The following is a 142,848-nucleotide window of genomic DNA, read 5'->3' as shown; positions in this document are numbered from 1 at the left end:
ATTTAAAGTTCCTTCTAGAGAACCATTCCTTTATGAAAATTTGAAATCCTTATGTTACATTAACTAAAAGATCATGAGTCATGGACTGTCTGTTTGCTCATGAAACTAATCAGATGATTAGAGATGTTGGACCCAGTAGGATAAACGAGTGACAAACTTTTGCAATCTCAACTAGTCATCTGCATGTTTTTTCTTTACCCAACCATTCCTTACATGTAGGCTCGTTCTTTTCAGTATATGTGTTACTGGTTCAGCAGAAATCAGGAAAAACTAACTTTGTATTAATCAGAATGTTATCCAACTGTATATTGCTTATTATATTGTAAATATTGGTGAACAGCGGTCAATAAATAGTTTCACATTAAAAAAAAAACTTAGTACAATAGCTCAAATAGGAACCATTTATTTGCTCAGGTTTCTGTAACTTGGACCGAGCAAGAACTTGGGCAGTTCTGCTGTGCTCACTTAAGGTCACAAGCAGCAGTCACCTGGCCGCTTGACTGGGGCTGCATGGTCTGTGATGGTCTCACTCACATGGCTGGCAGTTAGCTGAGGCTGTTGAGAAGTGAAGCTCACGTTCCTCTATTAGTCATCTCTAATAGGATTGCTTGGTTTCCTATTTAGCTGTCACAGAACTTCAATAGAAAAAGCTCCACTATGCAAGTGCCTATCAAAGTTCCACTTGCATCACGTTTACTGATCTCATTGACCCAAACTAGTCACGTGGTCAAGCCCCTGAGTGGTTCCCTCCCATAACAAAGGGAAGCTTACAGAAATCCCTGCTGATCTGGAGGATAGCATTGCTATATGTGTACTGTGATGAAACCAGTTTGAAAAAGTATTACAGATATAACATAGTTGGCAGAAAGCAGAGGGGGGGAAAGAAATCTTGTTAAGATTTGCTGATGAGACTAAATTCCCCCAAAATAAAAATAAAGGGCACGGAAAGTGAGTTTTTAAATACTCCTATTTTCTCAAATTTATTTTTTAAGTATATTTCTTTCTGAAAATGTAAGGACAATTTTAGTGACATGAGTTCAGACTTTGCAAGCTAAAACACTTTCTGTAATACAGTTTATGACTCTGAGCCCCAATCTACCAGACTGGCAGAGAACATTTAGGGGCTCCTTCTGTTTCCAGTTTTTTTGTTTCTTTGGCCGCTCCACAGGGCATGCGGGGTCTTAGTTCCCCATCCAGGGGTCAAACCCGTGCCCCTGCAGTGGAAGCACAGAGTCTTAACCACTAGACTGCCAGGGAAGTCCCTGTTTCCAGTTTTAACAAGTTCCAAGCTCTGGGTGGTAGCAGAAGAGGCTCACCCTTGTCTATATACCCTCTTTAGATCCGGTGGCTTCCTGTTGCTTTTGTGCCACTTGGGATGGGGGAATCACTTGCAAGCCTTCTTTTGATCCTAACTCCCTAAATGTACTATATAGCTATTTAGGGGAGTAGGGAGGACCATCTCTTCCTACCAGCCTAAAGGAATCTTTTTTAATCTGGAGAAAATTCTTCTCTCTTCATCCTTCTTCAAGGTACTTTATCAATGCCTCTAAGTCCTTTTCTCATCTCCAAAGTCCTTTTCTCTATCCCCTCTCCAAAACCCTCTGAATTCTCCTAAGAATTTAAGTTTTTAGGAAAAAAAAAATTCCCTGGGGAAAGTATCCTTTCTACTCTGCATCCCGTTTCACTTATCCATTGCTGTATAACAAATTACCTGAAAACCCAGTGGCTCAAAACAGTCATTCTCTTTATTTGCTCACGGTTTGGGCAGGGCTTGGTGGAACCTGGTCCACATGGTATCAGCCTGGGCAGTTTTTAGAGGAATCACTTCCCAGACGCCTTACTCACAGGGTTGGCAATTTGCTGCTGGTTGCTGGCCAGGATCTCTGCTGGGGCTGTTGCCTCCGTCCCATGCCTCTCCTCATGGCTAAGTTGGGATTCTCACAGAGGGGTAGTCAGACTTCTTACGTGGGGGCTGGCTTCCCCTAGAGCACAAACAAAAGTGGAAGCTTGTAGACCTTAAATTTTAGGACTTGAATTGGAACACCATTCCTTCTGCCATACTCTGTTGGTTAAGGCAGGTCACAGGGCCACCCTGGATTGATGGTACAAGGGACTATGGCACAAGCTGGAATATGGGAAACTTGGTCCTTTGGGGGCGACAAGAGTAATAGTCTGTATCAAAGTTCTCCTGGGGCAAGAAAGCACAGAGCCTGCTATTTTCTTGAATTAATGTAGGGAGTTGGTTGTGGTTGGTTGAAGGAAAATAAAAGAAGAAAAAAAAAAAGTTAGAATATGTTAATATCTCAAGATATACCTCTAGCCATATAGGCCTTTACCAACTTTCTCCTGATGCATTAACTTTAATTTCCATGTCATCTAAGGAACTAACTTTGAAAAAACATCTTAAATTTTAAAAATTAAGTGTTTGTGTTTTCACTTTTTGGTTATAAAACACTGATTATTTTTCCTTCAAAAATCCATGCAGTTGAATTTTTTCTTTATATACAAAAAATAATACTTAGCACTTATTGAGCTCTTCAACAGCCAGTACTTCTACAAGGACTTTACATTTTCTTGTTCAATCTGGCAGCACGTGGGATCTTCCCAGACCAGGGATCGAACCTGTGTCCCTTGCATTGGCAGGCAGATTCTTAACCACTGCACCACCAGGGAAATTTTTACATTTTTATATTTACTTCATATATATAAAAGAGTATATATAATCTAGATGTCTGTTAAAAGACAAACACACGTGTAGCCACCACCCAACTTAAGAAAAAGAGTATTCCTGCTACTTCGAAGGTCCCAGTGTACCCCTCCCAAAATGTCATCTCTCTACTGCTGAGGTAATCTCTATTCTGAAATGTGTAGGTATTTTTTTCCTTCTGTTTATAATAGATTCTTTGGTTTTTTAATGTTTTTGAATTTATATACCATAAAAGAAAAACAATATACTCCTGCTGTGTGTGTGTCCTCTGCTCTCAATATTCTTTTTATTTTATTTTATTTATTTATTTTTGGCAGAGCCACACAAGTGGGATCTTAGTTCCCTGAAGAGGGATTGAACCAGCTCCCCCTGCATTGGAAGCACAGAGCCTTAACCACTGGACCTCCAGGGAAGTCCCTGCTCTCAATATTCTACCACAACACTATCTCACTTCTGATCCCAGATGTGTAGGTTTTCCACACATCAAACAATCTGTGACACCAGGTGGGCATCCTACAGTTTAATTCAATTCTGACACTATCTACCTAGAGAAAGTGTCAGATCCCACAGGTTAAGGGTTCAGTCCTACAGGACTGCCCCCTTCCCTACTTCAGATGCCCAATCACAAGTCCAGGTTGTTACCTGTGCTTCTAACCCAATGGCTATAAGTCAGAGGGTCCCATGACCCTCTTTGCAGTTTCAATCAATCCTTTAGAGAAGCTCACAGAACTCAAGAACACAATTTACTTACTAGTTTACAGGTTTATTAGAAAAGGTACAAATCAGGAAGAGTTAGATGGAAGAGATGTATCGTGCGAGGTATGGGGAATGGCTGTGGAGCTTCCCTGCTCTCTTTGGGCTTCCGCTCTCCCAGAACCTCTATGTGTTCATCAACACAGAAGCTCTCCAAATCCTGCCTTTTGGGGTTTTTTTTGGAGGCTTCACTATGTAGGCAAGATTGATTAAATAAATCTCTGGCCATTGGTGACTGATTCAACATCCAGCTCTTCTGCCCTCCTGGGAGGTACAGTGGAGGACTGAAAGTTCCAACCTTCTAATCCCAGCTGGTTCCCTTGGCAATGAGCCCCCATCTTTTGAGGCTTTCCAAAAATCCCCTCGTTAACATAAACTCAGATGTATCCCTCATTAACATAAACTCAGATGTAGTTGAAAGGGGCTTGTTATAAATAACAAAAAACACCATTATCATTCTTATCACTTAAGAAATTCCAAGGTTTGGGGGACTATGTGCCAGGAACAGTGGACAAAGACTAAATAATATATATTCCATATTATAAATAAAAATATTGCATATACATTATACATTCTTCTGCAACTCCTTTTTGCTCAACGTATTTGTGAGATTCAGTCATGTTGATGCGTGTAGCTGTGTTTCATTCTTTTTTTTACTGCTATATAGCATTTCTTGATATGAATACACCACAGTTTTTCCATTTTCATACCAATGGACATTTTAATTATTTCCAGGATTTGGGTGTCTTGTTTGCTTGTTTTTGCCTCTTTTTAAAAAAATTTTGTTTTTGTTTTGGCCTTTTTAAAATCAGGCTCCTATGAATATTTGTGTGTGTATTCTGATGTTCTTATGCAATGGATATACTGCACAGCATATATGTCAAGTGTCATAGAGTATGTGTATTTACAAATTTACCCGATAATGCCGAATTATTTCCCAGTAGGATAGAAGAGTTACTGCTGCTCCACTTTCTTGTCAACACTTAGGAGTGCTTTTTTACTTTAAAAAATTTGTCAGGGCTTCCCTGGTGGCGCAGTGGTTGAGAGTCCGCCTGCCGATGCAGGGGACATGGGTTCGTGACCTGGTCTGGGAAGATCCCACATGCTGCAGAGCGGCTGGGCCCATAAGCCATGGCCGCTGAGCCTGCGCGCCCGGAGCCTGCGCTCTGCAACGGGAGAGGCCACAACACTGAGAGGCCCGCAGAGAGGAAAAAAAAAAAAAATTTGTCAGTCTGGATGTAAATTAGTATTTCATTGTGGTCGTAATTTGCAGTTCCCTCCTTATAAATGTGATTGAGCATCCTACCATATGTTTACTTCCTAATTGTGTTTGCTCTTCTGTGAAATGCCTGTTCATGCTCTGTGCTTATTTTTCTATGGGTTTATTTTTTTCCTATTGATTAGTAGGAGTTCTTTATATATCATGGCTACTAAACTTCGGTTGGTTATATGTCTTATTAACAACTTTCGCTAGTTTGTGGCTTGTATTTACTCTTTCTTTCTGTGATCTTTCAATGAGCAGTAGTACTTGATCTTAATGTGATTAACTTTATCAATCATTTCCATTATCGTTTGTCTGTTTTTAAGAATTTCTGGGAATTCCCTGGCAGTCCAGTGGTTAGGACTCTGCACTTTCACGGCAGGGGGCACGGGTTCGATCCCTTCTGGTTGGGGAACTAAGATCCTGCATGCCACATGGAAAAAAAAAAGAATTCCTCTACTACCAAGGTTTTCTCAAATTTTATTCTTCAAGTTTAAATTTTTTCCATTAAAAAATTTGTCTTTATTTAGTATGGAGTTGATTCCTATGCATGATACTGAAAAGGGATCCAATTTCTTTTTTTAATGAATTGTCCGAGCATCATTTATTGAACAGGTAGTCCATCTTTTCCCTGCTATAACCTGTGTAACTTTTGTCACATACCAAGTTTCCATAAATGCATGCTTCTGTTCTTGGATTTTCTAGTCTGTCCTATTGGTTAATTTCCCCCCCTCTCTGCTAATATTGCACTGTCTTAACTATCCAGCTTTATTATGTTTTGAGATCCTATTGGGCAAACCACACCACCTTACTCTTCTTCAGGAATGTCATGCAGTTGGTTCTTAAGTGTCACTGCAAGAATGATGACTTCCTCCTCTTCTTACTCAGTGTTTTCTCACTTTAGAGACACTTGAGATTGTGGTCAACTGCATTTCCATGGCAGCAAAACCCATGGTTCAATAAGGAGCTGAGTACATTATAAGCTTTTTAAACTGACTCTATTGCTTGCTATTAAGGGCTTAGCTGTGCTCATTATGAGATGCCACAAACCCTTTTTCATCTTGTTCTTAAGTACCCTGTGCATTCTGATTCAATTACAGCACTAACACCAGGTTCCATAACAGCACAGAAGGATCACATTTTCTAATCACTCACTGCTTATATAAAAATTTCTCCTTCTTGGGTTTTCATGATTTTCACCCAACTGAACTAAAGGAGAAAACATGACTCTGCTGATTTTGTTTGTATATATACATGCATGTGGCAATACTTTTAAGAGGAATAAAGTTGGAAATGTTCTCCCCCAAATTCTAAAAGCAAAATTGACCCTCTGGACTAGAATGATGTGCTCCTTTACCCTGTGACTTCTCCATCCCCTCATGCCCCAAACTGAGAAGGGCGGCTATCAGCAGTCAGAAGCAATAGAAACATTTTCTACATGTGAGTGGCATAATACGATCCGTTCTAAAAAATATAACTTTGGCAACAGTGTTACATTCTGTGCAGACACCATGTTGTACAGACTATACCTTATTCACACGATAAGTAAAGTGACAGTTATTAAAGATCTATTATCATTTGTTCACTCATCAGATACTTATTGTGTGCCAACTAGATGGTGAAGTTACAAATCGAAGTTCCCATCTTCCCCATGCTCATATTCTACAGGGGGAGATGAAAACAATCTAACAATTAAATATACAGAATGTCAGGTGGCAATCAATGTGCTGTGGAGAAGAATTTCAAAGGATGTGGAGTCCCAGAGGCTGGAGGGTCACAGTTTCATATAGTGGTCAGGGAACATTTTCTGATAAGGTGACATTTGAGCAGAAAGCAGAAGGAAGTGAAGAAGCAAGTTGTAAAGGTCTATGAGACGAATGGTCCTGGCAGAGGGAAAAACAAGTACAAAGATCCTGAGTTCTGAGCATGGGTGGCATTATGACAGTAATAGAGGATGCAAACAGATAAATGAGGGAGACAAGGAATAATGGGAAGGGCCTTATAGGTCACCATGATAACTCTGGCATTCATGCTGAAGGAAATGGGAAGTACTGGGGGACTTTAAGCAGAGGTGTGATAGGGTCTGACATATTTATTTATTTATTTATTGCGGTACGCGGGTCTCTCACTGTTGTGGCCTCTCCCATTGTGGAGCACAGGCTCCGGACGCGCAGGCTCAGCGGCCATGGCTCACGGGCCCAGCCGCTCCGCGGCATGTGGAATCTTCCCGGACCAGGGCACGAACCTGTGTTCCCTGCATCGGCAGGAGGACTCTCAACCACTGCGCCACCAGGGAAGCCCGGGTCTGACATATTTTTATTTTATTTTATTTTTGGGGGTGTCTGACATAATTTTTAAAAGTATTTATTTATTTATTTGGCTGCACCAGGTCTTAGTTGTGGCATGTGGATCTAGTTCCCTGACCAGGGATTGAACCCACGCCCCATGCATTGGGAGCGCAGAGTCTTAACCACTGGACCACCAGGGAAGTCCTCTGACATATTTTTAAAGAGAACTTCTTTGACTGCTTTGTTGAAAACAGACTGTAAGGGGCCAAATATAGAAACCAACAGACCAGTCAGGAGGCTGATTCAATAATCCAGACAAGAGATAAGAGGGCTTGATCTATGCTAGTAATGGTGGAGCTGAAGTGAGATGGTCAGATTCTGGATATATTTTGAAGGGAAGCTAAAAGATTTGCTAATGATTTGGATGTGTGGCATGTGAAAGAGAGAGGCATCAAACCATTCTCCAAAACATGTGGCTGCCTGGGAAGTGTGGTGCATACTTGCATATTTTTGGCTACCCAGCCTCTCTATCCCTTCTTATGTTTGGAGAATTCCCCATCATATAAATCTAGGCGTCAGACAGAGCACATCACCAACTGAAGGTGTGGCTACCAGTGCCAGAAACAACTTGGTCCAGTCTCCCAGACTGCTGAGGTACACCCATGTGACCAATCAGACATTAATTGGGCGTCCAGCTTGTGAAGGCAACAGAGACACCCTTAGCCCAGTGTGGAGTGGTGTGCGCTGTGCAAGGGGCAGTGGTGTCCTCATGGGACCTGTTCATGAAGTTAACTATGCTCTGGCCAAGTAATTTTCTAGTAGTGTTTTCCAGCCTCCCAGCAAATCTACAAGCTACACAGTTGCCTAGTCAAAAATACTGTTTCTGCTTTTATTTTTTTTTATTTTTTAACATCTTTATAGGAGTATATTTGCGTTACAATGGTGTGTTAGTTTCTGCTTTATAACAAAGTGAATCAGCTATACATATACATATATCCCCATATCTCCTCCATCTTGCGTCTCCCTCCCACCCTCCCTATCCCACCCCTCTAGGTGGTCACAAGGCACTGAGCTGATCTCCCTGTACTATGCAGCTGCTTCCCACTAGCTATCTGTTTTACATTTGGTAGTGTATATATGTCCATGCCACTCTCTCACTTCATCCCAGGTTACCCTTTTTAATTTTTTAAAAAAATTTTGGCCATGCCAGGCAACATGTGGGATTTTTAGTTCCTCAACCAGGGATCGAACCCAGGCCCCCTGTATTGGAAGCATGGGGTTTTAACCACTGGACCACCAGGGAAGTTCCTGTTTCTGCTTTTAAAAGAGCCAGAGATAGTTTCTTTTCCTTGTAAATAAAAACCCCAGTTGATATATTAGGGATTAATATTCCTACTATGAATGTTATCGTATTAATAGCTGTCATTCATTAAGTGATTGAAGCACTTATATCAATTAATTCTGCTAGATAAATATTATTCCTGTATTAGAATTGAGGAAACTGAGACATAAAGGATAAATCACTTGCCCAAGGTCATATGGCTAGTAATTGACAGAGCCAGGACTAAAATCCAAATTTATCTGACTCCAAAGCTTGAACACTTATACACTGCAGATAAGTTCATTTTGGGTTCATATAATATTGTGAACTATCATTTTTCCATCAATTGAGCCCTCTGTATAACCTCTATGTATATTCACAAGTGTTAAATTTCCTTGAAATCCTGAAGCGCTGAAATAGGAAGATGTGTCATTGTTTTGAAAACTTATCATAGTCGGGTGAAAACCGTAAATCTAATTCAAAATAAATACTAATGTTTGTTAGTTTTGTTTGAAATTTGGGCAAACTTTTCTGAAAGTTTCAGTTTTAATAGATCTTGTTCTGATCAGTAAGAATTTGGAGGTAAAGTTCTATATTGTCAAATACACCAAGCTCTTTTTCAGATGGCATCTGTTACCACTGAGACCTTCTAGTATGAGAGCTGACATTAAGTACTGTAGCAGACTCAAAAGCACACACTTATTGTGCTCTTTTAAAAAATTAGCTAGAATATCTATAGTTACCTAAAATACAGGGCTGGCTGATGGTTTTGAATATTTGAAACTCGCTGCTTTAAAAAAAATGTTGCTTACTAATAAGAGGAGTGACTAAAAAGGAACGAAACTGGATTGTTAGAAAAGAAATTGCGGTTTGTGAGCCTCTGAGAAGCACTCAGAGGAGGAGCACGTTATAATAAACATCTTGTTTTAATGGTACAGCACTAAAGAAGTGATGTGGTGTTAGGGGCATGAAAACTGAGCTAGAAGTGAACACTTGCTCCCAAGTGTCAAACTTACCCCCTCTCTAAGCTATGCAACTCAGGGCAATTCCACAAATATTGAGCACAATATTAACAAGGCAGAGATGAATAAAACAGACAAGAAACATAGAAAACTGTGATGCCTTATTAGAAGTGTTCATTCATTTATTCATTAGTCCATTCAGAATTTGTTGTCAATTACACGCCTATCTTGTGTCAGGTGCTGGGGTTTCAAAGATGAACAAGGAAAAAGCCCTCCCTGCCTCCCACCTCTGTCCTCCCAAGGAGCCAGTGGCCCAGGAAATAATGACCAGCCTTGCTGTGGCACTGACATTCTACTCCGCCCTCCCACAGATTTCCGTGGCCCTTCCCAACTCTTCCTTTCGCTACCAGCCACTTCCCCACACCCTTAGTTTAGCTCACTGGACTCAATTTAGACCTTATTCCCCCAAGTAAGACTTTCCTGTCCCGGGGCGGGGCTGCCTCTGCCTCCCCAACACCTCCTGGGCCAAAATGATCTTTAGACACCTCAAGCTCTGAAAATATGACTGTTTCTCACTCCATAGATAAAAATACAAACAATACAAAACTATGATAAGGAAAACTGTATATAATTAATCTGCTCTTCCAGATATTCTAAACCTTGCAAAGTCAAATGCACTTTATCATTACACTGGACATGTCCGAGAATATACCAACTTTTGCATACACATTCACGGGGTTCATTGATTTTCTGAGGTCCATCATGGTCCCCAGATGATACTAAAATACTGTTTATTCCAGAATTAAGAAAGAAGTCAAATCCTTAAAGGCCTGGACTCACCAGAAGATTCTATACTCTGTCAGGATGACGATGGGAGCCAGGAGCTATTGAAGGTTTTTAATCTCAGTTGGGGCATGCTTACATTTGCACTTCAAGTTCTCTCGAGCTGTAGTATAGAGAATGGATTACAAGCGTTTACCTAATAACTTGTTGGAGGCTGTTATAAAAACCCAGGCAAGAGATTATGGTTAACTGCTAAAGGGTACTGGTTTCTTTTGTGGGGGAGGTGATAAAAAAATATCTAAAATTAGATGGTGGCAGTGGTTGTGCAACTCCATGAATATACATAAAATCATCGCTTGTATCCATTAAAGGAGTGAATTTTATGGTGTTGGAATTATAGCTCAATAAAGATGTTTTCAAAAAAGCAGCAGATTAAAAAAATAAAAACTCTCACACCTAAACAAATAAATGAATAAATAAGTAAATAAAAGAAGTCATGGTTGGGTTATAGACCTATATGAAAGACTTTCAGAAGATAAGAGAAGGGAGTGAGGAGATGTAGGAGTCAAGGATGACTCCAGGTTTTGGGTTTAGGCCACTGGGTAGGTGAGGAGGAGAAGACATGTAAGTGATACTGAGGTAATGGAAGGGATTCTGGAGGGAACAATACAAAAGACTGGAATTGCCCCAGGAAGACTCCAGAGACTCTTTTTTAAAAAAAAAAAAAAAAATTATTTATTTATTTATTTTTGGCTGTGTTAGGTCTTCGTTGCTGTGCGTGGGCTTTCTCTAGTTGTGGCGAGTGGGGGCTACTCTTTTGTTTTTGTTTTTGTTTTGCGGTACGCGGGCCTCTCACCACTATGGCCCCTCCCGCTGCGGAGCACAGGCTCCGGACGCGCAGGCTCAGCGGCCATGGCTCACGGGCCAGCCGCTCCGCGGCATGTGGGATCTTCCCGGACCGGGGCACGAACCCGTTACCCCTGCATCGGCAGGCGGGCTCTCAACCACTGCGCCACCAGGGAAGCCCAGTTTCTTTTTGTTTTTTTTTTTTTTGAGTGGGGGCTACTCTTCATTGCAGTGCACAGGCTTCTCACTGCAGTGACTTCTCTTGATGCAGAGCACGTGCTTTAGGCCCCCCGGCTTCCGTAGTTGTGGCATGTGGGCTCAGTAGTTGTGGCTCGAGGGCTCTAGAGTGCAGGCTCAGTAGTTGTGGTGCACGGGCTTAATTGCTCCGCGGCATGTGGGATCTTCCCGGATCAGGGCTCAAATCCATGTCCCCTGAACTGGCAGGCGGATTCTTAACCACTGCACCACCAGGGGAGTCCCTAGAGACTGTTGGCTTGAAGAAAGGAAGGACAAATTTACTTGCCCTCAGTGCAAGAATGTCAGACTTCTTTCTGAAAAAGCCAGAAAGACTGGCTCACCAAATTCAAAACACAAATATTTAAAGGGGAAAAAAAGGCAAAACTATCAAGGGTACCAAGTTTTTATTAGTCTGTTCATGGTGGGGGAAAAAAAAACACACCAACTCTCTCACACAACCACCATATTTACAAAAGTCACCTGTGCTTTCAGACACCAGCATAACAAAGATCAGGGATAACATTGTCTCAAGAGTCCAGGTTTGTAGGAAAATTTTCAGGGTTTATTATTCTGGAGACCAGAACCGTTCAGGATGACCCTACTATTTTCCTTTTATCTAGGAGTGCAAAATGGTTTTATCATATTCCTACCTGTAGTATATGACGAGCTTAATCATTTTGGAAGCAGAACCAAGTGGCAGTTTTGCTTCTATAGGAGATTAGTAACAGGATAAAGCATGCAGAAGAAACGAAAGGATGCAGCAAGGATAGGACTGATAGCATGTAAGCATGGAGTTAGTGGGCTGGGCATGGCAGGTGTCTGAGGCAAGGAGGAAGTGTTATAGGGGGAAGTAGTCACTGTTACTGGGCCTCCTGTCAGCCCTGTGTGGTCACTCAGGTGCATCATAGGGCCTGTGAAGACACGTAGCACTCAGGTCAAGTAGTTTCTAACATTTGACTTGGGCTCCAAATAAAATGTTGGATACTTGGAAGTATCCAACATTGTAGATACCTGGAAGTATCCAAGATTGTAGTACTTGGGGAAAATGGAACTGAACACCCAAGGGGGATCCTATTCAAATTGTTGCAGAAAGATGTTGCCTGCCTCAAAGAGGGTTACCTTCTTAAGGATATGACGGCAGCCCAACTTGGACGCCTCAGGCTTCATCTGGTGGCAAATAATGAATAAGGTATTTCTAGGCTTCTTTAGAAAGAAAGACTCAAAGCTTACAGGAACTCATCACCTCCTGCAATAACAAAATAAAGGCTCCACATTTGGCAACAGAAGGCAAATTTATACACAGGCTCTATAGGATAGAAGACTTCAAAGCTCCAAACTTCCCCTGGGGAATCTCTTTCTGCTGCTGCCACCACTAGCTCCTCTTTAAGACTCTAACACCTTCATGAACATAGATCCCTCTTTAATTCCTGGCAGCACAGCTGAGATTCTGCTAGGGTATTCAGACTGTAGTATGCATAAGAAAAACCTGTAAGGGGTGTTTAAGACAGATTCGTAGCTTCCATACCTAGATATTTTATTTTATTTATTTTTAAAAATAAATTTATTTATTAATTAATTTATTTTTGGCTGCGTTGGGTCTTCGTTGCTGCGTGCGGGCTTTCTCTAGTTGCAGCGAGCAGGGGCTACTCTTCGTTGCAGTGTGCGGGCTTCTCATTGGGGTGGCTTGTCTTTGTTGAGGAGCACAGGTTCTAGGCATGCAGGCTTCAGTAGTTGTGGCACGTGGGCTCAGTAGTTGTGGCTCACAGGCTCTAGAGCACAGGCTCAGTAGTTGTGGCGCATAGGCTTAGGTGCTCTGTGGCATGTGGGATCTTCCCGGACCAGGGCTCGAACCCGTGTCCCCTGAATTGGCAGGCAGATTCTTAACCACAGCCACCAGGGAAGTCCCTTATTTTACTTTTTAATATTTATTTATTTATTTATTTGGCTGTGCTGGGTCTTAGTTGCGGCATGCTGGACCTTTAGTTGCAGCATACAAACTCTTAGTTGCGGCATGTGGGATCTAGTTCCCCACCAGGGATGGAACCCGGGCCCCCTGCACTGGGACGGTGGAGTCTAAGCCACTGGACCAACAGGGAAGTCCTCATACCCACATATTTTAAATCAATCAAGTATGGGACTAGGAATTTTTTTTTAAAATAAATTTATTTATTTATTTTTGGCTGTGTTGTGTCTTTGTTGCGGTGTGCGGGCTTCTCACCACTGTGGCCTCTCCCACTGCAGAGCACGGGCTCTAGGCGCGTGGACTTCAGTAGTTGTGGCGCACGGGCTTAGTTACTCTGCGGCACGTGGGATCCTCCCCGACCAGGGCTCGAACCTGTGTCCCCTGCATTGGCAGGCGGATTCTCAACCACTGCGCCACCAGGGAAGCCCGGGACTAGGAATTTTTATTTTTGACAACTTCCAGGTGATTCTAACAGAGGTAGTCCAAATATGACATTTTGAGAAATACTGGACCAAAGAAGACAAAAAGGGTGATGAATATATAAAAGACTGTATAGTCTGATTTACAAAATGCAGCTGAATCATTTGCAGCATATAGCACTTGCCTTCAAATGGGCAGAGAAATCTTCCTCTAACAATTGGTAGTTCCTGGAACATGTCTACATACATATAGCTGATTCACTTCATTGTACAGCAGAAACTAACACAACGTTGTAAAGCAATTTTACTCCAATTTAAAAATGTATATATAGGGGCTTCCCTGGTGGTTCAGTGGTTAAGAATCTTCCTGCTAATGCAGGAGACACAGGTTCGAGCCCTGGTCCAGGAAGATCCCACATGCCGCGGAGCAACTAAGCCCATGTGCCACAACTACTGAAGCCTGTGTGCCTAGTCCATGTTCCGCAACAAGAGAAGCCACCACAATGAGAAGACTGCGTGCCGCAACTAGAGAAAACCCGTGCACAGCAGTGAAGACCCAACACAGCCAAAAATAAATAAATAAATTAATTAATTAATTAAAAAAAATGTAGTCCCCAAACAAAGCCCAGAGAGAAAACACAGGTTTCCCGCATGGACAGTTTCTATTTTCTATCTAGGTTTCACTTTCCCGAAAGAGATCTAAGCTCTTTCCTAACAACTGGATATTTCTCATCCTCCCCCTACAGGGCAGTTGGCCTGTTACAGAGTTAGAACGTAGTATCCCCACAAGAGATACATAAGTATTATAGCAAGTAGCTCATTTACTTTTACATAACCATATAAATTATGAAAAAGAAGGATGGCTTGTACTTTTCACATTCCTCAAGTCTTTTTTTTTTTTTCTTTAGTTCTAAACACTCTCATCAATAGTTCAAGTTGACCTTTGCCAAGCCCAGGCCAGTTCCTCTTCATAGACCCTCCCCCAGCTTGAAGTGAACATCACTCCTATAATTGCCCCACTGCTGTCCCATGGGACTTAGCTCCTAATACTTCTGGAATGTAATCTAGAGAAGAAATATTCTCCAAAGCAAACAGTAAGTTTGTAGAAATAAAACTGCATAAATCACACTGGATTCATTGCACATCGCATCTCCATTCCCAATCATACACAGATGAAGCCTGGACTTTTTCAAAGAAGTTTAGTTGGAGCAAAATACGCAAAAAATACTCTCAGTTTTCATGTTTTTGTTCTTCAGTTTTAGAGTAGATGTTTCCTGCTTCTACAGCTGTTGGGTGTGTCCTTCCTCCTGTTCCTGTGCTCTAAATGTAAAAAAAAAAAAAAAAAAAAGCCTTCTGAAAAAAGAAGAAAGAACTCAAGCAGAATCACACGTATACACACACACACACATGCATGTGCACATATACACACAGGGTCCCATGAACGTTTTAGACTTTCAGATTCATAGCATCTCAACCTTTTCCATTTTCGAGAACGTTTTTGCCTTACGTTGCAAAACTAAATCTGTTCAACCCTGTTGCTTTTTCAGAACAAAGGGAAATTTATACCAAATACTGTATTGTCTCCAGCTTTGCTAGCCTGAGACAGAAACTGCTTGCTACTCAAAGTCAAATTCCTCAAGGTGTTCTAACTCAAAGCCAACCACAACAGGAAGGGGAAGTACAGTACATGCTCAGTATAATTTTGCTGTTTTTTCCCCATCTGCCTAAGTCTTCTCACAGAGTAGAACACCCGTGCAAGTGCAGGAAACAGCTTCTGGGTATCCGAGGTGAGGTTCACCTTAGATATTCCAACAACTGATGAGTGACCTCTCATTTCCACGTAAGCTAAATCCCCCCTTTTCCTCTGCTCAGCTGAATTTTTCCTTGAGTGCTCTTCTAGAACCACAACCCTACTGAGGCTTTTCCATGGCTTTCTAGTCAGCCAAATTACTTTCCCCAATCAGGACCTCTAACTCTAATTAGGACCTGGGAAAGAGCAAAGCCACTCTGCTAGCAGTCAGACGGTGATAGACAATAGATAGGACTCAGTCAGGCCAACAAGACAGTGTCTCTAACCAAACATAACTAAGGCTATGCTGCAGTTGCAAAAATGACTAACGAGCCATCCTTTCTTAGATCAACCGGCATGAGCCCGAACCCCACTCTGTCTTACTGAGACATCCCATGATTAGTTCTTCCTCACTGCAGCGACTTCAATAAACCCAACTTTTTCTCTAGGTGTGGCCTGGTGGTCTTTTCTTTGGTTGGTGGCTTTAACTGGCTTTTGCTGGCTCTGGTGGCTTCTTCAGCTCTGAGTGCTGTCTCATAGAACTGGAGTTCCCCAACTCTCCCTCCCCCTAGAAGCCCCCTTACTACCTTCCTGCTCAAAGTGTCAGGGCCACTTCAGCCTCGCCCCCTTCTCCATGGCCAATTCATTTCTGGCCTGATTCATTTCCACAGCTTTCCTTGCTTGGCTGAGAATGGACAATTTCAAATGATCAGCTGTTTCACCTCTCTAAATTCCTCTTCCAAGAGGTGAGGCACGAGGGTGTAGGTATAAGAACACATCTGGGATTCCTTTTCCAGGGTCCAAATAACTTGAACCTTGACCCTCCTGGTGCCTTGAAATCCAAGTCTCTCAAACAGACCTAACCTCATCTCCCCTACTGCAAAGCTGGCAGGTACCTAGGGAATCAGTTTGACAACCATTCCACTTCTCTCCCAGCATGCTGGTGGAGTTTTGCATTCTCTACTCTCATGAGCAAAGGACCTAAGGGCCTTCTCTTAAGACCACTGGATTAACTACCTTATTCTCTAACTTGTAGAGAATAGACACTCTATTTCTGAGGCTCAAAGATAAGCAGGGAGTAATTTTTCCCTATAATGACATTGCTCTGTTTGCATCCTCTTTTAGACATAATTCCCAAAGGCTTCCCTAAGACAGACCCATTTCTACCGATGAACAGACTAGCTTTTATTTTTTAATTTTTTAAATTTTGTGTGTGTGTGTTAGTTTCTGCTTTATAACAAAGTGAATCAGTTATACATATACATATGTTCCCATATCTCTTCCCTCTTGTGTCTTCCTCCCTCCCACCCTCCCTATCCCACCCCTCCAGGCGGTCACAAAGCACCGAGCTGATCTCCCTGTGCTATGTGGCTGCTTCCCACTAGCTATCTACCTTACGTTTGGTAGTGTATATATGGATAAAGAAGGTGTGGCACATATATACAATGGAATATTACTCTGACTAGCTTCTTGAGCACAGATATCTTTCTCCTTTCTTAGTTGAAAGACCTGCCAGTGGAGAGCAATTCATCACCCCGTCCTCCACCACAGTGGCGCTGTCACCTCCCTTTCATGGGCAAACAACTCAGGACCTTCCCTCCTTTTATCTTAACCCAGCACTTGTCTGGTGGGTGGACTCTTCTGCCCCAGAACTGATAATCATCCTCCCAGTCGGAGGTTGGAAGGTCTGCAAGGGATAAAATATCCCACTCTCATAACCCTCTTACAGACTGTTGGTGAAGCATGTCCCCCGCTTGCTCAGTTGCTTGATATTAGCCACTTACCATCCCCAGTTTGACCGCATGCACCCTGCCCCTAACATTTACGTGTAACATTTACATTTACATCCCCTAAATGTAATGCTACATTTTGTACAATTACTCAGCTTCCCCGAGAATAACCTGACTTCCCCAATACTTTTCTAAATTGCTTCACAAACTTCTGTGCCTTTTTTATTGGTTTCATGTTGTTCCCCTGGGAGATCTCTCTTCCTCCTATTAAATTGTTTAACCCCCAAGTGATAACACACAGAGAAAAATCTAATGAATGCCCACAGAAGTCAGGCGGCATAATAGTTCAGAGCTGAGGTTCTGAAATCGTACTGCCTGAATTCTGTTCTGCCATTGACTAAAGAACTTTTCCATTTACTATTGAGAACTTGGCAAAATCACTTAACCTTTCTTTTTCTCAATCTGTGAGAGATAAAGTAAATAAAAATAAGTAAATTATGGGAAACTTAGTAATATAATTGATAATTATATATAATTGATAAGGTAGATATGATTAATGATATATCAAATAATACATCCTAAAAAAGAGAATATGCTTTCCTTTCAATTGCCCGTGAATGTTCACAAAAACTGCTAGGCCACAAAGAAAAACCTCAGCAAAGTGCAAACAATAAATAGTAAAGATAGCATTCTCTGGTCACCATGCGGTATAAATAGAAATTAATACAAGTTAGGGCAACAAAGCTCCTTTTATGTGGAAATTTCAACCCATTTTAAACAATTCTTTGAACGAAAAGAAACCACTAACTGAAACTGTAGATGATGAAAACACAGCATCTAAGAACCTAGGGGACTTCCCTGCTGGTCCAGTGGTTAAGACTCCATGCTCTCAATGCAGGGGGCCTGGGTTCCATTCCTGGTCAGGGAACTACATCCCACATGCTGCAAGAAAAGATCCCGCATGCTGCAACTAAGACCCCGCACAGTCATATAAATGACCAAATTAAAAAAAAAAGAACCCGGGGTGGCCTTGCTTCAGCCAGCTCAGCTCCGAGGGCTCCTGCGCTCAGGCTCTCCCTCCTTCGCTCCCAACCTCGGAGGATCCAAGGCAGGAGGAAATCGCTGTGCTTGTCAGCCACCATGTCTTTGGCATGTGCAATGCTGGCTTTGCTGGAGATAATGCCCCCTAGCTGTGTTCCCATCCATCCTCGGGCACCTCAACACCAGGGTTTCATGGTGGGTGTGGGCCAGAAGGACAGCTACCTGGAGGACAGGACCCAAAGCAGGCACAGTGTCCAGATCCTGAAGTACCTCGTAGAGCAGGGCATCATCACCAACCAGGACGACATGGGGAAGATCTGGCACCACCACAACTTCTACAAGGAGAATGTGTCTTTTACAGGAGCAGGAGCTTCAACCTTGCAGCTCGGGGCATGGGACACACACAGTCCTCAATGGGTGACTGGGAGGGATGGCAGGTGGAACAACGTTGGCTTCCACCTCTTGATTCCCAGTCGCATGGAGCCTTCCTACTGGGGACACGGCTCTACACAGAGCTCTCTGATTTAATAGGTATGTTGTATCTTTTTTTCTTTTTTGGCTGGGCTCCATGGCTTGCGGGATCTTAGTTCCCCCACCAGGGATCAAACTCCAGCCACCGCAGTGGAAGCGCTGAGTCCTAACCACTGGAGCACCAGGGAATTCCCATAAATATGTTGTATCTTAAAGGATGGGGACCTATCCCTTCAGAGTGTTTCCTCTAAGTTTGCATCTCAGTTGTACATTTAGAAGACTAGTCCCCTGGATTGTCCAGTACAAGATAGACCATTGTGTCCCGTGGTCATGAGCTCAATCCTCTATTTCCTTCATTGATCAGATGTTAAGTGTTTGGAACTCCATGCCTATGAGTCAAGAATTCCAAAAGCCCCAGATAGTGGTGTGGTTGATGCTCCACAGGCAGGAAAGGCAAACTCTATTATTTTAAAAATAAATTTATTTATTTATTTTTGGCTGTGTCAGGTCTTTGTTGCGGTGAGCGGGGGCTACTCTTTGTTGAGGTGCCTGGGGTTCTCATTGCAGTGCCTTCTCTTGTTGCGGAACACAGTCTCTAGGCACACGGGCTTCAGTAGTAGCTAATGGGCTCCAGACCGCAGGCTCAGTAGCTGTGGTGGATGGGCTTAGTTGCTCCACATCATGTGGGATCTTCCCGGACCGGGGCACGAACCTGTGTCCCCTGCATCGGCAGGCGGACTCTCAACCACTGAGCCACCAGGGAAGCCCCATCACACCACTTCTGTTTAACAACTGGCCGAGTGATTTTGTCTGTGCCTATTCTTTGTGTGTGTGTGTGTGTGTGTGTGTGTGTGTCTGTGGCTTATTATTAATTAATTTATTTTTATTGAAGCTTAATTGATTTACAGTATGTCGGGTGGACAGCAAAGCAATTCAATCATATATATAATATATATAAAAGAATCTGGGGGGAGGAGTCAAGATGGCAGTGCAGGAAGACCCAGAGTTAGCATCTCCCTACAACTAGGGCACCTGCCAGCCGTTGGTGGGGGACTGTAACCCCCAAGGAGACGGGAGGAACCCCAGAGTGAACCGGTAGGACGTAGGCGGGCTGAGGGGGGAGGAGAAGTGGAGGCCAGACAAGATTGGCGCCCCTGAGGCCAGGGAGATCAGGAGAGGCAGGTGGGAGGGAGTCTCCGGGAAGAGCGGGAGAGGAGCAGAGGGTGATCTGCTGGGGCCGGGAAGCCTGCTGAGCTCCCAAGCCGGTTCCCCGTCCCCCCCACATGGTGGTTATAGTTTATAATACTATATTGTATATTTGAAAGTTTCTAAGGGTAGGTATTAAAAGTTCTCATCACAAGAAAAAAAAATTGTAACTACTTGTGATGGATGTTAACTAGACTCGTGATGGTCATTTTGCAATATATACAAATATCCAATCATTATGTTGTACACCTGAAACATCATATGTCAATTATATCTCTAAAAAAATCACTCTTTGGCAACATAGTAATAATTCATTCAAGACACATAGATGTTGAAACTAGTAGGTGAAAACTTGATGAAAAACATTATATTTACATAGTCCTCCCCAATTCCTTTTTTTTGGCTGTGCAGCATGTGGGATCTTAGTTCCCTGACCAAGGATCAAACCCATGCCCCCTGCATCGGAAGCACAGAGTCTCAACCACTGGACCGCCAGGGAAGTCCCATATCCTTAACTACAAAGGGGAAAAGAGTAATCTTGCAGACCACCCAAACCAAGTGATTAAAGTTAACATTAATGGAACCATAAATATCACATACCTTTTGATGCAATGTACTGAAAAGAATGTAACATCAGTTCTGTTGTGTCCTTCAAGGAATACGTATCTTATCTAATCATGAGAACACGTTAAGCAAAAATTGAAGGACAGTCTATAAGTCACTGGACACTTCAAAAATGTCTAGGTCATGAAAGTCAAAGACAGAATAAGGAACTCTTTCAGTGTAAAAGAGATTAAATAGATTTGACAACTAAATGCAATGTGTGATTCTGAATTGGATCCTGGACCAGGAGAAAAAAAATCCTAATAAAGGACATTATTGGGACAACTGGCAAAATTTGAGTAAGTTCTGTAGATTAGGTAATAACATACCAATATTAATTTCCTGATTTTGAAATTGTCTTACGGTTATACAAAATTGTCATTGTTTTTAGGAAATATACACTGAAGTATTTAGAAGTAAAGGGGTATCATGTCTGCAACTTACAAGTGAGTCAAGATACAGAGCTAGCTAGCTAGCTAAATAAATAAATAGGGAGGGCGGGGGAGAGAATGATAAATAAGTGTAATAAAATATTAGCTAGGGGATTTGTGTGAAGGGGGTTATTTGTATTAGTCTTACAACTTTTTAAAAGTCAAATTATTTCAAAATTAAAAAAAGAAAAAATATTTCTATAGAGGAAAGGCTTAAAAGAGTAACATTGAAAGCAAGGTAAAATAACAGAGATCAAAGCAATTCGGGAAAGACTGACTTAATTAAACACAGGATCAAACATAAGATAAACAATAATAGGCAATTGATGTCCCTAAGTGGAACTGGAAACTATGACAACCCTACTGTTCTATGACAAAAAGTTGTAACTGGAGGAAGTTACATGAAGGCAGATTTTGGTCCAATATGAGACAGAACTTTCAGGCAAGCAGTGATGCTTAGCCATCAAATGCTTCGAAGTAACGAGCCATTTGGAAGCAGTCCTATCACCGAAGTATTCAGAAGAGGGCCAGGTAACCATCTACAAAATGCTGTGGGGGGCTTCCCTGGTGGCACAGTGGTTGAGAGTCCGCCTGCCGATGCGGGGGACACAGGTTCGTGCCCCGGTCCGGGAAGATCCCACATGCCGTGGAGCGGCTAGGCCCGTGAGCCATGGCCGCTGAGCCTGCGCGTCTGGAGCCTGTGCTCTGCAACGGGAGAGGCCACAACAGTGAGAGGCCCGCGTACCGCAAAAAAAAAAAAAAAAAAAAATGCTGTGGGAAGTGTTCCTCATTGATTGGAAGGTTGATTTGTATATCTAAAGGCTTTTGTGACTCTAGGATTCTTGGAACTTGTAACTGGAACATCTATTGTACTTTAATAGTGTTACTTCTGGAGATAAGCATGTGCTTAGGAATTCAGAAGAAAGCGTGTAGAGTGAGGTAAACGTGAAGTGAAAAGTGCAAGTACATTTATCACTTCTGTCTCTTGAGCACGTCCCAAGTTGTGCTGAGGTTATCACTTTGGTTAAACTTAGTATAATTTTTCTGTCATTCCTAGAGTCGCTATTAAATAGTATCACATTATGGATAATATTTAACTAGTGGTGACTTTTTCTTTTAAAGCAGTGCACCTCCAATTTTAACGTACATATGACAACTCAGGGAACTTTTTTTAATAGTAATTTTTTAAAAAAAGATTTATTTATTTATTTATGGCTGTGTTGGGTCTTCGTTTCTGTGCGTGGGCTTTCTCTAGTTGTGGCAAGCGGGGTCCACTCTTCATCACGGTGCGCGGGCCTCTCACTGTCGCGGCCTCTCTTGTTGTGGAGCACAAGCTCCAGATGTGCAGGCTCAGTACTTGTGGCTCACGGGCCTAGTTGCTCTGCGGCATGTGGGATCTTCCCAGACCAGGGCTCGAACCCGTGTCCCCTGCATTGGCAGGCAGATTCTCAACCACTGTGCCACCAGGGAAGCCCTTAATAGTAATTTAAAAAAAAATTTATTTTATTTTTGGCTGCGTTGGGTCTTCGTTGCTGCGTGCGGGCTTTCTCTAGTTGCGGCGTGCTGGCTTCTCATTGCGGTGGCTTCTCTTGTTGCGAACCACGGGCTCTAGGCAGGCGGGCTTCAGTGGTTGCAGCATGTGGGCTCAGTAGTTGTGGCTCACGGGCTCTAGAGATCAGGCTCAGCAGTTGTGATGCACGGGCTTAGCTGCTCCGCAGCATGTGGGATCTTCCCAGACCAGGGCTCGAACCCGTGTCCCCTGCATTGGCAGGTGGATTCTTAACCACTGTGCCACCAAGGAAGCCCCCTTGGAGACCTTTCTAAAATGCACATTTGACTTCTGATTTTGATTTAGTAATCAAAACTATAAGACTTCTAGAATAAAACATAGGTGTAAATCAGTGATGCTGGCAAAGATTCCTTAAATACTACACAAAATGAAGAAAGTATTTTTAAAAAAAGTGATAAATTGGGTCTCATCAAAATTTAAAACTTTTGTTCTTCAAAAGACACTATTAAGAAAATGAGAAGGCAAGTCACAGACTGGGAGAAAAATAAATATATAAAACATATATGGTTGAAAAAAAAAGCACATGAAATGATGCTTAACATCTTTGGTCATTAGGGAAATGCAAATTAATATCACAGTAGATAGAACCATACACCCTTAGGATGGCTAAACTAAAACCATACAAGTGTGGTTAAGGACGTGAGCAACTCACACGCTGCAGATAGGAACATATGATACAACCACTTTAGGAAACATTTTCTAAGTTTCATGAAAGTTAAACATGCATCTACCATATGTGAACTAGCCATTCCACTCCTAGGTGTTTACCCAAGAGAAATGAAAGGATATGTCCATGCAAACATCTGTACATGAACGTTCATAATGACCTTATTTATAATAGCCCCAAACTGTAAACAACCCAAATGTCCATCAACAGGTACATGGATAAATAAACTCAATATATACATACAATGGAACACTACTCAGCAATGAAAAAGTATGAACTACTGATATACAGTGCAACGTGGACCTCACAATTTTCTGAAAGAAGCCATACAAATGTACATACTATATGATTCTATTTATAGAAAATTCTAGAAAATGCAAACTAATCTATAGTAATAGAAGGGAGATCAGTGCTTGCCTGGGGATGGGTGTCAGGCAGGTGTCAGGTAGGGGCAAGAGAAAGTATTGCAAAGGGCAACGAGGAAACTTTTAGAGGTTTAAGATATATTCAGGGCTTCCCTGGTGGCGCAGTGGTTGAGAGTCCGCCTGCTGATGCAGGGGACGTGGGTTCGTGCCCTGGTCCGGGAGGGCCCCGCGTGCCGCGGAGCGGCTGGGCCCGTGGGCCGTGGCCACTGGGCCTGTGCGTCCGGAGCCTGTGCTTCGCAATGGGAGAGGCCGCGGCAGTGAGAGGCCCACGTACCGCGAAAACAAAAACAAAAACAAACAAACAAACAAAAGATATATTCATTACCTTGACTGTGATTTTGATTTTATGGGAGTGTATATGTATGTTGGAACTTAATGAAAAGTTTAAATATGTACAGTCTATGTCAATACACTGTAAAAGGTGCAGATTCTGATTCAGTAGGTTTGGGGTGGGGCCAAGGGTCTGCATTTTTAACAAGCTCCAAGGTGATGCTGATGCTATTTCCATACCATGTTCTGAGTGGCAAAGCTCTGAGTCTTTATTTTGTCATACATATATATCACTTGAGTACACAATAGATTCATATAGCAGGTATCATACAGGATAGTGCAGGCAGAATATTTCCAACATTGAAGCAAGTTCTATTGGATGTTGGAGTCAAGATTGTTGAATACATTGGTAACCATTAATCTTGCCATACCTATTAATTATCTCCCAGCAACGACCTGTCTTTGTTTCCACACTGTCAGGCTGAATGCCCTCTCTTCATAAAATGTTGCTGGAATCCCGTTCTGTATATTGCTTACGTTTCATTTTACCATGTTCTTCATTCTGACTTATATTAGAGTTGGAATAAAGTTAAAAGAATAGAAAATTCAACTGGAGGCAGATTTTAGTTCAATTTAAGGAGGAGCTTCCTAACAACTTAGACCTGTCTAAAAATCCCACTTTCTAATATGACTCCCTCACCATCCAGAACATTCATGTTTCAGGGCTCCTGTGGCTGTACTCAGGATTGAGCGCAGGTTCAAGAAGCTCAGGGTGGCTTCTACCACTAAGACGCATGACATGAGTAAATCAGAACTTCTCTAGGAATGTATTTTCATCTCTAAAATGAGGGGGTTAAACAAGATTATTTCTTCTGATTCTCGCATTCCACATTCTTCTACTTACTTCAGAGTAAAGATGGCATGAAGCCAGAAAGAACTTTAGCTTCTTAGCTCTGGATAAGGAGTGGGTCTCTGTGTCCAAAGTGATTAGGAAAGTTTTTTAGTCAGTCAGTGCCAACCTTTGTATGGTTTAGCCCAGGGATTGGCAAACTTTCTGTAAAGGGCCAGATAGTACACATTTTTGGCTTTTCAGGCCACATGATCTCTGTCGCACATACTTAACTCTGCTCTTGTAATGGGAAAGTAGTCATAGATGGTATGTAAGTGAATGGGTGTGATTAGATTTGGCCCACAGTTAGTTTGCTGACTCCTGGTTTAATTCAAAATACCTATTTTTCTAACTATCTCAAGTTAGGCAGAGAGATCATGGGAAAAACACACTTTATTGATATAAGTTTATTAACTACAGGTACATAATATAATTGGTCTTTCATAACTAAAGATAACAGTCCAACCAGTTATCATAATTTCAGGTTATACATACCTTAAGTTAATGAACTAGATTTATAAAAGATATAAAAATATTTCACGGGCTTGGGAAGATGTGGTCATGAGACTTCATTGTAAGGAGGGATATAGGATATGCTAAGAGATTTTTCAAACCTACAAAGGACATTTCAAAATTTCCACTGTTAATAAAGTTCTCGCTTAATCAACATTTTATCTTCATTCATCAGAAGCCTTAAGTAGAGCAGCTTTCTTCTTATACTTGTCTCCAATCTCTCTAATATTGTCCAAGAGATCTTCAGACGTGTATTCTTCATACTCTCTATCAGCTTTAGCAATCTGCTCCTCAAGATGTTTCTAGTGGAAACAATTAACAATTGTTAATGTAAAAACATTAATTTCTTTTAAAGTGTTTAATTGTGAAATCTACAAATAAGAGTATAACATTTGTAAGAAGAGGAATAAAAAGAATACTCTTGCATCCACCTAGCAGGCTCCTTTTGTGCCCTTTCCTAATCTTATACCCTCTTTTCTCCCAGACACAACCATTCTCCTGAAAGGTACTTTTCTTTATACTTTTACTACACACACACAGATTAAATATATAAATGATATACTAGTTTAGTGGTACCTGGTTTTAACCTTCATGTTTACTGAACAATATTAAATGTAATGTGTTATGACTTGGGTTTTTTTCCACACAGAATTTTGAGATTCATTCATGTTAATGCATATAGCTATAGTTTATTCATATACTGCTATATAACATTCTGTTGAATGAATATACCAACATTTACTTATCCATTTTACTGTTAATGAATTTTTGTTTGTTCCCAGGTGTGGTAGGCTGACTCCTCAAAGGTGTCCATGTCCTGATCACAAGAACCTGTGAATATGCTATCTTACATGGTAAATGGAACTTTGAAGATGTGACTGAGTAACGGATTTTGAGAAAAGGAGATTATTCTGCATTATCCTGGTGCGTCCAATGTACAACGGTCTTTGTAAGAGGGAATCGGCAGTGTGGGAGTCAGAGAGAGAAGACATAAGGACAAAAGAGAGCTCAGAAAGGACAGACGATGCTGTGTTGCTGGCTTTGAAGATGGAGGAAGAGGCTGCAACCCAAGGACTGCAGGTGACCTCTGGAAGGTGGAAAAGGCAAGGAACTGGATTCCTCCCTAGACCCTCTAGAAGGAGTACAACCCGGAGGGACCATTTTAGACTTCTGACCTCCAGAAATGTAATCACTCAAATCATTTTCTGGTCTGTGGTTCAGATGAACAATACTTGTTAAAAAAGGATCCATGAAAGGTTATAGAGCCACTAAGTGGTTGAACTAGGAAGAAGTGGGTAGAACCTAGGTTTTCTGACCTAGTATTTATTCCAGGATGCTTTTCTTAGTTCTTACCACTAAGCAGAGAAAGTACTGGCAAGCAAGCAGCAGTTCATGTCATTCAGGAGAGATGAGGGGATATAAGATCAAATGTTCTGTTTTCAAATAAATGAAAGCCTATTAATGTGATATGATGAGCTTTTTTCCCCCTTAAACAATTCACAACTGGGAATACATTATCTCCTAATAAATTACCAAGGAATTTTAGATTTAGCAATTTATTTTAGTTTTTGGGCTCTGTACAGCAGGTTGGAGGAATAGTTTTATTGTTAAACTTTCAAGCTATGTGAAAGGTGGAGCTAAGGGAGACTTCATGTTTCTGAAATACTATTTTCTGTGTTTATACGAAATTAACAGAAAGGAATGTTAAAAAGAAACAACTGGGACTTCCCTGGTGGCGCATTGGTTAAGAATCCGCCTGCCAATGCAGGGGACACAGGTTCATTCCCTGGTCCGGGAAGATCCCACGTGCTGCGGAGCAACTAAGTCTGTGTGCCATGAATACTGAGCCTGTGCTCCGCAACAAGAGAAGCCACTGCAATGAGAAGCCCACGCACCGCAATGAAGAGTAGCCCCCGCTCGCTGCAACTAGAGAAAGCCCGCACAGCAACGAAGACCCAACACAGCCAAAAATAAAATCAATAAATAAAAAGTCCATAAATATATTAAAAAAAAACTTATAAAAAAACAAACGAACAACAGGCTATAAATGGAGTCACTTGAGCTAAGCCTATGTCACTAAAAGGGACTTAATACCTAACCTAATTGCAGTTTCAACCTTCCCCAGGAACGTAATCTTTACTGGTCCTTTTGGAATTTCCTGGTCAGCATCAGTGAGGTAATCTGCCTAATAACAACCTTGTATCCCATAAAGGGAGGTGACCTTGCCATCTTGCCTGAAATAATCCTTTTTAAATTTATGACTTCTTTGTCCCCCCCACCCCCTACCCTGCCTTTAAAAACCTTTTCTTTTCTGTAGCTCCTTGGAGCTCCTTTCTATTTGCTAGATAGGATGCTGCCCGAAACATGAATCACTGAGCAAAGCCAATTTGATCATCAGATTTACTCAGTTGAATTTTTCTAACAGTTTTGGTTGCAGCAACGGGATCCGAAGTGAACTTCTGATAGGGTCTCAGGAACAATGAGAAATGCAGGTGTGGTACCCATGAAGCCTTTGGTTCACTGTCTTTCTCACTGTTTCTGAGGGCCGTGGGTAAGTTCCTCTCAGTTCTGAACTCTGCTCTATTTGTGTCAAGGCTCCAGATATAATTGGCTTTCCACACGTTTCCTATTTGACTGGAAACTCCAGGCCTTGATTCTGCCCCAAGAATCTATTCACATGGGAACTGTTAGTGGCAGTTCCAAGTTCCCATTTATGTGGAGCCCCTGTCTGCAATCCCATTTGCTGAGGTTTGCTGGCTCAATCCTTTTCCCACCCCCCAGGTGACACACTGGAAACTGGTGTTACCAGCTGGAGTAGGACACGGTCCAACTTAAGAAACAACTGGGTCTGGAATCGGACTGGGTCTGATTTAGGTGGACTGGGTCCAGTGTGAGGCCTCAGATGAATAAAATTTTGTTTTAAGCAAAGGCTATTACTTATAATGGTGATCTTGGAAGAACTTCCCCTCCCAAAAAAAACACCCCTACAAAAACAAATTAAAGACCCAAACAAAATACCCCTCAAAACTTAAACTAACAGGGCTTCCCTGGTGGCGCAGTGGTTGAGAGTCCGCCTGCCGATGCAGGGGATATGGGTTCTGCCCCGGTCCAGGAGGATCCCACATGCCGCAGAGCGACTAGGCCCGTGAGCCATGGCCACTGAGCCTGCGCGTCCGGAGCCTGTGCTCCGCAACGGGAGAGGCCACAACAGTGAAAGGTCCGCGTACCGCAAAACAAAAACAAAAACAAAAAAACCCTTAAACTAACAAAGAAAAAACCAAATAAATAGAAATAAAAATAAGATCCTTAAAATCAAAAGAGTTAAGTACATTACCTTCAGACATACCTGCTTATGGTCTCAGAAGCTATAAATATCTACAAAGATGGCCAAAATTTTACTAAAGACAACCTGGAATTTTGTGTCTTGAGGACTTGGCTTGGTAACCATCAGATTGCGAGCCCCAAAATATGGCCTGCCTGACAGAAGTGTGTGCTGAACTGCATTTGTGGCCAGGGTCCTACCAAACTGCCACCAGCCCTCGGGGAAAGTACAGTGGCCATCATGAGGAAAGTTCCAATTAGATAGATAATTTAGGAAGTGCACTTAAAAAGTACACAAAAGCCTCTAAAAAGCTTCAAAATTGCAAAATAGTTCATTGAAAGGTTTGTTACAAAAGGCTAACGAAAAAGACATAAGAGGCACCTAAAACAAAAGACTAGAAGACTGACATAACTCCTGTTGCTGCCCTTTATCCTCCTTTACTTGAGTATTCATTTAGTAATCCTCTCTCTTTCTACTCTGAAGAGACTTACAAAACCATAAACAAAAGTAGCCAAGTGAATGGCCCTACAGATGCAACCATGTCTGCCTTCAAGAGAGGGCCTCCATATGGGCCCCTCCCAGAGCTGACAGAAGTCAAGGATTTTCTGGTAAACTGCTATATTATTTCCTTGAACAGCCAAGGGAAATGAAAATACTTTAAAACCCCACTCAGAGTCTGCAGATGAGATCCTGGGAAAATTGGCAGAAGCTTCCTAAGGGTAAGAATTCTTACTATAGTCAGATCTCCTGGACCTCTGTCTGTAGTACCCAGTAGAGAGAGGAATATAAAATATCTTTTGCACCATTTTTGGGGATGCCTCTTAATTACAAAATTAATATACAGAAATCTATTGCATTTCTATACACTAATAATGAACTAACACAAAGAGAAATTTGGGAAACAATCCCATTTACCATTGCATTAAAAAGAATAAAATAGCTAGGAATAAACCTACTTAAGGAGGTAAAAGACCTATACTCAGAAAACTATTAGACACTGATGAAAGAAACTGAAGATGACACAAATAGTTGGAAAGATATACCATTTTCTTGGATTAGAAGAATATTGTTAAAATGACCATATTACCCAAGGCAATCTACAGATTCAATGCAATCCCTATCAGACTATCAATTGCATTTTTCATAGACCTAGAACAAATAATTTAAAAATTTGTACAGAAACACAAAAGACCTCAAATAGCCAAAAAAAACCTTGAGAAAGAACAGAGCTGTAAGTATCATGTTCCCTGACATCAGATTACACTACAAAGATACAGTAATCAAAACAGTATGGTACTAGCACAAGAACAGACACATAGATCAATGGAACAGATAGACAGCCCAGAAATAAACCCATGTACTTATGGGCAATTAATCTATGACAAAGGAAGTAAGAATATAGATTGGAGAAAAGATGGTCTCTTCATTAAGTGGTGCTGGGAAAACTGGGCATCTACATGTAAAAGAATGATATTAGAACATTTTAACACCATATATTCAATACAAAAACAAACTCAAAATGGGATTAAAGACCTAAATGGATGACTGGAAACCATAAAACTCCTAGAAGAAAACATAACCAGTACATCTTTGACACTGGTCTTAGTAATATTTAGAATATAAAATAGACATTTACACACATAGAATATAACAAAGACATTTACACACACACACACACACACACACACACACACACACACACACCAGAATATAGAAAGAAAATCAGGCATGGCTTTCTGGACATAAGAGAAACGATTTTTGGCCAAAGTCATTTTGTGATCTAAGCCTGGCCTCAGTGCTTGCCCTTGAACAGGTCTCAGTAATTAATGATCTTAAGGGAACAGAAGAATGCAGAAACAAATTGTTATCAGACAAGAGAAATAACAATAGCAAAGGTATTTTATCTGTATCTGTAAAGACTTCCAGTTCTGTTTCAATGTGGAACATTAGCCTGAAGTGCTCAACCTTCAGATCAACTGGAACCTAAGGGACGATGATGTTGACCTTTTCTGACACTTGTGGCTTGAAGCAAGTAAAGTCTGGACTCTGTGGACTGCCCAAGCCCCTTCATGAATATGTATATACCCTTAGCTTAAAACTTCCCCAGCTTTGCTGTTTGGGGAGACACTGCTTTGGGAAAGATCCCTGGTGTTCTCCTTATGTGTTGCAAGTAATCATAAATCCTTCCTTCCCCCAGTCTTGGGCTTGGTTGTGTCTTTTGGCTCGACACCCACCAAGAGGCAAGCCCAATTTTGAGGTAACACTTTTACAGAAAAACTAAAGATATTTGGGTCTATTGGTAAACATGTCCAGTGCCACACATAGAGAAATTTACTATGAGAAAATATGCATTTTTATAAAAAGCATTTATAAATTTGGCAAGCCACAGAATACCAGTGTGAGTCACAATTGTTTACTTCTTAGTTTCCACCAGCAATTAAGGTTTTTAAGGGTTAAAAATTCTAATACATATGTAATTAAAGTTACTAGAAACAAAAAGATAGCTGTAGAAGGTTTATAGAAAAGGAATCTCGTGAAAGGAATTTATGCATGATCAAACTGGGAAAGACAGAATGAATTTATTATAAGGATTTAAAAAATAAGCTTTAAAATCAGTAGTGTACTTATGTAAAATTAAAACTTAAATTTCTGGGGCTTCCTTGGTGGTGCAGTGGTTAAGAGTCCGCGTGACAATGCAGGGGACATGGGTTCAAGCCCTGGTCCAGGAAGATCCCACATGCCGTGGAGCAACTAAGTCCATGTGCCACAACTACTGAGCCCGCGTGCCACAACTACTTAAGCCCATGTGCCTAGAGCCTGTGCTCTGCAACAAGAGAAGCCACTGTGATGAGAAGCCCACGCACCACAACGAAGAGTAGCCCCCGCTCACCGCAACCAGAGAAAGCCCGTGTACAGTCAGCGAAGACCCAACGCAGCCAAAAATAAAATTAAAACAAAAACAAAACCCCTTAAATTTCTTTCATCTGTTAAAAGAACAAAAATTTCTTGGACTATTGGTCTGCTTCTAGTAAGTGATTCAAAGGTTTTTCTTGATCTTTTAAGCAATCTGCCAAGAAAAGAAAGATTTTGTGTCTTGTCAAAATAATTTCCTGTGTTTCATGTTTTTTAAATCAGTTCTTTGATTACTTAAGAAAACTGAGTCTTCCTTATTAAAACAGCTCATTCCTTATTAAAACAGCTTCCTTATTAAAAATAGTCTTCCTATTAAAACAGTCTTCCTTATTAAAACAGCTATTGTTTTGTTTGTTTGTTTTGGCAACTATTTAACTTTCTGCATTTGCCTTCTGTCACTATGGTTAGATAAATAACTTAAGTATTGTTTCACAGTGACCTGTCTGACCAAGTATTTTAAAACCTTTTGATAAGGAAGTTTCCTTGTCAATTCCATTATAATAAACTCTTATTAAATCTTTAACAATGGGCATTTTAAAAAAGTCTTCTGTCATTTCAGACAGTTATTGTTTTCCTCAGATGCTTTTGTAAAAGTGTTCCTACAAAAGTGCTTCATCTTCAAGAAGATTCACGGAAAGGACTTTTGAAAAGTACAGGTTTCTGATAACTTTGAAGATCATAAAAATGAACTGTATAAGAATTTCCAGAATTAATGGAAATACAGGATTTAAGCAGAACAAGAATTAATGACACGGGACTGAATGAACTGAGGAGGATGATTAAAATTTTTATGACTTTTTGTTGTAAAACATGGCTGTTTTCTTAATTTTTTTGTTTTTCCAGATTTAAAGAAACCTTTTCTCTTAAGCCATTTATGACTTAACAGCAATTGGTAAAGTATACCTTTGTAAACTAAGATGAAACATTTACTTTTTCTCCCTACCTGAACACTCCAGAATTCAGAAACTCTTAAATATTCTTTTCATGGCAATATAATTAAGTTATTTGCATAAGTTCAATATGAATCTGTTCTTGTAACAGGATACGACTGGAAACATTGGCTATATTACCAAGGCTTTAACTGGATTGTCATATTTGACAGAGATGTACATAAACTCAGATGGGACGAGACAGTTTTAAGGTATTAAGTTTGACTTTATGGAGCCAATAAAGCCCCTTGAAAACTTGACCTGGTACCTTGCTTACAAGGTTCCAGCAAAGCAGTCTTAAAAAGAACTTACATGGTCAATCACTATTCTTGCTGCACTTCTGTAAATAACCAAGCCAAATTTAATGCAGACAAATTAGTTTTACTGTGATTACCCATGGAAAAAATAAACAGGGATAATTGTAGAGAGAAAAGTTATGTCTGCACCTTTGTGGATATTAGATTCCAGTCCTGTTAATTGTCTTTGAGGTTTTGTCACATATCTGTAAATTCGACTGGATCCTAAATTATTCTAGCTCCTCAAATATCTGGCTACAACCCTCCAAACTAACATTTCCAAATTTCTCCTACACTTCTAATTTAGAGTCAGTAATAACAAAGACTGCCTTGAATTTCCTTGTACGAGAATTATAACAGATCCTCCTCACTACCCAGATGGCAGCCAAATTTCAGGGACGTGAATCTCAGATATACATCTCCAGCTGAAGAAGGCTCCACCTGACATCTGGTCCTATATAAACGCTGGAGACCTCCAAATCAAATTGATAGGAAGAGAAGCAGCTGACACTGAGGTAGAATGCTTCCTCCCAAGATGCTGGATCAAGATTCATGCTTTAACTAAACATGAAACCCTTTCTTCTCTTTCTTTCCTTTATTCTGGCATTGGCCTGAAAAGATAATGCCATTATCCGTATCTCCCAGGTCAATGCTCAGGTGGGTATATTTCAAATTGCTGGATCGGTCATTAAAAAAACAAAACACTCTGATAGGTTCATGATGCAAGAGATCCCTGGTCTGTTTCTTCATTTCTGGTTACTAACCCCAAACTTGGGGAATTTGGCATCCAGGCTCTATACAAAGTGACACAGGCGAGGGTGCCTGTGTGTTCTACAGATCCTTAAAATTTTCCTGGTCTCAATGGATGTCACATTTCCAGTACTGAGCCACAGATTCAAATGGGAATTACCAGGAGGGATTCATTACTCTGGATTTGATTCCTTTGAGAGAACCCTACCTTCCCTGGGTAGGAGTTACTGCAATTGAGGCTATGATCAGGAACCGCTCGCTAACTCTTGAAAGCATTATGGAATTTGCTGCTAAAGCAACAACTGCCCAACAAAAATCCTTAGACTCTTTGGCTGAAATTGTTCTTGATAACAGGATAGTCCTTGATTATATTTTAGCTGAGCCAGGAACTGTTTGTGCTGTGGCCAACGCCACCTGCTACACCTGGATTACCACTTCTGCGGAAGTTGAAACTCAGTTAACGTAAGATCACTGAGCAGGCCACTTGGCTTAAAAAGGCGACTCCTTCAGTGGGGCCTTTGACTTATTTGGTTTCGATTGGTTTGGGTTTTGGGGACCATGGCTTCAAAGTGCACTTCAAACACTGGGGATTATCTTGCTTATTATCATAATGGTCTCCCCAGTGCGTTGCATTCTCTTAAAAGCTTTAAATGCACGTTTGCAGCTGCTAACCAACAAGCAAATGATTTCCCTAAGACTGGAAAATCAGTAAAGAAGCAAAGGGAATGACCAAATCAACAATTGTGAACTTGGAGCTGGGATCTGTGAATATTACATGGATTAAGCAAGAACATCATGACCTATGAATACCACACAAAGCATCAACAAAAGCTGCAAGCAATAGTTGAGAGTGGTGCTAACGCCTTAAATTTTGATCACGTCTCTCTCAGTCAAGCTGAGAGTGTGATCAAAAGGGGGGAACTGTTAAAAAGGAACAACAGGCCCAAAATGGAGTCACTCGTGCTAAGTCCATGTCACCAAACTAGGACTCGATACCTAACCTAACTGCCGTTTCAACCTACCCCAGGACTGTAATCTAACTGGTCCTTCTGGAATTTCCTGGTCAGGACCAGTGAGGTAATCTGTCTAATAGAATCTTTGTCCCACAAAGGGAGGTGACCTTGCCACCTTGCCTGAAATAAACCTTTTTAAATTTATGTCTTCTTTGTCCCACTCCTCCTCTGCCTTTGAAAACCTTTTCCTTTCTGTACTCCTTGGAGCTCCTTTCTATTTGCTAGAAGGGATGCTGCCCAACACATGAATCACTGGATAAAGCCGATTTGACCTTCAAATTTATTCAGTTGAATCTTGCTTTGTAACAGGAAAAATATTTGTTATTAACACACGCTCTTTCATCTTAATCATAATTAAATCTTAAACGTACTAATATGTTTTCAGTATGTAGAATATGGCCTGGCACAACATCATTATATACTGTTGATGTAATAAATATCATTGTATGTTGTTTATGCAAATAAAACAGATTATTTTTTATTAAGGGCTTGTACTTTAAGCAACAAGAAGAGTAACTTCATAATTAAGTGACAGAGTTGCACAACCCTCACCACAATCTTTGTGCCCATCTGCCCTTATTCCCACCCCAGCTCCTGGCAACCACAAATCTACTCTCCAACTCTGTGGATTTGCCTTTTCGGAACATTTTATATTAGTTAGTCATAAATATGTAGGCTTTCACATCTTTTACTGAGCATAATGTTTTTGACATTCGTTCATGTTGTAGCATGCGTAAGTGCTTCTTTCCTTTTATTGCTGAATCATATTCCAATATATGGGTATATCATTCACCAGTTAATAAATATTTGGGTTGTTTACACTTTTTGGCTATTATGAATAATGTCGCTATGAACATTTGTCTGCAAGTCTTTGTATGGACATATATTTTCATTCCTTTTGGTGGGTTGATACCTAGGAGTGGAACTGCTGGGTTATATAGTAAACCTATGTAAAACAGATCACTTTACGAAATGCACACTGCTACACAAAATTCTTCTGATAAATTTTTACTAGATCATATTTTCCACAGAAATAAAATTTATCATTTAATTTCTGTAGAAACAAAACAGAAATACATAAAAGTTTTAAAAAGTTTTCTTAGAATGTAGGAAAGACCTTCACACACTTACCTCTACAGACCCTACGTGTGTAGCAACCATCTCTAAAAGACGCTGCAAGTTATTTCCCACTTTTCGTCTTTCTTCAGTTGTGGTCTGCACAACTAGTTGGCATCTGTAGGATAAAAACTCTTGTTTGAATTGTCTAGGACAAAACCTAATATATCAGTTCTAGCTACCTCACTTCTTTTTATATTCAATAAAACCAGGCTGTGATTGGTATAGGTGCTGCTTGCCCAGTGTATCATTCACAAAGGTCCAGTTCACAATCATTAAAACAGAAATAAAAACATTTTCAAAGATCCCATGCAAGCAACAGCACAAAACAGCACCAAAACCTCATGCTTTAATATACAAAGCTTGGGAGCAAATTGTTTACCTGAGTCTCTAAAAGGATTGTAAACTTAATCAGGGACAAGACATTAAATACATATGAATGAGGAAATAGGAGTCTTAGGCATTCAAATTTAAATTAAAAACAAAGACTATATGCCAAAGATACCTTCAACTAAGTTTTCTGTCCCTAGGCTACAAATAAGGAAACAAAGAGGTGTGATTTTCTTAAGGATTAAGGTGTGATTTCTTAAGGTTGGATACTTCCAACCTCAAAGAAAGTTTATTTTGTAGTTTTTTTGAGGGCCCCTTAACACTTAAAAGAAAAAAAGTGTATTTTAATATAAATTAACATAGAGCCTATGGGTTAACTACTCAGTCCCCTTCTGACTGAAAAGATAATAGGGGGGCAATAGCTATAATGGTAGCAGAATGTATTTATCTAGGGAAAGTATCTCAAGTGTCTCAAGCTGTTCTGCTTAAGTTCTACTCATCACTCCCTCTGCCCCAAATAGCTCTATAATATAAATTAAAGCAAATAAACTTAGGCCTAGTTTTATATAAATGTTAACTAAACTGAAAATAAACATTACAAATCTTGGCAAGATGAACTTACTCCCGCTGAATAGCATCTAACTCATTCATAGCTTCACTGAGGCCCTCGTTAACTGCACTCTCCAGCAGGTGCTTGTGTTTCTCCAAGGATTCCAGCTCATTGGCACATTTTTTGTCCTCTTCCTCAGCTTCCTATCAGGATAAAGTCATGGTTAAGTTTTTTCAGTATTCACATTCTACACACCCCAGGAGGATTTAAAAAAATGTATGTAAAGCATTTAAAAAAATCAGGTTGCACCACCATTTGTATTTGCAGGATGCTTACTGCTTTACATGTAAGCGACTTTTAAAATGGTCTTTTGGAAATTTTATACTATAAACATAAATGTGACCTTTTCAATAGGCCTATACAGAATTCATTTAGCAGTAATTTCAAGTCTGTACTACAGGAAATATACTGAATCACAAATGCAAGTATAAAATATTAATGGAATACTAAACATGTTCTATGGTAAAATAGCTGAATTCCAGAAAAAAGTCCTCTAGAAAAACAAAATAAAATAACTCCTTAAAATAAACTTTGGGTGAGAAGATTAAACTAAAGACAAGTTATAGGATATAGCTTAAAAATTTCAGTTTGATGTCAGAATAGATGCCTAGTCCATTAACCATGACATGGCTTTGGATAACCTAAACAAACGGGCAAAGTTCCTACCTTAACTTTTTGTTGGTGAAGATCATCCAGCTTTTGAACTTCTTCTTTCAGAGTTCGCACACTTCTCCTGCTTTCTGTGATCATTGTATTTAACTTGAGGAATAAAACTTTGGTTGAGAAATCATAACTACACATCAAAAAAATTTTAACAAGTTATAAAACTTTTATGTTATCAATCAACTAACTGATCCATGTTATATCTTCTAGTTCTCGTGGGCTCTTACCTTTTATTTGTCCTATAAATTTATTATTTCCCAAAGAGAAGTTAATTTCAAGAAGACATGTTTTTTAATACATAATATTTAAATGCAGAGTGGTATAGTAGGGCATTAGTTAGGAATTAAAAATCTGGCCTAATTCTCACTAAAATAAAGATACCAATATCTGTTTTTCCACTAGTGGCTGTGGGAGTACTTTTTAAGATCTCATATATATTATACAAGTATTACATATAATTAATATTCTTATATTAACTTAATAAATAAAAATTGTTTTGCTCTCTAGTTTTGAAGTCTCACTTTATTTAGATTTTATCTACTTGAGTTAGTTATCTAGATTTCATTTGTGTGTTCACTTTCTGGGATGTTAAAGAGAACTATTTATATTGATTTTGTTTGATAATATTTGCTAATTGGTTATAGTCAATGCATTCTTCCAAAGAGTAATAAAGTAACTACATTTAATCTTGTTCAAGCTTGAGCTTCAAGATCTGATGAAACCAAAACTGGGAAAAAAAAAGTGTTTCTAAAAAAAAAAGAAAAAAGTGTTTCTGAAGTTCATTTCCTGTTGACAAGTGCTGATACCAGTTGATATTGGTAATTAATAGAGAATGTTTTTCAGCTAGATCAAGATGATAATATTTCCAATAGGAAACAGAAAATAGTTGACATCTTTCTTTAAAAGGATGATTCTACACATACATAAATTAAAAAAAAATATACCTTTTGGGAAAAATTTAGTGAAACTATTGTTATTTGGCAAAAGATAGGATGGTAAAATGACCAAACTTACTAAAGAAACCTGCACATAGTACTTTTTTTTTCCCCTTTTCTTTTCTTGCATATAGTACTTCTCATTCAGTCATCCAAAGTCCCTTGTAAGGGACATTCCTTTCTTATTTACAAGAAGAGAAGAGTGGGCTGGAAAGAATGCTGTTTACTCAGGATCACACAACTAGCATACGCCCAGAACTCAAAACTAACTCCAAGGTCTTTTTCTAATACCACTTGTCTTTCACATTTTAAAGACCAGAGCTACTGAAGCTATAAACTTTGCTTCCAGTCTAAAGATATGCTACTTCTGTAGTGAACAAACTGTTTCATTAAACTCATCTGCAATAAGACCAATCAACACCCAAATAATCAGAACTTCCACTAGGCCCTCCTGGTCGATCAAATGTGTTGTTTACTTTTATCTGAGCAGCTCTACTTTCCATGTCAGCTTTACTAAAGTTACATCAATTAATTACACATTTTTTTCCCCGACTACAAAAGTACATATTTCCACTGTGGTAAACAGGGGAAGCATTAAAGAAAATAACAATCACCAATAATTCTGCAATCCCTAAGACCTACTAAGATTTGGCTTCCTCCCTCCCTCCCTTCCTTCTTCCCTTCCTCTCTTTCCAAATTTCCTTCCCTCTTTCCCCCCCTCCCTTCTTTCTTAGCTCTCAAGTTGCTTATAAGCAAAGAAGATACCATTAATTAATTAGATGATTTTTTTTCTTCTATAACTGAGATGACAGAAGCCACTAGACTGCCTCCAGTCAACCAACCAACCAGCATGAGACCTTTCCTTCTTCCTTCCAGTCAGTTTCAGGATGCAGGGCACACATTTTCTTCATGAAGAGAAGTAACCCCTCCAGCTCTTCTCTGGATCTCATGCCTTTTTATTTCTTCACAACCAGACTCAAATCCATCAATTCCTTTCGTTCCTAATTTTTTAAACTTTACCCTCTTTCCATGAACTCTCTCCCTCGTCATTAAAACCAAACAAACCCCTCCCATAAACAAACAAACAAACAAATTACACACAAAAAACCAAAAATCTTTCCCGCACACCACTTTCCAGCTACTGTTCCATCTCCCTTCCTTAGATTCAAACATTTGCAATAGATTTGTAGTAGTCCCTGAAGAACTACCTTTTCAGATTATAGTATCTTCCTCTTTTACCATTCAAACTCCACCAGTAATATGCTTTCTGGCTCTTCTGGTTCATGAAGTTGCTCTTGCAAATGTCATGAGGAACACCTTTACGGCTAAAGCCAACACGCACCTTTCAGACTTAATCTGAGTAACATTTGTAGTTACTGATCACTCCCTACTGAAACCTTCTTCCTTGGTTTCTAAGACCATGGAAACTCCTGGTTTCCTCTTTAAGTCTTGGGATGTCCTTCTAATTCTTTCTTATAGATTTCTCTTTCTCTGCTTGTACTTTGGATGTGGATGTTCTCCTAGTATTTTCACCTTGGCTGTATTCTCATTCGCTCACTTAGGAGAGCTCTCTCTCATTCTCACACCTGGGGAATCTCCTGACTGTAATTACATGTATGCTAAAAATATCTATCTGTATCTATATTATTTCCAAACCCCAACTGCTTACTGGACATTCTCTACTTTGATATCCCAGAGACCTGAAACAGCATATCCCAGCCTGAAATTCTCTGTTCTACAACCTTCTTTGTATTCTTTATCAAGGTTTTAGGACATCACCATTGACAAAGAATCTCTCTTTGACCAAACTACTCAGGATCTTCTGAACTCTCTTCTCAATTAGGCTGACTTTCGGGCGTTCATGTTTGTCTCTGTATTATCCAATTTTAAGCAAGAATCCTGCTAAGTCACTTTAACCAGAATCTCCCATCCCGAATAACTGATCCAGTTCCTCATCCTCTACCACGCCCCAGGTGATGGCTGATCACCTTGGCCTGCCTTCAGCAAGAAACCTGTTAGGTTGGTTTAGCCAGAATCCCCCCTTACCCTGATATTTCCTCTCAGTAATTTTCCATCCACTGATCCCCACTCTGCTCCCTGGCTATAAATTCCCACTTTTCTTTGCTGTATTTGGAATGAGCCTAGCCTACTACAAAACCTCACTGTAATAGCCCCCCCTTGAATAAAGTCTGCCTTATCACCACTAACAAGTGTCATAAATAATTTTTCTTTAATACCATATACCAAAGCTGGACACCTGGACATTCTTAATTTCTCACTCTTCCTTAACCTTCACATCCAAGTGGACCACTAAATTATGCTGTTTCAATTTTTTTTTTTGGCCGCGCTGTGCAGCTTGTGGGATTTTTAGTTCCCCGACCAGGGATCGAACTCTGGGCCCTCAGCAGTGAGAGCGAGGAGTCCTAACCACTGGACCCCCAGGGGATTCCCTGTTGTTTCAATCTTTAAATCTCTTTTCTCCATCCTCACTGCAGTAGCGTTGGTTTGAATCCTTATGGCTCAGAATACTGTTAGATCTCTTGTGTGTCTCTAGTCTCATGTACCTCTAACCTGTTCTTCAAAATGTCAACACTGTGAGTTTACTAAGATACACAGCTTTTATTCCCTTGCTTAAAAACCTTCAATGGTCCCTGCTACCTATAGAATAAAAATTCAACCAGTAAGCAAGAACAAGTAAGTCTCTTCAGAATTAGGTTTTTGTTTCTCCAGGCTTCTCCTCTATCCTATTGATAACTTAAACTCATGGTAATTCTTCTTTTTTTTTTTTCATGGTAATTCTTTAACATGCCATGCTCTTTGGTCTCTGGGCCTTCTGCAGTAGGGATGTGTGTGTATCCTTTCATGTATCCACTGGCCAACTCCTTCTTGTTATTCATCACTCAGCTCACCTACCACTTCCTTCAGAAAGAACCTTGTGCTTATCTTTGGTGTATTATAAGAATCCACAGCATGCTGTATTTACACTCCAAAAGTATGATGATGAAAGTGATTGTTTTCATGTCCACCTTTCCACACAAAATAAGAATTCACAACGGCAGATATTACACCACCAACACTGATTACAGTACAGGCATGTATAGCAGACTCTTAAAAAAGTTTGCTAAACAAATTTCAATTGCTAATATTTAATTTAAACTTTACACTTTATTCATAAGTATGATTGGTTTAATTTTCTTCTTTTGTGATAATCTTCATTAGGTTGCAGTATGAGGGTTACACTAGCCTTATAAATTCCCTCCGTATTTATAGTGTTTCCATTTCTCATTTTGTTTTTTCCTGCTTTTTTTTGAATGGTTTTGGCAATTATTTTAAAGTACTTATCAGATTGATTAGTTTTGTTATTTTAATCTATTAATTTCTGTTTAACCTTTACTATTTCAAATGCTATTTTACCTTATGCCATCTTAACTTGGTTAAACTACTTGTCAAATTAGAAAAAATAGTTTTAGTTTTTAGTCTCAAGCATATGACGTCACTGATCACTCCCTTTTTTTCCAGTTTTATTGAGATATAATTGATGTATAACATTGCATAGGTTTAAGATGTACAGCAAGATGATTTGATATATGTATATATTGTAAAATATTTACCACAAAAAGATTAGTTAGGATCACTCCTTTCTTGAAAAGTCTTCCCTACTTTGCCTTTTATAGCATATCCTCTTCTGATTATTCTTCAACTATTCTGTCTACTTCTTCTAAGTGCTTTTCCTACAATTTCCTTCTTTGGCCAATCCTTTGCCTCTTTCTTCTACAATTCTCCCTAAGAAATATCACCCACATCACTGGCTTCAACAATCACATATATACTAGAGACCCTAAAATCTGTACTTTCAGACCCAATATCTCTTTTATGTTCTGAATCTATTGCTTCAACTCCCTTTTAGTTTTCTGTGGTCAGTGGACAGCAAGCTTATCTCCCAAGCTGTCCTGGTTACTCCCAGCACTAGGTTTTCCTCCTCTAGGTTGCCCACCCCAGAAAAATGGAAGTCACTGTTGATCCTTCTTTCTCTCCTAGCTTTCTTTTCTTTTTTTTTTTTTTTTAACTTTTTGGCCTGGCTGCACGGCATATGGGATGTTAGTTCCCTGACCAGGGATCGAACCCACGCCCCTTGCAGTGGAAGCGCAGAGTCTTAACTGCTGGACCGCCAGGGAAGTCCCCTCTCCTAGCTTTCATTTGGCCACGAAATGCTTGGGTCTTACCTCCTTAACATTTCTTAAACCTGTCCCCTTGTTCATTTTCTATTCTAATACTATGGTTTAACCTCTTAATTTCAGTTCCCCTCTACTAAGTCATTTTTTTCTATGCCCAAAGGAGTTTTGCAAAAAAAATGCAACTCTGATTAGCATAATTGCATATATTGGTCTTCTCCAAATGGGCTTTATATTTCATATAAACTTTAGTTATATTTATCTTTGGAACATTAATATGGGGCCTAGCCTATTGTAGGCATTTCATAATCGCCTTCCCAGCCTGCCCAAACTTTCCTGCCTATAGCTTTTAAAAAGTTTCAAGTCAGGGACTTCCTTGGTGGCGCAGTGTTTAAGAATCCACCTGTTGGGGCTTCCCTGGTGGCGCAGTGGTTAAGAATCCACCTGCCAACGCAAGGGCCACGGGCTCGAGCCCTGGTCCAGGAAGACCCCACATGCCGTGGAGCAACTAAGCCCATGTGCCACAACTACTGAGCCCACGCACCACAACTACTGAAGCCCATGCACCTAGAGCCCGCGCTCCACAACGAGAAGCCACCGCAGTGAGAAGCCCGCACACTGCAACTAAGAGTAGCCCCCACTCGCAGCAACTAGAGAAAGCCCGCACACGGTAATGAAGACCCAACGCAGCCAAAAATAAATTAAAAAAAAAAGAAAAGAGGAAGCCATACAAAGCTAAATTCCTTTAAAAAAAAAAAAAAAGAATCCACCTGCCAATGCAGGGGACACGGGTTCGATCCCTGGATCCTTGGTCTGGGAAGATCCCATATGCCGTGGAGCAACTAAGCCTGTGTGCCACAACTACTGAGCCTGAGCTCTAGAGCCCACGAGCCACAACTACTGAGCCCACGTGCCACAACTACTGAAGCCCATGCACCTAGAGCCCATGTGCCACAACTACTGAGCCCATGCGCCTAGAGCCTGTGCTCCTCAACGAGAAGCCACCTCAATGAGAAGCCCGCGCACTGCAACGAAGAGTAGCCCCTGCTCGCCACAACTAGAGAAAGCCCGTGCGCATCAGTGAAGACCCAATGCAGCCAAAAAAAAAAAAATAAAACATAAAAAAGTTTCAAGTCAGTTGAAAATATGTTTCAGTCAAGAGGTTCCTATTGCTTGAAATTCACACCTTTTTGAGAGTCTTCAGGTTTATTGCCCATTCCAACCAGAGAGAAATTGAACTAAAGCAGGCTAAAGGAAGACTTTACCTCAAATAACCATCACCCCTGGGGAACACCTGTTAAAGCAGTCTGAATTCCTATCTTCTTTCCATACTGTGATGTTACAAAACCCACAGATTTGTAGAAACCCCAAATTATAGTAACAATAGTATCATGAAACTCTTCACTTATCTAACAACATTTTCTGTTTGTGGGAGGTGTGAAAAAATTCTCTCTAATACAAAATTACTTTAAAAGTTATCTGTGAAATGCATAGATTTTATTTCCAGATGAGAGAAAATAAATGTTTGTATTCTCAAAAAAGACAGGATTTCTTTTATATCTTGAAATCTGTTAGCCAGAACACAATCGTTCTCGAAAAGTTGAATTAGCTAGGCGTTTCCTTTAACTGTTTGGTGTTATATAAATAATACCTTTTGCTTGCATTTGAGAAGTTTTTTTTAACTTTTCTTAATCAACTATAACAATGTTTACTCTAAAGGTTATTGAATATAATAGTATTCTTTCTCAGGTATATTGGTGATATTATGTTGCAAGTATCTCAGAAGCAGGAATTTTCTGAAACTACTTTTGGAAATAGACTTTTATAGACATTTAAAGTTGAATCTCCCTGAATTCTATGGTCCTGAGAAATCTGGTAAATGGAAGTCTCTTAATGTATCATAGTTAGTTAGCTTCTAACTGCAAATGATAACATACTTACTTTTATGGTAGTCTCCTCAATTCCCTTTTACTATAAAAAGGAATATTACTAAATTATCTTAAGTTAAAGGAGGCAATTCTCCGTTAGAAAAAAAGCGAGCTTTACTCAGTTTCATATCACTTCATCATCAATGATATGGGAAGCTTAGAATGTTTAAGTAACTTAAAAAGTTACTTCAAGTATTTCTAGGTCAAGGGTGTACCTGACTCTCATTTTTCATAATATTTTATTAAAAATTCATTCCTTATCAATCAGAAAACACAAAATGTTATGTTTGTTTATAATGACTCTGTTTCATTACTTACTTGTTCTAAAGTATCCTCTAACCCCATCTTTTTATTTAGAGCTTTATTAGTTTCTTCTTCAGTTTGGTTCAAGAGTTCTTTGAGTGGTACCTATAAAATACATAGGAATGTGGGTTACATATGACATATGTAATTACAAAATTTCTCTCATGAGGCATCTTTTGGAGAAAAAAAGTGAAGCCATGGTATCTTTAATCTAATACACCATCAGTAAGAAAATAAAACAAAAAATTTTTAATGCAATTTCTATAACTATAGAATGTAACTTGCTTTTGGTTTTGAATAATTGCAAAATTCTAGATTTGCTTCTCTACTCTAGAAATTCACTGCTATTATTTAAACATTCTATAAGTACACTTAGTTTAATTGAAGTACACTTGAAAACAACTTATATGTAGTTTTTATTTTTATGCTATGCTCTCTAGATGCATCATTTTTCTCTTAATCCTTTTCAATTATTTAGTCTTACAATTATCTGCTTATATTTCTTCTTTATTTTTACTTATTTATTCTTTTGGCCGCGCCATGTGGCATGCGGGATATTAGTTCCCTGGATTGAACCCGTGCCCCCTGCAGTGGAAGCACAGAGTCTTAACCACTGGACCGCCAAGTAAGTCCCTCTTCTTTATTTTTTTGCTCCTCATTCTAACTCTGTTGTAGAAGACTCGAAACATGGCAAATGTCCATCAGCAAGGAGTGGTTGAATAAGCCACACAATGTAGGACTGAGGCTACAAAAGGAACGAGGAAGATCTCAACACTGTCAGGGAGAGGGAAATTCCCCCTCTACCCTTCTTGAGTTCTTGTGGCAGGACTTATAACAAAACTGAGAGAAAAGGGACTCTCACCACTTTCCCTCCCACCAGATCCTGCAGTCAGAGACCCTAGAGGCTGACATGGCAAGAAATCTTACTTTCTGCCTGCTTTGGCAGATATCCCAGGATCTCTCAGTGGCAGTACTTTTCCAGCTGGTGATTTCTCCAGGCTGGCTTGTCAAAACTGCCTGGGAGAGGGAAACTTCCCCCTCCCCAACAACATACTACTGTGAGAGATCTGGGGTGGGTTGATCCGTGAATAATGGAAGGTGGGTGTCCAGATATAACTCAGGGACAGCCAGATGGAAGAGATGCATAGGGCAAGGTATGTGGGAAGAGATGCAGCGCTTCTATGCTCTCTGGGCATGCCACTCTCCCTGCATCTCCACATGTACACCAACAAGCTCTTATCTGCTTGCATTTCTTATATTTATCCTCTATTCTACTGATTTTGTTTGAACACAGTACTTCATTCCTTCCCCTTTTTCTTTTATTGAGATGAAACTCACACTTTAAAATGGTTAAACTGAAATAATTAAGTTAAAATATTAATTTAACATAAAATTAACTCTTTTAAAGTGCACAACTCAGTGGCATTTAGTGCATTCACAATGCACTCTCATTCTAGAACAATTTCATCACTCCAAAAGAAAACCCTGTGCATTACTATGTTTTCAGTAGGTCTTTTGAAGTCACTGCTGAGTTTTAATTTTGGCTGTTCTTTTTTGAGAGATGCAATTGCCTCTTTAATCTCTTTAAGAACTTTTCTCCAAATACTACTTATAACAGTTGGGGCTGCATCTTCTTGATGCTATTTCTATTTTTATTGTCCTATTATTATGTAAAACTATTTCCAGGGAGCCAAAAAAAAAATCTCCCTCTTTTCTGAGCATATGCATTCTTTCTGAACCAGGTAATCTTTTTTACAGCAATTTAATTCAGGAAATTGTTTTCTTGAACTAGCATGAAAAACTACTCAAAATAGAGGTGAGTAAACTCTATCTGCCTGCCTGCCTATCTATCTACCTACCTAGCTATTGCTTGAGAAACAATACAGTAAAAGATTAAATGTTTACTGGATGCATTTTTTTCTATTAAAAATGAGTTTAGCTTTATTTAATCAAAGTCTGTCCACCAACAACAAACTGTAATCTAGGAAAGTAGGAACTGTATCTTTCTAGGTTTTTTTTTTTTTTTTTTTTGGCCACACTGCACAGTTTGTGGGATCTTAGTTCCCTGAACAGGGACAGAACCTGGGCCCAGCAGTAAAAGTGCCAAGTCCTAACCACTAGACCACCAGGAAATTCCTCTTTCTGGGTATTTTATCTCCAGCATCTAGCAGGTATGGAACGTAGTATGTACTCAATAAATAATTTATGGGATAAATGAGTGATTCTAAGGGGAAAAAAATGCATGGCTTTAGACTTTGATTGACATGCTTCTATTAAAAACTATTTTGAAAACTGACATTTTTTGGGGGGCCACTAAAATACTAAAATCTGTGAATAATTGAGAAGTTGAAATTAACATTTTTCTTCTCCAAATTACACCTTTGACTATATTTGAAAATTATGTGCAGTTTTCTCATTGACTCCTGGTGTTACTTAGTGCTCTATTATATCTCATGCCTTCATGTGTGTCCTTGTGCCTGAAACTTTTCCACAGATCACCCTCATAAACATCTCATCTTTGAAGATTTCATTCCAGGTTCACCATCTCTGTGGGGACTTTTCTCTCAATTCTGAGAACTGATCTTGTTACCATACCTTGTAAAGGCTTCTAATAAAGCACGTATATAGTATTTATTTTTATGTCTTTCTCGCTGAGGGGACTAGTAGCAACTTGAGAGCAAGTATCAGGTCATTTTTGTCTTTATAATCCTGGCGTCTATTTTATATGTAATCATATCTTTTATTGGATAGTTGAATAGGTGAAGTATGTAGAGAGGAAGACAAGGCTTTATAATTTGGAGAGTAAGGTACAATAGAGAGCAGATGTGTACTACCAAGAGGAAAGAAGATAAAAAGTTTCAGTGCTGTATTTCTATGTTCAGTCCTGAGTTATGGACATGCTAAAGTTTAAACTCTTACTTACAAATATTATGAGCCAGACATCAACCATATCATTTAAAAACCTTGTGAAGTACTCACGATTACGTACATAAACTTGAGCTCTGTATTTGACAAGGCAGTTGGCACCAGCTTCAGGATTAAACTTAATTTCAAAGTCATAACCTTTGGAATTTTCAGCACCCTTAGGGATAAGTTTTAATTTTCTAGCCAACTTATGATACTCTGCTAATTGTGTTTCAATCTGTAAGAAAAGCACACAAAAACAAACATTAAAAAAACCCAGAGCCCCATTCCATATGGTTTACAATTGGCATTTTTGGGCAGTTTTACACAAAATTATGTGTTTTTTAGTAGTTTATAATTTAGTATTTTTATAGTAGTTTATAATTTTTTTTAGTAGTTTATAATTTAGTATTTTTAGTAGTAAGAATGGCAGTTTTAAAATATAAAGAATGAAAGATTTTTTTCACATTAAATTGTAGGATAGTTTTAACACCATAATTAATTAGTAAGTAATATACTACTGTTCCTCCATTTATCTGACAAAGAGTTTGGAATAAAAGTCCATGTTTAGGTATTAACTAAAATTTACTTTTTAAAGTACCAGAGAAATTATGAAACGAAAACAAACTTAGTTTTGTCAATGTACAAATATTTCATTTATCCAAAATTAGAGAAATGTAGTCACTTAAGTCTCAAAATATTATTTCAACTGTTTTGATAAAAATATTTTACTAATACGTTCCACATTTCCTGGTCTCCTTCCCTTTGTTCAAGGCTCTGTTCAAATTATGTCATCAGAAAGGCTTTCCCTCTAATATAACACCCCCAATTTCTCTACCCTCTTGCTTTACTCTTCTTCATAGCACTTATACTACCTGACATACATTATTTATTTGTTCATCTCCGTTAGTTGAAAGTATGCTCCATGAAAGCAGTTGTATCCCCAACACCTAAAACAGTACTTGGCATACAGTACCTAGTTTTTGATTAAATAAATGAATTTGCAGAGTCTAGGCAATTTATTTTCATACTGCTTACTCCATTTAGTACATACGTAGTTTCTCATTGCTGTTATCCACCCATAAAATTGAATACTTTGAAAGAATGAAATGGCAAAAGTACTTATCGGAATCTGATTAAATAATTTGCAATTTCCAAAAATTTATCAGCTCTCAAAAGCAATACTACTTATATGTTAAATTTAAGATTCCTTATTAATAAATCAGGAAATCATTTCAACTACTACAGTAGCTCTCTAGGGACAACTAAAGTATGTAGGTCTATTTGTCCTTACAGTAAATGATCACAGGGGTAGTTTCTTCTGTTTTTCACTAGGATTTTATTTCTGTAATAAAACAGCTTTCTCAAGCCCATGCACTTTATCACACCTAACTGCAGGGAGAGCAAACATGTGGCACATTTCTCCTTCCCACAGCTAATTCAGACAGTGAAAACTCATCACACTCTTTCCTGATGAGTCTAGATGCAGCCTCAATGTCTATCTCAACAAAGAGCTCCAGAAGGACACTACCAGTCAGAGGTGGCATGTGGAATAAAAATCAGTCTAGAAATAAAGGTAATGGGTGGAATGTTTGTTTGCCTTTTGCATTCTGCTACCATTCTTTAATATCTCTCCTACTCAGTACCCTAAGGCTTTCTTCTCACTGTCCATGGCCCTACTCTTGCCCTTCATAGGCCACTGCTTACCCACTTCCCAGATAACTTTCTCCTTTCAGCCTGATCCTTCAAATCAAACATAGCATTCATACAGCTAGATTTCGCTAGTTAAACAGAGTTTGCCTAAGTCCAGAGACTCGTAACTTCCCCTTTCCCACACAGTGCTTGAGAGAGAAAATATATTAATAATTGTTGAAGTGACATTTCAGGTTCCCGACCTAGTCTAACCACACTTTATTTTATAAATAAGGAAACTGAGGCTATGAGAAGTCAGAGGACACGCTGAGGTCACAGAAACATGTGGTGGCAAATCCAGGGCTAACACAGGTTTACCAAATTCTAGGTTCAAAGACTTTTGGGATCACCACCACAGCCTATTTCTTATAAATGTATATTTTTCTCCTTAATACACAGGGACAGAGATTACCAGCTCAGGAGTATGAGGGAGCACATATGAATCTCCAATAGCATTACCTACAATTCAGCTTGTTATTTCTGCTACCTTACTGCCACAGACCCTTATCTGACTGGTTTGCTCCCTTCTACCCATTTTTCACATTACCAAAAATGAGATCTTTCTGAAATATGATCTTATCTGTTTAAAAATTTTAAAGGCTTCCTGGAGCTTTCAGGATAAAGTTCAAACTTCTAAACGTGAAAAGGATCTTCACCACTTGGTCTCTGCTTATCCTTGAATCTCATCTTCTGCACATGCTCCCGTCCCTTGCTACTAAGCTCCAGCCATACGAAAACCTTAGGGTACCAGAGTGCACCATGCTATTTTCTCCCTGAGCTTTCCCATAGACTTGTTTGTTTGCTGGCTCCCCTAGCCTTGCCATGCTAACTCTCCCTTATACTTCCCAATTCAGTTCAGGTGTACATCTTCAAGGAAGCCTTTCTAAAATCAACCTCCATCCATCTCCCCACACCATGCGCACCAAAATCTTGGTTAGGTGTACTATATGCTCCCTCAGTACACTGTGCAAACCTCTATTGGAGGTCTGATCTCATGGTAGAAAATATCAACTAGAATGGAAGTTTCTTAAGCTTCTATGTCTTTTTATCTCCCCTCTATGCCCAGCATGGTAAGTGGCACACAGCAGATGTTAAATAAATGTTTAAGTAGTGAGGAGGTAAATGAAGAAGTGACTCATATCCACTTCTGGAATAAAAGGCTTGGGATTTATGAAAAATTATTTTCATGGCCTTAGAGACTTTTTTGCTCACTTCTTGTTTCACTATTGGAAAATACAGGCTACCTTAAAAATGACAGAGAAATTGGGCTGTTATTGAATTGACATAAAGGGATGAGTGTGTTTTTAGTAAAATGTCAATGCTGAAAAATTTTACCTCTTTAGCCAATTTATTCTACCCACTCAGTTGTTCTTAACTGGGATAGACTTTTACAAACGTAAGTCTGAATGAAGTGCCACTCTGGGAATGGTATGACATACCGCCTCTTTGCCTCGGGCATATTTCAGTTCCTCATTCCACAACTGCTGCTGTTCAGCCTCCAGGTCCTTGGTTAATTTATTAATGGTCTGCTGCAATTCATTTCTTTCATGATTTATTCTCTCAATGTCTGCAACTGAGTACTTCTGGTTATCAACAATATTCTGTAGTCGAGAATTCTCCTGTTTCATTGTTTCACATTCTAGTTCTGCATTGAAAAAGAAAAAATTTAAGTTCCTTTAATTCCTACAAATAAAGTGATGCCGTTATTTAATAGAGTTGACTCCCTCACATAATGATTATGATTAAGAATTGTTAGACTTAACAGATAGTCTGCTATTGTTCAGTTAAAATGCTTTTAATACTCCTACATGATTCTCTGCAAAAAGTCAGAAAAGCTACAAGTTTTTCACAAACAAAAAATATTTATATATACATACATCAGTTTATTCTTATTTCACTGATATTTTCAGTGGTTTCGTAAGATATTAAGCAACCATAATGGTTAGGTTCTTGCTTTACTAAAATTTGTAATCATGAACGATGATATTGTACCAAGAGAAGATACAAACAGCAAATGATCATGAAAGGGGAAGAAGAGTTATCAAATTTATAATATTTGGTGTTCTATCGAACAGTGATGCCAACATTTTATGACTCATAGCTTATAAAAAATATGACAGTATTTTTAAGCAGACTGGGATAAATGGATGAGGATGCTCATGACCAAAGGGGTCACAGAAATCATCCTGAGGGCTGAGAGAATCAAAATCTCGGCTTTGTTATAACTCAGTCGTATTGCAGTACTGTAGTTGGGAAGCTCCACACCTGAGCTCAAAATGAATTAATGGTTGGTTTAAGTAAAACTTCATTTATTACAGGAATCGGCACAAAAAATCCACAATATACAATATCTATAGAGTTACATATGTCTCATTCACACTCTTGGCCATGAATGACTTTAAATAATCAAGAAAGTTAAAAAAATTCAGAATAAAATATTTTAGGTTAACAGTTATCAAATTATTGTCTCAAACTAAATCACTGTGCAATGGCAAATGATTGCTGAAGTATTTCTCTCTCTCCTACCCAGTTTGCCATTACTGGAAAGTCTCACAAGAGAAGTGGGAAGGATAAAAATTCTCTAGATTAAATACCAATAAGGAAGGTAAATTATTAATATTATAAAGTATTGATTTAATTGCATTACAAACATTGCTATAATAAAAAATTAGTTTATGGCTCCTTGTCGTCATGGAGAACAAACATTAGTGGTCAAGTTTAAACTATTTAAAGAGTTGGTTTACAGCAAAGCTAATATATGTAATCAGACTTATTTGGAAAAAAATAAAACAATTTATCAAATACTCCAGATAATTATTGTCCTTGATTTTTGACAGATGATCAATATTCCATAGACTAAGAACTAAATCAAATATCCTAAGGACTATCTACATAATTCCTACATGACACAGATACAGCCTGTAAAACCCTAAAAGAATAAAACTGAAGCACGTTGAGGTCTGGGAAAATAGTATAGTAGGTCCATATAGTTATTTATTTATTTTGTAAACTGCCAGCCAATGGCTCGATCTCCTTTTGGCACCATAGAAGCAACAATCAACTCATGTGTCACAGTATTTTCAGGGTTTTATGATTAAGATCCATATGTGTTTATGAAAACAAGGTTAGGAGCACACCAGATATAAACAAGCTTTTTTTAGTTGGGCTTTTATAGTACTAGCATCTTTCTATCTTATTTTCAATCAACTTAAGCTGCTGAGTAGCTTAGGAGGTGGTGATAGAGGATAAGGCAAATATAGCAAACTGAGGCCAGCAGAGATTTAAAAATCTGGCTTATTAATTACAAGGTGGAATAGAAGATATATTTATATTCAGGCAGCTTGTGTTCTTAGATAAGGTTCCTCTTGGTTTTAAAAAGCCAGGTGTCTGAAAACATGTTAGAAGGTGTGGTAGGTTGAATAATGACCACCCAAAGATAGGAAGTCCTAATCCCTGGAATTTGTAAACATTACCATATTTAGTAAAGGGGTCTTCACAGATATGATTAAGTATTTTGAGATGAGGAGATTACCCTGGATTATCGAGGTGGGCCCTAAATGCCATCACAAATGTCCTTAAAAGATAAAGGCAGAGAGAAATTAACATAGGCAGAAGAGAGACACCCACACACACAGAAGGTAATGTGAGGATGGAGGCAGAGACTGCAGTGACAGGGCCACAATCTCAGGAATGTCATCAGATACCAGAAGCTGGAAGAAGCAAGGAATGGATTCTCCCACATAGTCCTGGGAGGAAGTGTGGCCCTGCCGGATTTCCGACCTCTAGCCTTCTGTGAGTGAATAAATTTCCATTGTTTTAAGCCACCAAGTTTGTGGTAATTCGTTACAGCAGTCTCAGAAAACTAATACATAAGTCACTAAAAACTTGGTTGCCTGATACATTACCATTAGAGGCAAAAAAGATACAGACGACAAAGCTGTCTCTACATGTGATAAGTCCCACACAGGTCCCCATCCCAGTCTGAATGACCTTTTTCAGCATTAGTTGTGCTTACCTACTCTAGAAATTTCTTCATCGAGGCCATTCAATTTCTGGTCAAGAATGGCTGAATGAGACTCCAAATTGCTCATGTATGCCTGATATTTTTGAACATCTGCTTGTAAGGAAGCTTTCAGTTTTCTCAATGACTCTAGGCGATTCTTTAAAAGAAGAGAAAGTGCGATTAGTTATTCTCGTCAATAATGATGCCATACTTTACTTGAAAGTTAAAGCAATATTATTTAAATTCATCTTAGAGAAAGGTAAATTAGTTTCCTTTTCACTTTTAGAGGGAGTCAAAAAAACTAAAACGGTAGCTTACTGTTATTACCCAATTAAGAAGATGTACGTACTTTTCAGAAGTCAGTTTGGGACAGAAAAAGTCCAGGGCCAGAATGAAAAAGAACAAACATTTAAAATCTGTTATTTTACAGAACAGTCTAGGGGCTTCCACAATATAAAACACAAAATAAAATTAGATATCTGTATATTATCATTTAGCTTTTAGAAAGACCTCTGGATACAATATATTATATAAACACATTTATTACCATTCTCTTTCCACTAACTACAAAACTCAGGGCCTCTTGTAAGTAGTGCTCCCTAGAGGTATATAACATGCAGACCTTGTTCTAAAGATCTTTTTGGTCTTATGTAAATAGGCAAGACTCTTTCATCATATTCTGAACACTATTAGTCCAAGACTGACAGATCACAAGGGAAAACAAAACTCTAGGGATACCAAACATGTTTTCATTAGGAGTTCTGTCCTATGTAAAAAAAATTAACTTTTAAGAAGCTTATTTTTTTAATGTATTTTTTTAAAAAATACATAAAGAAACAGCTGGTGTTGTCCAAGGAGACCCAAGAGTATAAGTAAGTGTATAAGCCTGTTGAAGATAAGCATGTTTACTAACCGGTTCTTTTTCTCTTTCTTGTTCCAATCTTGCAATCTGTTCATTCAATGCTCTGTTTTTTGCTGCTAATGATTCCAGCTTGGAAGCATCTACATTAAATAAATCCTCTGGAGAAAAAACCCAGAAACTTCATAAGGTCTCAAATCTGCCTAAAAAATTCTCCCCCAGGTTTTTACCATTGCTCTCTCCCTCACTTCCTCTAGTCTCTACTCAAAACATCCCGCTGAAGGACATTCTACCGTCTGTAAAACTGCAACCCTTCCCTTTGGTCCACCACACTCTCTACCTCCCTATCCTACTTCATTTTCCTTCGGAGCACTTATCACCATTTGACTTACAGTTGTTCATTTGATTATTGTCTCTAATAGAAGGTAAGCTCACAAGGGCAGAGATTTTTACCTCTTATTCATTACTGTATCCTCGGTGCCTACATGGTGGCTGGTATACAGTATGTATATAATAAATATTGTTTGAATAAATGAATATAATTCATATGCTTAATTAATTATAACACAATATCAAAGCAAAGATGCTTTCAGTGTTAGATCACTATGAATTTTCCTCTTAAAAAAAAAGACATCATTATTTTCTTTGCTCCCCTTCTCATATGGACAAGCTGAAATTGTCCCGCTTTTTTTTTTTTTTTTAAATATTTATTTACTTATATGGTTGCGTTGGGTCTTAGTTGTGGCTCGTGGGCTCCTTAGTTGTGGCATGTGAACTCTTAGTTGCAGCATGCATGTGGGATCTAGTTCCCTGACCAGGGATCAAACCCGGGCCCCCTGCACTGGAGTGCAGAGACTTAACCACTGTGCCACCAGGGAAGTCCCTGTTCCGCTTATTCTTCAGGAAAGTATATCCCATGGAAACAAAGAGAATGCTTTCACTTTTTGTGCTAATAGTGGCAGGGTGATCTCCTATTTTGATTGATTCCATAGTCTTTGGAGGATCGCTTTACATGTCTTAAACTTATCTATTTTACCTACCACTCTGGCATTTTATATACAAGACTATTACAAAAAAGGAACAACAATGTAAAATAATACTCCGGAATATTTTAAAGTTAGCCAGTAAATACCGAATGTCACTAGATTAGCTAAGTGGAAAAATAATTTCTTTCTTTGGAAATATCATAGCCCATTAACTATGTGACATAAATTTTGAAAGAGACCATAGATCTTTTGACTAACCGGTACTTTAATTTCTAAAATAATAAGGCAAGGATATCACAGGGATATCATCCCCCAAGAGGAATAACATTTGCTGATTATATTGTGTGCTCCGGGTACCACATTTGACATTTTATAAACATGGCCATCTAATCCTGCAAAACTTTGTTAGAAAGGTTAAGTAGTTTGTTAACGTCACACAGCCAGTAAGGGGTCATGCCTCAGGTCTGACTCCAACACCAGTATTCTTTCTGCTTAACCTTTACTCCTCTCCACCAAAGAAACAGTTCCGATAAAAATCAGGAGGCATCTAAACTCATTTACATTAGGCTTAGTAAGATGGGCTACAACTCCTTGAGTGGAGTTAAATGACCCACAGCAAGCACTGTAGGAATGAGAACACTTACTCAGCTTGGACTGCAACTCTGCATTCATCTCTTCAAAGCTGTCGGCACCAGTCATGAAACTCTCATAGCATTTTATGGTGTAGTCCAAAAACAACTGATTGGGTTAAGCAGATTTAAAAACAAAGCCATGATTCTCTATTTAGTTTATTTCATTTTTCTAAGTAGAAATTTAAATTTGGATTAAAAAAATAAAAGTCAGGAACACTAAGTGGTTACATGAACTCCTGTAAATGAGATACAAACCTAGGGAATATCATTAATTATGCTGCACAGATTTACTTAGTCTGCTACTTCTATAGTGAATAATAAGGATGAAAAGAATACTTCAATTTGGATAAAGGTGATACTTAGTAAATGGTTAAAAAACCCCCATATCTTCAGAATTTTGAGAAGGTTAGACAAGGAAGCTTATTAATAAATATAATTCAACATAAAATGTAAACTTGAGCATCTTTAGGGATAATCTAATTAAAAATTTAAATGAATTGCTGATCATTTAAGTCTAATTAAACTGACAAGATCTAGTTGTGAAAACCAGAACATAATTAATAAAGGCTATAATTTACATTGTAACTTCATGCTAAAATATGGCATGGTTAGTAGAGATCTAAACAGTAGACTATTAGTACTCTTAATATTTATCCAAGAGAAAATAATACTCTATTTTGCAATTCTGAGGTGTTTTGCTTACTGAAGATGTGTACTTTGTTAGGAGGCAAGGATGGCTGATCAGCATTTTCCACAGCCAGATGCAGTACACATCCCTCAAGATAAACCAATTCCCTTTGTGCTGATTCTCTGCTTACTAAACAATCTTCTTACTACTTGGTTGATACTGAAGGGGTGTCCTGAATAGGGGGTATGAGTATTTCTGTAACTGGAAAGATGTGTCAGTGGTGGTAAATTAATACATTTTTATTCTTTTTCAGATGTGAATTTGGTAAGAGTGAACGTTTCCTTAAGTTTGGTCAATTGTGATTTTGCAGGTTAAAAAAAAATTGAATTTCTAGATCTACAAAGCTGAGGCTCAGAATCTGATGAAGTTGGATACTTTGGTAACTCTTTTTAATTAAATTTAAAATTAATTTTTACTTTAAAATTAAAAATAGCACTTTATAATTTCCCAAGTGCTTCTCTATATATTGTCATCTGAAATAACAGCTAGAATAGCAAGAATAACTCTTACTGTTTTACCATTTAGGATGAATATCAATAAATTTAATATTTAGTCATTTAGTAGGTATTATAATTTTATTTGGGTGAGAACTGAGGCACCAATAAATCTAGTCTAGTACACATACTGCAACATGGGAAGAGAATTCTCTCAAGAGGATCAAAGGCTTTCTAGCTGCTTCTCCAGCAAGGATCACTGATGAAGTAGTAATGGGGTATGATATTCTTTGTTTGAAAAAAAAAAAAAAGCAACACTACCATGCCAGTCAGTTGATACATCATTCTATTTGAACTATTTCCCAGGTAGTAATAAAAGATGAAGCTGAGGTTATTTCCACTTTCTTTTTATGACAAATGCTCCAAAGAGTGAAGAACAGAGAATTTTTTTTTTTTTTTTAATCTTTAGGGTCCTACATAGTAGGACCTATATATGCTATAGGAACTATATATGCTGGGGACATTAATGTTTAATCTCAATACTATAAATTTATTCCTTGGAGTTGGTGTTTGCTCCCTTTGGATATATAAATTTATGTATTTTAGGAAATAGGGTAGGGTTAGTTACATAATTAAGGCTCCAATACAGGATGGTTTGGGAACCAATTTAGACCATCTATTTACTTTTATCTCAATCACTTTTGGAAGTGGCAACTCTTAAGTGCAATATGCCTAACTAAAAAGCCAAAACAAACAAAAAACCCACATGCCATCTATTTAAAGACCCAGTCTTTCAGGCTTTGTGTTGACAAAATACTATATTACAATAATGATGCCAGTATTGATACCTTCATTATAAAAGATAGGGGAGAAAGAGAAATATTACATCTGTACATATAACAATAACGTTATGACGTAATTCTAATTGCATTGCTTTTTTAACTTACTTAAAATTTACAAGTTTCCGTTCCTAGTTACTTTTAGGAAACTACAATGTGATTTCAAGAGTAATTCCATTGACTAATATTTCCCCAAATCAGTTTTAGCAGATTTTTCAGGAAGCAAAAAGCCAAGTTCTACAAAAGAATATATCACTTTCAATAATAACACATTTAGTTAATATTAAGATAACTCTAATGTTTACAGTAATGTAAGGTACCTTATTATGCATAATTCCATCTTCAGTTTCTTCTCCCCAAGGCTGTCCATCATCAAATAAAGGTGAGCTTTCTTTCATGGCATTATGTAACTATTTAGTACACAAGCAAAATATTAAGTTGATTAAGTTTCTGAGGAAAACACATAGCTTTCATGTTTTGTCAAATTTGTTTTCAGTGTCATTTTTAGGAGCATTCACATTACTGCCTGACAAAGTCTCGTGAGAAGTTATTCTTTTAAACCTTAAAATATAATCCTTTTGATATTTTACTAACTAAATCCCTTAGGATTAAAAAAGGATGGGCTCCATGTTTAGTTCTATTCTATAGTGAAAAATATGCTGATCTTTTTTATACACTTATTGAGAACATATACACACATTTAAAAAAAATTTTTATTTTATTTATTTATTTTTGGCTGTGTTGGGTCTTCGCTGCTGCGCACGGGCTTTCTCTAGTTGTGGCGAGCAGGGGCTACTCTTCGTTGAGGTGCACAGGTTTCTCATGGCAGTGGCTTCTCTTGTTGCGGAGCACGGGCTCTAGGCACGTGGGCTTCGGTAGTTGTGGCACGTGGGCTCAGTAGCTGTGGCTCGTGGGCTCAGTAGCTGTGGTTCGTGGGCTCTAGAGCACAGGCTCAGTAGCTGTGGCGCACGGGCTCAGTTGCTCTGTGGCATGTGGGATCTTCCTGGATCAGGGCTCAAACCCGTGTCCCCTGTGTTGGCAGGCAGACCCTCAACCACTGCGCCACCAGGGAAGCCCCCTACACACGTTTTAATGCAATTCTGAGAATCCAAAACAGAACTGCCACAAAAGGTAAGCCAAAAGTATTTATTTCTCTTTTATATAAACTCAATTTTGGTGCTCAAATGTTATCTACTGCCTCCTTCAGACTGTATAAGCATGCACTTTAGATTGAATTTTACAATATAAAATCTTCAGAAATACAAATATTTAACCTTGAAAGTGATAACAGATAATAAATTATAGCAAACATTCAGATGTTATAATTAACAAGCTAAAAGGAAAATGCCTAAAGGTTTTTAAGGCACATAAATTCCATCTTGGAACACATGTTTTTATAACTTGTTTTAGAAATATAACCTTTTAAAAATAAAAGAAAATTAGAAAATTTAAATGAAATTGCTATAAAATGTAAAGATATCAACGTATATCTAATGTAATGAAGACTAAACTTTACAAAAATGGACTATGCATTAGGAGTGTAAAAGAAGAATGTGGTTTCTGTTGAAAATATTTCTTTACATTTTCTTACCCTAGTATTCATATATAGATAGGATTGCTGAGTGGGGATACTGTCCTTACTCTAGAGTAGCTTGTCCTATCTGCTCCTTTCCTATTCCAAAGGCGCTCATTAGACCTTTTGTATATCTAGGGTGGATGCAGGTAAGCTCTATCAACTCATCCTTTACCTCTTCTTCCCTTGACAAGGCCTCAAGTGACAATCAGATTTAATTAAGTCTTAAAGACATGTAAGGCAGAGCCCAAGATGAAGAACAGAATCTCATATCTTATCATCAGGGTAGATAAAGACAGAGTTTCTGCTGCCTTGTCAAAGGTCCTTGTGAAAACTCTTGCTACTCTGCAAGGTTCAAGGAGAGCCTTACAAGGGACAAACAGATCCCCAGGAACTATAGGAAAGACTCTTACAACAATAACTAGAAGTTCTTCTGTACTGAGAAGATTTGGTTGAAAATGTTTCAACCTGAAACTGGATAGAGATAACCAGAAATATGGACTTGAGTAATCATTTTTTACCCAGAGGTGGCATTTACCAATAAAATACTACTCCTTCATATTACAAAAGGGTATTATATTATAAGAAAAGAAAAGGACTCAGAGGGATTTGAGATGAGTAACGCCCTAGCCCACTTTGGTTATTAACCAAAATGTTAATCACAGAGCTAGTGGAGCATATGCACCCTCCTATTCATGTTCCTTGGTAGAGGGGAGACGGGGCAACTTTGGCAAAACTCCTATCACTCAAACACCGTAATAAGGATGTGCTTATAAGCTCTGTGCTAAGAGGCATAATGAGAGAGAAGAAATAAAACTTTACTTACAAAACATTAACAAACTGAATTCAGGAGTATAGCAAAGGAATAACCAACAATGAACAAACAGAGACTATTAGGGAACCAATATCCTATCATGTCATACCAACAGGTTGAGAAAAACAATCATCTCAATAGATCCTGTAAAAGCATATGATAAGGTTCAATGATTATTCTTGACAAAAATTAGAAAGAGGCAGATAAGCTTCAACATGAAAAACATTATCTTCTATCTGGAAACATCACAACTAAATGATAAAACAGAAAAATTTTTGTTTGAAAACAGTGGTACCAACAGAAATCAATCAAGAACAGTAATAATTAGGCAATTCAATAAGAGCAGACAACTACAGGTCAATATCCCTGATGAGAATATAGAGGCAAAGATTTTCAATAAAATATTAGCAAACCAAATTCAGTAGCACTTTGAAAAGGTCATTCAACATGATTAAGTGGGATTTATCATAGGATGCAAGGATGGCTCAATGCATGCAAATCAATAAGTGTGATACATCACATTAATAGAATAAAAAAACCAAAATCATACAATAACTCAATAGAAAAAAAGTATTTGACAAAATTCAACGTCACTTCATAATAAAAACTCTCAAACTGTGTATACAGGAAATGTACCTCTACATAATAAAGCCCATATATGACAAGCCCACAGCTAACATTATACTCAATGGTAAAAAACTGAAAGCTGTTACTCTAAGATCAGGAAAAAGTTAAGGATGCCCACTGTTGCCACTTTTTTTTTTTTTTTTTTGCTGTACGCGGGCCTCTCACTGTTGTGGCCTCTCCCGCTGCGGAGCTCAGGCCCCGGACGCGCAGGCTCAGCGGCCTTGGCTCACAGGCCCAGCCGCTCCGTGGCATGTGGGATCTTCCCAGACTGGGGCACGAACCCGTGTCCCCTGCATTGGCAGGCGGACTCCCAACCACTGTGCCACCAGGAAAGCCCCACTGTTGCCACTTTTATCCAACATAGTACTGGAAATCCTAGCCAGAGCAATCAGGCAAGAAAAATAAAAGGCATCAGAATTGAAAAGGAATAAGTAGAATTATCTCTATTTGAAGATGACATGGTTTTATATACAGAAAATCCTAAAGCCCCCTCAAAAGCAAACAAACAAATAAAACCTGTTAGATCTAATCAACAAATTCAGTAAATTTGCAGGATACAAAATTAAAATACAAAAATCAGTAGCGTTGCTATATACTAATGACAAATTATCTGAAAAAAAAAAAAAAGGAAAATGATACCATTTACAATAGCATCAAAGCAATAAAGGAATAAGTTTAACCAAAGAGGTGAAAGATCTCTACACTGAAAAGTACAAGACAGGGCTTCCCTGGTGGCGCAGTGGTTGAGAGTCCGCCTGCCGATGCAGGGGACATGGGTTTGTGCCCCGGTCCGGGAAGATCCCACATGCCGTGGAACGGCTGGGCCCGTGAGCCATGGCCGCTGAGCCTGCACGTCCGGAGCCTGTGCTCCGCAACGGGAGAGGCCACAACAGTGAGAGGCTCGCGTACCGCAAAAAAAAAAAAAAGTACAAGACACTGATGAAAGAAACTGAAGACACAAATAAATGGAAAGATATCCCGTGTTCATTGCTTGGAAGAATTAATATTGTTATAATGTCCATATTATGCAAAAGCATCTATAGATCAATACAATGTCTATCAAGATTCCAATGGCATTTTTTAAGCTGACTAGAGAAAACTATTTAAAAATCTATACAGAACCACAGAAGACCACAAGTGGCCAAAGCAATCCTGAAAAAGAACAATAAAGTAGGAGGCATCACACTTCCTGAATTCAAGCTATATTATAAAGATATAGCAACCAAAACAGTTATGGTACTAGCATAAAAACAGACACATGGACCAATGGAACAGAACAGAGAGTCCAGAAATAAACCCATGTATATACAACAACGAATATTTGACAAGGGAGCCAAGAACATTCAATGGTGAAAAGACAGTCTCTTCAATAAATGGTGATGGGAAAACTGGATATTCACATATAAAAAAGAATGAAGCCAGAACACTGTCTTACACCATTCAAAATAATTAACTTGAATTGGACTTGACTTAAATGTAAGACTTGAAACTATAAAACTCCTAGAAGAGGAGGTGTCAGTGCAGCCACTTCTCACTAGGCACTCTGATCTTAAGTGCCAGGTGCGAGGCCTCTGCATGAAGCACCCTGTGAACAAGTGAAACTAGATGAAGCATAGAGGAAAAGAAAAAAAAAGCAAGCTGCTAACCATCTGAAAAAAATGCCTCTGCGACTAGCCCATCCCATTGGGAAAGTTGCACAATCCTCTTAGATAGCCTCAACCACCAGAGGGCAGACAGCAGAAGCAAGAACTATAATGCTGCAGCCTGTGGAACAAAAACCACATTCACAGAAACACAGACAAGATGAAAAGGCAGAGGGCTATGTACCAGATGAAGGAACAAGATAAAACCCCAGAAAAACAACTAAATGAAGTGGAGATAGGCAACCTCCCAGAAAAAGAATTCAGAATAATTATAGTGAAGATGATCAAGGACCTCAGAAAAAGAATGGAGGCAAAGATCGAGAAGATGCAAGTAATGTTTAACAAAGATCTAGAAGAATTAAAGAACAAACAGAGATGAACAATACAACAACTGAAATGAAAACTACACTAGAAGGATTCAATAGCAGAATAACTGAGGCAGAAGAACGGATAAGTGACCTGGAACACAGAATGGTGAAATTCACTGCTGCAGAACAGAATAAAGAAAAAAGAATGAAAAGAAATGAAGACAGCTTAAGAGACCTCTGGGACAACATTAAACACAACAACATTCGCATTACAGGTGTCCCAGAAGGAGAAGAGAGAGAGAAAGGACCCAAGAAAATATTTGAAGAGATTACAGTCGAAAATTTCCCTAACATGGGAAAGGAAATAGCCACCCAAGTCCAGGAAGTGCAGAGAGCCTCATACAGGATAAACCAAGGAGAAACACGCTGAGACACACAGTAATCAAATTGGCAAAAATTAAAGACAAAGAAAAATTATTGAAAGCAGCAAGGGAAAAACGACAAATAACATACAAGGGAACTCCCATAAGGTTAACAGTTGATTTCTCAGCAGAAACTCTACAGGCCAGAAGGGAGTGGCATGATATACTTAAAGCGATGAAAGGGAAGAACCTACAACCAAGATTACTCTACATGGCAAGGATCTCATTCAGATTCGTTGGAGAAATCAAAAGCTTTAGAGACAAGCAAAAGCTAAGAGAAATCAGCACCATCAAACCAGCTTTACAACAAATGCTAAAGGAACTTCTCTAGGCAGGAAACACAAGAGAAGGATAAGACTTACAAACACAAATCCAAAACAATTAAGAAAATGGTCATAGGAACATACATATCGATAATTACCTTAAACATGAATGGATTAAATGCTCCAACCAAAAGACACAGGCTTGCTAAATGGATACAAAAACAAGACCCATATATATGCTGTCTACAAGAGATCCACTTCAGATCTAGGGACACACTCAGATGGAAAGTGAGGGGATGGAAAAAGATATTCCATGCATATGGAAATCAAAAGAAAGCTGGAGTAGCAATACTCATAGCAGTTAAAATAGACTTTAAAATAAAGAATGTTACAAGAGACAAAGAAGGACACTACAAAGTGATCAAGGGATCAATCCAAGAAGAAGATATAACAATTATAAATATAAATGCACCCAACATAGGAGCACCTCAATAAGGCAACTGCTAGCAGCTATAAAAGAGGAAATCGACAGTAACACAATAATAGTAAGGGACTTTTAAAACCTCACTTACACCAATGGACAGATCATCCAAACAGAAAGTTAATAAAGAAACACAAGCTTTAAATGACACAATACACCAGACAGATTTAATTGATATTTATAGGACATTCCATCCAAAAACAGCAGATTACACTTTCTTCTCAAGCGTGCACAGAACATTCTCCAGGACAGATCACATCTTGGGTCACAAATCAAACCTCAGTAAACTTGAGAAAACTGAAATCATATCAAGCATCTTTTCTGACCAAAATGCTATGAGATTAGAAATCAATTACAGGGGAAAAAAACGTAAAAAACACAAACACATGGCAGCTAAACAATACGTTACTAAATAACCAAGAGATCACTGAAGAAATCAAAGAGGAAATCAAAAACTACCTAGAGACAAATGACAATGAAAACACGACGATCCAAAACCTATGGGATGCAGCAAAAGCAGTTCTAAGAGGGAAGTTTATAGCTATACAAGACTACCTCAAGAAAGAAGAAAAATCTCAAATAAACAATCTAAACTTACACCTAAAGGAACTAGAGAAAGAAGAACAAACAAAACCCAAAGTTAGCAGAAGGAAAGAAATTATAAAGATCAGAGCAGAAATAAGTGAAATAGAAACAAAGAAAACAATAGCAAAGATCAATAACACTAAAAGCTGGTTCTTTGAGAAGATAAACAAAATTGAAAAACCATTAGCCAAATGCATCAAGAAAAAGAGGGAGAGGACTCAAATCAGTACAATTAGAAATGAAAAAGGAGAAGTTACAACAGACACTGCAGAAATACAAAGCATCCTAAGAGACTACAAGAAACTCTACGCCAATAAAATGAACAACCTGGAACAAATGGACAAATTCTTAGAAAGGTATAACCTTCCAAGACTGAACCAGGAAGAAATAGAAAATATGAACAGACCAATCACAAGTAATGAAATTGAAACTGTGTTTAAAAATCTTCCAACAAACAAAAGTCCAGGACCAGATGGCTTCACAAGTGAATTCTACCAAATATTTAGAGAAGAGTTAACATCCATCCTTCTCAAACTCTTCCAAAAAATTGCAGAGGAAGGAACACTCCCAAACTCATTCTATGAGGCCACCATCACCCTGATACCAAAACCAGACAAAGACACTACAAAAAAAGAAAATTACAGACCAATATCACTGATGAATATAGATGCAAAAATCCTCAACAAAATACTAGCAAACAGAATCCAACAACACATTAAAAGGATCATACACCATGATCAAGTGGGATTTATCCCAGGGATGCAAGGATTCTTCAATATATGCAAATAAATCAATGTGATACACCATATTAACAAATTGAAGAATAAAAACTGTATGATCATCTCAATAGATGGAGAAAAAGCTTAGGACAAAATTCAACACCCATTTATAATAATAACTCTACAGAAAGTGGGTATATAGGGAACTTACCTCAACATAATTAAGGCCATATACAACAAACCGACAGCAAACATCATTCTCAATGGTAAAAAAGTGAAAGCATTTCCTCTAAGATCAGCAACAAGACAAGGATGTCCACTCTCACCACTATTATTCAACATAGTTTTGGAAGTCCTAGCCACAGCAATCAGAGAAGAAAGAGAAATAAAAGGAATACAAATTGGAAAAGAAGAAGTAAAACTGTCACTGTTTGCAGATGACTTGATACTATATAGAAAGAAGCCTAAAGATGCCACCAGAAAACTAGTAGAGCTAATCAATGAATTTGGTAAAGTTTCAGGATACAAAATTAATGCACAGAAATATCTTGCATTCCTATACACTGATGATGAAAAACCTGAAAGTGAAATCAAGAAAACACTGCCATTTACCACTGCAACAAAGAGAATAAAACACCTAGGAATAAACCTACCTAGGAAAACAAAAGACCTGTATGCAGAAAACTATAAGACACTGATGAAAGAAATTAAAGATGATACCAACAGATGGAGAGATATACCATGTTCTTGGATTGGAAGAATCAATATTGTGAAAATGACTATACTACCCAAAGCAATCTACAGATTCAATGCAACCTCTGTCAAATTACCAATGGCATTTTTTACAGAACTAGAACAAAAAATCTTAAAATCTGTATGGAGACACAAAAGACCCCGAATAGCCAAAGCAGTCTTGAGGGAAAAAAACAGAGATGGAGGAATCAGACTCCCTGACTTCAGACTACACTACAAAGCTACAGTAATCAAGACAGTTAGGTACTGGAACAAAAACAGAAATATAGATCAATGGAAGAGGATAGAAAGCCCAGAGATAAACCCACGCACCTATGGTCAACTAATCTATGACAAAGGAGGCAAGGATATACAATGGAGAAAAGACAGTCTCTTCAATAAGTGGTGCTGGGAAAATGGGACAGCTACATGTGAAAAAATGAAATTAGAACACTCCCTAATACCATACACAAAAATAAACTCAAAACGGAATAGAGACCTAAATGTAAGACCAGACACTATAAAACTCTTAAAGGAAAACATAGGAAGAACAATCTTTGACATAAGCCATAGCAAGATCTTTTTTGATCCACTTCCTAGAGTCATGGAAATAAAAACAAAAATACACATATGGGACCTAATGAAACTTAAAAGCTTTTGCAAAGCAAAGGGAACTAAAAACAAGACGAAAAGACAACTCTCACAATGGGACAAAATATTTGCAAATGAATCAATGGACAAAGGATTAAAATCCAAAATATATAAACAGCTCATGAAACTCAGTACTAAAATGAAAAAATGGACAGAAGACCTAAATAGACATTTCTCCAAAGAAGACATACAGATGCCCAAGAAGCACATGAAAAGCTGCTCAACATCACTAATTATTAGAGAAATGCAAATCAAAACTACAATGAGGTATCACCTCACACCAGTTAGAATGGGCATCATCAGAAAATCTACAAACAACAAATGCTGGAGAGGGTGTGGAGAAAAGGGAACCCTCTTGCACTCTTGGTGGGAATGTAAATTGATACAGCCACTATGGAGAACAGTATGGAGGTTCCTTAAAAAAGTAAAAATAGGGCTTCCCTGGTGGCGCAGTGGTTGAGAGTCCGCCTGCCGATGCAGGGGACACGGGTTCGTGCCCCAGTCCGGGAGGATCCCACATGCCGCGGAGCAGCTGGGCCCGTGAGCCATGGCCGCTGAGCCTGCGTGTCCGGAGCCTGTGCTCCGCAACGGGAGAGGCCACGGCGGTAAGAGGCCCGCGTACCGCAAAAAAATAAATAAATAAAATAAACTCAAAATGGGTTAAAGACCTAAATGTAAAGCCAGACACTATAAAACTCTTAGAGGAAAACATAGGCAGGACACTCTATGACATAAATCATAGCAAGATCCTTTTTGACCCACCTCCTAGAGAAATGGAAATAAAAATAAACAAATGGGACCTAATGAAACTTAAAAGCTTTTGCACAGCAAAGGAAACCATATACAAGATGAAAAGACAACCCTCATAATGGGAGAAAATGTTTGCAAACGAAGCAACTGACAAAGTATCATTCTCCAAAATATACAAGCAGCTCATGCAGCTCAATATTGAAAAACAAACAACCCAATTGAAAAATGGGCAGAAGAGGTAAACAGACATTTCTCCAAAGAAGATATACAGATCGCCAACAAACACATGAAAGGATGCTGAATATCACTAATCATGAGAGAAATGTAAATCAAAACTACAATGAGGTATCACCTCACACCGGCCAGAATGGCCATCATGAAAAAATCTACAAACAATAAATGCTCGAGAGGGTGTGGAGAAAACCCTCTTGCACTGTTGGTGGGAACATAAATTGATACAGCCACTATGGAGAACAGTATGGAGGTTCCTTAAAAAACTAAAAATAGAACTACCATATGACCCAGCAATCCCACTACTGGGCATATACCCTGAGAAAACGATAATTTAAAAACAGACTTGTACCACAATGTTCATTGCAGCAGTATTTGCAATAGCCAGGACATGAAAGCAACCTAAGTGTCCATCAACAGATGAATGTTTAAAAAAGATGTGGCACATATATACAATGAAATGTTACTCAGCCATAAAAAGAAATGAAATTGAACTATTTGTAGTGAGGTGGATGGACTTAGAGTCTGTCATACAGAGTGACGTAAGTCAGAAAGAGAAAAATACCGTATGCTAACACATATATATGGAATCTAAAAAAAAAAAAAAAAAAGGTTCTGATGAACCTAGGGGCAGGACAGTAATGAAGATGCAGATGTAGGGAATGGACTTGAGGACACGGGGAGGGGGGAAGGGTACGCTGAGACGAAGTGAGAGAGTAGCACTGACATATATACATTACCAAATGTAAAGTAGATAGCTAGTGGGAAGCAGCTGCATAGCACAGGGAGATCAGGTTGGTGCTCTGATACCACCTAGAGGGGTGGGATAGGGAAGGTGGAGGGAGATGCAAGAGGGAGGGGATATGGGGATATATGTATACATATAGCTAATTCACTTTGTTATACAGCAGAAACTAACACACCATTGTAAAGCAATTATATTCCAATCAAGACATTAAAAACAAAACAAAACCAAGTCCTAGAAGAAAACATAGGCGGTAAGCTCCCTGACAGTGGTCTTGGCAATGATTTTTTGGGATTTGAGACCAAAAGCAAAGGCAACAAAAGCAAAAATAAACACATGGGACTATATCAAACTAAAAGGCTTCTGCAGAGCAAAAAAATGATCAACAACATGAAAGGGTAACCTAAGGAATGGGAAAAAATATTTGCAAAGCATTTATCTGATAAGGTGTCAGTATTCACTATCCATAAAGAAGTAATACAACAATAGCCGAGAAATAATGAAATTAAAAAAATGGGCAAAGGACCTGAGTATACATTTTTACTAAGATATTCAAATGGACAACAGGTACTCAACATCACGAATTATTAGGGAAATGCAAATCAAAACCACAGTGAAAACCTCATGCCTTTGAGTATGGCTTACATGGAAAAGACAAGAAATAAATGCTGGTAAGAATGTGGAGAAAAGGGACCCCTTGTGCACTGTTGTACATTTGTACAACCACCACAGAAAACACTGGTTTCCATGGAGGTTCCTAAAGAAATTAAAACTAGAACTACCACACGGTGCAACAATTCCACTCTAGGTATGTATCTGAAGGAAACAAAATCACTATGCTGAAGAGATTCCTGTACATATATGTTCACTGCAGCATTATTTACAACATGGAAACAGCCTAAGCATCTACTGACAGATAAATGGATAAAGAAAATGTGGTATATGTGTATATATATACACACATACACATATGTACACACAATGGAATACTATTCAGCCATAAAAAGAAGGAAATCCTGCCATTTGTGACAACATGGATGGACCTTGAGGGCAGTACTCTAAATGAAATAAGTCAGACAGAGAAAGACAAATATTACATGATCTCACTAACAGGTGGAATTTTGAAAAAACAAGCCAACAAAAAGGGATCATATTTGTGGTTACCAGAGGCAGGGGGTTAGGGTGTAGGAAAACTGGATAGAGGTCAAAAGGTACAAACTTATAGCTATAAGATAAATAAGTCCTGGGAATGTAATATACAACATGTGTATACACCAAACACTACTGTTTGGTATATTTGAAAGTTGCTAAGAGAGTAGATCATAAAAGATCTCATTATGTGGAAAAAAATCATTTTTCTTCCTTTTTCTTTTTGGCATCTATATGAGATACGGATTTTTTTTTTTTTTTTTTTGAGATACGGATTTTAACTAAAGTTACTGTGGTAATCATTTGGCAATGTAAGTCAAGTCATTACACTGTACTTAAATTTACAGTTCTGTATGTCAATTATATCTCAACAAAATTAAAGAAAAAAAAAAACCAAGGGGAAAAGATGGGTTATCCAATAAAAGGTATTGAGATATATGAATGAGCCATTTAAAAAATAAAATTGCCTTTTCTTTAATGTTAAAATAAATTGCAGATGGTTTAAGATTTAAACACAATACAAAGAAGCCATAAAAATACTATGGAAAAAAGCGAAAGCACTTTTTAAAAAACATGGGAGTAAAGGAGACCATCCTAAGTGTGGCTAATTACCTAGGATTCTGTTAAGTGGGAAAGAAAGCATAAGAAACCTATGAATGCTCTCATTGATTCTTACATTGTTATAGTGTTCAGTTGCACTACCTCAAGCAAATTAAGATAGGAAGGAGAGGATTTCAATCTATGCCTCCAAGTCTATGTAATGGACTTGGAGGCATCTCAAGAGGTCCCTCTCCGATAGAAGCCAAAGCAGGTACTCCATACAGAAGCTCCTGTATCACTGTGGAAATGCTATCTCCCTAAAACATAACAATGACCTAAGCTGCTTAGGCAAACAAGGGTAAGGTGTTCTAATGACAATAGTGGTATTTGGAGGGAAGAGCAGAGAGGTGGTTACCCAATGTCCACATGTATCACTGAGGAGAGGCAAACTGAACGCATAAAAGTTATACATAAAGTTCAATAAAACTTAAGTTCTGTTAATGGACTATGGTAGTGGATTTCTACTTCTCTCTTGAAAATTGGTGGTGCTGAATGTACCAGTATATCTCCTGGGTCAAAAGCCATCCCCAGTGCCTGCCTACATTTAGTTATGGGCTTGCTGATGGCCAAGAGAATGTCAGGGGACAGTATTAGTTCTAAGGATTCCAGCACTAAGTAGGACAGGAAACTCAGAAGCTGTAGAAGGAAGAGACTGCATTAGACTAGGTAACAATGTACATATTTACATTTGCAACCAAGTAAAATACAGCACATAAATCAAAAGGATAATGAGGGAAAAACATCTGCACCATATACGTAAGAGCTTATTTACCCAATTCAACTCTTTTTGACATACAAAATGGCGATCTTGCAAATAAGATAAAAAAGTCAAAAGACATGAATATGCAGTTATAATGTGTGAATATTCAAGTTTAAAAACAAAAATTGCAAATACAAAAATATTATCTTTTGCTTGTCATGTTGTCAATTATTAAAAACATCGATAAGCTTAATATGTAAGGAGTTCAATATATAAAGGCTTATAGTAATACTAGAAAGAAATAAATATAAAATAGGCCAAAAAAGCACATATAAGCAAGTTATAAGAAATAGCAATGATAATGATAAATCATTCAAAAACATAATCACTTTAATAATATATTAAAACAAACTACATTTCCACCTCCCAAATGGGTAAAAATTTTAAAACAATAATGCCTATCATGTGGGAAAATGGGTATTCTCAGACATTGTTGAGGACCTTTTAACTGGTGCAATTTTTCTGGAGGGAAATTTGTCAATATGTATCAAAAGTTGAAAATATACACATAATTTGCATAGCAAAAATGCACCTTAAAAAACTATATCCTAAGAAATGTTTTAAGTTGTTGCCTCTGAGTTGTGGGATTATGAGTATACCAATTTCTGTGTACGCGTTTCTGTATTTTCCAGAACTTTTGCAATGAATATGGACTTTAAATAAAAAGGGGAAGAAAACCAAATTCATGTTATGGGGGAAATTCCTACTGACTTATTTTGCTGTGTTTTTTTTTTTTCTGTTTGTTTGTTTGTTTGTTTTTGAGCTGTAAAACCTCATGAAAACAAATGATCTCCTTGCCATTGTGATATTTCCTTTCCTCACTTCTGGAATCATATATTAACATTTTGAAGAACTTAAAATAAAAAGTGCTTTGAAAACTGAAAACTGATGCAGATTTTGAGATAATTGGTAAAAGCAAGATTGGGAGAGAAATAGAAATACCCTGAGGTAAAAAAAATCTTTCCTATATATATCATTAAAATGAGAAATCAAATACCTTGATGCAGTCTATTAGCCAAACCAAGGCTGCCACAATGTGAGGCCATGTATGAGGGGCCCCCACTGTATACATGGAGCTTTTCGATAATGCAAAAGGATACCTATGAAAAATCAGAAAACATAAGCCAGTATGTTAATTTTGTAAAAATAATGGCTAAATTAAGCAAGAAGTTACATTAAAAAAAATTCCCCATATATACCATCAGTCTTGACTTGTTTAGAAGATACTTGTTGAGATTCTCTCCTTCGTCTTCTTACCCTCAAATGGTTTTGTGTATTTTGTTTTATTTCTCTGCAGATTACTTTGTACATATATTCCCTAAGCAGAACTTGATTTACAACCAACATGCTGGACTTCTCTCCTGAAAGATTGTTCCCTCAAATCCAATGTACCCCAAATAAACCACATGTATGTATTTCTCCTCCTCAAATCCACTTCTCCCCCTGTGTTTATTCTACATAGGCTTTTCTGGACTTTCTTACTCCATTTTCACCAGGCCTTCAATCCTATCTTTTCTGTTTCTATAAAATCTGCAGTAGCTAGCCTATTCTATCTATTCCTCGTCACATCAGTAGTTGAGGGCTTTATGATCTATCATCTGTAGTTCAGTAATAATCTCCAAAAAGTTGTTTTTTTTGCCTTTTCAATTTATCTTGCATATGTGGGCCCATAGTGACCATCTTAAAATATATTATTTCTCTAACTCAAAATCTTTACACACTTACTGAGTTTCATTCTTTTCTGTGTTCCAACAATCTCTCTAGGCTAATGAGAAATATAACATACAAACCCAAGATCTTTAAAGATTCTTGGAACCTCTTCTTCAAACTTTGTGTCAGGAAGTTCATACGAAGGGCACAGGAAGCCATAAAGAAAAGTGAAGATCTTTAGGAAGTCTTTAACAGAAGGAGCTTGTAGAGATTTCATGGATACGCTATATGCATAACCGTTTTCTGAAAGAAACTATAATAATTTTTATGAAACATCAAACATTTTACAATAGGAAAATTATTGAAGAATACTTAAGAAAACACTCACAATTTCGAATGGTTAAGATTATAAAATACCTCACAGAGCTGTCGAATACATTGTTGAATGAATGCTTTGTCATTAAGTGGTCTTGGGTCCTTGATTTTTTCAGAAGTGGAAAATATACCAAATTGACTATTCCGGGATCCATGTCCACTAGTTCTGTAAACATATTTTTAAAAAGTCAGTCAAAATTATTTCCTTCTGTGGTCAAGCCTAAATTGTTTCAAGGCAATTTTATATTTTAACATCAGCACCAAACATTAAAGTTCAATTCTTTGGTTTTTAACTAAGATTTCTCTTACTCAAAGCAGAGAAAAAAAGAGCAAATAATGAAGATTAAAGTATAAAATGAGGTGGGAAGAAAAGTACACTTCTGGTGCTCTGCATTACTAACACATACATCATCCTCTAAAACTGTGCATTTTGAGTCCACTAGGTCTTCTGCACCAACTGTTCTCCAGGTCTATTCAATAACCCAGATTCTTTCAACAACCTACTTGCCCCTCCATGATTGCTCCTTCATTTCCAACCCCTTTATTTACCATTATTTATTGCAGGAAAATTTGAGATGTTGAAAGATTGTGCTTTTTTTCATAAACGTTATGGTGTCGTGCAATATTATGTATCTGATTGTTATTTACCATAAATATATGTTGCCACTTTTTAGTCATTAATAGCTATAGCATATATGCTCCATCTTAAGCCCTTCCTCTCAAAATAAAACATCATTTGTTTAAATCTTTATAATGGCTTCTTTTGCTTCTCTTTGTGGCCCAATTTACCTAACCATTGTAGTTTATTAAATATCCTTGGGACAATACTTTTCCTTTTTGGACAGATGCCACAAAACTGAGTTACAATGAACACTGCTGTAATGTCTGAACTCTGTTCATCAAAACAATTTCTCCCTGCATGTTTGCTTGCTGCTTTCAAGTTCTCTCCTGACCAGGATCTAAAAGTTCTTTACCTTGGGCTCTCTGATGCCACTGCTCTGATTAACTAGCTAATTAGCTAATTCTTCCCCTGAGAATTTGCTATTTGAGATCCACTTTTCTACATACTGCTATTACTTAATCTTTAATTTTTTTTTTACTAGGAAAGAATACATGCATAGACTCAGCTCTTATTCTACACAAAACTGTACTAATAGATAGCTTTTCAAATTATAAAAGAATTTCCCAACCCATCAAAATACTGTATCATTCAACTTATAGTTTAAGAGAATAGGGTCTAGAAGCAGAGTCTGGTTAAAAATTCTGTCTTTTACTAGTTGTATGACCTTGGGTAAACTATTTAACCTCTGTGCTTTAATTTCCTAATGTCTAAAATGAAGACAATAACAGTATCTACACACAGGGCAGTTCTGAGGATTGATTAAAAGAGATATAAAATAGCACTTTTCTGGCTTACAAAAATGCTCAGCAAAAGTTAGATTTTATAATCATTAGCATCAGTATCTCTGACATTCAGCTCTGAGATGAAAGTTACATTACAAAAATGCCTTAAGATTTTTTATCAACTAGAATAAACACCAGAAACAGTTTAACTTGGGTTCATGACAAAGACTTTTCATAAGGTAACAAATATGTCATCTCTAAATATTTTCAAAATATAATTAAATAAACATTTGTTTTAAAACAAAGTTATATTTTGTTTTTGGTGAGATGAACAGTTTCTCTATTTTGGAGTTGGAAATTTCTTTAAAAAATTAACTTTATTGAGGTATAATTGCTTAGAATAACATGCACCTGTTTAAAGCATACAATTTGATGAGGTTTGACAATATTTACACCTGTGTAATCTCTACCACGATCAAGATATTAAACATTTCCATCATCTCAAATCTTATCCCCCTTACCAGTCAATCCTTACCCTACCCCCAGCCTAGGCAACTACTGATCTACTCTAGACAGTGGTTCTCAAAGTGTGCCCTAGGGGATCGAGAAGTCAAAACTATTTTCCCAATAAAATTAAGATTTTTTTCACACCTTTCATTCTTATTCTTTCGTTGAGTGTACAGTGGAGTTTTCCAGAGGTTGGCTACATGATGTCAGATATAATAACAGACTGAATTCCGAAGCAGATATGAGAATTCAGCTATCTTCTATTAAGCCAGACATTAAAGAGATTTGCAAAAATATAAATGTCACTCTTCTTACTGAAATAGTTTTATTTTTAAAAAATTAAAGCATGTTATTTATATTAACATGTAATGGGTTACTGTTATTTTATTTTACTTTATTTTTTTAATATTTACTTATTTAATTAATTAATTTATTTGGCTGCTTCGGGTCTTAGTTGCAGCATGCAGGATCTTTGTTGAAGCATGTGGGATCTTTTGTTGCGACGTGCGGGCTCTTCATTGCAGCATGCAGGCTTCTCTCTAGTTGTGGCATGCGGGTTTTCTCTTCTCTAGTGGAGGTGTGCGAGCTCAGTGGTTGTGGTGCGTGGGCTTAGATGCCCCCGCCGCATGTGGGATATTAGTTCCCCGACCAGGGATAGAACCCATTGGAAGGCGGATTCTTTATCACTTTATCTTTATCACTGGATCACAAGCGCAGTCCTGGGTTATTGTTATTTTAAACTGAATTAATACGTACTAAATTTTTTTCTCAGTTTTATTTTCTAATATAGTTAATATCAACAGATACAGCCCACAAGATAAAAGCTCTTTGGAGTCCTTAATATTTTAGTAAAAAAAAGTCTTTGGCTAAGATGTTGGACTAGATGATGGTTCTTAATTTTAAAATGCTATGATTCCATAGTATGTGAAAGCTATGTGTAGAATTTTCAATCAAGTATTCACTTGTAACAATGAAATAGTGGTCTAAATGTGCTGATATATCTCAGCATAACCTAAAGCAAATATAACCATTTTAACCATTTAAAACAGAGGAAAACTAGATTATAACTTTCTCTTGAAAGGGACCATGCCATCTAATTTTTTGTACTTTGACAGCATCTAGCTCAATGCATGGCTATAAGAATCCCTTCCATTAGAATTAATAAAAAAAATCATTACCTTTTACCAAATACAGAGGCTTTTCTTTCAGATGTGGGTTTGTTAATACTCAATTTTCCAAAGGTTGATTTCTCTTTGCTTTAAGAAAAGGAGAAAAACAAACTCTTTAAATAAGTGGAAAAATATTAGTTCAAGAAACTTTTGTAAATACATTGGAACCAACCCCTCTTTCTCATTACTTATAAGAATAATTCAAAATCATGAAAATTTTTAGCAGCAATCATAGCTATCAAAAATAGGATAGGCTTACAACATAGTATGAGTTTTAATACTAAAATGTTAAGAAAAGGAGGAAAAAACCCCATATCTACATTGTAATTTTAATTATCCTAAAATATGTACATTTACGGATAACAACTTCAAAGGAAAAGAAATAACTTAAAAATAGATATTTTCAATCATAGAATGATAGCCACATTTAAAATTTTTTCTTTTGAGGCTCACTCTTTATTAGACCGCAGCTACACTTAAGAACATACATTACGTCAATTACAGACCAGAAACATTGACAAAGGCAACCTTTTAGCTTTGAATGCAATTCAAGGCACAAATCTTTTGGAGTAGTAATGTGCAACAGTACAAAACATTTCTCTGATTTCAGAAGAAAAAAATGTATAAATATTTCAAATTTCTAAAAGTAGCAGAAACTCATACTATGTAAACTCAAGTAACTTAAGAACAGTTAGCAAGTAACTTGTACCTTGGTAATAGAGAAGGAATGATAGCACTCAACATGGTTACAAATATCCTTCTCTTAATTGTAAGAAATTCATTCATAGGGAAAAATTAGTTTATGATTTTAAGTTCTTTTTTTCCCCCTCATTTTATTTTTTATTAAAAAAATTTAAAAAATTGAAGTCCAGTTGATCTACAATGTTTCAGGTGTATAGTAAAGTGATTGAGATACACACACACACACACACACACATATACTTTTTCAGATTCTTTTCAATTACAGATCATCACAGGATATTGACTATAATGACAGCAAGTTCTTTGGGGCACCTTTTTTTTTCCCAGTGAATCCTGAGGAAATAGTTTGGAGAAGTGGTGCTCTGTAGGCTGCTACTAAACTGCAGCTAATTGTCAGGGCAAATAATACCTTTCATTGAGAACTGTGCTAGTTGGATACACCTCAGTAAATAGAAGTTACAGCAGAGAACCTGCTCAAACAAGCAGCTCTACAGTAAAGGAGGAAAATAAATGAGTGGAAGAGTGCTGAAAAGGAATTAGCAGTCCCTCAGGGATTGCCTAGCAAAAGACGTGGCTTTGGAGATTTAACTATCAAATGAGATAAAACACAACACCTAGTAACATGCCCATTTTTTAGCCTTCACTGACTCCAAATTAGGTACCACTGAGAACAGATAAGATTCATCACAATATGACTCATACTACATCTTTGTATTAACTTCCTTTACAGATTTCTTTGCCAAAGACAATAAGGCATAGGTACTCACGTTTGAGGGGTATGGAGGCCTGGTTTATTTAAGTCCTGGGATCTTAATTCCTGCATAGAGAGGCGGCCAGCACCACCGGTAGAAAATGAACTGCGTTTCATGTTTATGACCTGCATTCACGAATTTGGTAATGAACAAGTCTTTCCAGACACAGATGGTACATTAAGCAACAACTATTATCTTTACCCTCAAACAGAAAGGCAGCCAAGTTTCACTGTTTTTTCAAGATAATCTTTCCCTGGCTATCTTTGCTTGTTCATGTAAGGTGAAGTCCTAATTTGCAGGGAACATCTATCTATTTAACTCCATTTAAAAATATTCAACACAGGGCTTCCCTGGTGGCACAGTGGTTGGGAGTCCGCCTGCCGATGCAGGGGACACGGGTTCGTGCCCCGGTCCGGGAGGATCCCGCGTGCCGTGGAGCGGTTGGGCCTGTGAGTCATGGCCGCTGGGCCTGCGCGTCCAGAGCCTGTGCTCCGCGTCGGGAGAGGCCACGGCAGTGAGAGGCCCGTGTACCGCAAAAAAAATAAATAAATAAAATAAAATTCAACACACATAAACACTTACTAACTGCCTACCATGTACAAGGGAGTGTGAAAGTAATGCAAACAATACAAAGGTGAATAAGGTATGATTCCTACCTTCACAGGGTATTTATGGTAGTTAAACTCCTAAATCCTAACTCAGACCACATCACCACTGTTGGCTCTGCCTATTTCAATGGGAAGTCAGAGGCTACTGACAAGAACTACCTCTGATGTTTCATTTTCTTTGGTCTTGGAGCAGAGCTATTCAGTTTTCTTTTCCTAATGTCCATCTCCCCTGCTCTGTCCTTAACCTACTGTTTCCCATTTACATTATTCAATTACTGCCCCTCGTGCTTCAATCTCCCTCTCATCAAGGATAAATTATCTGGTCTACAGACTGCTTCCATTTTCTCAGACCACATTCACATCTCATTCCCTTCCCATCTACTGAAACGGTTGCCTCCTGAGATACTCATGACTGACAAATCTTTTGATACTATCTTAACCCTGAGGCATTAGACACTATACACCTAGCCCTTCCAGGTCCTGCCCTGGTTTCCAAGAAAGTGGACATCTGTGGTTATCCTTTTACTTCTTGGGGCTCTCCTTTGTCTTTTAAACTGATTACACTCTTTACTTCTTTCTTTGGCTATTTCTTCTTCAGTATACGCTTCTGATCTATTAAACTTTTCCACTCTCACCTATCTGTCCACTCCCAATCTCCACTTAAAATGTACTCTTAAAATCTGAGGTTAAGACTTTCAGATGTACTCCTTACACGGCCACCAGGATGTTACACTAGTATCTCAAACGCACCATAGCAAACAGTTCTTCATCTCGTCCTTCCTCTCCCTGCTCCCATCCATTCTTCCCCTTTTCCTCTCTCCATGTCCTCTTCACCCCACCGGTGTCACCTTGGCCTTCCCCTTCTCCCTTGGAAAATCACTGCCATAAGAAATTTATTGGACTCCGGGAAACTAGCGCCTAGAACAGATGGGGCCCGGGGGCCGGTTACAACAGCAAACACCAAAACGTGAATGTAACTTTTTGGCGCCCTGGCGTTCTCCCTCTAGCCCAGTGCTGCCGGAACAAAATTAAAGCAAAGTCATTAGTCACCTTTCTTCCAGCTTCCCGATACGACGCAGGGACCGAACTGCTGTAAACCGTGCTATTGCCCGCTAGACAAAACGTCAGCCGCCAAAACACAACCTCCTTCCTCCACCCGCCGGCGCCGTTCGAATTTTAAAATCTCCGGCGTCGCTGACGTCATCGCGCATGACATGCGCGCGCGTGCGCAACTCTCTCGCGCCGCTCGTCGCCGGAACTCTGCGTGTTGGTGAAATGCCGTCGCCTCACGGGCGCGCTCGGGCGTGTTCCGGCAAGCTGTAGGCGTCCTCTGAGAAGTCTGGTCCGACCCTTAAATTTAGCTGTCAACACCCGAGCGCTTTACGTCCCTGAGTAGCGAGCAGAGCGCTCCAGGCAGCCCTTGAAACGTTTTTTCCGTACAACATGGCGGCTCCCGTTGACTGTTAGAAAAGGAGATTTGTTTTTTCCTTTGCCCTGAAAGGAGTGTCTTTCAGGACCACTGTTTAGATGGGTGCTGTTTCATGAAGCAAGTCTGGGAAGGCGGGGTGCACTTTTCTGACAAGGGAGGCGGCGAGGTAGGAGATAGTGACGGCCCAGTGTGGGCGCAGTCGGCCCCAGGGTCGCGCTGCTGAGGCCGCCGCCAAGGTTCGGGCTCAGGGCATGAGTGCTCTCTGGGGTTCCAGGTGCTCTAGCGGTGGCCTGCGGAAAGCTGGAGGATCCAGTGTGGGGCCGAGAATTAGGAGAGAAAAGTGACGTGAGCAAAGTAGGTTACTTTGCTAAAATATGACATCCCCCCTTACCTGCGTTTGAACTCAGAGGCAAACACAGCCCCAAACTTGGAGAGTGGTGGGTGGTGGGAGGGGAACTCAGAGCCGAAGTCTGGATGGATACCTGGGTCTTGTAGCAATTGTGCCATCAACCAGTTGTAATTTTGGGCACGTCACCTTTCCTGTCTGAGTTTAGAACTTAATTAGGAAAGTTGGGTTTTACTTCTAGTGTCTAATTCTCAGAGGTGTTTGTTTGTTTTAAAGGAAGGATGTCTGTGGTGCGTGAGCTATCGCCAGGATGGTTACTGGATCATCTTTCTTTCATTAACAAGATAAGTTATGAACTTCACCAGCATCATGAGCCTTGTTGCAGTAAAAATGAGCCTACTTCTTCTGTTCACCTTGATACTCTTCACATGGACTCTATGTCCTCTTTTGGAGCCTCTGCTACCTGTATTGCTTCTACCACTAAGCCAGAAAATGATGATGGAGGAAATTGTGAAATGTTCATACAAAAATATGTTTTTCGATCTGAACTGTTTGATGTCACCAAACCTTATATAACTTCTGCTATTCACAAAGAATGCCAACAAAGTAATGAAAAGGAAGATCTAGTAAATGATGTTAAGAAAGAAATCTCCATTTCTGTTAATGGGAAGGTAATAAGTTTTAAGAAATTTAAATTTTTCTACAGAGAACACAAATTTATTATTCCAGCATCTCAAATATCTTGTGATTTACTAAGTATAAAGAATAGTCAATAAAGCATCATAAGACTTTAGCATATCCAGAGTGATTTTTAACTTTTTGCTAACATTCTACCATTCTTAGAAGACCAAATTTGCATATTTCAGAAGTAAGCAAAGTTGATTCAAAAGTGAATGCTCTGTAAATTAAACAAACAAAACTAAGTAACAAAAAAAGAAACCCTGTCTGCCTAGGTTTTCGTATTAATTGCATGTTTTTACACCTATTTTTGCTCAAAAATATGTTTCTCTGTAAAATTCTAAAGCAGTATATAGCAGTGTAAAGGGGGAATTTTAGAGATTTATCCTTTGGGGATAAGCTTGTATAATAAATGTTTGGAAGAAGGGTGATATTTTTGAAAAGTTTCTCGTGATAAAACTAGACAGCTACTATGGAAAATATATATTCTTAAAATATATATATTTGTATACACATTGGTGCAATCAAAAGTTTTGAGAGTGCCATATAGAGTCAAATTAATTATTCATGAATACTTTCTATGTATTTGAAGAGCTCAGAGGTGATTATACAAAGTCCATTTCAGATAGATCATATTAACATTTTCTTTGTTAGAGATAGGAATTACATTCATTATTCACCCAATAAATGTTTGAGATCTTTCTATGTGCTGTTGTACAAGGAGTGATGAAACAAGATAAATATAATCTCTGCCTTTTTAGATCTTACAATTGAGTGGGGAAGAAAGATACTAAATAAGAAAGCATGTTGAGAATTAGAATAAGGAAAGTAATAGAGAGTCCATGTATTTATTCAGCCAAAGAACTTTTGTTGTTAGCCTGCTAGGAGTTATGCCACCATGTAGGCACTGAGATTTCAGCAATGAAAAGTACAAAGTCCCTGCTCTATATTGCAGACTTACATGTTCTTTGCTATGGAGTTGTTAGATGTAGAACAGTGTTAATATATCTTATTTATACCTAATCCTCAGATTACACATAAAGATCTATTAAAAGTACATTGCGAATTGTTTTTGTTGTAGAAATTAAGAAAGTTCAGAATAATTATACCATATATCAACTGATAGATGACAGTGGTGACTCTTATACAGTGTCACAGTTTCCTTGTGTTCTATGGATGTCAGTGCCATTTTATTATGTCATACTAGTTCTTACTAATAGTAGATAACGCCTACATGGCCTTTTATCACCCATTAAGTTTGTAATAATAGTAATAATAATAATTATTATTATTTGGGAAATCTTACCTCCCCAGTCCATACTCTTTGCACTTATTTCGACCTCAGTAGTTATTACCTCTTAAAGAATGAGATACACAATATGGAAAATGTGATAAAGAAAAAGGAAGTACTAATATATTTCAAAATATCATTATTTTGATGATGGCCACATAATTTTTTTCCCTGTAATTTACTCTTTAGAAGCGTAAGAGATGTGTTGTTTTCAATCAAGGTGAATTGGATGCTATGGAATACCATACAAAGGTACGGTGTAAAATATTCATTGATGACTTTGGAAGGTTAATGTGAACTAGTATAAATAAAAGGACAACGTAAATAAGGATGTTCTTAAAAATCAATCAGTCATTTAAAAAAAAATTATTACTTATTTATTTATATTTACTTTTGGCTGTGTTGGGTTTTAATTGCTGCTGCCGGACTTTCTCTAGTTGTGGCGAGCCGGGGCTACTCTTCACTATGGTGCACAGGCTTCTCATTGCAGTGGCTTCTCTTGTTGTGGAGCGTGGGCTCTAGGTGTGCGGGCTTCAGTAGTTGTGGCTCGCGGGCTCAGTAGTTGTGGCTTGCGGGCTCAGTAGTTGTGGCTCACGGGCTCTAGAGCGCAGGCTCAGTAGTTGTGGTGCACAGGCTTATTTGCTCTGCGGCATGTGGGATCTTCCTGGTCCAGGGCTTGAACTCGTGTCCCCTGCATTGGCAGGCAAATTTTTAACCACTGCGCCACCAGGGAAGTCCCTCAAGCAGTCATTTTGATCAAGGTTAGAATTTAACACTGGAGTGATTTATCATTACTTTTATTGTAATGAACAATTTAAACCAATTTTTGTTAAAATCTCATATACTTCTCATTTACATATTTAACATAAGTAAACTTATGCTATATTGGTTAAGTCCAGAAATTTTCTGAGTTATAAAAGCCTACTGTCAGTAGGTAAAACAACTTAAGATAGTGGCAGAAGAAAGTGAATAATGTGAAGGATGTATTTCTAGAACTTAGAGGTTACTGAGATCTGGGAGTTAAAGAAATGAGAGGAAACAGAGGGTTCAAATTGTTTTAGATCTCATTGTCTTTCCTACTTTTATTTACTTAATTTTAATTGCTGACATTTAGGTATAGTATGCACATGTCATTTTCTATATTTATGTGTGGTATCTGCAGGATAAATTTCGACAAGTCAAATTTCTGGGTCAGAGGGTTTGAACATTTTGATAGATACTGCCAAATTGCTGCTATGGAGATTGTATCATCTTATTAGCACACTAGAACTGTATAATTTTGCCTGTTTTCCCACATCCTCACCATTACAGTATATTATAGTTTTTGATGTTTGCCAATCTAATTGTTGAAAAACAGTATTTTAGTATGGCTTTAATTTGCATTTCTTATTATGAATGTAGTTAAGCATTGTAATGTATGTTTAAAATTCATTTGTATTTCTCTTATGTGAACTGTTTGTTTCCATTGTATACTTAAAAAAATTGGATTGTTCTTTTTCTTACTGATTTATAGGAGCTCTTTATATGCTGGGGAAATTAGGTCTTTGTCTATTATGTAAATTACAAGCATATTTTTCCCAGTTTGTCATTTTAATTTTAATTATGATTTTTTTTGGTTTTGGTTTCGCCATGCAGACAATATTATATTTTCATTTAGTTGAATTTATCATTTTTTTCTTTTATGACTTCTGAATTTTGGAATCATAATTAGAGAAGTATTCCTTCTTCAAGGTTTTAAAATAATTTCCCATGTTTTATTCTAGAACATTTATGATTTTATTTCAAATTTATATCTTGATCCATTTAGACTTTATCCTGGTATACAGTGTGAGATATGGATCCAGTTGACTACCTATATGTCCTACCATGATTCATGCAGTTTTTCCCTCCTTATATGAGATGCTTGATATACTAAATTCACATAAGTATTTGAGTTTATTTCTGGACTTTAAGTCTTACTTGTTTGTCTCACTATTTATTTGCCAATCTCTTTTGAGATTTTATAATATGAATATGTTTTAATATCTTATGTGGTGGTTACTTATTCCCCACCCTCCACCCCCCACCCCCCACCCTGGGCCATCTTATCATTGCTACTTTTTACAGAATTTTCCTGGGCTTTTTGTTTATTTTCCCACATGAATTTTAGGATCAATTTTAGTGTCTGGTTAGAAAAACTAACCTGTTGAAATTTTTACGGCAATCAAATTTATAAACACTTACTATTAGCATCTTTAAGATGTTGTGATCCTACTCCAAAACATAAATGTGTCTTTCCATTTGTTTAAGTTTCTGTTGTTATTCTGTAAAATTTTCTTTATATACATCTAGCATTAATTTAAAAAAATTGAATGTCTTGATTTTTCAGGTAATAATTATAACTCTTGCAAATATTAATAGTTTTACTTACACCTCTATAATTATTATATCCCTAATTTATTTATCTTCTCTAATTGTATAGGCTGGAAAATATGATACAATATTAAGTAACGTTTGTGAGAGTATCTGTCCTTGTCCCTGACTTTGTAGGAGATGATTTCCTCTCCACTGGGTTTTGGGCTGAGTTGGAAATAGCATGTTAAAGAAGTTTCTGTGTATTCTTATTTATTGAGTGTTATTATCAACTGTGGTTACTGAATTTTATCAAATGTTTTTAAAGCATCTATGGAGATTGAATGGATGATTTTTCTCCTAATATTTTCCTTTGATTTTTAATCATATGTAACCACCTTACATTTGTAGTATATATTCCAAATGACCATGATGTATTATTTTTTAAATGTTCTGCTGGATTTTGTTTGCTACTATTTTATTTGGAACAGTCGTAAGTGAGATTGGTCCGATATATTTAATTTTTTTGTTTTATATATATAATTATATACAGATATTTACATATTTCAGTGTTAGAAGTTGGAAGTTTTTCTTTTTTTCTCCCCAATTCTCTGGAGTAATCTGTTCTTTAAAAGTTTGGTAGAGCTCCCCTTTGCATCCATCTCAGTATGTTGCTTTTTTTGTGGGCATACTTCTTTGACAGCTTTTCCTTTTTCCTCTTTGGAAATCAATTTTAGATTAAAAAAGTTCTTTTGTAGTTAATCTTGGTAAATTATCTTATCTTAGAATATTATCCATTTCATCTAATTTTTCAAATTTGTTTATGAATAGTCTGTTTCTGTGGTTATTTTGCCTTCACTATTTATGTTGTATGTTTACTTCCTTTTCCTTGATAGATTAGCTAATGCTTTGCCTAATTTATTAGTTGTTTTTGAAATTAATTTACCTTAAAAATGTCTAACTTATTTCTGCTTTAATCCATTTTAATTTATTCCTTCTGTTTTTTTCTTTTTTTGACTTTTTGAGTTGTCTTAGTTCATTTTTCTTTCTTCTTTTTTTTTTGATGGAAGTATTCAATGTTATGATTTTTTTTCTTGGGGCACTGCAGCATACCATAGGTTCTGATATGTTGTGTTGTAATTGTCATGATGTGAAATTTCATTGATATATCATGGTTTTCTAGGGATTTGCTTAAGAGTTGTTTGTAATAGAGTTTTAAATTTCCATGTTGGAATGGTATTTTTGGTTTGATGGTTAATGTTATATTTATCTCCATAAAAAAATGCCAAATTGCTTTCCAAAGTAGTTGTACTGTTTTGCATTTCCCACCAGCAAAGTATAAGAACTCTCTTTGCTTCATATCCTCACTAACATTGATATCATCAGATTTTTGATTTTAGGAATTCTTTTAAGTGTGTAGTGGTATTTTATTGAGGTTTTAACTTGCATTTCCTTAATGACTAATAATGTTGAGAATCTTTTCATTTGCTATACATCCATATACATCCATCTGCTATACATTCTTCGTTGAAGTTTTCATAGGATCAGTGTTTTTTCATCCTTGAATATTTGAATTAATTCACCAGTGAAATTATCTAGGCCTGGAGTTTCCTTTTGGGGAAGGTTTTTAGGAATAATATAAGGTTCTTTAATAGATAACAGGGATTTTCAGATTTTCTGCTTTTGCTTATGTCAATTTTGGCAAGTTGTATTTTCTAAGAAATTTGTCTGTTTCATCCAACTTGTCAAATTTATTGGCATGAAGTTGTTCATAGTATTCTCTTATCATGCTTTTAATGTCTGTAGGATTTGTGATGATAAGTGATGCCCCTTTTCATTCCTGATGTTGGTGATTTGTATTCTTTCCTTTTCTTGCTAGGGGCTTGTTATTTTGTTGTTGTTGTTTTTTCAAAGAACCAGCTTTTTTTTTTTTTTTACTGTGGCAAAATATACATAAAATAAAATTTACCACTTTAACCATTTTTAGGTGTACAATTCAGTTGTACTGAGTACATTCACATTGTTTTGTAACCCTCACCATTATTTATCTCCTGAATGATTTTTATTTTCCCCCAACAGGGAAGTGCCTATTTATATATTTTTTTGTTAATGAACATTTGGGATGTTTCCACCTTTTAGCTATTGTGAATAATGCTGCTATGAACATGAGCATACAAATATCAGTTCCAGTCCCTGCTTTCAATTTTTTGGGGAATATACCCAGAAGTGGAATTATTGGATCATATGATAATTTCAATTTTTTGAGGAACTGCCTTATTGTCTTCCACAGTGGTTGTACCATTTTACATTCCCACCAGCAATGCATAAGGGTTTCCAGTTTCTCCATATCCATGTCAGCACTTACTTTCTGTTTTTGTTTTTTTAACAGCCATTCTAATGGGTGTGAGTGGTGTTTCACTGTGGTTTTGTTTTGCATTTTTCTGATGATTTATGATGTTGAGCATATTTTTATGTGCTGTTGGCCGTTTGTATGTCTGTTTTGGAGAAATGTCTGTTCATGTCCCTATTCATGTCCTTCACTCATTTTTAAATTGGGTTTTTGTTGTTGTTATTGAGTTTTAGGAGTTTTGTTCTTTTTTTTGGCCGCGCTGCATGGCTTTTGGGATCTTAGTTCCCTGACCAGGGATCGGACCTGCGCCCTTGGCAGCAAAAGCCTGGAGTCCTAACCACTGGACCACCAGTGAATTCCCTAGGAGTTCTTTTATATTCTGGATATCAATCCCTTATTAGACACATGAATTGATGTCAAGTATATTCAAAGAACCAGCTTTTAACTTAATTAATTTTCTTTACTGTCTATCTATTTTCTATTTTGTTGATATCTGTTCTCTATTATTTTCTTCCTTTTGGTTTACTTTGCTCTTTTTCTAACTTCTTAAAGTAGAAGCTTTTGTCAGTGAATTTAGATTTTTTTAAATATAAGCACTTAAAGCTATAAGTTTGCCTTGAATCATTGCTTTAGTTGCATTCCACATATTTTGATATTTTGTATTTTCACTTTCATTCACTTCAAAATATTTTCTGATTTCCTCTGTGATTTTATCTTTGACCTATATGAATTATTTAGAAGTCTTCTGTTTCATTCCCAGATATTTGGGGTTTATCTTGATATCTTCTTATTATTGATTTCTAACTTAAATCCGTTGGGGTATAAGAATATACTCTGATGATTTCAATCCTTTTAAATTTATTGAGCCTTTCTTTATAGTCCAGCGTATGAATTATCTTTGTGACTGTATTGTGTGCTATTTTTAATGTATTTTTGAATACGTATTCTATAGTTGTTGGATGCAGTGTTCTATGAATGTCAGGTTAAGTTGGTAGTGTTGTTCAGAACTTCTATGTCTTTAGAGATTTTTGGTTTAATTGGTCTATCAATTACTGGGTAGATTTTTCTTAGGTGAGTTTAGAATGATGTTTTTAGACTAAGGCTGATTATTCCTTTTTACTGACACAAAATCTGTTATCTACCCAATACCCCTGTCAAGAACTGGGATGAAATGTCTGAGATTTTACTCTATTTGGAAGCTAACAAGCTAGCAAGTTTAGGTCTCAGATTTTATTAAAATAGATTTAGACCTAAGATTTTATTAAATAAGGAGTTTATTGCTCCCTGCATAGCAGGAAGCATATACTTTCTGTTCACAGACTTCCCTTGTACTCCATGGGGACGATGCCAAGGAGCCTCGGTGTATGCTCTGCATGCAGTAGATTTGGTTCATAGCTAAAGAATCCCAAGGTTAGGGAACCCCAGTTTTTTAAAATGGGTTGCAACAAATCTGTCCAGCCTTTCGTCCCAGAGTGAGCCTTTATTAACCTGGACAGCAAACAGATCTGCCTTCTGGCTTGGAGGGAGACATGATCTCCGTCTTCCATGCTATATGAATATCCTTGTGTTGGAGGAACTGATCTTGAGGATATGACCACTGGTTGACCTGGACACTTGGAGGCTCCTCACCCCTCCTTTGTCTTTGGACTGTACGCTCTGCCCACTGTTCCCACAGTGGGAGCTGTTTTCAAGGACATAGCCTTGAGAGAGTAAGCTGTTGTTGAGACGATCTGGACTGTGTATGTGACTGAACCCAGTTAAGAACTCTGTATAAACTTTTAGGATTCTGGGCGACAGGTACAGAGATCTACTTGTCTTGCAGCCTCCCAAGAGAAGCCTCGTTTGTAAGTTCTCTTGTTAAACCTGCCATCTTCCCATCTAGAGTGGTCTGCCTCTTTTCTTTGGTCTCTCCTTGCCCTCTGTGTACAGGAGCCAGTTTCAGATTTCACCTGGGAAGCTCTTGAGTTTACAAACCAACACCTTGAAAATTTATTCTGGAACAAAAGCTATCAGTGCCTCTACTCACACAGCGAGACCCATGGTGAAATGTCCCCCAATTGTCCTGTGAATCATGATGTTTTCTGGTCTGAGTGTTGGAAACAAGTACTATTCTTGGCCCTGTGAGAGCTCAAGACACTGTTTCTTTTAGTCCTCTTGGGTGGTTCTTTTCTTGACCTTGGATAGTTCCCCCACACACTTGGAGTGATCAGTATTTAGGGGAATTTCTCCAGTGTGACTACCTGCAGATACACAGAGTTCTCTCTGTACAGCTCTTTCCTCTCTGATACTCTCCTGGGTACTCTGTCTTGGCATCCCCATATTCTCAGCTCTGTCTCCATAACTCTGGATTTCTTATAGACTCTGCCCAGATTCTTCTTGTGCCTTGGAAAATCTCCAGGCAGTTAGCTGGGGCAGTCATAGGGCTTACCTATGATTTCTTTCACTCTCCTTTGTTGCCTGATGTCCAGTGTCTTGAAAGCTTTTGTCCCTATTACTCCATCTTGGTTGGAAGTGGAAGTCTCTGGCTGCTTTGAGCGTTTTCAGCAGTTTAATTGTGATGTTCCTTAATGTAGTTTTCTCTTCCTCCTCCTCCTCCATTTGTTGATCTTCTTGGATCTGTGAATACATAGTCTTCAGCAAATTTAGAAATTTTTGGCTGTTGTCTCCTCAAATATATTTTCTGTCCCCTTCATTTTGGGTGCTTTTATTGCGCTGTTTTCAAGTACATTAACCTTTTCTTCTTCAGTGTCTAATCTGCTGTAATTCCAATGTAGTGTATTTTTCACTTGTGCATTGTAGTTTTTAATTTCTAGACACTCAATTTGGTCTTTTTTTATAGTTTCCCTATCTCTTCTTAACAGGTTCATTTTTTTCTTTACATTTTTGAACATATGAATATGGTTATAATGAGTGCCTTAATATCCCTTTCTACTTTTTTTTCCTAATCTTTAAAAATGGGCTGCACGGGCTTCCCTGGTGGTGCAGTGGTTGAGAGTCTGCCTGCCGATGCAGGGGACACGGGTTCGTGCCCCAGTCCGGGAAGATCCCACATGCCACAGAGCGGCTGGGCCCGTGAGCCATGGCCGCTGAGGCTGCGTGTCCGGAGCCTGTGCTCCACAACGGGAGAGGCCACAGCAGTGAGAGGCCCGTGATTGCAAAAAAAAAAAAAAAAAAAAAAAAGGGCTGCACAAGCCCTGTGTGAACTCTGGGGATTTCTCCCTCTGATCATTTTATCTGGCTCTTTCCCTGTCCTTGGGTATTTCATCACATACATGTGCTAATCACTACTCAGCTGGAGACTTGACCCTCTGCAGCTCTCTCCTCTCTGGTATCCTTCCCTGCAAACTCTAGCTGCCTTGGCCTTTCCAGACTCCCAGCTGTATTTCCTTAACTCAGAGAGACTGTTGGGCTCTGAATGGGTCTCTTTCCTGTACTGCTACCTAGAAACTTTCTCAAGGTGGTAAGCTGGAGCAACTCGTTTCTCCTTTTTTAGGGACTACTGTTCTACACTGCTTGACATCCATCCAAGGTCTGAAAACCGTTTTTTAAAAATAATTTTTTAAAAGTAATTTCAGATTAAAGGTACTCCATCTTGTCCAGAAGCAGAACTTGGCTTTTAATTTTATAATTATTTTGGTTGTATTATTGAAAACCTTTGTTTATATATTCATTTTATAGAGTTAATTTTTTTCTTTTTTTACAATTCAAGCTATATTTTATAAAATCAAAGGTATATTTATTTTAAAATTAAATTACTAGGGGGACTTCCCTGGTGGTCCAGTGGCTAAGACTCCATGCTCCCAATGCAAGGGGCCTGGGTTCAATCCCTGGTCAGGGAACTAGATCCCACATGCTGCAACTAAAGATCTCACATGCTGCAATGAAGATCCTGCATGCTGCAACTAAGACCTGGCGCAGCCAAATAAGTAAATAAATAAATATGTAAAAAATTAAGTTACTAGAAAAATTTAAGATTAAATGTGATTTAAACTTAATTCTTTTTTTTTTTGGCCACACTGCACAGCTTGCGGGATCTTAGTTCCCCGACCAGGGATTGAACTCATGCCCTTGGCAGTGAAAGCATGGAGACCTAACCACTGGACTGCCAGGGAATTCCCTTAATTCTTTTTATAAATTAGAAATTCCACTTTCTTTTAGAAACATTATCAAATTTATCGTATAAAGTTTTAAGGATACATTTTCTACGTATTCAATATATTGTTTGGTTAGTTAATTTTCAGTGAGTTTATGAGATTTGTTTCATTCCACAGTTAAGAAATAGCATTTCAAAGGTGTATTCACACTTTCTAACTCTTTTTGTAATATAAAGTTATTTTCCTGTAAGCATTAAGAATGTTGATTTTAATCCAAGAGTTGAAATATTCAAAGCATAGTAGGAACTTTATTATTTAGAAAATTGTTTTAATGTCAGTGACTTTTTATTTTTTTTTTATTTATTTTCTTTTTAGTGACTTTTTAATGTACTTAAAAAAATTCTCTTACAGATCAGGGGGCTGATTTTGGATGGATCTTCACAGTTAATCCAAGAAGGTCTCAAAAGTGGCTTTCTTCATCCACTTTATGAAAAATGGGACAAGTATAGTGAGCCCATTACTTTACCACTTGATACCTGCAATTTGTCAGAATTATGTGAAATGGCAAAGCATTTGCCTTCTCTGAATGAAATGGAACTTCAGACGTTACAATTGATGGAAGATGATATATCTGTTACAGAGCAGGATTTACTTTCACGGATTGTTGAAAACAACTCTAGCTTTACAAAAATGATTACTTTAATGGGACAGAAATACCTGCTGCCACCAAAAAGCAGTTTTCTTTTGTCTGACATTTCTTGCATGTACCCGCTTCTGAGCTGTAAGTAATTATTATGTTTATTATTAGAAAAAGATAATTTTTTTGTGGCCTCAGAAGTCAAGAACAAGTCTGAATGTTGAATGAGCACCAGCATTTTGTGATAGGGTGAACGCTTAATTTTCTCAGTGTATTTTTCTTTTAAATTCAATTTTAAAGTGCTGACTTCTGTCTTAAAAATTAAAAAAATTCTTATTACAAACAAAGGGTCAAAAACTTAACTAGTCCCCAAGAGAGTAAACATAGTTACTGTTCTGTACTTAGGAATTCAGGGTACAGTTGGGGTTGACCAAATAACTTTATTTAGCTTTTATTCATAGCAAAGTAGAAACACTTCATATACGAATGTTAATTCCCAAACCATTCCTAGCCTTTTAGGTTACATTTTAAGCTACTGTTCAAGTTTATTATCTAAAGTTTCTCAAAATATTTTCCTGTATGAAGTTAAGAATTTAGATATTTAAGTCCAGAGTCATATACACCTGAATTTGAATTTAGATTCTGAAGCTTAACTATGAGTCTTTAGGCACTTCACAAAACTGAGCCTCAGTTTCCTAGTCTATAAAATAGATATGATAATACCTACTTCCAAGGGTAATTTTGGGGATTAGATGAGATAATCTGCATCATGAGCTTAGCTCAGTGATTTATGTTTCTAACAAATTATAACTATTATAATATTCTAAGGGATGATGTAGATAAGAGGTATATTGACCAAATTGAATTTAATCTGCTGTTTAATGTTATTTGGACATTTTTAAGCAAAATTTTACATTATTAACATAACATAGCTTATTAATGAAAAGCTTCTTTTAATTACTTTCAAACCGTCTTATAAATGATTGGTTATTCATGTCACAGTGTCATAAATTCTTCAGGGTAAATGACAAGATAACAAATTAATGAGAAAATCATGCCATATTTGAACATATTTTTCCCCATTCTTTTTGATCTTTGTTACTCCAATAGTTTAAAAGCCATCACTTCCTTATTTTAATTTGCATTCTTTTGATCACTTATGAGATTGTACATTTACAAAAATATACCTCTGTTTATAAAAGGAAAAGGGACAGCTCTTCCTCACAGTAAAATTCCAATTAATAAATGTAGGTAGAATGATGTAACTAGAAAATTTCCATTTGGCACACATCATAGTATTTGGGTGTCAAAATAGTGGATGAAAAGATGAGATGCAGGATATTTGCACAGTCTTAAAATATCTCCCTGCAAAATACTTATTAATTACAAAAGTAAAACTGGAGAAACCTGGCTGACAGCATTTTAACCAAATGATCAAAGGTAGTATCACTAATAATGAGACATTTTGACACTGTTTCCTGATAATGGCATGGTGATACTCTTGCCAAAAATAAAGAACCTAAATTTAATCACGAGGAAATACCAAACCCAAACTTGAGGGACATTCTATAAAATGACTAGCCAGTAGTCTTCAAAAGTATCAAGGTCATAAAAGACAAAGAAAGACTGAGGAACTTTTCCAGATTGGAGGAAATTTAGGAGACATGGCAACTGAATGCAATGTGTGATCCTGGTCCAGAGAAAAGGACACTAGTAGACTATTGGGGACATTTTGTTGTGGTCAATATATCAGTCAAAAGACAAGTTTTATTTCATGTAAAAAGTTGAAAAACAAAAGCAAAAAACCCACACCTACCCTATCTAGGCTTGAAAGGACCAAGTTAATATGGCTACCAAGACTTATAGGACATTTATAAATCATTGATGTCTAGCTAAGGGAGCTGTAGTTATTTTTAGGAAGTTTCTGCAATAGGTGAAATTATGTTAAAATCCCAGAGGTACTAAATTATAAGGGGAATCTCTTAATTATTTTAGATAAATTATTTGAATAAATGCCACAAATCCTTTTCTTGCATTCCAGTATATTTGTGTCTGTAGTGAATGCACTTCATTGTTGAAGAACATGTTTAGGTTTTTTTTTTTGCCATGTGGCATGTGGGATCTTAATTCCCCAACTAGGGATGGAACCCATGCCCCCTGCAGTGGAAGTGCAGAGTCCCAACCACTGTACCGCCAGGAAGTCTCAGAACATGTTTAGTTTTTAAAGTGATACGTATAGAAGATATTTTCTGAAATTGTCTCTTCGTTTTCAGGTAAGAAAACATATGATGTAATTGTGATAGATCCACCATGGCAGAACAAATCAGTTAAAAGAAGTAACAGGTAAGTATAAATAATTTATCTATTAGATATGCTTTCTCAAAGCTATTGTCCTTTGAACATTCTAGTTACATATGCTAAAAGCATTACTTTATGATAATAGATTGTCTGAAACTACTAAAACACTTTCGTTTTAAGATTTTAATTCCCTTAAGTAGATAATTCTCTTGAACTAGAACTATATGTAGATGTAGGTTAAGAATGTTAAAAGTAATATATTTATTAATGATTAGGGTTACTGACTGTCCAGTTCAGGGATGTTTCTGTAACACCAAAAGGCAACATTTTTGCCTTTTTTGATATCAAATTCTAAAGTTTAGAAATATGTGCCAGAATACAGTATTCCTTAATACTGCTATGAATGAATTGGTCTACTTCATTCTGAAATTTGTTTTTATTTATGCCACCATTTCGTTTATGTAACCTTTTAGAGTGATAAGTTCAATTAGTTAGTAAGATGACATTCCCTTTTAATAGCTTTTTAAAAAAGTTTTTCCCTCTAGTTCTAGTGAATGTCTTCAGTTGTATTTCCTCTCACTCTTCGATTTTCTAGACTGAACAGTTCCTATTACCTTGACTTAAAGTTCGTATGAAATTTCTTCTCCACAATTATCTTGTTATGCTTTTTGTTTATGAGCTGTACCAATAATTGGACTTTTTTCTCTTAAAGTTTCAAGGATCATACAAAGAATTCCTGTAGCTATTCTCTATATGTGTGTATTTGTGCATGTGTGTAGATATCTATGTATATATAATTTTTTTCTGAACTGTATGAGAATAAATTATTTAGGAAGAAGTAAGTTACTCTGGAATATTTTATTCTGTATTTCTTGAAAACAAATATATTAATATTTTCTTATATAATCATAATGTAATTATCAAAATAGGTAATTAATTTTCCTTTTTAATTTTCTAATTTTCCTTTATTAGAAAATTAAAAAGGAAATCATATAGGGAGATACTGTGATATATGTAAATATCTTGTTACCAGTTTTAGCATCTGTGGTAGGTAGAATACTGTTGTCCCCCCTCCCCCCACACCCGCCTCCATGCCCTTGTCCTAATCCCTGGAATTTGTGAATATGTTAGGTTACATGGAAAAGGGGAATTAAAATTCCAAATGGAATTAAGGCTGCTAAGAAAAGGAGATTACTATGCATTATCTAGATAGGCCAGTCCTTAGTTTAGCTGTAGACAGGAGACCTAACTGAGGGTATTTCTCCCTTTTTTCTTTTCTGTTATTTTTTCTTCTCTTCTTTTCTTTCTCCCTTCTCCACCCTCCCCCTGCCCAAGTCTTCTCTCCTCTTCTTTCCTTTAAAAGTATATAGTATATAGAAAAACTAACCAAAAAAAAAAGAAAAAAAAGAAAAGGAAGGAAAAGTGTATAGTATAAGCATATTTATAGGCTGATGGTAAGGAACTACTAGAGAGGTTGAAAATACAGGAGGGGAGTAATTAGCATCACTAATAGACTAGAAGATGAGAATAAGAGAACACAGCTGGAGGGATAAGCTTTAAATATATGAAGCCATGCTATCCTTTAAGAGGAAATGTATAGCAATGGGTAAGTGAAAGCATATAACCAGGCGGGAGAGGGTTAGGTAGTTGAAGCAGTCCGATGGCTTTTTTTTTTTTTAATTGATATATGCATTAACTTCATCTACAAAGAGTGAGTTTGGGCACTACAATAGGTGAAATTATGTTAAAATCCCAGAGGTACTAAATTATAAGGGGAATCTCTTAATTATTTTAGATAAATTATTTGAATAAATGCCACAAATCCTTTTCTTGCATTCCAGTATATTTGTGAAAAGAGATGAAGGTTTGTAGTACTTGGAAGAGAAAAGAGATGAAGGTTTGTAGTAGTTGACCAAGGATAAGTAAAAGAATTGATGAGTAGTTTTGAGAACCTAAGAATGGACTTAATTGAGCCCATTCTTCAGTTTAGCATTTTTCTCCACCTGATTTTTTCCATATGAAGAAGTTGAATTGAATTGTGTTGAAATTGAATTGAATTTAAGATTGGAGGTTTGCAGGAGTTATGGGGTGAAAGAGTAAAGGGGAGATTGGAGTTAGGGGTGTAGTGAGAAGGCAGAGGAGTGATTGGTGGTTGTTAGTATGTGAGGAAGAGGAGAAAGTGTGGGCAGGAAGAAACTGATAGACTCAGTAAAGTGGAGGAATGGGGCACTGACTGAATACTTTGATAAAGTCAAAGAATTGGTGACGGAGAAGAGGTAATGGCCAATCATCAGAAAATCTAGAAACAATAAATGCTGGAGAGGGAGTGCAGAAAAGGGAACCCTCCTGCACTGTTGGTGGGAATGTAAATTGATACAGCCACTATGGAGGACAGTATGGAGGTTCCTTAAAAAACTAAAAATAGAACTGCCATGTGACCCAGCAATCTCACTGCTGGGCATATACCCTGAGAAAACCTTAATTCAAAAAGATACATGTACCACAGTGTTCATTGCAGCACTATTTACAGTTTCCAGGACATGGAAGCAACCTAAGTTTCCATTGACAGATGAATGGATAAAGAAGATGTGGTACATATATACAATGGAATATTACTCAGCCATAAAAAGGAACAAAATTGAGTTATTTGTAATGAGGTGGATGGACCTAGAGTCTGTCATACAGAGTGAAGTAAGTCAGAAAGAGAAAAACAAATACTGTATGCTAATGCATGTATATGGAATCTAGAAAAACGGTACTGATGAACCTAGTGGCAGGGCAGGAATAAAGACACAGCATAGAGAATGGACTTGAGGACACGGTGGGGGGAAGGGGAAGCTGGGACGAAGTGAGAGAGTAGCATTGACATACACATACACTACCAAATGTAAAATAGATAGCTAGTGGGAAGCAGCCACATAGCACAGGGAGATCAGCTTGATGCTTTGTGACGACCTAGAGGGGTGGGATACGGAGGATGGGAGGGAGGCTCAAGAGGGAGGGGATATGGTGATATATGTATACTTATAGCTGATTCACTTTGTTGTACAGCAGAAACTAACACAACATTGTAAAGCAATTATACTCCAATAAAGATGTAAAAAAAAAAAAAAAGTAATGGCCAGAGATCAGTGTATATGGTTTCAGAAATGGAGCAAGTTTGAGTGATGCCAACGTCCAGGTTTTGGCCACTCGAAGGGATTATTGAAGTGGGGTGAATGCAATTGTATTTATTTAGGGGAAGAATAGGTGAGTGTGTACATTATTTAGCCCGTGCTTTGAAATTGCCCAGGATACTGGCAAGATTTATGTTGGTGAGGTAGAAGGATCTCAGAACTTAAATCCTCATTGAATATGGAGAGTGAGGATGTAATAGGTTCGATAAGGAGCATTGGAGGCTAGATAGCGTACTTCTCAAAGAGAAGGGGATTTTACACAAAGGTAGATGGCTGATAGCCTGGAACTGGCAATAGGGGAGCTAGGAGAATACTGACCTCTCCTCTTTCTGTTGTGTGTGTTGGGTGCTGGAGAAAGGGCCACATTGGTTTGATGGGGTATTGTAGAGCAAGTAGTGTTTTAGCAAGAGAAACTAGACTTCATACTACTAACGACCAGGAGGTGCAAGACTGTAGAATTTTTTTTTGTAATGAAAGCATGAGAGTTTCAGAGAGCCCAGTAGAACTGATTGGGAAGGATGAAAGAAACAAGATGATAGACTGAAGATGTTCGTGGGATATTGAGATAGTAGTTTCAAGACTGTTAATGGGGTCCCTTTGTAATGTACAGATTATCAAACCATAATATTTGCTTAATTTTGAATGTTAGAAAAGCATATAGAAAATATTAGTAAAATTACTGAAATGTAATACATTTAGAAATGATAAAGAAATATGGCTTCATCATTTTAAATTAGTAAAAACTAAAAATATTATTTCTGACTTGCGTGTAATAATGTGTCCACTGGGTGTCAGTGTGGCTTCATGTTTAGTTGCACAAATAAATATAGGAGCTTTGTGTTTGTGGAGTCAATGTTATACAGGTTTTCTCCCTGCTTATTTTTCTTTTTTGCAGCAAATTTTGCTAATATTTTTTTCTGTTTATTTTTAGATATAGTTATTTATCACCACTGCAAATAAAGCAGATACCTATCCCTAAGCTGGCTGCTCCAAACTGTCTTGTTGTTACTTGGGTGACGAATAGACAGAAGCACCTACGTTTTGTTAAGGAAGAACTTTACCCTTCTTGGTCTGTGGAGATAGTTGCTGAATGGCACTGGGTAAAAGTAAGTTTAGAAGTTAATGTATTTGTTAACTTTATTTGTTAATAAGGTGTGACATACAAGTCACATAAAGGTAGCATCTACTTTTTAATGCTTAACATGTCACCGCTCTACTCCTTCAACATGGTCTAATTAAAATGTTTACTTTGCTACTAAATACCTTTGTCTTCTTATTCTCAAGACTTTTTACCTATTTGTTCTGTATATTTTTGTAGTAGAATCCCAAACTGCTGGCCTTCAGAAATCACTCGGAGATATCAGGATGACATTTTAAAAAGCTCTGATGTCTGTAGTTTAAGAAACAACAAACAAAAACTTTGGGGAATTTGTCCATCACTAAACATAGAAATTGTCTTACTGTTCTTCTTCCTCTTTACTCATCCAAAATTTCAGCTGCCCTTTGTGACTTCTGTCTTTCTTTCTTTTTTCTTCTCCTTCCTCCCTTCCTCCCTTCCTTCCTCCCTCCCTCTCTTCCTTCCTTCCTTCCTTCCTTCTTTCTTTTTTTCTTACGTTTCTGGGGATGAGAGGGAGATAGCAAAGAAATCTACTGTGGAAGAGTTGGGAAAATGCTAGAAGCAAGGACCTTTTATACTTTAAACCTTAACTTAGTTCCTCAAGCCTGTTTTTGAAAGAAATGATTCCAACTCTTGGATTGGTTGAATGATCTTTAATATCTTTGCTTGGTATAAAAATACCAAAAAATACAAAAATATAAGGCATCAGTTCAGAGTTCATTGGACATCCTTTTAAAGATACATTGTCTACCAGGTGAATTCCAGAAAACCCCTCCTAAATTTTAAAAAGGTAAACCAGGTTATTATGGGTTGAATGTTTTAACATTTATATAATATTTATATAACTGTATATTCATTTTAGACACAGGTTCTATTTTTATGTGCTCTGTGTACTTTGTAGTGTACTGGAATATCTTCTAAAAGCTGTGTACATTATTTATTTGCACCTATTTTGTGAGACTTGGCAAACAAACACTTAAGTTGTGTCTTTGCTTTTACAGTTGTGCTTTGGGCTTAGCTTTGGTTGATTTGCTGTAGGACCATAACAGGAATATAAAACTCCATTCCACTCTGTCTATTATGGCAGTTCTTTTATAATCAGAGACTGAGGCCAAAGTCACGAAAAGGTTACCTTCTGAAATCAAAACCAGTAAAATGCTAATACATGAAAACTAAGACTGTTCATTTCTGGTAGTAATCAGTTCTATGAGATGGTATGATATGACTATAGCTTAAAACAAAAATATGTTTTATGAAATACTTATTAGGTAATTGAACATATTGTTATATCAGAAGGAGTAATCTGCATTGAGTATAAAGGATATCAAAAGAATAAGAATTTGCCAGTGTTTATACAGTGCTGTGTGGAATAGATGCTGTTTCTCGTGGGCCCTAGAGATGATAAAAGGACTTGGTTTTTTAGATACCTTGATATAGGGTAAAGGGTTCCACAGAGAATAGATATGAATATTCTGATAGTGAAAATATTTTCTTCCATGCTTAATTAATGATTTGATATTGTTATTATAAATTGTGTTTTGAGTTTGATTAGCTAAAGTGAGTCTTTGGGAGTCTGATCACTCCAGGATGAAATGATAAGATTGAATTTCTGGATTTGTAATTGCAAGAAATTGGACCACGTATTGTCTATCTCATCAATCCCTGAGCTTCCTTCATTATTAATTTTAGCTCTGACAGTATTTAATGCCATTGTTTCCTATAAGTAAAGGAAAATACTGTATTGTAATTGACTTAGTCACATTGCCAGTAATAGGTAAATGTTATTTGAACAAATAAATGAATTAATGATGGCATGGTTTCCAATAATAAATTTTAATGAAAAATAGAGGTTCTTGTGTGCAAGATGATAAAATGATACTTAAAATTTTTTAGTCCTTCATAGCTGCCTTGTCCATTATGGTAGTCACTAGCAGTATGTAGCTCTTCAGCACTTGAAATGTGGCTAGTCCAAATTGAGACGTGGTGCTAAATGTAAAATATAAGTGTTTTGGATTTAAAAGACTTAGTATGAAAGAAAGAATATAACATACCTCAATAATTTTTTGAATTGATTACATATTGAAATGGTAATATTTTAGATATGTTAGGTTAAATTAAAAATAATTAAAAATTATTTAAAACTCAAAATACAATTAAAATTAATTTTGCCTCATTCTTTTTGCTTTTTTAAATGTTGGTACTAGAAAATCTAAATTACATGTGTGGCTTAAACTTGTGGCCCACATTATATTTTTATTGGACTGCTGTAGCCTTGAGGTTTAATACTTCCTTTTCTTTGGTGAAAATTGTATAGTGGTAGAAAAAAAACCCAATCCTTTTCCTGGATATTTACAGATGTATGGGTTGTTTTTGTTTTTGACTCCTTTTTATCAGATCACCAGTTCAGGAGAGTTTGTGTTCCCATTAGATTCTCCACACAAAAAGCCTTACGAAGGTCTTATACTGGGAAGAGTTCGAGAAAAAGCTGCTTTACCATTAAGGTAGGAAAGGTGATTTTTCAAAATTGTATAAATGTATTGATTTTAAGGCTTTTAAAAGTTATTAATACAGTGATCATTAGTTTTTGTTAATTTTTACATTTTTGAAAATCTGAAAATGGCCGAGATAAGTGTGAATGGTACGGCACATGAAATTTTATATTATCTTTTGCTTTATCTAATGTATAAGAGTCATTATTGTAGAAAAGGAAACTATCTGAAATTTCTTAATACTTACGTTGTTGATTTCCATTATTTATATTCTTAAATTTATTATAAATTCAGATACTATTGGAAAGTTGAAAAAAAATCAAGGCAACTGTGGCTTATATGTAAAAAATTGTCCTCTAAAATATAATTTACGTTTTTGTTCTGTTTTAATAGGAATGCAGATGTAAAAGAGCTCCCCATTCCAGATCACAAGTTAATTGTCAGTGTGCCCTGTACGCTTCACTCACATAAGCCACCTCTTGCTGGTATGTTTTTATAAAATAGTTATGACTTATGTGAAATTGACAAAAGGGTTGAATGTATTGATAGTATTTGAATAGTCTAGAAATTTGGAAATTAAATCAGATATATGTTATTTTAATTAATATTCTAAAATCATATAGCAGAATTTATGGAATAGAGAATAGGTTTTTTTTGGCTACAGAAAGCTTTATTGTTTCCAGTTGGTCCGTAGCTTGGGAGAGGGCTCCAGGCAGTTACATAGCTGCCTAGTGGCAGCAGGGAGAGGCTCAGGCAGAGGCCCTGAGACCAGGAGGTGGAATCGGGCCCTCAAGGGCCGCTGGGCTCGAAGGCTACTACTGGTCCTAAGTACTCGCCTAGCCCTGGCTGGGGGCTGGCCAGCCTGCGGAGGTTGGTCAGGTGGTCATCCATCTTCTTGAGTCTCACCTCCTTATCCAGGAGGTGGCTCCCCAGGAAGGCACAGAGATGGTCTGTGTGGGAAGAACCCAGGGCATGCAAACCCAAAAGGGCCTGGTTCAGGTTCTTCTCCGAGCCCATGGCAGCTTCTGTGGCGTCCAGGGCTTTGCCCCGCTCATCTTGGGGCGGCTTCGGCATGTCCCGGAAGAGGGCGCTGCTGCCACACTGGTTTTGCATCTTGGAGAGGTGCTGGGCCAACCCGCCGAAGGAGGTAGGGCCCTGGCCCTCCAGAGCCGCGTTGTGGCGCTCGGAGCAGAAGCCCAGAGAGAGGTAGGTGTAGCAGGCCCGCGGATGCAGGTCCACCAGGTGGGTGACCGCACCCTCCACTTGGGTGGAATAATTCTCACGAATCTGGGAGGTCATCGTGGGTGGCACTAAGGAGCTGACCGCAAAAGTGGTGTTGCTTGGTCCCGGAGGTCGCAACTGGAAAAGAGTCTGGAGGGTGGCTGGTGGTTGGAAAAAGGGTCTGTTATGTTAAAACACTGTTGAAGTGGAGACGGAGCCGCGTGACCACCCAGTGTACCCATGCAGATTAGTCCTACATTACCTCAGCCTTTCCTCTTCGCCATTTTTTAGGTTCCCCTTACTAACTGGGTTGTTATCCCATCACTGCCCTCAGCAGAATGAAGACTGATGGTGCATGTGAGGACCAGTTCTGCTAGGTGCTTTATTGTAGTCTCAGGGTTCTATCCCTTGCTGGCTCTAAAGCCAAGAGCGCAGAAAGCAGTCAGAGAGATGGTCAAGTATCAAGAATTCCCTTGATAGTTGGTAGACACTCTCAGTTTTATGTTGAGTTGGTGTTGCTTTTCTGAACCATTGGAAAGGTAATTGCTGCAGCCTGCAATTCTTACTAGTCTTAATGCTTTAGTATAATGTCCATCATTTAATGAAACTAAGCAGCAAGGAATAGTGGAAAGCTTTAGCTTTTCAGATTGACTAACATGAGTTTGAATCCTGGTTCTGCTACTTGAGCAAGTTACTCTAATAATTTTCCACCTGAAAGTCGACATTTGAAGGGGGAATAATGATATTTAATCTTTCAGAGTTGTGAGGATTGTTTATATTTGAAATTCTGTAGCATATAGTAGAAGATCAGTAAATGCTAAATTTTTCAAGTGAAAGAATAAAAAAATAGGAATGTAATAGGAATAGGAATATGAGAGATACTGAATTTGACATTCAAAGTTTACTGTTAAAATTTTTTCTTTAGAAATATATATTTTATTAATTTGGTGGTCCTGGCTTAAATAAACCAAAACTTTCAAGCTGCCACTCAGGAAGACTATAGGCTATCAGCTTATCACCTGATTTTGCAGAATATGGGATAATTCATGAGCTAGGATACATAGAAAGGTGAATTCAAATTCCCAAGAGAATGCTTATTGGTAGCATTTAAGATTTCTATTATCTTAAATTGCTTATACTGAGAGTCTTTAGTGTTAATTCATTTGAGAAATGTTCAGATGTCTACCTGTTGATCCATTCTTTGACTTAGAGGGATTCTTAGTGAATAATTGCCTGTAAACTTTGGACTGTTATAGATTCTTTAATGCAGTAAACATTTGACTTAAATGACAAGTGTAGCTGTACTGTTCTTTGAGAAAAAAATTATGTTTGCCACCAGTTATACTCATTGGAGGAAATCTAATTTGTATTCTTCTCATTTGAATTTTCTTTATCATTTGGTGAGTACCAAAGCTTAATTTAGGGTTTGTCTTAGGGCTTATTTTTTTACTTTTAAAAATCCAAGCGCCAGACCCAAAAAACCTTTCATTCCCAAATGATAGTTAAACTATTTCTTAATTCATTTTACATAGATTATGTTTAAAGAGTAGTCTTAAGATATAAGGTTTTAGGGCTTCCCTGGTGGCGCAGTGGTTGAGAGTCCGCCTGCCGGTGCAGGGGATGCGGGTTCGTGCCCCGGTCCGGGAGGATCCCACATGCCGCGGAGCGGCTGGGCCCGTGAGCCATGGCCCCTGAGCCTGCGCGTCCGGAGCCTGTGCTCTGCAACGGGAGAGGCCACAATAGAGAGGCCCGCGTACCGCAAAACAAACAAACAAAAAAGAAACAAAATATAAGGTTTTATAAAATAGTGAGTAAAATTAGTCTTTTATTAATACTAATAAAAATTAGTACATATTACGGCCTGTAGTTATGAAGTGCAGTTCTGCTGTGTTCCCAGTAGAGCGCAGCACAAACACATTTTTAGCATTGAGAATATTTAAAAAGAAAAGTTAGATTTTGGGGGGGAAAATCTTGTGTGACTCAATATATGTTATTCTTATGTTTTGGTTAAATACTGGTAGACAAGAAGTATTTATAATCCTTTATTTTTGAGTTCATGTTACTGGATAGCAAGTGCCTGTATTTTGGATACAGAGCCACACAAAGCCATCAGAAAGCAACTTGCAGATTTCTGCAGTATATTTTACTCTGAAGTGAGAGAGTGGCATGGACATATATACACTACCAAATGTAAGATAGATAGCTAGTGGGAAGCAGCTGCATAGCACAGGGAGATCAGCTCAGTGCTTTGTGACCACCTAGAGCAGTGGGATAGGGAGGGTGGGAGGGAGGCTCAAGAGGGAGGGGACATGGGGATATATGTATATATGTAGCTAATTCACTTTGTGATACAGCAGAAACTAACACAACATTGTAAAGCAATTATACTCCAATAAAGATGTTAAAAATAAATAAAAATAAATAAAATAGTATTTTACTCTGAATCATAACCCTAGGATTTGGGATAATACATGTTCTCTCTATAATGCTTAGAACTTTTACATGTAAATGTTCTTAAACTGCTTTATGCCAATTCACAAAATGAAATGTTCTCTCTTTTGCTTCTAGAAACACCAATTTTTTTCTTTTAACAAGTTTTAATTTGTTATTTCTACTGCAAAATGTAAAAAACACCAAATTGGAAGCATATTCTGTTTCAAAATGAGACATTTACTCTTTTTAAGTTTTGAAATTTCTTCCTATAGACTGAAACATAAGCCAACAATAGCTATGGCTTATAACCTAACATAAATGTATAATATTTTAAGTTTAAAGATTTAAGGTAGGAAAATCATGAAATAAAAGTATTTGAATGAAAATTTTGTTTTTCATATTGTACCTTAGAGGAATTTCTACTCCTTTTTACTACTTTACTCGCAACAATTTGTATCTGAACAGTTAAATATAGTTTGATGAGATTTTATGCACTGACATTTGAGCCGCTTTTCCCCCAGCCATGTCCTTTGCTCCCAAGCAGAAGGGGAATGACGGGCTATGTATGAATTACTTCCTCTCCATTGGTTACAAGTACGTTTTACTAATGCCAGATGTTATGTAATTATTTATATATATTGGCATACTCACATTTAAATTTATACATTTGAATTTGCTTTTTTAAAATTGAGATAATTAACATATAACATTGTATTAGTTTCAGGTGTACAACATAGTGATTCAAGATATATATACATATTCACTGATCACAATAAGCCTATACATGGTTACAAAATTTTTTTCCTGTGATGAGAACTTTTAAGATCTTGCATTTTCTTTTAAATTGATATTTAAAATTAGTAAGAATAAAATATTCCCATTAATTTGCCTCTATTTCTTTTGCTTTGTTTTGAAATTAAACATATGTGGTTAACAGTACAAAAACATTACTCCTTGATTTTCTGTGTTTCTCAGCTAGAAAGGAAAAAAGCCATGCAGAAATGTGTTCCATTGATAAAGTAGAAGGTGATAAATGGGTTTAGGTTTCATGTATTTTTCCACTCCAAGTACCTGGCCATCTTTTTCTATTAGCTAGTGAACTCTTAGAAGACATGGATATCTATTTCTTTTGTTAAGTCCCATAGCACTTATAATGGGTGCTCAGAAATAGTAAACATTAAAAAAAAAATTTATTTATTTATTTATCTAGGCTGTGCCAGGTCTTAGTTGTGGCATGCAGGCTTCTTAGTTGTGGCATGCATGCAGGATCTTGTTCCCCGACCAGGGATCAAACCTGGTCTCCCTGCATTGGGAGCACAGAGTCTTACCCACTGGACCACCAGGGAAGTCCCTCAGAAATAGTAAACATTATTGACTGGCTGATTCCAGTTTAGACTCCAGTTTAAAATTCCAAAATAGAGTTGCTAACATCTTTGTACCAAAGAACTGAACAAGCAGAAACAAGAAAACAAAACCTTGCCTTCAGTATAAACTTAGACCACATTAAAAGTGAATTGAGGCCAGTAAGGCATTGAATTCATGGGGCAAAAATGGAAAAGTGATATAAAAGTTTATTGTTCTAAGACTCTGGGGAAATTTTTCTCACTCAAGTTTAATAGCATTTAATTATATACTTATGAAAGGACTAGAAGTCTCATGTAAGCATCACCTAGAAGCTATCAAAGCCCAGATTTGAGTTTGGTGAGTTATAGACAATGAATACTTTAAATTCTTTGATTTTTGATAATCAGGACCAGTGCTTTCAGACAAATGAACAATTATTTTACTGTGAGATCATCTGAAGAACATGAAATGTACATTTTTAAATATATTATCTTTCACATCTAACCTATATCAAGTATTTCTAAGGAATCCTTATCATTGCTAAAGGGAATTTGATGGGTTTCTCCCAAGCTCAATCTTATATAGCAATTAAGAACTATATTTTGCCAGTTCCAGTGACTTTTCATCCCTGAATTGTTATTTTCATACTCGATTCCTGTTGTAGAATATACATATATCAAAAAAATATAGCTAACCAGCAACGTGATCAAGGTTAAATTGATTTAAATATTTGTTATTCAAATGAGCATGTGCTTTAAAAAAAAGCTTCTACGGTATTCTCTTTTTTTCTGTTAGTGTAGATCACAGCTGTTTAGCCAAGGTATAGATGAGATGCCATTTTCCTAACAAAATATAATTTTCAGTAGTTATGAATACATTGAATAAGGAATACTTAACTGTGGAAATAATATGGTGAAATTTTAGGTAAAGAAAGATCTGTAATTTGGAAGTGAAGGAGTGTTCTCAGTACTACCAAGTTATAGCTGAGGAGGTAGAGTTATTTGTTAGATATATGTTCTGAATATTTCTCTGTGTTTCCAACTCTTACACTAAAGTATGTTTTTGCAGAGACTTATGTTTTATCTTAGTTTTTAAAGTGGGTTGTCTTTGTATTGTTCCTATAGACTTTTTTTCATGCATGGATTACATTTATTAAAAAATAAATTAAGTTAGTACTCAGGAGCTATGTCAGCATTATTGGAAGACTGCAAAGTTACCGATGTGGGTGTTAAAATCCTCATTTCTTATCTACAAATGAAAACTGATAAATCAGGACTGTTGAAAGTGCTGATGGTATTGTTCCCAATCTCAAGGGTGTTTATTTCAAATGACTTTCTAACTATAAATAGTAAAGCCTGTGATGAAATCCTTGAAATTAACTTGCCTTTTTTTTTTTTTAAGGAAACATCCCTGCTTTTCTACTCTTTACTGCTAAAGGAAATTGATTCCTTCCTTAATAATAATTTTCTTGTTATTTTCTCTTTTTTTTTCTGGACAGAGGTTCTAAAAGACTATATCAAGCCAGAGGGGGAATGTTTGGAATTGTTTGCTCGAAATTTACAGCCAGGTTGGACTAGTTGGGGCAATGAAGTTCTCAAATTTCAACATGTGGATTATTTTGTTGCCCTGGAGTCTAAAAGTTGACTATGTTCTTAAAATTGTGTTTTTCTTCAGTTTTTCCTCACTCCTTCTCTGTTCATTCTAATAGATTTTTCCTTTTATTACCAACCAGTATGCTTAGAGATGTAAACAGGACTTGGTTTTTCAGCAAAATGATTAGAAGTGACTAGCTGTCATATAATTTTGAGATGAATTTTACTTCAGTTGCACTAGTATTTCACATTATTCTGGGCTCTACAAATAAAGAGGTAAGCAGTTAGAACGATGGCAAGACTTTGTTACTGAAAAAGTTCAGAAAGCATGCACTATGGACCTGAAATCACAATTCTATATATGGGTGTGTTTTGTTTGGCCCATATGGTGTTGTAAAAAAAATTGGAGCCATCATTCTAAAAAATCAGGAAATTTCACATAATAAGTCCATATTTCTGCCTTTCTTTAAACGTCAGAAACTCTGGCTACACTGCAGCCTGTGTTCTTTCCTGGCATCAGTCTGTGGGACCCAGTGGTGGCAGCTTATTTGGGAAGGGCCATGTACTCTCCAGTTTACCACAGTAACCCTTGTCCCATGCCACTCACTTATATTGTATTCCTGACCCCTGTACAACCTGAATTTAGAACATCTAGTATACTGCTACATTCTGGAAAATGTATTCAAAGACCTGCTAAGTACTGCATCATTGTATTGAGTTCATGAAACATTTTTTGGAGGGTTTTAAATTTCATTCAGGGTCACTTTTCAATTACTTTTTAGTTTTGCTTGTTTTTCTAGAAGAAAAATAAATTCTTAATAATGTCAGAAAGTAAACACTGCTTGGACTTAATTGATATTTATAGAACATTCCATCCAAAAGCAGCAGGATACACATTCTTCTCAAGTGCACATGGAACATTCTCCAGGATAGATCACATGCTGGGCCACAAAGCAAACCTTGGTAAATTTAAGAAAATTGAAATCATATCAAGCATCCTTTCCAACCACACTGCTATGAGATTAGAAATCAACTACGAGGAAAAAACTGTAGAAAACACAAACATGGGACTTCCCTGGTGGTGCAGTGGTTAAGAATCTGCCTGCCAATGCAGAGGACATGGGTTCAAGCCCTGGTCCGGGAAGATCCCACATGCTGTGGAGCAACTAAGCCCATGTGCCACAACTACTAAGCCTGCATTCTAGAGCCCATGAGCCACAACTACTGAGTCTGTGTGCCACAACTACTGAAGCCCGATCACCTAGAGCCAGTGCTCTGCAACAAGAGAAGCCACCACAATGAGAAGCCTGTGCACTGCAACGAAGAGTAGCCCCTGCTCACTGCAACTAGAGAAGGCCTGCATGAAGCAATGAAGACCCAACACAGCCAAAAATAAATAAATAAATAAGTAAATATTTGGAAAAAAAACCCCACAAACATGTGGAGGTTGAACAATGTTACTAAACAACCAATGGATCACCTAAGAAAGAGGAAATAAAAAAATACTTAGAGACAAATGAAAACAAAAACATGACAATACAAAACCTTTGGGATACAGCAAAAGCAATTCTAAGAGGGAAGTTTATGCCAATACAATCTTACCTCAGGAAATGAAAAATCTCAACTAAACAACATAACCTTACACCTAAAGCAACTAGAGAGAAAAGAACAAACAAAACCCAAAGTTAGTGGAAGGAAAGAAATCATAAAGATCAGAGCAGAAATAAATAGAGATGAACAAAACAATAGAAAAGATAAGTGAAACTAAAATCTTGTTCTTTGAAAGGATAAACAAAATTGATAAACCTTTAGATTCATCAAGAAAAAAGGGAAAGGGCTCAAATCAATAAAATTAGAAGTGAAAAAGGAGAAGTTACAACTGACACCACAGAAATACAAAGGAATCATAAGAGACTACTACAAGCAACTATATGCCAATGAAATGGACAACCTGGAAGAAATGCCCAAATTCTTAGAAAGGTACAATCTTTCAAGACTAAACCATGAAGAACAGACCAATCACAGACCAATATGAACAGACCAATCACAAGTACTGAAATTGAAACTGTGATTAAAAAACTTCCGACAAACAAAAGTGCAGGACCAGATGAATTCTATCTATCACAGGTGAATTCTGTCAAACACTTAGAAAAGAGTTAACACTTATCCTTCTGAAACTATTCCAAAAAATTACAGAGGCAGGAAAACTCCCAAACTCATTCTGTGAGGCCACCATCGCCCTGATACCAAAACAAGACAGAGATACTACAAAAAAAGAGAAAATTACAGGTCAATATCATTGATGAACATAAATACAAAAATCCTCAACAAAATACTGGCAAACCTAATCCAACAATACGTTAAAGGGTTCATACACCATGGTCAAGTGGGATTTATCCTAGGGATGCAAGGATTTTTCAATATCCTCAAATCAATTAGTGTGGTACACCACATCAACAAACTGCAGAATAAAAACCATGTGATCATCTCACAATAGATGCAGAAAAAGCTTTCAACAAAATTCAACACCCATTTATGATAAAAACTCTCCAGAAAATGGGCATAGAGGGAACCTACCTCAACATAATACAGGCCATATATGACAAACCCACAGCTAACATCATCCTTAGTGGTGATAAGCTGGCCGCATTTCCTCTAAGATCAGTGAGATCAGGCTGACAGAATTTCCTCTAAGATCAGGAACAAGACAAGGATGTTCACTGTCACCACTTGTATTCAACATAGTTTTGGAAGTCCTAGCCATGGCAATCAGAGAAGAAAAAAACCCCCCAAAACCAAAGAAATCCAAATTGGAAAAGAAGTGAAACTGTCACTGTTTACAGAAAATCCTAAAGATGCTACCAGAAAACTACTAGAGTTCCTCAATGAATTTGGTAAGATTGCAGGATACAAAATTAATACACAGAAATCTGTTGCATCTCTATACACTAACAATGAAAGATTGGAAAGAGAAATTAAGGAAACAATCCCATTTACCATTGCATCAAAATAATAAAATACCTAGGAGACAAAAGGCCTGTACTCTGAAAACTATAAGATGCTGATGAAAGAAATGGAATATGATACAAACAGATGGAAAGATATACTGTGTTCTTGGATTGGAAAAATCAGTATTGTCAAAATGGCTATACTACCCAAGGCAGCTACAGATTCATTGCAATCCTTGTCAAATTACCAATGGAATTTTTCATGGAACTAGAACAAAAATTTTAGAATTTGTATGGAAACACAAAAAACCCCTAATAGCCAAAGTAATTCTGAGAAAGAAAAATGGGGCTGGAGGAACCAGGCTCCCTGACTTCAAACTATACTACAAAGCTGCAGTAATCAAAACAGTATGGTGCTGGCACAAAAACAGAAATATAGATTAATGGAACAAGATAGAATGCCTAGAAATAAACCCATGCACCTATGGTCAATTGATCTATGACGAAGATGGAAAGAATATACAATGGAGAAAAGACAGTCTCTTCAATAACTGGTGCTGGGAAAACAGCTACATGTAAAAGAATGAAATTAGAACATTCTCTAACACTATACACAAAAATAAAATGGATTAAAGGCCTAAATGTAAGACCAGATACTATAAAACTCTTAGAGGAAAACATAGGTGGAACACTCTGACATAAATTATAGAAATATCTTTTTGTATCCACCTCCTAGAGTAATGAAAATAAAAACAAAAATACACAAATGGGGCCTTATTAAACTTAAAAGCCTTTTCACAGCAAAGGAAATCATAAACAAAATGAAAAGACAACCCACAGAAAGGGAGAATATCTTTGCAAACAAAGTGACCGACAAGGGATTAATCTCCAGAATATACAAATAGCTCATGCAGCTCAATATCAAAAAAACAAAAACAACCCAATCAAAAAATTGGCAGAAGATCTAAACAGACATTTCTCCAAAGAAGACATACAGATGGCCAAAAAAACATGAAAAGATGCCCAACTTTGCTAATTATTAGAGAAACGCAAATAAAAGCTACAATGAGGTATCACCTCACACTGGTCAGAATGGCCATCATCAAAAAGTCTACAAACAATAAATGCTGGAGAGGGTGTGGAGAAAGGGGAACCCTCCTATGCTGTTGGTGGGAATGTAAATTGGTACAACCACTATGGAGGACAGTGTGGAAGTTTCCTTAAAAAACTAAAAAAATTAATAGAACTACCATATGATCTAGCAATCCCACTCCTGGGCATATATCTGGAGAAAACCATAATTCAAAAAGATACATGCACCCCAGTGTTCATTGCAGCACTGTTTACAATAGCCAAGACATGGAAGCAGCCTAAATGTCCATTGACAGAGGAATGGATAAAGAAGATGTGGTAAATATATACAGTGCAATGTTCCTCAGCCATAAAAAAGAATGAGATAATGCCATTTGCAGCAACATGGATGGACCTATAGATTATACTAAGTGAAGTAAATTGGACAGAGAAAGACAATGATATCACTTATATGTGGACTCTAAAAAGATGATACAAATGAACTTATATACAAAACAGAAAGACTCATTGTTTTCAAAAACAAATTTATGGTTACCAAAGGAGAAAGGTGGGGGGAGGGATAAATTAGGAATTTGGGATTAAGAGATACACACTACTTTATATAAAATAGATAATCAACAAAGACCTACTCTCTAGCACAGGGGACTATACTCAGTGTTCTGTAATAATCTATATGCAAAAAGAATCTGAAAAAGAATGGATATATGTACATATATAACTGAACCACTTTGCTATACACCTGAAACTAATACAACATTGTAAATCAACTATACCCCAATATAAAATAAAAATTAAATTAGAAAATAAAAATTAAAAGAAAGTAACTACTGCTCATGATTGTGAAAATTTTTTTAATATTATTTCCAGATTTTCTACAAATAAATATTTGTTTACTAAGTAAAATATTTTTACTGAAATGGTTCTTTGAAAAGCATGCTGATTTATTATATATAAGCTTTAAAATTTTTTTGAGGTATACTTTTCACATAATAAAATTCTCCAATTATCAGTGTCGAATTCAATGAGTTTTGAAAGCATACATATATATCTACCACCATAATCATGATATAGAACATTTCCTTCATCCCCCAAAATTGATATGTCCTTTTGCAGTCAGTCCCATCCTCCCACCCTTGGCCCTTGGCAAATGATTTGTTTTGTATCATTAGTTTTGCTTTCTTAGAATTTCATATAAATGGAATCATAGAATATTTAATCTATTGTGTTTGGCCTTTCACTTACAGTTTTGAGAAAAGAGTTTATTTATAGATTTTCTACAAATATTTATCTACTAAGTAAAATGTTACATTGAAATGATTATCTGTCAAGTTTGCCAATTTATTTACTGATTTTGCCAAATAAAATTGTTATTTTTGAAGTTTGTTCATTCTTTGAGTATGTGAATATCAGAGGCTTAACTTTGAGCCTTGCTTTAGTTGCTGCCTTTGCTCTATCCTCACTGTAGGCTCTATCTACCTTGTCCTGGTCTAGTTATCCAAATTCTATGGCTCAAACTCACTCTTACCAGAAAACTGTAGGCCCCCAAATCTTACCTTTTCAGGCTTGGTACTCCAGAGACGTATATTTAGCGAATTTGTGTTTTCAGCTTCAGTGAGACTTGGATTTTGTACTGATTGTGATTCAGAGGAGGATTATAATCACCTTCAATGGCTTTCCCTTCCTTGAAGATGCTGCTCAATTTACCTCATTTGACATATCATGTACCGTTGGCTTACCACATGCTGGGAAGCACCACAGCATTGTTGGCATGGTTTTCTGGTTACCAGAGTTCTTTTACTTCAATTATATCACTTTATTCTCAAAGCAGTCTTATGAAGTTGTAGTTATAATGAGAGAACACGTTCATAGAGGTGAACTGACATGGCTAATAAGTGAACCAAGACTTGAATTCTATTCTGTTTCCTAAATTAAGACACTTTATGTTGTACCATGTTTGCTAATGAACCTGAGATCTTAATAGGCTCATCAGCTGCTAATCAGAGGATCCACTGTTTGGCCTGAAGCAAATTTAGAATGGTTCATATGTAGTCATCCAAACATACCTTTCTCAGTATGTGATATCATCAGTCTTGGATTATTAACACAGTATTTTTTGTTAGAGATTTTAGTGACATTAGTTGAACTGATATCCTGAGTGCAACTCAGAATCACTCAGAATCAGATAGCCTGCTAAACCCTTGGACATAAGCTGTGAGCACATTTACCATGCAATTGTATTTACCTCAATCAGATTAGCCATTTTAAATTTAACATTTTTAAGGAAGCCCTTCTGCAAGATACAGACTTGGACTTGAAGGTGGTTGTTCAAATTGTTAGATTAAGTAACATAAGTACAGGTGCAAATTATTTAATGCACCATGGTTATCTGCTATCAGGGTATAGACAACCCAAAACTCCACTGAGGGTATTAATTAAATTCATGGCTCTATTTTTTAAAACTTCATTGATTTTTGGCTGCGTTGGGTCTTGTTTCTGCACGCGGGTTTTCTCTCTAGTTGCCACAAGCGGGGACTGCTCTTCGTTGCGGTGCGCGGGCTTCTCATTGCGGTGGCTTCTCTGTTGCGGAGCACAGGCTCTAGGCATGTGGGCTTCAGTCGTTGTGGCACACGGGCTAGGTAGTTGTGGCTTGCGGGCTCTAGAGCGCAGGCTCAGTAGTTGTGCCTCACGGGCTTAGTTGCTCTGTGGCATGTGGGATCTTCCTGGACCAGGGCTCGAACCCGTGTCCCCTGCATTGGCAGGCAGATTCCTAGCCACTGTGCCACCAGGGAAGTCCAAATTCATGGCTCTATTGACCAGTCTGCTCCAGCTTGAAAGCAAGTCAATACCAGAATACCATGATAATTACATTAAATATTTTCCTCTAAATATTCCTAGGAGTTAACCTAGGTTTTCTAGGGCTTCTGTGAACTTGAGTGAACTTGTTGGACTTTTTCAGTATCAGTCCAAATTCTTGGGACTATATAAAAACAAATTGATCTCTAGGAGTGGAGACCATGAGAAAAATTTTTTTCGTCAACTTTTTCTGATTAGACTTTGTACTAATTATCAGATAACTGTGACATGACAATGGGATAACTTTGGATGACTAAGGCAAATGAATGGTCATTTGCAGTGTTAAAATCATTTTTGGTCAATATCTTTAAGGAAAAACATATGGTACTTAGCTTGATTTTTAGCTGCTTCTCCCAACATTCCCATATATGCCTTAAATGTTAGTCTAACTGGATATTTGCTTTTACCTGAATTTAGGACTCTGCTTTTGCTCATGGACCTTCCTCTGTCAGGAAAAAAACTAGGCTTTGGGATCAGCTGGATCTATATATTGAGTCGTAGTATTTGGCTTCTGAGTGAATTTGAATAATTATTTAAACTATGTTTTCCTGTTTTGTTTCCTTTTTTGAGGTTAAGAGGCCTAATCTTTGGACCTTGTAGGATTATTATGAGGATGAGGTGAAATAACATATGTGAAGTGCCTAGCGTAGGGCCTGGTACCTAGAAGGTATTCAATATATATGCTTATTTCTCTTTATTCACAGTCTTCCTGGCAGCACCTCTTATTTTATTTATTTATTTTTTTTAGCACCTCTTATTTTGTGATCCACCTTTTTCTGTCTCCTAAAGGAAAGCCTTTATTCTTTCTTTTAGAGCCACTTTTCACATACATGGATTATCTAGCTAGGTTTTTCCTCACATTTATCAGGAAATCAGAAAGTGGTTTATTCTGTAGGTGGCTCCCTTTTTTTTTTTTTTTAAACAATAGATTTTTTCATCTCAGGAGATTATGGGAGGTAGGACAATTTTTTTTTTTTTTTTTCGGTACGCAGGCCTCTTACTGTTGTGGCCTCTCCCGTTGTGGAGCACAGGCTCCGGACACGCAGGCTCAGCAGCCATGGCTCATGGGCCCAGCCGCTCCATGGCATGTGGGATCTTCCCGGACCGGGGCACGAACCCGTGTCCCCTGTATCGGCAGGCGGACTCTCAACCACTGCGCCACCAGGGAAGCCCAGGACAATTTTTAATTTATGTTTCTCTTATCAGCATATCTAGAACTGCCAATATTTAATGAATGAATGAATGGACTCTTGGCCTTCAGGTATCTTTGAATTCAATGGAATAGACAAGACTCCTGCAAGAAACCATGAGAGCTTAATAAACCACAGTATACAGTAAACACTAAGCTGGGGAACAGATGGAAAGTGATGCAGAAGTTTAGAGAAGCACATCACTTCGAGATCACTGAGCAATGTGAGAAATGGAGAACAGGAACCACATGCTGGTTAAATTTTGGTTTATTTTCTAACTCTAGGTAGTGGCTGTAATGATGTTACTAGACAGTAGGCAGCTAAAATGTGCAAGTTCAGAAGAGTTACAAAGGAAGCATTTTGTTCTTTGTAGATTGTAAGCTTTAAAAATTCTTTTTATAGAAATATAGAAGATAGTGCACACAATTTATTTTTTAACTGGAGGCTAAATTAACAGGATTAAAAAAATCTGCTTCTCTGCATTTTCTACCTTTTGAATGAAAATGTTATTTGGGAATCTTTTCTACAGTTGTCTAGGAGGCTTACTTCTAACATTTTTACAGCTGTATTGAGGTATAATGATATAAATTGCACATTTTATAACATACAGTTTTATGAGCTTTGACTTATGTGTACACTTGTGAATCCACCATCAGAAACAAGATAATAAACACAGTCATTATCTCCTAAGATTTTCTCATGGCCCCTTATAATCCACCTTCCTTAACCACCCTTCCCCATCCTATCCCCAGGCAATCACTGATCTGTTTTCTGCATCATAGAGTTGTGTGCATTTTCTAGAATTGTACATAGATGAAATCATACAGCAGGTACTCTTATTTATTTTTACCTAGCTTCCTTCACTCAGCGTCATTATTTTGAGATTCTTCCGTTTTTTTGTGTGTGTCGATAATTCATTCCTTTTTATTACTGAGTTGTATTCAGTTGTATGGACATACCATGTGTTACCTATTCATGTACTAGTTTTCTATTGCTGCCATAACAAATTACCACAATCATAATGGCTTGAAACAACACCTATTATTAGCTTATAGTTTTGTAGTTCAGAAGTCTGAGCAGTCTCAGCTGGGTTCACTGCTCAGGATCTCAGAAGGCCAAAAACAAGGTGTTGGCCGGCCTCAGCTCTTATCTGGAAGCTGTAGGGGAAAATCCATTTTCTTTCTTTCTTTTTTTTTTTTTTTAACTTTTGGCCACTCCGTATGGTTTGCAAGATCTCAGTTCCCCCACCAGGGATTGAACCTGGGCCATGGCAGTGAAAGCACTGAATCCTAACCACTAGACCACCAGGGAACTCCCAGGAAGGATCCATTTTCAAGGTCGTTCAGTTTGATAGCAGAATTCAGTTCTGTTTCTTTGCTGGCTGTTGGCTAGGAGTCAAATCAACTGCTAGAGGCTGCTCTCTGGTCCTTGCCCATGATTCCCTCCATCTTCAAGGTCACAGTAGCACATTGAGTGCTTCTTACCCTTTGACTCTCTCTGATTTTGCCTTGTGCTGCCATCTAGAGACAATTCTCTGTTTTTAAAAGGCTTTTGTGATTAGATTGGACCCACCTGGATAATCTCCCTTTTGTCATATAGTGTAACATAATCATGGGAGTGATAGTTCATCATGTCACAGGTTCCCACCAAACTCAAAGTGGAGGTTATACAAGTCACTGGGAGTCATTCTTAGAATTTTGCCTAATATGACCCAACCTCTGGCCCACAACGATCCATGCCTGTCCCACAAGTGAAATACATTCAGCCTATCCTAAGGTTCGAAATAGTATCATTCCATCATATAAATTCTACTGGCTTAAAAGTCCCAAATCTCATCATCTAAATCTAAGTCAGGTTAGAACAGGCTCTGGTGTAATCCATTAAGTACAGCTCCTGGGCAAAATTCCCTTCAGCTGCCTCCAACACTCCCACAGTAGTTGGATGGGCATAGCATAAGAGTTATAACTATTCCAGTTGAAAAATAGGGGAGGATGGAAAAAAATAACAATTTTCCTTGTCCAAAGCAGTTAAAAAATCCAGCCAGGTAAACTCCAGGCAGAGTTCTTTGATTAAAGCTTCAAGGCCTGGCAATAATGGGTGGTTCGGAGCTCTGCACTTTGGGTTCTTGGCTCCATCCTCTGATTCTGCTCTCTAGGCTTTTGTTTTCATCTTTTGATTCATTCTTTTCTTTCTTTTTTAAAAAAGTTGAAGTATAGTTGATGTACAGTAATATTATATAAGTTACAAGTGTACAACACAGTGATTCACAATTTTTAAAGGTTATACCACATTTATAGTTATTATAAAATATTGGCTGTATTCCCCATGTTGTACAATAGATCCTTGTAGCTTATTTTATACCTAATAGTTTGAATCATCCTTTTCTATGAAAGGTAGCATATGTTTACGGCTGAATTATTTTATCAGCCTCCTCCTGTCAGTAGAATTTGGGGGACTTGACAGCCTTTTTTTTTCACTTTATACTCTCTCACGTTCAGTCCACACTGGTATTATGGCTGCTGATATAAAATTCTCAAAAACCTATGGATCTTGTTTGGAATTCACTCCCATCAGACAAGAGCCAAATCCACAAATCTTTTAAAGATCTCTGTGTTTTGGCTGAGGGGCAGTGCTCTTAAACTATCTCAAGGCCCTCTTGATTGACTGAGAAAACCTGTTAGGAACACGCTTAATCACTTGGAAGGATCTTTTGTGTGGCTGAATACTCTGACCCTTTGATCTTTCCAGGGTTTCAGCAAAGAGTTGTATGGTTACATGCCCAGCCTGAGCCTGTTCTTAATGCCATGATTTCAGAAGCAATCTCTTACTTTTAGCATCTCTTTCCATCTGGATAGGCCGAGAATTTCCCAAATCAGCAAGTCCTGATTCCTTAGCAGTTCTTTCCTCAATTTATCTCCCCTTATATTTTACTATAAGCAGCAAGAAGAAAACAGGGAACACCTTCAACCCTTGGCTTGGAATCTCCTAAGTATTCAAGTTCATCACTTTTGAATTTTCCTTTCTCCTATATAACTGCAGGATATAATTTTGCTAAGTGTTCTGTCTCTACAAGACAAGGATTTCCTTTCTTCTAGTTTCCAAATGCATGTTCCTCTGAGTTCCATTCAGTTCTTTCTGGGTCCTCACCAGCAGTATCTTTAAAGTCCATATTTCTACTAACAGTCTGTTCAAGATTTCCACCATGCTCCTCAAAATCTTCCAGTCTCTCCCTGCCCATTGCCCAATTTCAAAGTCACATTTTAGGTGTTTATCATCATGACACCCCACTTCCAGGTACCAAAATATGTATCAGTTTTCTATTGTTATGTAACAAATTACCATATAGTAGTTTAAAACAACACTATTTATTATTATTATTATTAATTTCACAAATCTGTAGGTAAGAATTCCAGGCAGGCTAAACTGGATTCTTTGCATAGAGTCTCAGGAGGCCAAAGCAAGGAATTGTTGGTCAATCTGGGCTCTTATCTGGGGGCTCTAGGGAATAGACTGCTTCCAAGCTCATTCAGATTGTTGACAAAATTCAGTTCCATGTGGTTGTAGGACTGAGGACTCTGTTTCCTTCCTGGCTGATAGCAGAGGTGGCTCTCAGCTCCTAGGGGCTGTACCCCCTCCATCTTCAGAGCCAGCAACAGTGTGTCAAATCCTTCCTGTGTTTCCAGTCTCACTGACTTCACCTTCTGCCATCAGCCAGAGAAAACACTCAGCTTTTGAAGGGTTTTGTGATTAATTGGTTCACCTGGATAATCTCCATTTTGCCACATAAGGTAACATAATCATATTCATAGGTTCAGCTCATAATCAGAGAAGAAGAGAGTATATTAGGATGTGGGTTATTGGGGGTAATTCTTAGAATTTTCCTACTATAATTCTTCTGTCGATGGACATTTGTGTTGTTTTTAGTCTGGGGCTATTATAAATAAAGTTTATATGAACATTCCTGTGTGAGTTTTTGTATAGAGGTAAAGGTCAATGTTCGTTTTTTCCCAAATGTATAACCAGTTATTTACAGCACTAATTGCTGATAAATCTTTCTTTTCCACTATTGAGTTGCCTTGGCATCTTTGCTGAAAACAATTGACAAAGATATATGTGTCTATTTCTGGATTCTCAGTTTTGTTCCATTGAATTATGTCTTCATTTATGTCAGTTCCACACTATCATGATTACTGTAGGCTTGAAATCAAGTAAGATCAGTTCACAACCTTTATTCTTCTTTCTTACTTTTGGTCATCACTTAAGAGATATTATCTTTGTATGTAAATTTCCATTTAAAAATTAGTGAAATCAAACAGTTAAGAATGTTTGGCCATTTATATTTCTTTCATGGATCATCAGTAGTTCCTTCTGATTATCCATTTTTCTGATGAGGCATTCATATTTTAAAATTAATTTTTCTAAGGTTTGTATTATAGAAATTTCAAATACATGCAAAATAGAGACAATGATATAATGAAACTTTGTGTATCCATCATCCAACTTCAGTAATTATCAACCTATGGCCAGTTTTGATTAATTCATACCCCTGCCCCCTCCTACCTGGATTGTTAAAAAGAACATCTCAGACATCATATTATTCCTTCTGTGGTGTCCTCATTTTACACATGAACAAAGTGAGATTCAGAGAGTTTAAATGATTTGGCCAAGGTCACATGGCTAGTAAGTGGCAAAACTGGGACCTGAATCCCAGTCTGTTTCACTCCAAAGTCAATCAATCTTTCCTCTCTCCCTCCCTCCCTCCCTCTCTCTCTCTCTCTTTCTTTCTTTCTTTCTTCTTTCTATTTTTAAACCACTTCATTGAGGTATGAATGACATGTACAAAGCTGTACATATTTAATGAATACAACTTGATGAGTTTGGGGATAAGCATATACCCATAATACCATCACTACTATCAAGACCATAAACATGTCCATCACCTTCCCAAAATTTTCTCCCACTTCTATTATTGTTATTATTTTGTGTGTGCCTTTGTGTGTGTATTAAGAACACCTAAGATCTACCTACTTAGCAGATTTTTAGTATACAATACAGTATTGTTAGCTCTAGGCACTATGCTGTATAGCAAATCTCAAGAACTTACTTATCTTGCACAACTGAAATTTTGTGCCCTTTGACCATCACCTTCCCATTTCCCCCTCCCTTTTCTGGTAATTGCCAGTCTACTCTCTGCTTCTATGAGTTTGATTATTTTAGATTTCACATATAAGTAAGATCATACAGTATTTATCTTTCTGTCTGGCTTATTTCACCTAGCATAATGTTGTTTTGGCTACTCTAGGTACTTTGAATTACTGTATAAATTTTAGAATCAGGATAACAGTTTCTAGAAAAATACCTACTGGGTTTTGGTTGGAGATAAGTTGAAGCTATTAATCAATCTGGAGACACTTGCCAATATTTCTTTGTGCAGGTGGGGCCCTTCCCCCACCTTCTGCAGCGCCCCTGCATTCTTGGGCATGGTTGAGAAAGCTGAAATTATGCTTCCATGTGGCTGCCTCACTCACTCCTTCACATCCCACATCCTGGACACCATTAGGCGTGCTGCCAAGGTGCCTCACATGTCCTCATCTCACCTCCATACTTCTGCCTGCCATTAATTCTTCTACCCCAGGAAAGGAAAATGGAAAGGGAAAATGGGAAAAGATGGGAAGATGGCAAAGGAAGGGGATCTGGGAAAGGAAGGTAACAAGACTGAAATTTCTGAAACCAAGTAAAGAAAATGCTTAAACAAGCAGTTGGTTAATCAACTGCATCAATGATGGATATGTTTGGAATAAAATGAATGCACACCAGATTGGTCATTTTAACACAGGTGATTTTAATGGAGTAGCAGTATAAAAGTCTAACTGGAGTGAATTAAAGAGATAACAGAGGGGAGGAAGATGGTGAGAATTAATATAAATCATTCTGTTAAGGAATTTTGTTATATAGAATGAGCAGAAAAATGGGAAGTAACTGGAAGCAGCTTTTAATTTAAATGTCTTACTATTTCATTACAAAAAAACCATTGTCGTTCCCAGGACTTACAGGAATGAGTATTTCTTCTAGCTGGGTTTAGGTCATCTGGGGGTAGTATAATCTTGTCCAGTAGAGTGCTATACTTTTTTTTTAACTAACTTAAAAAGTTTTTTTTTTCTATTTATTTATTATTATTATTATTTTTGGCGGCGTGGCATGTGGGATCCCAGTTCCCCGACCAGGGATCAAATCCGTGCTCCCTGCATTGGGAGTGTGGCATCTCAACCACTGGACTGCCAGGGAAGTCCCTAGAGTGCTATACTTGAAAGAATCAGCACTTACATTTTCACAGAGAATATAGGAAGAACTGTATTAAGAATCAGAAGAACTGGACTGAAGCTGACACAACTTGTTATTGATCCTGGTAAAATCTACTGACATCTCTGGCCTGACCAGCTCACCTCATGTAGTGGTTTTGAGTATCAAAATGAGACTATGTATGTGAAGATATACTGTCTACTTAAACAATAATTTGTTTTTTGTTGTATCCTCAGTGCCTAGAACAGTGGTGTCACCTAGTAGGTCTTCAATAAATATTTGTTGAACAAATAAATGAATATATTTTATTGTACATTATTTGTACATTAAAGTGAATAAAGCACTATTGCATATTAAATGATTAATGGAAATTAACACAAATCTCTTAATTTCAAGTGAGATACTCTTGCCATTACTAAAAATTGCATTGCTAAATTTACTTTGCGAGAAAGGCAATGTACCACTGCTATTATTATCTTCATAAGAGTGAATTGGTCAATGTAAGTGTTTCACTAAATAGTCTGAGTATTTTCTCAATGTATTCACTAAATATTTTCCAGATATGGAAAAGTTGATGCTTTTATTGATTAAAAAGAACCATTCCATAAATTGTGCATTTTTCCCTTGTATTTCCTTGAGATAGACCAGCTTAGGGGTTATTATGTGGACTATGTAGTTGAGAAGATTAGAATTTGGAGAAGTTAAGTCATTGACCATAGCTTATGGAGCTAACAAGTAATGAAGCCTGAATTACAGACTTTCAATCCTTTGATTACTTCACTTTCAGCTACATCATCAAACTTCTCTTGAAAGGAAGGGGGCATCTAATGGTAGAAGTGAAAGGAGATGCACTAAACATTTTAGGGACGAATTTGCTTTGAAACGACACAACTGAGATTATCTTAGCCTAAAACAGAAGTAACCTATTTCAACATGAACAAGTATGAATGCCATTTTGTCCTGCTAAGTACTGTTCAACTGTCTTCCTGCCGTGAGAATATTTTATGTTGATAAAGAAGCTAGTTTAGGGCTTCCCTGGTGGCGCAGTGGTTGAGAGTCCTCCTGCCGATGCAGGGGACACCGGTTCGTGCCTAGTCCGGGAAGATCCCACATGCCGCGGAGCGTCTGGGTCCGTGAGCCATGCATGGCCGCTGAGCCTGCGCCTCCGGAGCCTGTGCTCCGCAACGGGAGAGGCCACAGCAGCGAGAGGCCTGCGTACCGCAAAAAAAAAAAAAAAAAAAAAAAAAAAAATCTAGTTTAAAAATAAGAGATACACTACCTACATAATTATTTCTAGGTCTCACAACAATCCTGAAAGGAAGCTATTGTTATTGCTGTTTTACAGATGATGAAAGGGAGATCCAAGGTCTCACAGCTAGTAAATGGCAGAACTAGGACTCAAGGCCAATTAGGCAAGATTATAAACCCTTTAATGTCCACTGTGCACAGGCATTCCCACCAGGCGTTATGCCAGTTGCTCTAAGTAATGCCAGAATATGCTGCTTTTAGCACAAAGGTTTCTTCTTTCTGGTTCAAATATGGAAATTAATCAGCATGTACCCATTTTTTCTGGTCTCTAGAGTGAGATGGTATATGCTGTCGTTGAAATGCCAACCTACAGATACCATAAACTTAGAATGTTGAGAAATATGGTATATTTCTTGAGACCAATGAGAGCTGGAAGTATCATCTGTCCTGATGAAAGAGACAGGTGGATAAAATAATTCAGTTAGTTTTCTTTTAAGCTACAGTAAAAAACATTATTTAAGGATCAATAAAATGATAACTCTGAATATCCAGAATATACCTCTAACTGCATTACATGAAATTCCCAAAATGTAGCTTTCATTATAAAGTTTTATCTTATCTCTATGACATCTGTAAGTAATTTTCAACCTTTATTCATTTTCTCATTCTCTGTAATTGAGCTGTTGCATTTTGTATTGATAGTTGCTTATTATTCTTCCTTATTTGCTATATAATCTGAATGGCTTTTTTTTTTTTGAGTGCCTTAGGTTGATGGAAACATTAAAGGCAAATTTCAGTTATACAATACAGTATTATCAACTACAGTCACCATTTATACATTAGATCCTTAGACCTTATTTATTTATTTAACATCTTTATTGGAGTATAATTGCTTTACAATGGTGTGTTAGTTTCTGCTTTACAACAACATGAATCAGTTATATATATACATAGGTTCCCATATCTCTTCCCTCTTGCATCTCCCTCCCTCCCACCCTCCCTATCCCACCCCTCCAGGCAGTCACAAAGCACCGAGCTGATCTCCCTGTGCTATGCGACTGCTTCCCACTAGCTATCTACCTTACTTTTGGTAGTGTATATATGTCCATGCCTCTCTCTCGCTTTGTCACAGCTTACCCTTCCCCCTCCCCATATCCTCAAGTCCATGCTCTAGTAAGACCTTATTTATTTTATAGCTGAAAATTTGTATCCTTTACCAGACTTTCCCTATTTTCCTCACCCCCCTTAATCCCCAGACCCTGGCCATCACTGTCTGTTTTGTTTCTATAAGTTGACTTTTTTTTTTTTAAAGGTTCTACATATACGTGATACCATGCAGTGTTTGTCTTTCTCTGATATATATATTACATATGTTATATATATAACATTTTATTTATCCATTCATTCGTCAGTGGACATTTAGGTTGCTTCTGTACCTTGGCCATTGTGAATAATGCTACAATGAACATGGGAATACAGATGTCTTTTCAAGATAGTGATTTCACTTCCTTTGTATATATACCTAGAGTGGGGTTGCTGGATCATATGGTAGTTCTAGTTTTAATTTCTAGAGGAAACTCCATGCTGTTGTCCATAGTGGTTGTACCAGTTTACATTCCCACCAACAGTGCACAAGGGTTCCTTCTTATCCACATCCTTGCCAGCATTTGTTATCTTTTAGCTTTTTGGTAATAAGCATCCTAACGGGTGTGAGGTGATACCTCGCTGTGGGCTTTTTTTTTTTTTGGCTGCGCCACGTGGCTTACAGGATCTTAGTTCCCCAACCAGGGATCGAACCTGGGCTCCTGACAGTGAAAACCCAGAATCCTAATCACTGGACTGCCAGGGGGTTCTCTCATTGTGGTTTTGATTTGCATTTCCCTGATGATTAGTGATGTTGAGCATCTTTTCATATACCTATGCCCATTTGTAGGTTTTCTTTGGAAGAAGGTCAATTCAGGTTCTTTGCCTGTTTTTAAATTTGGTTGCTTTTCGGCTCTTGAATTGTATGAGTTCCTTGTATATTTTGGTTATTAAACCCTTATTAGACATGTGGTTTGCAAGTATTTTCTCCCATTCCATAGAACTTTTCTTTTTCTTTTTTTTGATATTAGATGGATATTTTATTTTAAGTTTATTTTTTAAATTGGAGTATAATTGCTTTGCAATATTGTGTTAGAACAATGCAAGGTGAATCAGCTATATGTATACATATTTCCCCTCCCTCTTGAGCGTCCTTCCCACTGCCCCCCCGGCCCCCACCAATACACCCCTCTAGGTCATCACAGAGCACGAGCTGAGCTCCCTGTGCTATACAGCAGCTTCCCACTAGCTATCTGTTTTACACATGGTAGTGTATATATGTCAATGCTACTCTCTCAATTCTTCCCACCCTCCCCTTCTCCCTATGTCCACAAGTCCATTCTCTATGTCTGCGTCTGTTTTCCTGCCTTGCAGGTAGGTTCATCAGTACTGTTTTTCTAGAGTCCATATATATGCGTTAATATACGATATTTGTTTTTCTTTTTCTGACTGACTTCACTAGCCTTTTCATTTTGTTGATGGTTTCCTTTGCTGTGCAGAAGTTCTTTAGTTTACTGTAGTCCCTCTGTTTATTTTTGCTTTTGTTGCCTTTGCTTTTGGTGTCAAGTTAAAAAAAATCATTGCCAAGACCATTGTCAAAGAGGTTACCCCCTCTGTTTTCTTCTAGGAGTTTTATTGTTTTAGGTCTTACATTCAAGTCTTTGATCCATTTTGAGTTGATTTTTGTGTATGGTGTAAGATAGGGGTCCAGTTTCATTCTTTTGCATGCGGCTTTCTAGTTTTCCCAACAACATTTATTAAAGAGACTGTATTTTCCCATTGTATATTCTTCGTTTTTTTGTCATAAATTAATTAACCGTGTATGTATGAGTTTATTTCTGGGCTCTCTATTCTGTTCTGTTTATTTATGTGTCTGTTTTTGTGCCAGTACCATACTCTTTTGATTACTCTAGCTTTGAAATAATATACTTTGAAATCAGGAAATCAGCTTTGTTCTTCCTTCTCAAGGTTACTTTGGCTATTCAGAGTCTTTTGTGGTTCCATATACATTTTAAGATTGTACTTCTATTTCTGTGAAAAAAGCCATTGGAATTTTGATAGGGATTTCAGTGAATCTGTAGATTGCTTTAGATAATATGGGCTATTTAACACTATTAATTCTTCTGATCCATTAGCATGGGATATCTTTACATTTGTGTATTCTGCAATTTCTTCCATCAATATCTTATCGTTTTCAGCATACAAAATTTTTACCTTCTTAGTGAAATTTATTCCTAAGTATTTTATTCTTCTTGATGCTATTATAAATGGGACTGTTTTCTTAATTTTTCTTTCCAATAGTTTGTTATTATTGTATAAAAATGCAAATGATCTTTATGTGTTGATTGTGTATCCTGCAACTCTACCGAATTTGTTTATTAGTTCTAACAGTTTTTTTTGATGGAGTCTTTATGGTTATATATATAATCTTATAACCACTAAGGTGCATAGGAAGTCTGCCCTACATACTTTAATAAGAACATTACCTAGAATGGGCATTTCCATATTGTAATACCAGATCATAATTCTGACTGTTTTTTTTAAAATAAATTTATTTATTTGTTTGTTTTTAATTTTGGCTGTGTTGGGTCTTTGTTGCTGCGTATGGGCTTTCTCTAGTTGAGGCAAGCGGGGGCTACTCTTCGTTGCAGTGCACGGGCTTCTCATTGTCGTGGCTTCACTTGTTGCAAAGCATGGGCTCTAGAGCGCAGGCTCAGTAGTTGTGGTGCATGGGCTTAGTTGCTCCGCGGCATGGCATGTGAGATCTTCCCGGACCGGGGATCCAACCTGTGTCCCCTGCATTGGCAGGCAGATTCTTAACCACTGTGCCACCAGGGAAGCCCCTGACTGTGTTTTAAAAAAAAGTATTAAATAATGGCTATTTCCTTGTTTAGTAAGAAAGGTAACTGTGATATTTGTTAAGAGTTCCAGCAAGAAAAGCAAAGGTGCTAAGCTTTATGTTTACCTTTAAGTAATACTTTAGTAATGTCAGGAAATGAGGACTTGCTGTAAAATTCCCAGGTACCCTTCTTTCTGTCTTTAATATCATTTTTATCTTAGAGCCCTTCTTTTTCATTTTAAGATGCTCTTGATTCTAAAAGAACTAATTTATCTTTTACTATGCTCCCAAAGAATTTCTGAAGCAATTTGACTTATCTTGGGACCAGGCCCAAAATTAAAGTGAAAGCTTTTTTTTTTTTTTTTTTTTTTTTTTGGCGGTACGCGGGCCTCTCACTGCTGTGGCCTCTCCCGTTGCGGAGCACAGGCTCTGGACGCGCAGGCTCAGCGGCCATGGCTCACAGGCCTAGCTGCTCCGCGGCATGTGGGATCTTCCCGGACCGGGGCACGAACCTGTGTCCCCTGCATCGGCAGGAGGACTCTCAACCACTGCGCCACCAGAGAAGCCCAAACTGAAGTCTTTTTAATGGTAATATTATTATTATTTTTTACATCTTTATTGGAGTATAATTGCTTTACAATGGTAATATTATTTTCTCAAATGTTTTATGGTCCTTTGTAGTATTGTCAAAAAGGTATGTAACCTTCAAATAAATCATACTCTAGGAATTTCCTCTTAAATTATAAAAAACCAACTCTAATTTGTGGATTGATTTTGTGGAGAATGCTTAATAATAAAGTATCAACATAGAGTTCCTAGATTCCTCACCTAACCCTATTAAAAAAAACCTTGACAATGTTATTTCCATTTTTTATTTGCTTCATATGAAAATTATATTTAGGAAAGATATTAGCAATGAGTTGAACAATCATTTTTCCCATATATAAACTTTCTCCTTGAACATGAATGACTCTGTTTTCCATTGTGACAGGATAAATTCCAACGTTTATGTATGACGTACAATTGAACTCTTAGCTAAATGGAAGAAAGTGGGGAATGAAATGTGCATCTTGCCCTATTCTTCTTTGAAAGGGATTATAATACTGAATTGAGGTGATTAACGTCTCTTGGTGGCATTTGTGACACACGAATCAAGTGCTGTTTTGTTTAGGCATGCTGAGATATTGTCGACACCATTCCTTTCCAATAGAACTTTCTGTAGCAGTGGCACTGGAACTGTCCTATATCTGTGCTGTCAACAGAGTAGTCATGTGGAGCCCTCGAGTGCTTGAAATATGGCTAGTGGACTGAGGAACTGGAATTTTCATTTTATTTCATTTTGATTAATTTAAATTTAAATAGCCACATGTGACTAATGGTAACTTTATCAACTCAGACTCTCAAATTGATTTTTTTCATAAGTAGTATTTTGTAAACAACAACAAAAAAAGGAATTTGAGTTACCAAAAAAATATGTTAAGTGCGCACAGCTTCTCTCTGTCTCTGTGTAGTGGATTCTGTTAAGTTGTTTTTGGAGAGGAGGCAGTATAGTATTGTGGAATGGGAAGACCTGTGTTCTGAACTGGCTATGCCATTAAGCAGCTTGGACAAATTATCTCCCTGGACTGTTACTTACTCATAAAATGAGGGGTCTTTTGTTTTTCAAATTTATATTTAACAATGGAAACATATCTTTCTCAAAAGAAAGATAGAGGTGAAAGTTAGGGGTGGGATGAGAAGGGGCAGCAGAGTCCTGTGCATTAAGCTATCCCTTTATCTCTCAGTAATTCCCAGGCTCCTCCACTACAGTACAGAACCCATTTCACAAAGCACTCGAGTCGATGAAATCCAGGGTTCCTTTTAGCTCTGATAAAGTATGGTTTCAGTAGGATTACATGTGGCGTTTTCTCTCTATTGATATCATCTTGGTAACGGTTATTCTCCAAAGGCCAATCTTTACATGTATTTTGACCCAATTCAGCTCATTAAAGTTGAGTTTGAGAGGTACTCAGGCCATTCGATGAGGAGAGGTTTGTGTTCTCTTAGCTCACCAAAAATGAAGCTAAAAATAAGAGCTTAATAGACATAGCAGATATGGACAGGTCCAAATAAAATATGCAAGCAAATTAAAAAAAAACCACTTAAATTACCTCCATTGGGAATGGTTTTTTATCATTTTGACAAATTCAGGACTGAGTTTCATAAAAGAAAACATGATTGAAATGGTTAAATTGATGATGTAGAGACTTACTCTTTACTCTGTGTGGGCTAAAGGAACCACACTTGCTCATCCCTGCCTTCTAGGGAAAAGTAACTGAGATATTTAATGGAGTCCTCAGGTGCATACAGCTAGACTGTGGGGTGGAAATTGGCATAAAGGGGAAAGTTTCAGAGGGAAGTATAAGGAGGTTAAAAGTGCTTTTTTCTGCATGATTTTTGGGGGGAGTGGGCATCTATTTTGTATCTCTTCCTCTCCCTTTTCCTTCCCTTCCTTTTCATTGCCCTTCTTTTCTCTCCAATATGATGGTAAGAAGGGCCCAGGTCTACCTCCCCTTTCACTTTCATCCTTTGAAAGCTTAGCAGGCACTAGGGTAAAGTACAGAGGATGAGTGGAGAGTACAATTATAGCCTTGGAAGGAGTCTTTGCATTACTCATGGTCCGTCTAGGCTCACCTGGGTAGGAGAGGTCTCAGGGGCTTAGGACCAGGAACATGCTCCCAAGGATCTCTGATGAGGTTAGGCAGTCAGTGGAGGAATCAGGAACTTGAGAGATTTTGTCAACCTTTCCATTTGTTAAGACTAAGAAATATAGTATTTTTGTTATCACATCACGCTATGATTTTAAATGTATTGATGGGAAGGATGGTTCATTGTTTCCAAGGGTACAGTGTTCTATAGTAAGTTCAGCTGTGATAGCTTTTAATTAAAAAAATATATTTTTCCTTTCTTGGCGTTCTTGAAATTTAGCAAGTGAACGAATGTAAAGAAAGGAAAATGAGAAAAAAAGCTTAGGTTAAAAAAATGTCAAGCATTTTGATTATTGCTTGTATACAACATGTCTCAAGGTTGTTCTATTCTATTAAATACAATGGGACAGCTGAGCCCATACGATTTTCTCCTTCCTCTTGACTATTCCTTTATGGCTCTTTAGTTCTTCTCACAGTGCTTTATTATATGGTAGGAACTCAATAAGTATATGTTTAATGCTGGATTGGAGATGTTGGCATTAAAGTTGAAGGTGAATGGAGGGAAGAGAGAGCTTTGACAGAGTGAGCAGAAATTTTACTTGCTAAATATAATACATTAATGTGTCTCTATAACTTCACAGTTTACCAAGGACTGCTACCTACAGGGTCTTATTTTTCCTCACAACAATCCTATAGGCTATTGGTATTCCTCTTTTATTTATGCGGCACAGAAAGGTTAAGTGACTTGTTATACCTACAGGCAGAGTTAGGTCTCAAACCCAGTTCTCCTTTCTCCCCAAATGAAAGAGAGAAAGTTTTCCGGAAGGAGGGGATTAGCAGAGGATTCAGAACTGCAGAAATATTAAGGAAGATATAATTTTTCAATAACCTTCATGGCTTTCCTGAGAAAAGACATTTCAGTGGGACAGAAAGATTGGAAGACCTAAGGATGGGCAGATTACTGTAAGAGTGGATGCTCTTACTTTCTTCATGGGAGAAAATCCTTTCCAAGTAAAATAGCTTTCTTATATATTTACTAACTGGGGAAAGTTAATGATTTGAATAACTCCACAAGCTGTTCTATAATATTAGCTCAATTGTAAATGTATAGTTTACAAACAATTTAAAGTTGCTAAAGTAAGTAACTTACAATAGTAGGGGAGTATTAGTCAATTTGTTTTGTACTTAGAAGTAATTATTTTCTGAAATATTTAAGGGCTACAAATCTGTACCCCATTTCTCTAAGGTATTCATAATCATTTGCTAAAAGACATATATTGTTAAGAATTGTTATTATGCAAAATATACTTTCCGATTTTACTGAATTTCTTATGTCACCATCAAATTTTTCATGTCATTTTTTTAATGTTTCATAGTTTATGGCTGAAATATCTGTGGAACTTAATATTTTAGAAAACTTCCTTCTATAAATGTCAAGACATTTCTGTGTAAAATTATACAACTGCTGCTGTTCTGATAGTCATGTACCACCCACTTCCCACTACTACCTCCTATCTAAATATAGCAGAGTATGCATTCACCTGATGGAGGTGAAGTGTCCATAGGGAAATGAATATCCGGAACTTGTGCCCACCTCAGTGAAACCTAGAAGATTTCATGTATTGATATACTTTATTTTTATAATATTCTAACTATCCTACTTGTAATTTCGATTGTTAGAATTTGCTTTAAGTCCTTAATCTGTGACAAAATAGTTTTGCTCATACCCAAGAAAAAGGACCTAAAAAATGACATGAGACTATTTTAGATGTTTTCTCTTGACTTTTTTCAGTACATCTTGAAAAAGTGGGAGATATGATGATAGAGTGCTTGGCACTTGGATCAACAGTGTAATTAATTTATTAGTTCAAATATTTATTATATACCTACCTATCAAGGACCGTGCTGGGGTTATGGTATGGAACAAGCAGACCCAGTCCTTGGCCTCCTGGGCTTACAGTTTATAAGTGCCAGATTTATAGAGTACAGAATAGAAGCAAATTGATTGAAAAATTATGTGTAAAGATAAAAGTAGAACAGGAGTCCTGTGAGTTTGAGTATGAGGACAGAGCATCGCCTTGATGTCATTTTACTCTGCTTCCCTAAAAGGTCCCCAGAATTCTGGTTACTTCCACTGTGATATGGGCCTCACCCTCACCTGGGCAACTCAGTCTACTAGCAGCTATAATTTGCTAAAACATAAAAAAAAATTGTTTTTAAACCAGTGTTCAATTCAGAGTCCAGATCAGATCAATCCTCTGTAGGTTAGAGATTTCTGCCTTTAGTAAAGGCAACACACAATATACTCTTCTGTCTCAGCACAGTAACTTGTGATGCATCCCAGTCAGAACAATGACTAGTTAATCTCACTTTGCCTCTCAGCTCTGTCATCTTTGATGTCCCTGAAATGTCAACCCCTTTAGGCCTGTGCCCTTTCCAGTGTGGTTATTCCAGCCTGGCTCTGTGCTGCAACTCTTTCCTCTCAAGCTATCCCTTCACTGCTCTCTTTGCCAGCTTTTCCACTTGCCATTTGGACCTTCTACATGCTGGATCATCCAGGTTAACAGGGCTGCCTATCATGGAAAAGGATTCCATAGTTTCAAAACTGAGTTTGTTGAAGTTCAACGTATTAATTATCATAATAAGTCAGATGTAATTTTACTGCTGTGGGAGTGAAGCTGAATCCAAGATGTGAGAGTCCAAGGTGTAGAGACAAAGTGATTTTATATGGGTTGGAAGAACCTCAGGACAGTTTCCTCCATGAGATCTGATGCCTGTGAAATAAGTTTTCCTTCTCATGGGAAGCAGATGGGAGACTAGAGTGTGACCATGCCTTCTTTGTGTAGGTGAGGTGACCCTTGTCTTTGTGCCCTTCCCAGAGATGGGCTATGTAATCATCACAAGTAAACATGGAAGTTCTACTCATCTGCTAAAAACCCTTCAGTTAGCAATCATGGTTGTTTGCCTTATGTATGTTTCTTTCGGTAGCCCATGTAAGGGGAAGGAAAATTATAAGTAGATATGCAGTTGGAATTGTAACTTCTTGCCTGAGTGAAACAATTAATGGGATGGGAGCATTATCCTCTCCCTACTTCTCCCTCCATCCTCTGCCCTGCCTTGATAAGACTGTAGACACACCCATGGAAGCTTAACTGTCAAGGTCAAGGACCATCCCTCTGTCACTCGACCAAGAAGCTCATTGCCAAGGGAGTTTCACCATCTCTAAAGCCCAGGAATGTCTACCTGGTTGTGGAATCTTACCTTCAGGCAGAGGGTAGGAACTGTGCAGGCTGAAGTACTACAAGACCCTGCATTTAATAAGAAATAGAGACTAAAATCTTTTGCCAAGTTTTGTCTCATATAATTTCTTTCTTATGGGGAGCAAAACAACCAACACACGGTCTTGACCAGAGAAGGGAGATATTCCTAATTTTGGAAAGCCCAGGACACCTTGACATTTTCTTATGTACTCTTTTAGTTTGCCTTTTAATTTTAGCTATGGTATATTCTGACATAGAAATATTTTAATTTTCATTTTGTTACATCACTTTTCTCCTTTGAACTTTTGCTTTTATGTCTAGAAACTCTGTGACACTTCTAATATTACAATCTAGGGGTCTTAAGAGAGCCAGGGACTTTAGCATAGTACAGCCTTCATTCTGCCTCTGAAAGTACTTGTTACTCTTACCATTAGAGTTGCTTGGTTGCAAACAACAGAAACCAACTTCGGTTAACTTAAGAAGAAAAGGAATTCATTGCAAAGATATCCAGTAATGGGAAGGATTGAGAACCAGTCTCAGAAAATGGGCATGTATGCAGATAGGGTGGTGGGTCCCTGGAGGAAATGAACCAGACATAACTTTCTTGAAGAAAAGCCATTTTAGGCCTAAGCCATTTTGTGATCTAAGCCTGGCCATAGTGCTTGCCCTTGCAGAAGAATAAGTCTCAGTAGTTAATGATTTTAAGGGAACAAATCAATGTAAGAACAAACAGGCCAGGGAAATAACTTAACCATATTGGAGACAATAAATCAGTTGTAAAGACTTCCAGTCCTGTTTAAAAGGTAAAGATTAGCCTGAAGCATATTCTTGAGCTTTTTTTTGTAAGATCTAAACCTCCTCTTGCACTCAACCACCAGACTAATTGGAACCTAAGGAATGATGATGTTGACCTTTGCTGACCCTCATGACTTCAGTCAACTAGAGCCTGGACTCTGTCAACCTTTGCCCCAATACTATGCTGAATTCTACTCTGCTCAAGCCCATTCATGGATATGCATGTACCCTTAGCTTAAAATTTCCCCAGTTTTGCTGTTTGGGGAGACACTACTTTAGGAAATATCCCTGATGTTCTCCTTACTTGCTGCAAGTGATAAATCCTTCCTTCTCCCACTCTTTGTCTTGGTTGTATCTTTTGGCTGTACACCCACCAAGAGGCAAACCCAGTTTTCAGGTAACAGGCAGGAGCCAAGGGAAACTGGGCAGCTACAGCTGGAATCACAGGCACTGGGTCAGTTTCTTTAGGGGGCTGCCACTGGGTCACAACCTCCATCACTGTTACCACTGGACTCTCAGCCATCCATACTCTGAAGCTAATAATAAAATATATGTGGAAATTAATATTTTAGAGTTAAAAAATACCAAGACATTTTATGTTTACAGTTATACCAGCTGTTGTTTTTCAAATTGTCATACCTCTCCATTCCCTGCCACCTCCCTCACCCAAATTGTCAAATTAGAGCAGACAACAGAATACATTCACATGATAGAAAATGGTGCCTTTAGGCATGAAGTGAGTATTGGAAATCCTTTTCTACCCTATTGATGCTTAGGAGATATCATATGTTAGAATACTTAATGTTTACAGTATGCCTCACATCCTACTTGTTATTTAAACTGCTATCTGTGTCTCCCTGATTTCAGACTATATACAAAGCCACAGTCATCAAAACAGTATCGTACTGGCACAAAAATAGACACATAGATCAATGGAGCAGAATGTAAATTGGTATAGCCACTGTGGAAAACAGTATGGAGGTTTCTTAAAAAACAAAAAATAGAACTACCCTATGACTCAGCAATTCCACTCTTGGGTGTATATCTGAAAAAAAACAAAAACACTAATTCAGAAAGACACATGTACCCCAATGTTTATAGCAACATTATTTACAATTTCCAAGATATGGAAACAACCTAAGTATCTATCAACAGATGAATGGATAAAGAAAGATTTGGTATATATATATATATAAAATACTACTCAGGCATTTTTCCATTTGCATCAAAATGAATGGACTTGGAGGGCATTATGCTAAGTGAAATAAGTCAGACAGAGAAAGACAAATACTGGATGATCTCACTTATATGTGGAACCTGAAAAATACAACAAATTAGTGAATATAATGAAAAAGAAGCATACTCATAGATTTAGAGAACAAATTAGTGTTTACCAGTGGGGAGGAGGGAAGGGGCAATATAGGGTAGGGGATTAAGATGTACAAACTATTAGATATAAAATAAGCTACAAGGATGTATTGTACAACATGGGGAATATAGCCAATATTTTATAATAACTATAAATGGAGTATAACCTTAAAAAAAAAGTTAGGACTTTCCTAAAACAAAACAAAACAAAACAAAAAAACCCCACCACCAACAAAAAACCACTGCTACCTGTGCCGTGAAGAATTTCTCAGGTTGGCTGCACGCTTACGTGACCGCCTCCAGGGGGAGTGTGGGCCATGGAATTGGCTGAACCTGGGTCACAAACCCTCTTTTCAGGGGCCAGGGGAAGGAGAGACTGCTCCTTTTTGGCTTCTTTTCTTTTTTCCTCCCAAGGCCAAGCCCTGGTTTGGATACTGGAGAGCCAAAAAGAAAGAAATCTAAACTAGATCACCTGGCTTTCCACCAGAGTTCCCACTCCCTTAGCATCTTGGCCAAGTGACCACACTCCTCTTCGGTGCTACAAACCACAGATCTGGGAAAGAGTGAGGCAGGGTCAGCATCCATTTGCCCTCACTAACCACTTCAAAAATCTTTGTTTCTCCTCTCACGCTGGACCTCCTTTGGGGCTCATGCCATGAGGTAGAATACCTTTTACACCATTCTGGTTGGGATTACATACTAAACCCCCCTCAACTCCATATTTATTAAAAATAGATGACTCCCCATCCTGCTCACTGCTCTTAGTTCTGCCTTTGTCCTGAGAAGTGACTTTAATGTAGTTATGCACTAATTATCTAACACAATTGGCTTCACAATTAAAGTTGATCTTTCAGCTGAATGTATAGTATAGTATAGTATAGAATTCTATACTATAGTATATTCTATTCTATAGTATAGAATTGATCTCCATTTTGATCCTATAGATAACTCTAATTTAATATGTTAAACTGAATTTATAATCTACTCCTTCCAAATCTACCTCTATTCCTGAATTCTCTTAGTGAATAGCATCACTTTCTTCCAAGTTTCCCAAGCCAGAAATCACTGAGTCATTCTGTATCCTCTCCCTTTCTGAATACTCCATATACAATTTAGTTTGATGTTGATATCACCTCCTTAAAATCTCTTGAGTCCATTTCCTGTTTTTGTTTTACTGTTGCCTTAGTATAAGTTTAGATGTTTTTTCATGTGGATAGCTGCAATATCTTTCTAACTGGTTTCTGTTTTTAAAATGAATTCTGTTCAATCTATTCCCACATGCCAAAGTAATTTTCCTAAAACAAATCTGATCATCTTATTCTTCTGCTGAAATCCTTTTGTGGCCCTCTTAGCTCTCAGAATAAAAATCAAGTTCATCCCTTTAAGATAAAAGTCTGTTCTTGATATGACCTTTGACTATTTCTGTAATTCAACTACAATATCTCCTGTAACGTGTATTTTGTTCCAGACAAACATAGAGTTCTCCAGATTTGTCTTTTAATCTCTCTAGTTCTTTCCTATGTCCATTCCTGTTAATGTTTTTTTTTGTTTTTTTTGTTTTTTTTTTTGCGGTACGCGGGCCTCTCACTGTTGTGGCCTCTCCCGTTGTGGAGCACAGGCTCCGGACGCGCAGGCTCAGTGGCCATGGCTCACGGGCCCAGCCACTCCGCGGCATGTGGGATCTTCCCGGACCAGGGCACGAACCCGTGTCTGCTGCATCGGCAGGCGGACTCTCAACCACTGCGCCACCAGGGAAGCCCCCCTGTTAATGTTTTAAAACACAGTTTGGTTGTCAAGTGATATACTTGTATATAGATAATATTTTGGGATTTTTAGCATGGGCTTGTGATCCAATTCAGGTCAATCAGAGTCAATTTCTGGGACTTTTCTTCTGGAGGAGCAGGAAAGACCATCTTTTGCCTTTTGGGTAAGGTTTCTGCAAAGATGCGAAGTGAGGCTCCTGTCACTTGGAGGATGCTCATTGACAGAGAGAAGGAGACCAACATCTAGCGGGAAGCAGAGCTAAGAATGGGAGCAAGGGAGTATGAGACAGAGAGAGAAAGCAGGTCTTGGTGACATTGTTTGGGCCTTGGATCTAGTGTGGGTAATGCTGGATCTATTACGGTCCTTTGCAGTTATTAGCTGATAAATCCACTCTCCCTTTTTCTTTCACTTAAATTAGATTGATTTAGCTTTTATCACTTCAGACCAAAAGTGTCCATGGAGTTACAATAGAATTAAAGAGTTAATTAACATTATTTATAAACTTAGTCTTTACAATTTTGGCTGAATCTACACAAAGCATAATTTTGACAGATGGTTTTCATGAGAAACCTACAGGTTGATGTGTGTGCGTATGTTGATTTTTAATTCCATATAAAGCAGGCTCTACTTAATGGGCAGTTCAGACTTACCTGAATTAGCGCTGGAAGTAGACAGAGGGAAAATGTAAGAATTTTTTTTTTTTTTTAAGAGATCTTATTTGCAATCTTGTATCATTTAACCTAATGGTTCTCAACTCTGGCTGTACATTAAAATCATCGGAGGAACTTTTAAAACTACAGATGCCTGGGACTCTCCCAGACAAAGTAAATTGGAATCTCTGGGGCTGGGGCCCAAGCATTGGTATTTTTTTATTTGTTTGTTTGTTTGTGTTTTTGGTACGCGGGCCTCTCACTGTTGTGGCCTCTCCCGTTGTGGAGCACAGGCTCCGGACGCGCAGGCTCAGCGGCCATGGCTCACCGGCCCAGCCACTCCGCCACTCCGCGGCATGTGGGATCTTCTCGGACCCGGGCACGAACCCGCGTCCCCTGCATCGGCAGGTGGACTCTCAACCACTGCGCCACCACGGAAGCCCTCAAGCACTGGTATTTTTTAGAAGCTGTGGGGTTTCAACTTTCAGCAAGGGGTGAGAACCAGTGATCTGACCTAATATTTGTCCTCTGTTCCTTGAGGAATTCAAATTACTTACACATGACTTTTTGTTGATTTATTTTCCTCATTGTAATTTTCTCTGTAATGAACAAAACATGAGAAATCAAGTTGCTGGCTTTTGTGCTGTCCTCTAGGTTGGGATTTCTGCAAAACTAGCCAGGGACTTACAATTAGGCACTGCTCATCTTTAATTCTGAATTTAATAATGTGGCTGTAAATGCAGGTCTCTATAAATTAAGTTACAAGTTGCGTTGCTTAGATTTATATTTTCTCAGACTTATTGAAATAAAAGATTTCTTTAAGGAAGTGACTCTAGATGTAAGAAGATAACTTTCAATAGTAAAATTAATATAAAAGGAAACCATTAGAATGATATATTAAAATAAACACAACTTGTGTTATTAGGAGTTTAATATGTAGGACAAAAAATTTCCTTATATTCAGATGTGCATTTTGGTTTATTTATTCTAAGAGCTCACCAACATTCCCATGCTAAAAGCAGTTGCTGTTGAAGATTAAAAGTATATTTAGTTTTTGATGATGTATCTGATTAAAGGTAGACATATTTTCCTTAATTTTATGACATCCGCCAGTTGCCTTTAGGTATTATATACACTCACACACATATTTATTTTTGTTTTACTTTAATTGTAATTACGTTTAAATAAAACAACAAAAAATAATAGATGGCAAGAAAACAATGTTAGAGAAATGTAGGGATTAATTAAATTTGCTTAATTAATTAATCATATAAGAATTTAGCAGGATGGCTTCTTGGTGCCCAGTGTTGCCCAAAGGGCTGAGAAGAGTACAGTCATGATCATCTGGAATTTGCAATCTAATTGGAGAGATAAGACAAAGCAGAACAATTAAATAAGCTTGCTGGGAGTATGTGAGTCAATGCCAGTCTGAAGAGGGATGACAATAAGTACTGCATCTCAGGAAGGGAGAGAGGTACATGAAATAAGCTTCCTAAAAGATAAGAAAGATTTTTTTGATTTTTCTCTGTATATTTCAATACCCTGTGGTGGGTTTTTAGTTTCATATATATATTTTTTTAATTTAATTAATTAATTTATTTTTTGGCTGTACTGTGCAGTTTGTGGGATCTTAGTTCCCCGACCAGGGATTGAACTGGGCTCTGGTGGTGAAATTGCTGGGTCCTAACCACTGGACCACCAGGGGATTCCCTAGTTTCATACTTTTTAACCAGATCCAAATCACAAGCAAGTTCCCTGGGTGGCCAACTTTTTGTTTTCACAATCTATTCTTTTTTTTGCAGTACGCGGGCCTCTCACTGTTGTGGTCTCTCCTGTTGCGGAGCACAGGCTCCAGACGTGCAGGCTCAGCAGCCATGGCTCACGGGCTTAGCCGCTCCGCGGCATATGAGATCTTCCCGGACGGGGGCACGAACCCGTGTCTGCTCCATCGGCAGGCGGACTCTCAACCACTGTGCCACCAGGGAAGCCCCACAATCTATTCTTTATAGAGTATTTTAAAGAAAATTCTATGTTGGTTGGTAGGGTGGGGGGTAGTTGTGAGCTTATACGTTCTCAAAGATTTCCCAAATTTAAAATTCATAAGTTGTAATTTAAAAAATTTGGACTGGATTTTATTCATTCTAATTTCCTACCCTCAAAATAGAAGGCAGTGTGACTTCCATAGAGATGTCTTGACTCCTGGTGTGGAGGACTGGTCACGAGTGATAGGGCTCAGATCCAGAGAGTCTTTTAACCTGTGGGCTCCCATGAGCTTGTTGATAAGTGGACAGATACTTTGGCCTTCTCTAGGAATTTCCAGTTGCCCTTCCTAATTTGTCTTACTCTCTGCTCAGGTATGGTAACAGCCTGAGGTGTCTAAATCATAAGGTATATTCCAAGTAATGAATAATTTAACTTTCCCCACACATTAGAGTACTTAGCCCAAAAAGATGGTACAGTCGCACATTAACAATTCTAGAGTTGAAGAGAGAAGGATGAAATATGGTGAAAAATTGCACGTCTAATATCCTAGTTTTTTTGTGTGTGTGTGTGTGCTTGTGGGGTATATGTCTTAAATGGAAACATCATTTGATCATCTGTCAAGTGTCTTGGAAAAAAGGATACAAAACAGTTGCTCGGGCTTCCCTGGTGGCACAGTGGTTGAGAGTCCGCCTGCCGATGCAGGGGACACGGGTTCGTGCCCCGGTCTGGGAAGATCCCAGATGCCGCGGAGCGGCTGGGCCCGTGAGCCATGGCCGCTGAGCCTGCGCGTCCGGAGCCTGTGCTCCGCAACGGGAAAGAAAACAATTGCTCTAGTATAAGGGCAGAGCTATTTCTCTCTGGTCTCATCTTTCCTTATTGGGAGAGAAAGTTTTTTTGTTTTTCTTTTATCTGGGTCTCAAAACCACTTTTTGGTGGCTGGTCAAAATTGATTTCCTTTCAGCCACTTGAATGCCAATTCAATTAGACCCTCTCTCCTCAGGGCCCCTAACCCTTATTATAAAAAATCACCTATGATGTCCTCAGTGTTTAACACCACCATCCAATTCTAACAAGTTCTTACTTTTGTTTTTCTCCTGAAGTTCTCTAGCTTTCTTTACTAGTTTGCCTCTTTATTTTCACAATCTATGGCTTTTTATTTTAAGCTCCTCATCTGAGAATCAACTTCGGGTCCATTGTCTCAAATAAATATTAGTGTTTCTACCAACTAATTACAATTCAGTCTCTCTAGCCTTAGGTAGCTTGGGATTTCTTGAATCTCTTTTGATTTGGGAAAAGGTTTTTTTTTTTAATGTTTCCACTGCAATTATTTAATGATTCAATATTCATAGAAACTCAGACTTCAGAAGAGCAAATAACCTCAACATAATCTAATTAAGCTCATGTTATGCTAGTGAAGTAGGGAGAATAAGTAAGCAGGAAGGCTGTAATCATTTCCTCCGAAGCCCGCTTAAAAACAAAGTTTTAAAAAATGTTAAACTGGTGCTAATCTGCGTGTTTGCTTCAGGTTTCATTTGAGAAAGAATTGTGGCTGCTAATATTGTCACTAAAATATGTGAATCTATTTCCATAATCAGAGCCCTGTGGGATGGCGCATAGATTTAATGTGGCTTTGGTGCCTGTGTGTGTTCCAGTGCATTGTTTAATACTGTCCTCTCAAGTGGAACCCAATCAGGGGTAACCTGCCAGAGGACTGTTTTCTATAAATTTCAGCTGAACTAATATCTGTAGAAATCTTAAGACTAAAGGAGAGTTGATGAATATACCACAATTAAACTTGCCTTGTGAATTGAAGAATGGGGCAGAGGATAATGAACATGTTGAAAAGATTCCACATGTTTTATGCATGACACATTTGTAATTAAAACAGATCCTGAAGGTAAGTTTGTATATACTAATATAATGATTTCAAGAAAGCAGAATGTGTTATTAAATATCTACAGGGCATATTTCCCAAGCAGAGAATGTGAAAATTTGGCTCCTTTTGCTTCCTCAACAGTTGTTTATCAGAAACTAGAGATGAAGTGCACCAGCAAACCACCCTTGTTAGGAAGTTTGTTTATATTAATTAAATATATGCTGATTGTATAAATCTGTCAGTTCACCCTCAATATATAGTTTTCTAAACAATGTTTTATTAATAACTTTAATTTCAGTTACTCAGCTAAACATTAACGTTTGTCAAAATTCCTTGGTCTTCCAGGAGCCTTTGAGACCTTTAACAATTCAACAGTGATTGTCCATAGCAGCTCAAGGGTGCATGGCTATTGCAGCCAGGGCCATTTTAGGATTTAATAATAATAAGTTATGTCTGCAAACTATATCAACCCCATTGCAGTATATAAAATATTATTACAACCTTTTTTATCATTTGATCCTCAAAGTAAGCTTGCAAGGTAGAATAAATATTGTTACTGTTTTACAAATGAGGAAAATGGAGGCAAGTGATATGTTCTGTAGACTTTCATTTTTAGGTTATGAGTAAGAGCTAATTACCAATAATCTATTAAATGAGTTTTTAAAGTTGACTAAAATTTGGCTTTAATAAAGGAGAATTACCAGGTAACTAGAGGGCTCTCATTCAGTACATTTGTGGCTAAAGAGCCTGGCTACTATGTAGTTCTTGGCAAGTTTACAAAATTCCTGTTGCACTTACTCACCTGTGGATAGTTTTAGTTCCCATGGTATCAAGCAGAAAGTTATCCCTACGTCATCCCTGTATGATATCATCTTGAGTATGGTATGGTTTTTAGTTGGTGCTGTTTTGTTTTGCAATTATAAATGACTGTTAGAGTGTTGTGAGTTGTTTGGTTAACCTTACAGTTGCTTATCTGCAACAAATTTATTCTTGGTCCTTACTTTTCATCTTAAGCAGACTTTAAGGTAAATTACTATCTTAAGGTAATATATATGTGTATATATATATATATATAAAATATACATATACATGTATATGTATATATATACACACACATATGTTAGTATATACGAGCTTACCTTAAAGTAAATACATATAATATGTATTATTACATAAATATACGTATTATATATACATTATATATATATTTGTGTATGCCAACCACTAAGTTGTATATGCAGCACTGAGTTGTGTATGCACAGATATAAACCAGCATACTTCTGTATTGAATGAAGCAGATGTACATTATAGTGAGAATGGGTGAGGTGGATGGATCTAGGGGTCTTTGACATTCCTTAACTGGGCTGCATTAAAAAGTGAGAACTACCTGCCTTCAGCAGTCCTGAGTTGGACAGTCCAGGCACCTGCTGGCTTGACATTTGGTTACAGGGGCTCTGCATGGATACTTCCAGTTTCCATAAAGACCATGTTGTTGCCATGTGTTTGTAGAAGAGATTGGGACTGTTTGCATAGAATCTGGGCTTTTGCTATGTGATTATGAAGAAATGAATCACAATTGTGTTGGCCAGAGCCACCATTAAGCTTTATATGTGAAATGCAGAAAAGTATTATTCTATTTTTTCCGTGAGGCTATGATTTCTTACACATGCCTAAAAGTCTACAATTAGAGGGAACCTTAGAGATTTGCCAGTCTATCTTCCTTAATCTTCGAAGGGAAAAATGAGCCACAGAGGAGATGACTTAAGACCACAGGGACTAAGATAGAACCAGTGATCAGAGCTCCGGATGCTCAGCCTAGGGTGTCTTTTTTTAATCTAAATTTTACTTATTTATTTGTATAGGAAACACATCCACATGATTAAAATATTCAAAAATTACAAAAGGGCTTTCATTCCATTCCTCCACCATCCAATTCTTTGTTTTGGAAGCAAACAATACTATCAGTTTTTAAATATACTCCCAGAAGTATTTTATGCATATGTAAATAACTATATATGTAGATATTCCCCTCCCCTGATATACATGGTAGTATACACTTCACACAATTTTGCACCTTGTGTGGTTTTTTTAGACTCAACATTTGAAAGCATTCCATATTGTTACAGCAAGAGAATCCTCATTAATTTTTATAGCTGCAGCATATTTCATTGGATGGATATACCACAATTTATTTAACCAGTCATCTATTGATGAACATGTGGGTTGTTTTCAGTCTTTGCTATATCAAACAGTGTTGTCATAGAATCTCTTGTACATATGTTATTTTGCACATGTTTGAATATGTCTATAGGATAAATTCTTTGGAATTTATTTCAAAGAAATTTCAAAGGAATTTTTTTGTTTAAGAGTAGATTACCTGATTGGTTGCATCATTTGCAAATATTTTTTCCCATTCTGTAGGTTGTCTTTTCATTTTGTTTACGGTTTCCTTTGCTGTGCAAAA

At 37.6% G+C, this 142,848-nt stretch overlaps 2 protein-coding genes across 5 annotated transcripts; one reads left to right on the top strand and one right to left on the bottom strand.

Moving 5' to 3' along the window:
* Window positions 1–25,024: 25,024 nt before the first annotated feature.
* Window positions 25,025–78,813, bottom strand: NDC80 (NDC80 kinetochore complex component). Its single transcript, XM_004275922.3, has 17 exons — window positions 78,673–78,813; window positions 77,030–77,139; window positions 75,570–75,647; window positions 72,583–72,706; window positions 72,306–72,478; window positions 71,513–71,615; window positions 57,783–57,872; window positions 55,514–55,607; window positions 53,938–54,044; window positions 53,037–53,181; window positions 50,461–50,666; window positions 47,415–47,567; window positions 44,441–44,530; window positions 37,091–37,183; window positions 36,437–36,567; window positions 35,500–35,602; window positions 25,025–25,447 (listed from the first exon to the last, which is right to left on the bottom strand). The coding sequence occupies exons 2-17, from the start codon at window positions 77,128–77,130 to the stop codon at window positions 25,310–25,312; spliced, it is 1,929 nt and encodes a 642-aa protein (XP_004275970.1). The 5' UTR covers window positions 77,131–77,139; window positions 78,673–78,813; the 3' UTR covers window positions 25,025–25,309.
* A 38-nt stretch (window positions 78,814–78,851) lies between these two features.
* METTL4 (methyltransferase 4, N6-adenosine) lies at window positions 78,852–121,845 on the top strand. 4 transcript variants are annotated; one of them, XM_033439342.2, is made up of 9 exons: window positions 78,852–78,941; window positions 79,674–80,068; window positions 81,556–81,618; window positions 90,553–90,922; window positions 93,052–93,121; window positions 97,184–97,358; window positions 99,764–99,870; window positions 100,252–100,343; window positions 106,355–111,866. In XM_033439342.2, exons 2-9 carry the CDS (start codon window positions 79,679–79,681, stop codon window positions 106,498–106,500), a joined length of 1,413 nt encoding a protein of 470 aa, XP_033295233.1. In that variant the 5' UTR covers window positions 78,852–78,941; window positions 79,674–79,678; the 3' UTR covers window positions 106,501–111,866. The 4 variants fall into 4 exon arrangements, with proteins under 4 accessions (XP_033295233.1, XP_049554265.1, XP_004275969.1 ...); XM_049698308.1 differs by lacking the exons at window positions 78,852–78,941; window positions 106,355–111,866 and adding exons at window positions 78,974–79,217; window positions 120,744–121,845; XM_004275921.4 differs by lacking the exon at window positions 78,852–78,941 and adding an exon at window positions 78,980–79,217.
* The last annotated feature ends 21,003 nt before the right edge of the window (window positions 121,846–142,848 follow it).

This window comes from Orcinus orca, chromosome 15, assembly GCF_937001465.1.
Source record: "Orcinus orca chromosome 15, mOrcOrc1.1, whole genome shotgun sequence".
Classification (NCBI taxonomy): domain Eukaryota; kingdom Metazoa; phylum Chordata; class Mammalia; order Artiodactyla; family Delphinidae; genus Orcinus; species Orcinus orca.
Note: the sequence above shows the minus strand (reverse complement) of the source record. Positions and strands in the feature narration are given on the sequence as shown.

Excerpts from the sequence above, each read along its gene's own strand:
- NDC80 (XM_004275922.3), bottom strand. The coding sequence starts at position 77,130 with ATGAAACGCAGTTCATTTTCTACCGGTGGTGCTGGCCGCCTCTCTATG. Across the intron at positions 50,667-53,036 it reads TGAAGAAATTTCTAGAGTAG|AACTAGAATGTGAAACAATG; the intron begins GTAAGCACAACT and ends TTTTCAATGCAG. Across the intron at positions 36,568-37,090 it reads TTCACCAACAAAAAGTTAAG|GAAGCTGAGGAAGAGGACAA; the intron begins GTAGGAACTTTG and ends TTATCCTGATAG.
- METTL4 (XM_033439342.2), top strand. The coding sequence starts at position 79,679 with ATGTCTGTGGTGCGTGAGCTATCGCCAGGATGGTTACTGGATCATCTT. Across the intron at positions 90,923-93,051 it reads CATGTACCCGCTTCTGAGCT|GTAAGAAAACATATGATGTA; the intron begins GTAAGTAATTAT and ends CTTCGTTTTCAG. Across the intron at positions 100,344-106,354 it reads ACATAAGCCACCTCTTGCTG|AGGTTCTAAAAGACTATATC; the intron begins GTATGTTTTTAT and ends TTTTCTGGACAG.